This window comes from Blennius ocellaris (genome assembly GCF_963422515.1).
Source record: "Blennius ocellaris genome assembly, chromosome: 12".
Taxonomy (NCBI): domain Eukaryota; kingdom Metazoa; phylum Chordata; class Actinopteri; order Blenniiformes; family Blenniidae; genus Blennius; species Blennius ocellaris.
Genome location: NC_137661.1, coordinates 4,947,540 through 5,049,358, shown reverse-complemented (window position 1 = coordinate 5,049,358; position 101,819 = coordinate 4,947,540). Strand labels below are relative to the sequence as shown.

At 42.8% G+C, this 101,819-nt stretch overlaps 4 protein-coding genes across 4 annotated transcripts; 1 reads left to right on the top strand and 3 right to left on the bottom strand.

Moving 5' to 3' along the window:
* Positions 1-16,861: 16,861 nt before the first annotated feature.
* Positions 16,862-25,775, top strand: glmnb (glomulin, FKBP associated protein b; the record flags this gene model as incomplete). The annotated part of the gene is made up of 18 exons (XM_080505680.1): positions 16,862-16,900; positions 18,406-18,531; positions 19,550-19,660; positions 19,730-19,838; positions 21,119-21,368; positions 21,441-21,531; positions 21,636-21,802; positions 21,909-21,962; positions 22,523-22,553; positions 22,652-22,741; positions 22,956-22,997; positions 23,082-23,155; positions 23,374-23,458; positions 24,192-24,301; positions 25,155-25,218; positions 25,296-25,431; positions 25,510-25,604; positions 25,680-25,775. 18 exons carry the CDS (start codon positions 16,862-16,864, stop codon positions 25,773-25,775), a joined length of 1,770 nt encoding a protein of 589 aa, XP_080361806.1.
* A 152-nt stretch (positions 25,776-25,927) lies between these two features.
* cUnh1orf146 (chromosome Un C1orf146 homolog) lies at positions 25,928-27,449 on the bottom strand (the record flags this gene model as incomplete). Its single annotated transcript, XM_080505679.1, has 5 exons — positions 25,928-26,059; positions 26,161-26,239; positions 26,549-26,714; positions 27,151-27,244; positions 27,384-27,449. The coding sequence occupies 5 exons, from the start codon at positions 27,447-27,449 to the stop codon at positions 25,928-25,930; spliced, it is 537 nt and encodes a 178-aa protein (XP_080361805.1).
* A 3,992-nt stretch (positions 27,450-31,441) lies between these two features.
* Positions 31,442-69,990, bottom strand: btbd8 (BTB domain containing 8; the record flags this gene model as incomplete). Its single annotated transcript, XM_080505678.1, has 21 exons — positions 69,949-69,990; positions 69,721-69,850; positions 66,868-66,943; positions 66,662-66,780; positions 64,673-64,855; positions 60,971-61,074; positions 59,327-59,444; positions 57,943-58,032; positions 57,389-57,469; positions 57,208-57,304; positions 55,197-55,285; positions 51,575-51,677; positions 49,707-49,889; positions 48,756-48,926; positions 42,622-42,751; positions 41,658-41,719; positions 38,756-39,275; positions 37,582-37,666; positions 35,898-36,004; positions 33,926-35,809; positions 31,442-31,935 (listed from the first exon to the last, which is right to left on the bottom strand). Exons 4-21 carry the CDS (start codon positions 66,760-66,762, stop codon positions 31,442-31,444), a joined length of 4,602 nt encoding a protein of 1,533 aa, XP_080361804.1. The 5' UTR covers positions 66,763-66,780; positions 66,868-66,943; positions 69,721-69,850; positions 69,949-69,990.
* A 4,206-nt stretch (positions 69,991-74,196) lies between these two features.
* Positions 74,197-98,133, bottom strand: ephx4 (epoxide hydrolase 4; the record flags this gene model as incomplete). Its single annotated transcript, XM_080506015.1, has 7 exons — positions 74,197-74,437; positions 78,631-78,779; positions 79,834-79,937; positions 80,271-80,399; positions 84,945-85,102; positions 88,392-88,477; positions 97,891-98,133. The coding sequence occupies 7 exons, from the start codon at positions 98,131-98,133 to the stop codon at positions 74,197-74,199; spliced, it is 1,110 nt and encodes a 369-aa protein (XP_080362141.1).
* Between the last annotated feature and the right edge of the window lie 3,686 nt (positions 98,134-101,819).

The following is a 101,819-nucleotide window of genomic DNA, read 5'->3' as shown; positions in this document are numbered from 1 at the left end:
CAAATTAAATGTGGACTGATGCTTCTAAACAGCTGCTAAATCTGCTAATCCCAAAAGGAGCATCACCAATTATGGAACAACAACAACAACAACAACAACAACAACAACAACAACAACAACAACAACAACAACAACAACAAAAGCATGGAGGAAAAAAATGTATTCATGAAGCATCATGAAGTAGACACACACACACACACACACACACACACACACACACACACACACACACACACACACACACACACACACACACACACACACACACACACACACACACACACACACACACACACACACACACACACACACACACACACACACGATGAAGGTAGACTAGAGGGAGCACTGACGTCTCCTGAAAGGACAATGAAGGGTCACAGTAGCATGTTGAAGTTTATTCAGGTGCTCAAAGGTTCCCTCATACGTCGTTTGACCCTTATTAAGTGTTCCCATGTTGGACTTCAGTGTTCCCTTGTGATAAAATAGTATTTCTATGTGATACATTACCTCCTATCGTCTTTCCCGTTGGTATTTATGAGTTCCCTCGTGACACATCTGTGTCCCTTTGGTGGTCCAATGTTCCCTTATGTCTGATACTTAAGTGTTCTTCACAACACATTTGTGCTTCCCCTCTTGAGGGAACACTTACGTGTCGCAAGCTAAGGCCGGGATATTGCAAGGTAAAACCGAAGGATCCAGAGGGAACACTTAAGTATCAAAAAAGAAGTCAAATGAACTCTACGTATCTAAAGGGAACATTAAGGGATGTCAAAGTGAACACTTAAATATCACACTGTAAAACATTAAGCAACACAAGGGAACAGAGGAGTACCTCTATGAAGCCCAAAACCTAACAGGGTGACCTGGAAGTAGCACAGGTAGCAACAAAAACAACATTTCTCCATTAGAGGTTGTCTTCCTCCTCCTCATTCCAGACTTACTCGTCCACCATCTCGGTCATTGTCCTGGTTGATTAAAGGATGGAATCACTCCTGCTGAAGGAAGGAGGAAAGTTCCCTGTTAGGGAAGGATGAGGGTGACATCCAGACCCAAACGTACAGTGATGGTTTGTTGGGAAAGCTTCAGAGAGACGTCCACTCCCACCTTCATGAGAATGTCTCCCATGTGCCTGAGGAGGTGATGGGTCAGAGGTCGGCGTGCAACCTGTTGAAGGCGTCCATTGTGGTTCAGTGTGTCTGCAACCAATGACTTGTTTGCGCCACTTGGGGCAGCAACCAAAGACATCAAACTGAAGAAGGAGGCCATCGGGACCTGGCTGGCTCCGGGAACTACCGACCAATGAGAGGAGTTCAGTGGGACCATGGAGAGGGAAATTCTTGGATCCGGGGACAAATCCAGCGGTTTTGGAGGTATTGGAAGGGTCTTGATAAAGCTGAGTTCAGCGAAAGCAGACGTCTATTGACCTCAAACAACAGGAACTTTAACCAAAGTACCGATCCTCGCTTACGGGTGCAGAACTGGAGGGTTTCCCCCTCCAACCCATGTCTTTGGTCAATGTTGTCAGTTAGTCAAAAATCCTAAGATCCTGAAGGTCTTGTTCAAGTCTTCTCTGCAGCATTGTGTGGAGAACCATGGGTACACTACCCTGATGAACCTGGGTGGTACGGGCCTATCTGCAAAAAGGGGAACTGAAAAGTGTGTGCGCAGGTAAGATAACATTAAGTATCTTATGATGTTATTTTCTGATAAAGAGGATGATGGGGGACTTGACTGAAAATGTTCAAGAAAAAAAACTGACCGACACCAAAAGAAAAGAACATGAAAACCATCATAAGATATGGTGAGAATAACACACAGACATTGAAAAAAAAAAAAAAAGCAAGTCATTGTTAGGTAACATGACATCAACACCAAGAGGAGACGGAAGTATTCACTCAGAAATACTCCAACCTGTGACGCAAACAAGAAAAAAAAAGGAATTAAAACCCAAACTGCAAACCATATTTGACAAATGTTTCACTTCTGGAACCTTGTTCATTTTACAAATCAAAACATGCAGCAATGTCAGTGATCAGTAACTTCTCAAAACATCCTTTCTTTCTCCAGATCACCATGATATACTGATGTCCTTTTTCCCCCCCAAAAAATATATTTTCTTGTAAGCTTTTCAAAATGAATTAAGCTTTTGTTAAAGTACTACTACAAGATAATTTAGGGTCCAATGACTTCACGCTCGTTCATGAACGGCCTGTTGCAGGTGCACCTTCCTGCATCAGTGTGGAAGGTGTTGTTGTTTCCATGTTTCAGGCTGGTTTATGCCCAAACATTCTTGTGTGTTTGTGTGTGTGTTTTTTTTTTATTAGAGAGAGACAGAGGGAGAGAGAGAGAGAGAGAGAGAGAGAGAGAGAGAGAGAGAGAGAGAGAGACGCACACACACACACACACACACTGAAATCAGAAAATGAGGGATATCAAATAAGAGTTGACGTCTTTCTCAAGCTGCCTTGAAAGCTTTCCATTAGCTGGGCTCTGTTCTGAGGGTCTGGGGCCCTGAACAGCATGAGTCCATGGGGTGAGGGGTGGGGGGTCTGGTCAGAGAGCAGTGTGTGTGTGTGTGTGTGTGTGTGTGTGTGTAGGAGATGGGGGGGTATAGTGGGATGGGGACCCACAGGTCTGAAAGGGCAGGAGGACTGGGAGGGCTGTCGGCTCATTTAAAGACATGTTTATCTGGTTCATTTAGCATCACATATCAATAGACTATTTGGATGTGAGCTGTCAGTCAGAAACAAAGAGTGCTGCTGCTCTTCTTGCCGCTCACTCACAAACCCCCTCCTCCTCTCTGGACGGTTTTACATATCTGATTTTACATCCTTCACTTAAACAAAAGGAACCAGTGTTCAATCATTTTAGTGGTGTCTGCTGTTACTCCCTGTTTTCTTCTCAGTGCCCTGGTTTTGTCTTCGTCTAATAACGTATGAATCCTGAAGGTGACATTAAAAGGAACCCGCCGCGGTTACAAGGCTTGATAACATTAAACGGCTCCTCTCTTTGGGGAGGAAAACAACTCCTCCTGAACACAAGTGACAGGAGAGGGAGCTGCACCTGCCTTTTAGAGTGAAGACCATATTCCTGGTCTTTAGAAAAGGTTGTGGCTGGGACTTCCAGATGAGCTGCAGGGCCAAGTGTGAAGCAGAGAGACACATGTACAAATCATTGCATGCAACACAGCCGGTGCAAGAATATGTCCATGCTTTGAACACACTGCATTACATTTCAATGTGATTGGCTTCTACTTAGATTGGGTGTTCATACTAAACATCACAGTCACTGTAACCCCAACCCTCTTTCCTGCAGCTCCATTTCCAAAATCCCTTATACAATTGAATGTGTCCAAAGCAGCTCAGCCTGGTCTGTCTGGCTTTATCACTAAGCTGGTCAACTTCAGCTGGTCCTCCTGGATCCTCCCGAATAGAATATTAGCTTCTTCTGCCACCTTCAGCTCAGCGTTCTGTCAGAACATTTCTCTTAAATAAGAAATGTTTACCATTAGATTCAGATTTAACAAATGTTAATCACCATTTGCATGTCTAAATTTTAAAACCCAGAATTGTGCTGCACTGGTCTACAACGGTGACTATTTCTGTCTTGGTGAAGTGTGTCATAAGAGGGTTTCCCAACAGTTATTTAAGGCCCCGTTTACACGGCAGCATTTTACCTGACGGTACCTGGTCAGTTTTAAAAAAGGAGTGTGTTTAACTGCAGCAGCAGACACACTAACGACATAGTAATTAGTATGCCAGACCATGGGAGGGCGCTGTTTTTGTCATCAGTCTATACAAAAATGTATGGATGTATTTGTTGTCCTGTAAACAGGGCTAAAAAAGCAGGGGAGATGAGACGATACACGAATTAGGTCTCGTGTTTTTAGTGAAAACACAAAGTTTTTGCATTTTCTTTTCAGGAAAGTTTAGTGTTTTCATGGCAACGTATTGAAGATGGTGTCTCTTTTAACACCGTTTTAAATTTGTAGTGAGCATGTTGGGCCACTAGTGGGAGCTGTTGTTTGTTTTTGTAATGCACACAGAGAGCAATATGCCATAAATATCAACAATGGAATTACACGTATATTCGTATGGCCAAGTGCAGGACAGCCATAATAAACAGTTCTGCACATGTAAGTAGATGGACAATAACAACAATGTTTTCTCCAGAGTGTCATGACTCTCAGTCTTTTTTCTCCTGGGACTTGGTGGTTTAATAGTTGAGTCACCTGTGATAACAATCCAACGTGGTCGTCCGTCCATATGAATGTCCCTTTGCTCCCATTGCTCATGTATATAGTGTTTTATTCTCTGCACACAGGCATAGGGTTTCATTACAAAAAAAAGACAACCGCGCTAACTCATGTTGTATCTACATCGCTTTCAGCGTTTCTGATATCGCTATTGATATAGATGCATCATTTTCAAACATTGCCAAGTAAATGTGAAACTTTTCTGAAATGAAGACGCAAAAAACAATGCTTTTTCAATTGAAACATTGTGTAAACAGGGCTTGAGTTCACACTCTGGTCACAGCTGTGCTGCCGTGAAAAGTCCAGCAAAGTGTGTCTGACCCATGAGCATTTAGCTTTTGTAAATCATTTACCTCTTAGAAGAGATTTGTTCTCCGTTTTACATTCCCTGCTATTGACAAAAAATAAATAAATATAAAAATGTCCATGCTCGAGACGTTAGTTCAACACACCGTTGTGTTAATTAGTCAGCAAAGATGTGTTGTTATACAAGAGAGCTCAGCGGTTGTGTCAAAATGAGACACAATCGGCCTGTACAGTATTATCCATGCAAACAGGCCATGATTTATGAGTGAGCATGGCAGCACAAGATGTTACTTTGTGATACAGTCGTTCCCTTAACTGGGCCTGATTGTAGCTATGAATCTCTCTAAAAAATTCATAAGATCCATTTCACAAATGACCAAGCCAAGCATGTGCCTGTATCTAAATAGCAGAGACAGCGAGCGAGGCGAGGAGGATCTATAAGAGGAGCCCGCAGCCAGAGGAAGGAGTACAAAATGACAAAGATTTATTCTCAGCCATGATCAAATATTTATGCTGAGGCATTCAAGTAAAGTTACTTTTTGTGTTCTGATTTAATGAATGATTTGAGCAGTGGCAGTGCTGGGAGGCACAGATGTTAGAGTGTGCTGAAGCCTGTGCTAATGCCCATTCAGGGGTCTGTGTGGTCATGTGTCAGACTGCAGCAGGATCAAACCATGGTGGGGATCGCAGCATACAGGAGTAGGACGGTAAGTACTTCCCCAGCCCCAGAGGTCTGCGCTGCTGGAGGAAGACAAAAAAAGGTGTTTCAAACAGAACCACTTTTACCAATAAAAATGAATTAATTCGTCAAAATGGGAGGCGACTGAACAATTGGAACCATTTGTCTTTGAAGACGAACCTCCGTCTGATATCTGCCTCTCTTCTCCTTCATGTACCGACACCTCGCCAACGACTCCATTAAGGACTTGCTATGGTGGGATTGATCAGGACAAAGCCACAGTCAAAGGAAATGGATCCAGGCAGTGCAGTGACTCTCCCATTCTCCCTCTGGCATCCTCTGAAACATTAATGACCCCAAGCAGAATCTGATCTGGCCTTCTCCACTCTTTTACCTTTGTTCACAACTGTCTGCCCACCGAGATCATCGGCTTCAACCTCATTGGAGATTAAGCCAACGGATCGAAACAGCAGCTGAGGGAAGACATTTTCATTTTCACATTTATTTCTCATTGTTCCAGCTTGTCCAGCCACAAGTAGCCAGCCCTCCAAACGTGTTTTGTTTTGGGGGTTTTCTCCCGCAGGATGTAGCTGTTGTATCACACTCAGGTTGTCCAGCAGAAGAGCTCCAGAATATTGTCGGTACGTTACTGGAGCCCATCCAAGTTGTGGCGATTCCTTCAAGTTCAGTCAAACATGAAACAGTCTTCACTAAAAAGACTGAAAGATCCTGGATTAAACGCTTCACTTAGTGTAATGTTCACTGCCATGGTAGTAAATGTGAGTATTGGCATATATTCCTACAGTAACCTCAAAGGTTTTAATCTTACATTGTAATTTTTGAAAGTTGACAGAGACGGAGGCACATTGATGGAGAGTATCAGAGATTTGAAAGTTTCCACCTCTGAGTCTGGTTCTGCAGGTTTCTTTTCTTAAAAGTGAGTTTTGTTTTCCTTTCCACCGTCTCCTGTACCCGCTAATTGGTTTTTCTCTGCAAAAGTGTCTTGGAAGGACTACATTGTGTGTGGTTTGGCTGCAGATGAGAGATTGTTGCTGGAGCTTTTGGGTGATGGTGAATGAGTGGATATGTGTATGAGAAGAGGCAGCTGAGGTGTTTCAGCCTCCCAATAGAGATCCAGGAGACATATCCCACTGTGAACACCGTACAATCTCCACTGGAGAGTTGGAGGAAGGTTGACGATCCCCATCTGGGCTTCTTCGGCTTCTATCGGGAAGGTAGAAAGGTGGATGAACTGATAAGTCAGAATTTAATAATTATTGGTCAATACATGGTGTGTCTTCATTTCGATTGTCCAACTAAAAAGCAAAAGCACCAAACAACCCCGGTTCCACTTTGCCGCGTGGCACTGTGGGATCATCGCGTTGTTCTCGTAACGCCAAAGAAAAGAAAATGGCTTTAAAATAATGAAATGACCAATTAATACAGAAAACTATTTACTTCAGCTCTTCCTACAGTGTACGGTGCTTCATATAAAATTATAAAAAGAATAAGCAGAGACAGGAAAACAGAGGACTATGTGATCATTTTAAAATCTTAATTTAAAGGGTGACATTAAAACATGAGCAATGAAATCCAGATTAGAGCAAACAAAATAATTCAATATTTTTAAAGGCTTACGGTTTCCAGGATGTTGTTATCAAATGGCTGAGTGACTTCCTCTGAAATAGCAGTATGAATATTTAAATGGTTACAATTCTCACAGATCAAAGGTTAAATATGGCCATCTCTTCTGTTTATAATACTTTGCAATTATTTAGTTGTATTATCTGATTCATCGTTCCCTGTCATATTGGCTGACGACATCAATTTTGTCATTTCACACTGACTTTGCTTTTCTGATCAGAAATACCAATAATACACTAATACATGCAGCAAAACGGTTTCAGATGAACAGACTCATGTTAAGTTTGAGTAAATCCAAATTTATAATAATCAAAACTAAGAAGAAAGAATTTCCTCAAATTGAATTAGAATCAATGATAACGAAATTAAACTGGTTTCTTATACAAAACTTCTTAAATAATATTTAAAATATCCATACCTTACATATTGTAATAGTATCTGAGTTGCCTCACATCCTTCTTGACGTCATTACTTCATACAAAAATGATTAAGAATCATTTCATATTCCAGAAGTCAAGAGTCAACTGCACCTGTCTATCAATACAAACATGCTTCTTTATGGATACATTTATTAATAATAAAGCAGAGCTTCCAGACACGTCACAACGTCTTATCAGACGTTCACTCACACTCACAGCTGCCGCTCTCGTACCTCCAAACATCCACTTCATATCAAACTTCATGGACCCAAACATGGAACACTCTGGACAAATATTTTGAAATACTTCCCTCCTTCACCGTCTTCAAGTCTTCCTGTATTCTATTCTCATTTGTTCAAATAGATACATTTGAAAAAAAGCAACGGCACAAAAATGTCTTAATACTGTCTAGATGCTGCTCCTAAATGAGGTGGGGGGGCTGTCCTGTCCAAATGCTGCTTCGTCATTGTTTTTATATTTCATTGATGTATGAGGAGCCGGCCTGCCTCATAGTGCGATTTGGTTCATATTCAGAGGAGAAGCCAGACAGGTTTTATTCTTTAGAAATCAATAAAACAGTTTTACAATCCATCCTAAAAGCTAAAACTGAAGTAATGTGACTTCTCTTTCTGGAGGGATTTTGTCCTGGTCACAAACTGTGTCAAACATTCGAGTGATTTAAAGGATAAAGTAACTCAAAAGTCCATAATCAGAACTTTAATAAATAAGAAAGCTCAGGAAAGTATCAGACGAGAGAAATGTGAACTTTATAGCTTAGTCGTGACACAAAAAAAAAAAAAAAAAAAAAAAAAAAGAGGTGAGGATTACGCGACCTGAACGGAAGCTGTGAGCGAGCAGAGTGCCAGGAAACATGTGTGGCAGGTGAAACACAGAAAGAGAGAGAGAGAGAGAGAGAGAGAGAGGGAGAGAGAGAGGGAGCTTGAAAAAAAAAGAGAAAAAGGGCTAAAAGCCTCCATCACTTCCAACAAGACATTGGTACCAAAAACAAAGTGTGTCAGCATCTTTGAACACCGCAGAGAAGAGGAGATGACAAAATCATCCTGACAGCCAGTTCACATGTAACATCTCCGATTCGTCCACCTTGGGGAGTTGCCGGGCAGTTTTACCCCACTGGTGGGGGGTGGTGGGGGGGGGGGGGGGGGGGTGGGGGGGTGGACAAAGCCCGGTGCGTTGCCGCAGAGTGGGTAGGGCCAGGCGTGTGTGCCGCGCCACTTATTGATCAGTCAGACAGGGGTGTCAGTCTCCACAGCCCTGAGATACAGCCGGCAAGCAGCGGTTATCTGTGTCTATGAAGGCGTCCGCCTTGTGTGTATTGATTGGGAACAAGTCGACACCGGGAGTTGTCATCAAAAATGCCGATTTACCGAAGGTTGAGCAGGCCGTGAGGAAGCCGGCGCGGCCGGTCCAGGCGGGCTATGGATTTTTGTTGGACGCAGCTCCCCGGTGTCGCTCGATAGCAGACATATGCGGCAGCCCGGGAGAGGCCGAGGCGGCGTCCGGACCTGGGCCTTTGTCTCACCTCGGGGAGCTTTCAACTGGTAGTACACCGACGCACAGGGCCGCTCTGCGCCATGTTGAAAGACGTGGAAGGAAAAAAAAAAAAAAAGAGACGGGGCTTTACGCCACAGCAGCAGACAGATGTCAGCCCGACACACTCACCCGCAAAAGCTCTCCGTGCAATTGTTTGGTGCTTTTTACAAAGAGGGGCCAAGGTCAAGTTTCTCCCTGGTGGGAACGCCGTCTCCATTAGCTCCCTGTTCAGGGTCTGAAGATATTCCACTGCTATCCACCAACTCCACACCAGCACAAACAAAAAAAAAGCCAGTCAAAAAGCATCAAGGTTTTTTTCCCCTCACAAATCTGTTTGGAAAGGAAACATGAGAATATTTAGTGCTGCTTAGAAATAACAGGTACGACAACAAAAAGTAATGACAGGTTGCAGTCTGAGTCTCAGCTTTTTACTCCTGATATATATATTCTACATGATAATAAGATGAAATGAGATAAATCAATGTATTTGTGTGTTTGAGTGAAGATGTGATGAGATTTGACCAAAAGTCACTCTGCTCTTTAAAATTCACAGTTTAGATGATCTTCACAGGAAAACATGCAAAAAGCAAGACTGTTGACATGATCTGATCATAATAAATTGAAAACCTTGACGTTCTCAATATTCTCACTTAAAATTATAAAATGTTTCTTTTCATGGTGTTTTTCTGTTCAGTTTTCACAATATAGATTATTTTCCCAAACATTCTGACTTTATTACTTGTGTCTTTGTCATCAACAAAGTGAAACAATTTCTATCAAATGTTTGCTATTTGACTCATTTTCTTTCTTCTTCGCCTTTAACTTTATTTCTCAACAAACGTACCTTTATTTCCAGTATTCCATCCTTCATTGTTGCTGAAGAAACTCTGGAGAGATATTGACCTGGACTGGAGGACGATGCGGAGGGTTTATTACACATGAAGTTAAAATATATATCGTGGAGAATTCAGAGAGAGCAGCGCCGTACAGAGGACTTCTAACCAACGTATTCATGAAGAGACGAGTTAGACAGAACTTTGTGAAAGAGAAGGAAATGAAGATGACCAGTGTCTCTTCCACACAGATCCAATGTGACTTGGCCGACCACTCGTCTCCACTTTCACTCAGTTTATCACATGAAAGACATCATGTCCCAACTGAGACAAAGTACAGCCTCATCTACATTCTGTCTATTTTGTATTCTTCGGGTCTCTTCATGAAAACGTTTCCGCTACACAGTGCTGCTCTCTGAATTCTCTCTGAATTATATTTTAACTTCATCTGTAATAAACTCTCTGAATCGTCCTGGAATCCAGTCAGTTGCTTCCAGTTCTGATTTACATTTTTGAGATGTTCAACATTTCCCGCTCTATTTCAACATTCGAACTTATGTTACTTTATGTTTGAGAAGATTTTTTTTTTTAGTTTTGGTTTGACCACACCCTCAAAATTGAACGTGACTGAAGTTCGAGCATAAAACCAGATACATCGTCCTCTCCTGGATTTTATTCCATAAACATTTATACACAGACTGTGGAACAATATCTGGTTTTATACTCAGGAAATCAGTCACGGGGGGAGAAACAAAACTAATTATGGTCAGGTTTTTTTTTTTTTTTGGGGGGGGGGGGTATTGTTTATTTGTTTAAATAGCATGAACAAAATCCAAATCTCTTTTTAATAATAGAAAAAAAAATAAAGGATCTATACTTTGTGAGCAAATCAAAATAAACTACGGCATTGGATGTGTATATTGTATTGCATATTGCACATTTAAGGGTATATTGTATTATATATTGTACATTTAAGAGTATATTGTATCGTACATTGTACATTTCAGGGTATCAAGACAGTCGATAACACAATGATGATCTGGGTAAACAGATGATTCAGACTGTATTTGGTCAGATCTTCGTCAAAAGGAACGAATCCACACAAAACATTTTGGGATCTATATGTAGAAATCATAAATATTAACCAATCAGCCTGAACAATGTGCATTCATAGTACAGAACTTCAACTTCTGTATTTTGATGCATTTGTTAAAGATGCGTTGTTGTGGACTGGGTCATACCTTCTAATTAGTAAACACAAACAAATTCCCGTGAAGACGGCTTACGGATGTTCAACTCCAAAATTTTGTGTTTGTCAGTAAAATGTCAGTATTATATTATATTACACTCTATTTTTAAATGAAATGACTTTAAATCCTTTGAAGCAGCAATCACAAGTCCAAATCTGGCTTGTATATGTGAAAAGAAAAAAAAACCAAATAGCTGAAAATCAAATTCAACTTGGCTGCTCAGAAAGCAGCGGTGAGGCTGAGGCAGGACCCGGGGGGGAATGCCTCAAACATGGCAGCTTCTTTCTTGACAAGCACAGCAGGGCCTGGAGAGGTTCTGGGGGCAGACAGGAGAGCTGGCAGCAGTCTGCCGAGGCCCCCGGGGGAAGCAAACTGGATAAATAGTTCACTTAGAAAGCTCTTGCTCTCTAAGAGGTCACCAAGGAAATGTGGAATGGAAAGGAGAAAATAAAGAGGCTTCATCTCCCTCTCCGAGGATCGCTGCCTGTTTGTACACCAGACTGCTCCATAAATACTGCACGCACCTGCCGCACGGCTGAAATGATACAATCCCGCTTTTTCCTGCAGTTTGCGTACAAATTACTGACAAAAATGGACACTCCGCCTCCAGATTTCACCGTGGGAGAGTTTATTTTCAAGAACTAAATAGTGATTTCCCCCCCATAAGCTGCTGCACGTCTGTGTGGTCGTCGTCCAGCAAAATAAATATAAATAGACATGTGATACTAGTGACCTGACGGCCCTGAGCACAGCCCATTGCTCCACACACACACACACACACACACACACACACACACACACACACACACACACACACACACACACACACACACACACACACACACACACACACACACACACACACACACACACGCACACACACACACACACACACAAAGTATCTCCGTCTGATCAAATAAATCCACTTGTTACAGGAGAACTCGTGTAAAGATGGAAGAGGACGTGTCACATTTCATCAGTTTATCTCCCGACACAACGACACCAGGATGCATTCAGAGCCTATTAGTAATTGATGAGTACTGAGTACAGGTAATACTGTAAAAAAAAGTAACTGTTTGTCTTCCTGAGCTGTACGACTGTCGGATCGCTGCGACACATTGGCTGAACTGTCAATCATTTTAATGACTCATCTGTTCATTCAGATCAGCTGAAGATATATACACACACACACACACACACACACACACACACACACACACACACACACACACACACACACACACACACACACACACACACACACACACACTATATACTGTACATACTATCCTGGGTACACTACCGTTTAGCAACAATATGCCTTCCTTGGCTAAGACTCAAAAACGACTCACACTATGTGACTGTATTGAGCAGGTCAACCTTTAAAACTGCCTGGACCTTCTTCAGTTCAGCAAATATTTCAGATTAATAGAACTAACTGTCATCTCATTATCTGTGAGGTTAAAAAGCAAAGGCAAACCTGGAAGGTCCCCTCATGTAAAAGTAACTGGCCATATTAATGAAAAAATAAATGTAACCTTTTATCATCTCAAGAATATGGTGAGAATTATGGAGCCGAGTATTTTGAGGATTTCAATTTATGTATTTATTTTTTAATGGATTAGACTACTGCAATTTATAAATGAAATCTATAACATTCTAACAAAGATTAAAAAAATAAATGAATAAATAACCAGGTTGCTTTCAGAACAAAACATTAGTCAAACTGCTTTCAGTTTTCATTAAATAAATATCTGTAACAATCTCACAGAAAACTGGTGGAAACTCAGACTAATTACAAAATAAAAGAATGAAGACCATCCTGTTGGCGGTTGCCTTTTAGTGAAGGAATCATTTGTTCCACAGTGAATCATATGTTCAACTCTACTAATACTGTCCTCTAAACATTTAATGTGCTTCCAGTAATAATGAATATAGTGCAGTATGTTAGTATATTGTTTATTATTACTGAGAAGTAAAAAGCGTATACATAAACAAACAATGAACATTGGAGTCTGATGTTGAAAACTCCAGTGAAATCTGACAAAACCACACTGATTAATGTGCTGTTCATAAATACAGCGTTCTTTTTGAGCAGTTGTTTACTTAGCAATAAACACAATAAGGCAGGTTCTTGGGGATTTTGTTGATAATAACTGCAGTGATGTGAGTATTTATATCGTAAGATCAAATCTGAGCCCCTCCTGCTGAGTGAGGACTCCAATGCTCCAGATTCTTTCGTTCTCCAGTCAGGAGAAACAGCGCCCCCTCGAGCTGGAAACCAATAACTGCTGGTGGCAAACAAGCTTTTCTTTAAAAAACATAAAAATTCAATGTAATAAATTGAATAACGTATCAGCTTGCCAATAATATGATAAAACAGTTCAAACACAAATCAGAGAAATCTGCACATTATGTTTCCTCAATGAAACAATGTGATGACAATATTTGACATTTTAGATATCATTTTAATAATTAAACTGTAGAAACAGAAAAAGAGTTGAAAATGCTGTCCTGTTTATTTTGATATATCAAATTATTATATATTATTGGCTGCTGTTATTACATTTTCCAAAAAATGTATTTGGTGGTACTTCAACCAGCTAAGTATTGATAAATGTCTTTACAATCTTGGCTCCAACATTTTAATATTTGGACAACCGATCAGTAAGTTAGCAAAGGTTCAGTGCACAGTAGGAATATATGATAATATATGTGAAACCTGCAGGGGTGCAGTGAAAATGATTGACTTTATGGTCACGTGACTCCACTAAACACAACAAACTGACATGACTTTCCTTCAGAAGGCTTTTCACCTAAAACTACAAAGAGACGTCATCTCATCGAAGTCATCGTGGCCATCATCCAAACTGTTTAGTAGGGCTGTACCGATACTGATACCAGTATCTGGTATTGGGTCTGATACTGCACAGAGTACTTGTATGTATAAAACATCCCGTATAGTATTACTGTAACGCTGAAGCATTAAGTCACGTGTTGTTGTTGTTACATATCTGGCTCCAACAAGGCTTTCTGGCATTTAATGAGTATTGGTATCAGGACTTGGTATTAAGTACCTAAAGGTTAGTACTTGCCCTCGTCTGTTAAAAACACAGTATTGGTGTATCCCTCTCCAGTGCTCAGGAGTACTGTTGAAACCAAAACCTTGTCAGCCTCCAATTAAAATCAGGGACACACACGGACGGAGCCGCAGTGTGTGTGTGTGTGTGTGTGTGTGTGTGTGCTCTATTTACTTTGTGGCTTTTTGTCTGAGGCTTTTCATCACAAGGTAATGCAAAGAGAAAAACCTGAGCGGCAGATGTCTGTGAAATCCCACCGTTCAAATACGACTCTCCGCCCAATCACCCATTCATCTCAAATCAGGACTTGAGCTTCTCCTTCACCGAGAGCTGCCAGGCTGCAGCAGGAATCAGTGATTGACACACGCGCACACACAATAGGATGGGGAGAGGATTCAAGCCTTTGTGTTTACACAGTAGAGCAATATGTTGTCGGTAAGCAATTAGGGGAAGGCATTCCTAATCCCTGGACAACAGACTTCTTTTAATTACATAGTGAAGACGACATGTCATAAGGGGATTTATTGATGTATTATATGTCAAATCACAATGAGAGTCAACTGTCTTTCATTAAATCACACTCAACGTCATGTCGGAGTGGTTCTGCTTGTTTCAGTGCTTCAATATCACTGCTGCCTGTGTACTTCCCACTGAAGGAGTACTCTGGAATACACTGACGACCAAGCACAACAGTGCAGGTTCAGTGTGTAAATTAATTTCTTTTCGGCTGTATGAAATATCTATAGTTCAGCGCCCAGTGACCCTGCAATCGGTAAAAGACGAACCTAAAGCTTAAGTGTGAATAAAATGTGTGTGCTGGTATCTCACAGGATTTTTGTTCTTGGGATATTTCCTGATAGTCATGTAATACAAATCCAGGGCACAAGGTGGCGTATTGAGCCTCCTCTGTGTCCAGCATCATTATTTATCTTTGTGGTTTGTTATTAAATATCGAAAAACAATTCATGTTGTTTGTTATATACCTGTTGTTCTTGATGAGGTGTAGATTATGTCATATATTGAATGTCTGTATGTTCCCTTTGGTTTTCCGTGTACCACGAGTCATTGAGTAAATTAAAATGACAGCTTACTCAAATTACTGATCAGCTTAAATAACCACCAGTTCATCAAGAAGAAAAGAAAAAGAAAAACAGTCCCACTGAGGAGACAAATGGTGGTAAATGTAGGAATTAAAGTCTTAAAAAGTAGATTTTTCCCTAGAAATCTGTAATGTAGAGTTGCAAACCATGAAACAGATTATATTGTTACTCAGTGGTGTGCAGACAGGGGCAGCAGGGCTGGCACTGCTTGCCCTATCAAAAATAATTTTTCTTGTTTTTTTTTAATGATTAAAAAGTGATTCTGAAATCTGTGTCTGGAATCAATTAGTGACTTTAGCAACTTTATCCAGAAGACGACTGGTTATACTTTGTGGAGATCAAATCTCCTATGTCCTCTAAACACATCACCTCTGCTGGGGACCAGCAGTAACTTCATTGCTAACCTCTGATGGAAGCTGGATGCTACTATTGGGTTAAAATGTTGAGTGACAGTATCATCAGCCAATCACATTTTGATGTGTTATTGACGGACCGCCTTAGGACCAGCAGAGTTTCTGGCGCTGGCCTTGCTGTCGTCATTGAAATGAGCTTGACTGATTGGCCCATGGGCAGGTGGTGATGACGCAGTTCTTATCTGCTACTCTGGAGTGATGGCGGCTGATTTAACAGCAAGATCCATGATATGATAGTGGACCTGCTTTGTGAGTAGAGGAAGGCCGACACCAGAAATGGTTAAGCTAACTCAGACCTACAAAGGTTTTGTGCAGCATTTTACAGCAGGATAGATTTAATCTACAAGTGATGGTGATGCTAGTTTTTTTAATTGTTTAACTTTCTCTGGATTAGATTGGCACTGCTGTTTGCATTTGATGCAGTTTTTTGATTGTAATGTGGTGTTTCCCATACAATCGTGCACACTGACAGACAAGCATCATGCATGACAGTAGTCATGAAAAAAATGGAAAAAAACAAAAAACCCCTCCGTGCGAAACCTGTTAGAAACACTGGAAAATTGTGTGATGGTGAAGCTGCAGTGTCTTGATGTGTTGTGGTTGTTGATCAGGTGTCATGTTGGTGTGGATTAAGTACTGATGGATAGTAGTGGCCTTACATTGGATTCACATTGTGTATTTATTGTGGGACACACTGTGCTGCCGCAAGGCGGGAGGGGGGGCTGCTGGCTGCTGGCCCTGACTGAAACACCACCGCACGCTACTGTTGTTACACTTTATAAACAAACACTGATCTCTACAACTGAAGAGGAGATTAAACACACAAAACTAAACTGTCCTGGCAGTAAACATATGGCGATATGATGACATAGTGATAAAATCTCATTTAGGTACTGCTGAAAGATGAGAAGAGGCAAGTTAAAGTCTGTGTTCGTCACAGACTGTGTGGAAGTGACCAATCCTCGTCTCGACAACAGCAAACACAATCCTTCTGTGAATGATCAGTAATGACTTCATATTTATTGCCAAATATTAACACTTCCGGTGAAATTAACTTCTCTATTCATGTCAGAGGGGGCTAACTGAGATCCTTCCAGACACTTCCACACTTTCTGTGACCACATCTGAGCACTTTGGTTTAATCCTCTTACATGACAAGCACAAAGAGAGCTAAGAGGTTTACCTCACAGACTAAATCTCTCTGTATCCTGATAGTAAATATACTGTCGATGAGCGTATGTATAGCTGCAGCCACGACTATTGTAGTGATCTGAAGGGGAAACAAAACAACCACGTTGATAATAGGATTGCCTGTGTGGATCTCCAAGATGAATCAAAATCAGGTGAAAGACATAATCCAGAGATGGGTAAGTCCGTGAAGTTTTTTTTTTAATATTATTTATCACTGTACTTTAAATTAGGTGAAGCAATCAGACTCATGGCCGTATATAATATGTTGCTGTAGTTTGACTTTTAACAAGTCAACTTTAAAAACCCGTTGACTACAATTATCACCCTGGAAGCTCGGTTTGTATTCCATCTGATGCTCAGTCCAAAGATTTTTTGCATCAGACGCTCGTCTTGCCTCCTTTACAGAAATAACTTCTTGAAGACGTCCTGCATGAACGTCCACCAGTTTCTGATACAACCTTAAAAGTTGCTGGGTGATTCTATTCAAAACGTATTGAATTACATCAAGCTTCTCTAATTATTACGCCAATCTCTATGTAGGTTGGTTTCTCTACAATATCAATATATTTATTTATTCATTCATTCTATTCTTGATTGTTATTTCAAGACTTCTAAAAAGAAATGTTGAACAAAATTCCCCTTGGTCTGCATCAGCTTGTTCTTGCAATTTATATTTTGCAATTTATAATAAATTACATGAAAAACATCTGATCACTTTTGATCATTGTTTGACAAAATGTATGTGGACACTTTTTGTAAATGGGTTTATACTTCATCTTCCATGCAGGTAGAATTAGAACAATCTCTCTTTTTGATTGAGGATATATGCACATTGACTGTTATAGGAGCTATTATTATTATTATTATTATTATTATTATTATTATTATTATTATTATCATTATCATTATCATTATCATAATTTATATAGATATTTATTTGGCTATTTATTTCAGTATGGTGCAGTGGGGCCATGAATACCGGCTGAGCCTTCCTGTGTGGAGTTTGCATGTTTTCCTGTGTGTGTGTGTTGGTTTAATCCAGATGTTTCCTCTCACAACTAAAAAAAACATACATGTGAGGTTAACTGGTGACAGTCAATTGCCCCTCAGTGTGAATGTGTGTGTGTGTTTGTTTGTCCGGTGACGGACTGATGAGGGTCTATTGCTTTTACCTATCTACACTATGTGTATATCAATTCTGGCAATTTACTCTATTTTTAGAGGATTTCTTTCCTTTTTACTGGATTTTTTTTTAATTTTTTTTTTACTTATTCTATTTTTTGTGCTCTTTTTTTGCTCTTGTTAGATATCTACATATGTTTACATATTTTAATTCTTTAATTTTATACTTTCTGCACCTTTTTACCTTGAGCTGTTGTAAGTTTGTGTTTCCCCCTGGGTAGTAATAAAGCTCTCTACAACTCTACTACTATCCTGCCCCGGGCCCACAGGAAACTGGGATTGATGATGTAGACTTGCGTTCTTAATTACAGCTGTTGTAAATGTTGATTACAACGAAGATGTCACAATCCTTCGGATTCACTCGTTTCCGCTTTTATGTTTTCAAAGGCTTTAGGCTGAATTCTGGTGCTAACATACACCGTCCATGTCCTGCTTCAGAAACGTCCATTCCAAAGCCTTGATGGCGCCACGTGTTTTGATCCACTCTGTGTTTTTAAAGCGCCATACTCCAGAGGAAGATCTGACGTCCGAGGACTACCAGCAATTTAAAAACTTGGGCTCAGCCTGCCTGAGTGAAGGTGACAGTAAACACCTCCTGACTTTCATTCAGGATGAGGAGAACCAGGTAATTGTCCCGCCCACCTCACCACCTCCGGCCTCGGTGTTTCCTGTAGCAGATGTGAAGTGACAGCAGATTGAAAGTGTTTGTCTGTCAGTCCGGCTATGCTGCACATTTGAGATGCAGCCAGGACGAGAAGCCTGCTGGCCTCCTGACCCGAAGGTGTGGAGGGAGAACAAGCAGATATTAAGTCAGATTTCTCGCTCCACTGATAACCCTCTTTAATACCACACTCCTCTAAGTGCCCTTGGCTGTCCCACATCTCTGGGCTTCATGTGTTGCCCACTTTAAAAGCCTCGTGCCGTTTCTCCTTGTGGAATCTCAAGAGATCCAAATGATTGATCATGAATTGAGAAGCACCTGGTTTTTAAACGCAGGCTTCACAGAGAGCAGAGGCAGCATTATTCTGAAGTGCTACTGAGATACTGATCGGGTCCTCGTTCTTTGTCAAACGGTTCAGTTCTGCAAACAAAGCCACGCTCTTCTGACAGCCTCAGAAATTTTGGAACTGCATTTCATGACATTGCCCATTTTTGGTCACCATCAGTAAGATTTCTGTGATCTTGTTCTACCTCAGAGGCGTAAGCAAGGCGAATATAAACAACGTGATTTGAATTTCTAATTATTCAGGACGTTTGTAGTCAAGTAGACTTTCAAGCTCCACCAAGTATAAAAACGTTGGCAGTTGGCCTTTGGACACCTCTGATGAATTCATTGTATTTTATTCTCTGATAGACTAATGCTTCTACTGCATCAATGTGTTTTTCTTCGTTTTCGGATCTCGCAGAAAAATAAGTGCAGAAGTTTCTGATACTTCAGGGACCTGTTGCGCAAAATAATCTTAAAAGTGTAACTTCCAACAGTAGGTGTTTATGATCAAACTGAAGAGCCTCTCTTACGGTCAACATGTCTTTTGCTTAGTTGTACTGAGAGCGACGCCTCTGCAGTACGAGGTACTTGAACACGCCTCTGTGTCAGGCTGCACCTTCTCATTCAGTTGTTTGTGACTCTGTCGTTGCTTTAGGGGATCGTAAAGCTCATGGGCTGTCTTCTTCTGGAACCTCTGGTGAATGAAGCGGTTAAAAAAGAGAAGAGTCTTGATCACTGTGAGGCCGCCATGGTTCATCTGGCCAGGGTGGGTACTGACAGTGACGGCAGGATGTGTCTCTTGAGGGAAAACTGAAACATCCGTCATGGTGTCCAGACTTGCAGGCCTCGTCAACTGCTGCATGGATTTCTGGAGCTGATTGAAGGGATCCATGCGGCTGCCATTTCTGAGACCATCTTAGCCCTGATGCCTCACCTTCAAACAGGTAAAAGCACTCCTCTGTGTTGATGCTAACTTCACTTGAGTCCTTCATGAAGACCATCAAAGCTGAACCACTGCAAAGCTTGAAGAGTAAAATATCCCAAGTCTGAGGGAGGAGACGTAAAGGAATTCTTTGGTGTGAAATCAGCTAATTTTAGAATATTTAATGTTTGGCTTGGACCTGTTGTGTATTTTACATCAATTGTGTGACACAAAACAAAACTGGAGTCATCATTGGAGTGATGAAAGTCATCAATATGGACATTAGGGCTTTGTACATCCTCATAAAGTCGACAGAATTTGTCAAATATGTGACTTTGATGTTGCCTCAATTATCCAAGTATTTTTGGCTGAAAAAGGAGAAAAACACCCCTGACCTTTACCTGAGTGTTGGATGCCTTAATCTTTGGTTAGAAAAAAGTACTTAATTGTAATGGGGACAAAGAGACTTCTATTTTCAAGAACAGCAATGTGCATTGAAGTATATAATTATACTTTTACTTCCCACTTGAATAGATTACAAATCAGATTTAATCTTTCAGACATTAAAATATTAGTATTTCAAATTCATGAGTTTAACGACAACAGTATTTTCAACTTTCATAAATTTCACAGAAACAAATGCATTCAGCTTGTGGTTAATATATTTTTAAATTGGCTCAACTGCATAAAGATTTATGCTTAAGAGGTGTGTTTGCGCCGGCTGTGGCTCAGCTGGTTAGTGTGGCGGTCAAACTGGAAGCCTGTAGGTTAATTTCCCTATCTCCCTTGCGTACATGTCCTTGAGCAAGACACTCAACCCCAAACTGCTCCCATTGGACGGATAGTTCACCTTACAAGTGGCTGCCATTGGTCTGGGTCTGGAGATTAGAGGAGGTGGATTTAGGATAAGAATTGCACAGATTAGAGCCCAACAGCAAGCAGGTCACTTCTGAGGGTCCCTGAGCAAGACTCTTGACCCCATCAGCTCGCCAGAGCGCCGTAATATGGCGACTCACGGATGGGTGAATGTGGGAAAAAAAAGAAATCTCCCAAGGGGATAGTAAAAGTGTGACATGTGTCTATATTCAGTATAAAACATGCAGCTTAGAGGACGTGTGGAAGTCAAATAACTGTAAATTACAATAAACACAATAAAAGAGTATAATTCAAAGTCACAAGAGTACACACACAATGCTAACGAACCAACAGAATGCACTCTTGGCTCGATCACGCAGGTTGTTGTTTTGTTATTTGATAAAGCTGGTGTTTGGCTCCCCCTGCTGGCCTCTTTCATGTTCACAGTCCTGCTGCAGCTGGAGGAGGACAAGGCCGCCAGCTTGGGCTCGGCCCTCCAGGCTCTGCAGAAGCAGCTGTCCCGGCTGCCGGTGCCTTACAGCCAGCAGCAGGAGGAGGAAGACGACTACGGCCTGTGCCGCTGCTGCAATGCCTTGGCTGCTTTCATCAGGCCCTTTGTAGAGGAGATAAAGAGGAACGGCAGTACCGGTGGCCTCACAGCTGAAGAGGAGGAGCTGAGGGTGGAACTTGTGAAGTTGTAAGTTCCCAACTGTTGAGGTAGTTTTTCTTTTTATTTCAAACGTGATAAACCTCCTCTTCCTCCATTCAGCTGCATGCGGAGCTTGCGAGAGCCTTTGCTCGGGGCGACACTCCATCGAGACAGGAAATCTCCACTGTGGCTCTTTGCAGTAGAGATAATGGTTCAACTTTTTTTTTTTTAAATCACTTTTATACTACCTTCTGCAATAAGAAAACCCATCACAGACTGGAGGGGTTTTCATTGCCAGTTATGTGTGTCCTGCAGGTCACTCTAGCCGCCATCAGAGAGCCGTTTTCAGGGCTCCTCTTCTTCAGCTCTGCCAGGAAAAATGTGCTGCTGGACAACAGTCAGTCCAAGGAGGCCAGAGCTTGTCTGGCTTATCTGCTGTTCGTCCAGCTCATCACCATAGAAATCTTCCCCGCAGTGTTCAGGTCAGATGAGAATCCATTCATGCTCAGTCACTGGCAGTCACACAACTCGACACGACACAACGTTCCATGTGTCTAAACTGACCCTTAACTCTTCCTGCTCTTCTAGTCCTGTATTTGTTCTTCAGTGCAACATGGAGCACATCGATCAACTGATCACCAGGTATGACGTCCATTCAACTATTGCTTTACATATTGAGCAAAATTCACTTTCTGATGATTTTCTAAAAGTAATAATCGTTTCCATACCTGGAACGACGCCCCAGAAGTGAAGAAAGTGTGTCCTCTCTCTCCCTGGCTTGTTCCAGGTTTTAAAAAGTGTGTTGCTCCAAGCAGCCAATCAGAAATCAAACCCTCTATAGTGTCATCGGGGGGTTAGCCAATCACAATCAAGGTGGGCTCCTCCCCTTTGACTCCTCCCACAATGAGGCAGCTCTGCTCTGGCACATGGCACCACGAGAGGAAGTACTTCCTTCCTCTTCCCAAGATGGCCATGTGTGGGCGGAGCCAGTCCAGCTCACACAGACACAGCAGATTCTGAATGCAGCTCCTATGATCCAATATTCAAATGGAGGAAAATCAAGGAAAAGATGGATTTGTGGCAATAAACTTTGAATATAATGTTTTTGGACCAATGAGACCATGTGAAAGTGTTGAAAAGATGTATAAAAAAAAGCGATTGGTGACACTCACCATTTTTTGCTTCTTTTTTTTTTTTAACAGCAAAAATGAGTCACGCCTCCTCAAAGGATTGGTAAGAAAATCATGAACATGCAGAAATGTCACAAAACTATGAAAGCAGCAGACTTGACGTCATGTTTCTGAAGGGCTTAACACATAGTGTTTACTCAGGCACTGTTTGAGAAAAGTCTGGAAACCGTGGCGGATCACAGTCTCCCAGTGAGCCTGCTGGCCCTGAACAGCTTCTCCAGAGTCCCGCAGGTAACGACGCTCCGGATGGTACAGCCAAACTACATTTGGTGTGTGTGTGCTTGGTCTACAGGAATCAGTAGAAACAGTTGGGCTACCTTCTTAAAAGACAAACAAAAACTGTACTGTGACCAGGACATAAACAAAGTTGTGATGTGTTCACGATGCTAGATTACATTGACTGACCGATACGAGTCGTCAGTGAGTCATGTTGTAACATTCACAGAGCCTGCGGCTTGTTCTCATAGCCTGCCCGATGCAACACTTGGTGAGTCCACAGTAAAGCTTGACGAGAACATTACAATCTACGTGTTTCACAGCTTTATCTTCAGTGTGTCCGCTGCTTTTTCAGAGAACCTCGGGACTGCAGGTCTTCCAGCTGTTCATTGATAAATTAGACGGTGAAGCAAAGCACAAATTTTTCAGGTGAAAAATATATTTTTTTTTAGCTCTTCAGAAATATTTAACATTTCTGTAGTTTAGCTGAAGAATCTCTTGACAATTTTTGTATTTCAAGTATACTTGTATTCAGTATGAGTGGTTTATTACATTCATCTACTCTTGAACTAAATTTTTTAACTGTATTTCTGCACATTTTCTATGCAAATCAACTAAGTGAAACATTCCATGTGTGCATTTTGCAGGTGCATGTTAAAAACCAGCAAACACGCAGGAGTAGAAAGTGTCATAGTGAAGAACGTCAGAAATCAAGTAGAACTTTCCATGAAGGTGAGCTAAAGGCTCCGTTTTCACGACATTTTCGAGCAAAAACGCAAAACTCGTTGCGTTCTCACTTTCCATCTACACTCCAAGTGTTCAGAGTCACTGAAAACGGAACTTTTTGAAAGCAACTCCCACAGTGGAACTTTTTGACAACACTCTGACTCCGTTGTTGTGTAAATACAACTATTTGAAAACGTTTGGATTTGACTCCAGCCCTGTTTACATGTCAACAATTCAAGAGAAAAGGCTTCATTTTTGTTTTTTTCTTTTCAGAAAAATTTTGCATTAACACAGCAACATTTTAAAAACAATATCGGTTTCCATGTAGATGGTAGAAACTGTGAAAACGATGTATTTTTCATTTTGTGCCACTAGTGGGTGCTTTGGAGTGCCCGTGTCCTCCCGTTGTTACCGTTGGTAGCGTATTGTTGTCTGTGCACGTGTGTGTGGTTTCATTACAAAAACAAACAACACCCACAAGTGGCCCCAAGGAAAAACTACATTGTTTTCAATGCTTCTGCCATTGCTGTGTAAACGGACATCGTTTTTCAAAACGTTGTCCTCTAAATGTGAAACTTTTGTAGAAAACAAAACACAGAAATGATGTGTTTTCACTTGAAATCATCGTCATGTAAAGAATGGCTGATACTTTTTAGTTGTAAACATAAATCCCATTTATCCGGCAGGAATTCAGTGTGAACCATTTACATGTTTGTACTGTGTGTTGACTCTCTTCTAGCTGGAGAAGTGGAATGGTTGCTTCCTGGGAACAGACTTCCTCTCTTTGCTCAGAGAGGTGTTGAGTTTGCCACAAGGCCCGGACACAGATTTGCTCACCAACATGGACAAGTGAGTGACGTTCTGGCTCGATGAAGTGCTGTAATCCTGACTTAACATTTATTCTAGACACTGGAGTTGATGCAGTCTGAGGCCCCGTTTACACAACGAGTATGAGTGCAGCCGCAAAACTTTCTTCACTCTTGGGGCGTCTGTTTACGCGACACCGGTGTCCATCCACTGTATCTGCAAAGATTCTTTCACGGTCGTGATTGAAAATAATTCCTTCTGTTCATGTGCCTGTAAACTAACATGGTGGACCCGTACTGGTACCACTTGTATTCTAGTTCTATCGTCCATATCAGTAGTTTTATAGTTGAGACTCACCCCTGATAGCATCCGATTTGTCATCTGTCCATTTTCTTTTTAGTTTATAGAGTATTGTTCTTTGCACACGTCTATGTGGTTTCATTACAAAACCAGCAACAGCACCCTCCGACTGCAGCAGCGGACACACTGACAATGATGTAGTTAGTATGCAGGGCCACTGGAGGGTGCTGTGGCCCTGCATACTAACTACATCATTGTCAGTGTGTCTGTTGTTGCAGTGTAAACACATGCCTTTTTTTTTTTTTTTTTAAAGGATTAGGTTTTATCACGTGAAATGTCGTCACGTAAACGGGGCCTCAAGCTGGAAATCAATAGAATGAACTCTGGAGTGACTCAACGCAAGTCTGACTGTAAACCGATATCGGGGAAAGACCCTCTGTTTCACCGCAGGAGACATTTGTTGAGTGAGAACACACAGAAATGTGGTTTGAATATCAACATGAATGTCAAGAAAACTGGAGCAATGAAGGAGTTTGGACAGAAAACCTGACCCCCAAACAAAAACCTTTGACAAACGCCGTCTTTATTCTCCCAGGATCATGGAGAGTTTGAGTCTTCTACGCTTTCTGCTGATCAGAGACAAAGAACTGAGGCGAAACGTGAGTCCCAAATATTTTGTGCACGCCTCCTGTGGATCAATGCAACAAAACCTGTAAACTGCCCTGCCCACCACCAGATGGCTGTGTGGGAAGAGCTGATCAGGATCAAAGACCAATACCTACAAATGCTCCGTGTTTGCATCAGCATGTCGAGGTCCTACTACTCCGCTGAACTCAAAGAACTGAAGGAGGACCGCAAACAAAAATATAAAGGTGTGAATCAGTTTGAGAAATACCCAGATGTAGATTCGGTATGATTTAATGATGTAAACTGTCCTGTTCACCCCGTAGAAGCCAGAGACGCAGCGCGATCCTCCAGGGTAGCTAAAAGCATAACGGTGAAACATGAGAAAGTGTCCAACATGTCCCCAGAAGTCCAGCACCAGGTACGATCCCATTCAGACCACGTTGACTTTGTGGATGTGTCTTCGGAGCCAACTGACACTCCTCGTGCTCCTCAGGTGTTGCAATGTGCACTGGTGACCTTTGACCTGATGGAGAGCCTCATTGTGCGGATTGAGGAGATCACAGAAGAGAAGAAGACCAAACTCAACTGAGGCAGCGTGTTGTTCTACCATTGGGAACGTGTTGCGTAGTTATTGTCCATTGAATTAAAGGACGTGAACAAAATCAGAACAATATCTTTTGTTGGAACACATCAAACGTTGGTTCCTTCGTACTCCGAAAATAACGCTGACGCAACTTTCAGTCAGTGAGGAGAAGCCGGATCACCTGCCGCCGCTCCAGAGAGCGTCGCCCACACGGGACTGGTCTCGATCACGTGAGCCTTCGCCAACGACATGTGGTCCTGGAGAAGGTCCACATACGGTTTACTGGTGGCCTGCAGGCAAATCAGCATTTTGTTGGTCTCACAAGTCAATAAACTGCACAATGAACTGTGTCCAGAAATGTAAGTAATGTTTACACAGACACTAATTCTACCTTCGCAATTTTCAGCATTCCGTTGACAATTTCAGCGTTACTTAGAACAGGCATGACCTTCAGATTGCTGTCAAAGAATCTGAAAAGAAAGACACATTTTAAACTCAATTCAATCTTGGAACCGCAAACACACTCGTAACTTTACACCTGGGGATCTCTCATCATTTGTTTCTGATTGGTCTTGTTTGTGTGATGAAATAACTCCGTGATAATCAGTGCATGGTCTGAACAGAACTCAGTACAACTCTGCTTATTCAGAAAACGTTCTACATTTTCCAATCATATAGAACTAGTTTATTTGTATTTATCTGTAAAGTCAGTAGAGTCCGTGATTCCAGCTGTGATTCCAGCCAGTGCAGTAGGTCATGGGTTGTGATGCAGACGTTACCTGTTTTGAATCAGAGCCAGAACGTCCAGACCTTCGGTTCCATTCACAGGCGTGCAGAGGACAATGAAGCAGTTACGGTGAATCTGCACAAACTCCTGAATCCGCTCAATGAGGACCGATTCCATGTCTGGGAGGACTGGGAGTTCAACCAGCAGAAATGCTGTACCTACAAAATAAAAGCCGGAGGGAGCAAGTTTAGGAAATACAGTATTTGTGTGCAATATGCAACATATATGATAATATTAGCAAATGTGACCTATTAAGCAATAATTAGGAATTACAGGTCTGAGGTTTTTTTTGTTGCCATTTTATCATATCTACCTATCTATATACTTATATATATTCTTCACTATTTACACTTCAGATTCTCACTGAAGGCATCAGAACTATGAATGAACACATGGAATTATGTAGTAAACAAAAAGGTAAAGTTTTCCCTTAACTGCAAAACCGGAAGTTACATTCAGCTTTACATTATTACATCTTTATAACAGTATTTCATTATTAAAAATACACTATAAAATGTACATTATTGCATGTCATATTATATATTATAATGTGTATATTGGTGGTGATGTTGGTGTTTTATTACCGAGGCAGACCTGACAAAGGGAAGATGATGGCTCCAGGCTGGATGCTGTCTGATAGTCTGAGTCTGTGTTGCTGGGCTGTTAGCATCCCGCTAACTTCATGCTCCTGCAACAAAAACACTTAAAAGTCAGATCATGTTTGAAAAGGGATGACCATTAAGGCCACTTCTGAGATTTTGTCTCTCATTCTGTGGTGTTTCCAGGAGCTTAGCGAGCTAGTTGCTAATTGAAGGTGCTAATCCTACCCGCAGGGTGGCGCTGATGATAACGGTGGTTTTCCAGGGAGGAGGTTTGTCTGTGTATGTAGCCATCACCTGCTGGTTCAGACCAGGTCACCAGGCACAAACAAACAAACCACAACTCACAGGTGACCAACTACACAGCAGGGGTTTCAGATATAAGGACAGGAGGACAAAACCAGCGTGCCAGGGCGTCCTGCTTGGTGTTTCGGATTAAGTGGTTTCCATGTTAACTGGTGACCGACTTCCTGTAACGGCCCTTAACGTCAGATGTTAAACTAACACTCACAAAAGGTACAATACGTCGAGACAGGACTGTAAAGGCAGTTCAATGGTGTTTCGCCATTCCAGCTACGGAGCTCTGTCGGGTTTATAACATCTGCTGTTGTGTCAACAACCAGGTCGGCACTAGTTAACAGGGAAACCACTTAATCCGCAACACCGACTACAAGATGGATTTACAAAGTGTTAAAAAAAAAAAAACTTAGATTAAAAACAAATCATGTGACAAAATTTCAAGTGAGAACGTATTGATTTTGCATTCCCGTTCAGAAAAGTGTCAATGTCTTGAAAACGATGCTCTGTTACACAGAAACTGCAGAAATGCTGAATACAATGCAGGCCCGGCCACTATGGCGTGCTATTGTCTTTTTGGCTGTTTATAACGAACGTGCAAGGAAAACAATATGCTATAGTCATATGGCCGGACAGCCTCGTTAGATTGTTATCATGGTCAGTGTTGGGCAAATTACTTCCAAAGTTTTTATATATTATTATTAAACTATATTATTAGTTACTCTCATTTGGAAGTAACTAATGACAATACAATGTCACTGTCTCTGAACTGTAATGCATTTCATTACTTTCACATTACGTTTAAGTTACTTACACTAAAATAACTGCAGAAATATGACTAGGCATTGTAAATTGGTGAAATGTAGTTTATTGCAGCCAATTGTACATTCAGCAGAGGGTGATGGAGTATAATGGACATGTAGGCTCATAATGGTGTTGGATAGATAGATAATTACTTTATTCATCCCCCAAGGGAAATTGTTTTGTTGCAGCAATCTGGTACCTAGGAATATTATAAAATACAATAGAATAGAAATAAAAGTAAAAAAATAAAAAAATAAATATAAAAATATCTGGGTATAGGACATAAAGTAAAACACAGAACGGAAGATGGGCACTTAGAAATAAGCACGAGTAATTATATTGAGGCTCTGACAGAGGTAGAAGAGTTAAATAGTGTTATTGCCGTGGGTAGGAACGATTTCCTGTACTGTTCCTTAGAGCAGCGGGGTACAACAAATTAATATAATAGATCAGTTATCAGTAAAGACTCAAGTGCCTGTCAGAGTCTGGTAAGTTCTTATAGAGATGCGACAAAACTTGGAAATCCAGGCCAATTCATGTGAAACACAATAGAGCTTGAGCCACTATAATGTGATCTATAACCTGAAGACACAACAAGGCACACAATCTCACAATCTTTGTTTCTATTCTTTTATTCTCTATTCATTCAAATTCACAGCACAAAGATGCCATACACTGATTGGACATAACTCATGATTTAGCAACAATCAAAAGGTGCTTTTGGAAAACCAGACCAGGCCATTTTCACTGTGAATTATACACAGTACAACAATCACATACATTAATAGAAGTGCCATCAAAGCCAGGTTGAATCATGTAATCCTCACACACTAAATATTACGCTGCAAACAAACAACACAAATAAGTTAAGGTCCATATGTTCATGTTGCATAGTGCATTTCCACTGTCAGCTCTAGGAGCTAACCGCTGTCGTGTGAACGGACACCAAAAACAAAATGAAAGCGTTGCATTTTCAGTTGAAAACGTTGTCGTGTAAACAGGGTCTAAATTGTCCTTAGTCCTTTAAGAAAAATGTTGGGACCCACTGGTCCAGACCAGCAACAACAAGAGAAAAGTTAAAGTAATCAATGTATGTAATTCCACCTGTCACCATTTGACGAGACAGAGCCGGAGTAGCATTTGAAATGACAAAAGTTCAATTTGATGTCACATTTATTTCAAAAAATATGTTTTGAGTTTGGCAAAGAAAAGACTGAAGTTGTTGAAATGATGAGGTTTGGATTGATTATGAAAGAGGAACACATTCGTCTGGACACAGTTGTAGCTTTTTTGTCGATTTGGATTGAAGTTTGTCATTAAGAGAAACACCCACCCAGAGATTTTAAGAGTTGCAGGTTTGAATCCCGGGTCACCACTGTCACTATCAGCTTCTTCTAGGGTTGCGTTGTGGTCGACCACGGCTCCAGGCATGTGCAGTCCAGGTGAGCTATGATTGAGGTGGATTAAATGTATAGAAGTGGATGAATAAAATCATTTCCACCAGGAGTTCTCCAGCCCGACTGTTTCTCTGCCAACATCTTCAACTCTTTGGGTTTGGTCGACTGGTGCTTCATCTTTTTTTCACTGCAAAACATGCATTTGGCTGTAACTTTCTCCATTACTTCAGTGAAGCCATGTTCTATGTAACGCTCCTAAAAAGAAAATCTCAAGCTTTTCTCCTTGGATAAATTCACCTTTTTCTTTCGCCTGACACTCGACGGACACAGGAGGTTTACGTTCCATCCGGCCATATCCATGCTATACTTTAAAACTTTTAAATAGTAATTAAAAAAAAGAACTGGTAAATGAATGATTCACTTTGAATGTAACTGCTTCAACAGTATTTTTTGTGGCACAAAGGAATTCAATGCAGACTCACCTATTTTTAAGACTTCACCACCATGAATCTTTGGCGCCCCCTTGAGGTGGTGGTTCTGACTAAATAAAGACATTTCATAGTTAAAATTCTACTTGACCTATTAACATACACGAGGATTGCGTAACGTGAACTATAAAAATAAGAAATATTGATTGATGCCCTATTTTTACAAGGTACTTAATGATTGTCGGTAACCAGTCTGTCTTTGAAAAGTTGATTCCTTCAGCGCCTACGATCTTCAGGAGTGTCTGTACATCCAGCTGGGATCAGCGGTCGTCTCTCAGTTGGAAGGTTGAAGGTTTGATTCTCCATTTCCCCGTCTATGTGTCAAAGTGTCTTTGAGGAAGACACTGAACCCCAAACTGCTCCCAGTGGACTGAGCTGACAGCATGACAGCTGCCTCCATTAGTTTGTGAATGGGGGAATATGAATAACAGCATAACAAAGTGCTTTGGGATTGCTCATGCAGCAAATAAGCATTGTACAGTTGAAATCCATTTAAAGGATGGTTTCTAACAAATGGTACTAGTATATATGTACCTAAACACTAAACAATCTAAAAAGAAAAAAAAAATGAGAACAAATGAATGGACTTATAAAAGTAATATTCAACTTGACGAAAGCATTTGCACTTCAAATTTTGAAGGTTATGATATAGTATACAAGTTATTAAAAGTAGTCATGAATAATGAAAAGTTCCAATTAATCTCTTCCAATAATAGACAAAACTATTCTAATAATCAATAAGTGCAACTTGCCTGTACAATCCAACCTGTGGTGTCATAAACCGAGTTCCTCTATATATTGAAAAGACATGTCTTGCCTGTCCTTTGGTTGTCGGTTGTGCCTCAGGCAGCGGAAAGAACAGGCTCCTTTGTTTGGTTTCCTTTTTCCAGAAACACAGAATCTTTATTTTCAGTAGGACACAAAATTCAAGCCAGAAGGCCAATATTATCATTCTTTTAGAAACTTCAATCGTATTATCAGAGGACTGTCTCCCAAAAAAAAAAAAAAGATTCAGAGAAAGAGGTATCGTTTCCTCCCTGAAATTTTTTTTAACCGACAGCTTTTCTAGCAACACCAATTGAACCGGTAAACATACAAAAATATCATCATGCATAACAGCTCATGTGCGTCGACAAGCGACTCACAAGTGAGGAGGTGAGAAACGCAAACAAACTGCTGCAAAGTCCAGAGTTTGGTCAAGTCCTGAAAGAAGGTGGGGGGGGGGGGGGGGGGGGGGACATGGTGAGATTCTAAATAGTAAATGAAGGTGGAATGGACGCGATGCCGTTGGTTCCAGTGCTCAGTGGTGCGTCTCCAGCTCCACGATGGTCCACTCACCCTGCGGAGACGCAGCGTCTTCCGGGGAGAAACTGGTCACAGTGATGCTGGTGGACGAGTCGTCCATTGGCGAGATGAGCTCCGCCCAGCGCTTGAACGTCTCCTTCTCCGGGGACAGGAAGGCCTGCGAGTCCAGGCAGTCGCGCGACAGGGACAACGTCTGCTTGATGAGGTACTGGGCCAAGTTGAGCTCCTCCGGCACCGGGTTGATCACACCCAGGTTGGACTCGTGGTCCGAGAGCAGCTGCCTGAGCAGGCTCCAGTCCCGCTCGGCGAACTCGCCGCCCGTGTCCAAGTCGTCTCTCTGCTCTCCCTCCGGTCGCTGAACGTCCCCGTCCTTGTCTGGGCGGCGCTCAAAGGCTTCTCCCACCTCCAGCTCGTAAATGGGAGAAAGGGCTTTGGATGGTCGACGCTCATGTTTGCAGCTTTGATCCAATCTGTCACAACCATTGTCCCCTAAAAACAATTGACAATACTGCAAAATGACAATCTCAATCACTTCGCCAGGGTTTTTTTTTTTTTCTCTTTTCTTTTGGTAAAACCATTGCTGCTTACAAAAATAAATCAGAAATCCCTGAAAGTTAACCCTTAATGCAACCGTCCCCTCTATGAAGAACATCTTGCCGTGACGTCCGGAGAGGACAACAGCAACACTTTAGTCCGTTTTCAGTTTTACAATCAATTGTCCAAAATGCAGCCGTTCGCGTCGAATGTGTGCGTCAAAAGGGGAGGCAGTTGCTTTGAAGGAAACGTACAGACGAACCAAGTTTAGGAATGCATCTCTTTATCCACACGTTCAAAGAAAGCAGCCGTGCGTTGCCAGCACCAGTGAACTTCACACCGGGGGAGTCCTGCGGTAATGGAGCAGCAAGACTTCTTTTTCTGAATACGGCACACTGTAAATCTGAATATTCAAGGTAATTCAAGGAATTAACTAATGCAAACTTTGAACAAACAACAGACGTTGCATTGGGATAAATATTTCAACGCTACATAAACGCACCGCATGAAAGAAATGATTGCATTTTCAAAACTGATTTCCACACTAGTGAAGGTTGAGGTTGGTAAGTGTGGTGAGGTATGGTAGAGAACATGCAACGGTCAGGATGAAGGCTCGAAAACAGGCATCAAAAGCAAGTTAAAAAAACAAAATTCGTACAGGACAATATTTTTAAATCTTCATCTTGTCTGTGTAATTACATAGTCCTGATAATCCCCTCCCTGAATGCAGATGGAATTATTTAGTATTGTTGACTTAAATATGTTCATAAACTTCCTTTTTTTTTTTTTTTTTAAAGCTTTTAAGTCACAATAACTGAAATGTTTGAGTTGATGAGTTAATGAACTTATTTTACTTCAATCAAGAGGCAATATTTTTTTTGTAAATTCCATATTTTTTTTATTCATAGCATCTTGTTCAGGTTTACAGTGTTGTGGAAAAAAGAGAGACATGGCAAAACCATGACAGCAGCTCTGTACACATGACACTTCACAGAGGAGGCTACTGACGCTACACACAAGCTACTCAACGAAAGCTCGTCCACATAAAAACACTGCGTTTTGCTTGGATGGACACCTACGTATCGAGACACGAGCCTATTCTGCATGACAGGATGGTAATGAGGACAAATAATAAAAACAAACAAACACAAACATTTAAAAAAAAAAGATGGTATAAGGGAATGGCAAGGTATTTGATAACAGCATGCGTGCAATGCAAATTAAAAAGACAAAATAAACAAAAGTCAAGTACATTCTTAATTAAATACAAAAAAAAACAGAACAAAGGAGATGCAGAGGAAAAGAATAATCTTTTGTTCGAATCAGATTTTCTCAAATCTATCGCTTCCAACAGTCACAGACTCCTCCACTGCAGGAAAAAAAATAAAAATAAATGACAAATTATCAAAAAACCTGAATCTGTATGTACATAAAAGTGCATTGGAGTAGCTCAGCCACAGGCCTTGTGACCAGGAAGCTTCTTTTGGACAAATCCCACTTTATAAGTCAGTCTTGGTGACGTAAACTCTGCTTTCCCTGCGAGCTCAGGCTCAGACAGTGTTGTCTGAAACGCCTCTGGCTGGAAGGTAGTCTGGTTAGTTCAAATGTACACTTAAGATTCTTTTTAAAAAGAGACCAACTTCCATGTTCAAAAGGATATTGACGTTGCAAATTCAAATTTGTGTTGTGGTGACAGGGTGATTGGAATTCAAAGACCAATTTGAATTTGAACTGCTGCTCGTAACTAAACCAGTATGTTTAGTAATATCCTTTTTCTTTCTTTCTTTTTTACTGAAAGTGGAGTCAGGTATGTGTTGGAAACAGGTAAGATTGCGAATTAAGAGCAAAGGAACATGGATCTTGCAGGAATTAACCTTCACTGATGGATTGTGGGGAGGTAAGATGGGTTGGGGGATCTAGGACGACTCCGTAGATTATACGTTACCTGCAGGAGGCTGTGCGTCCTGTACAGGAGAGAGCCCTGCGAGCTCAGGCTCCTTTACGTCTAGGTGCAAAGCCGCCTTCTTGCCTTCTGGTTGGTTAGCGGGATTTTTGTTCATCCGTCCACTGTACTGCTCAATGTGCCGCAGGTCCAGGTGACACGGACGCTCGTGTGGAGGCGGGTCTCTGGGGTCGGGGTCCGGCAGAGTGCAGTCCCACTTCTCCTCCTCCACCTGGACCCGGGTGCTTTCCTCACCCACACCCTGCTGGACCTCCGTGAGGAAGACCGATTCCTGCTCCTCGTCCTCCTCCCCCTCCTCCTCCTCCTCGGCCTTGTGATTCTGGGAAGCGTCCTCGTGACGGTGCGGGACGTGGTTCGGTTGGTCACAGGAAGGAGCCGTAGAGTCGGACTCAAAAACGTCACAGGGCGTTGAAGCATCGTCCGGATGTTGGGGAGGAGTCTGTGCGCCGCCCTCTTCCGAGCCCAGCTCCTCGCACTCGTCCACAGAGAGCAAGACGGACCGCCGGAAGTTGGAGGTGGACTGGTAGTCGGGCTGGTCGTTGTCCTGGTCCGCGCCGTCGTCGTCGAACGCCAGGTTCACGATCCCCTGGAAATGCGGCGAGGGGTCAGTCGGCGGCGGTGGCGCTTGCCCTGGAATCACCTCCACTTCAGACCTCTCGTCTTCCGTCTCTTCTTCATCCTCGTCCTCGTCCTCCTCCTCCTGCGAGGAGAAGAGCTGCGGGTTGGGAACATTTTTTCCAGTCGCCTCAACCTCCGAGTGCACCTCCTCTAGGTGAACCTCGTCTCTCCGCAGCCAGGACCGGGGGCGCTGCCTCGCCGCCTCCTCCTCACTGGTGGTTTCTGCCTCTTTCCCACGGAGACGCACCTCCACCCTCAACCCGGCGCCGCCCTCGTACATCTTCAGCTCCTCCGGGGTGCTGGTGTCGCTGCTGCTGCGGCCCAGGAAGTCGGGGCAGCGCATGGTGCTGCACTTGGAGACGCCCCGGTCGTTGGAGCAGTCGTCGTCTTGTGAGCCTCCGGCGTCGTAGTCCTCCGAGCGGGGCTTGATGTCGTCGGAGGAGGTGGTGTGCGTGCTGCCGGTCTCCGACTCCGGGCTGACCTGCTGGTGCACGCTGCTCCACGAGTCCTCCAGAGGGGTGTCGGTGCTGCCCACGCTGCACGGGGTGTCGACGGGGCGCTCGGCATCTCTTGGCGAATTTGGCGAGGCGATTTTGTGGGCGTGTCCGGTGCCCACATGAGAATGAACGGCGGCACTTTGAGACGGCTTTGCTTTGCTTCCTTCCGTGTCACTGACCTGAGCAGGTGCAGCTTTGGGGTCGTTGTTGGCTGCTGGGTGACGAGTCGTCTCGTGTGCAGCATCGCCGCTACGTCCCTCCTGTGCTGTAGCAGCAGCAGCAGCAGCAGCAGTACTACTAGTAGTACTAGTAGTACTAGTAGCAGTAGCAGCAACCTCGGGGTTGGACTCCAGGTTGATCGGGTCCGTTGTAGTTTGGCTCCTCGGCTGTTTAACGTCCACTGCAGAGAGTTCACCGGGATCGTGCTCGGGAATACATTTGTCACCGGACTTACAATCAGAATCATTCTCCGAACCTTTGCTGCCCTCAGTGTTCTTGTTGGCAGTGGGGGTTTTAGTTTTTGACGAGGCTTTCTCTGTCGATAGTTCCGTGTTATTTTTCAGCTTTGGTCCAGACTTGCCGGCTGCTGCTGAGGCTTTCGCTGGTTTGAGGGTTGACTTGGCGGGGGCCCCGGGCACTGATTTGGTGATCTTCTTTTTAGGTGCTTCCCCGACTGTTTTATCTGCTGCATCTTTGTTGTCATCTTTCCTGGGGAAAGCTGGCTTTTTTATAGAAGACCCCTGTTTGGAGACTAATAAACCAAAATAGAAATAGAGCAGTGCATAAATACCGAGCAGAAAGTTACACGCAGATGATTGAGCAGACATTAATCAGCTCACCATTACTTTCCGGGGTGTTTCTTCCCTTGGTGTCGGCCCTCGCCGCCGCTCCAGCAGTGGCTGATGTGGACTTGCCACCTTCTTTCACACTTTCGTTACTGGTCACACTGTAAGTTGTAAAACAGACATAAACTGTAGAAGCACAAAAAGCTTTGGGCACAAAATCGAGGTGCTCCAGCTCACGTCATCACAAAATGCTTTTGTAAAAAGCGGCTGCAGAGAAGGAGAATCGTGAATTAATATTCATCACAAGTGGGGTGTTGCAGTTTGTCAAGGGCAAACTTCTGAAATGAGCTGATTAACAATGCAAAGAATTTCAAATTGTAACTGGTGTCCTTGGGGGGGGAAATATTCTCAGACAAAGTCTGATGTCAGGAACACATCTCTGCAGCTTGCGTCTCAAAGTCAGTGGAACTGGTACATCTTTTCATTATCTGGTATGTTGAGTGAGTTTATAGAAAGGAGCTTGAGGAAATCAACCATAGATATTCACGGCTGTTCAAAGTCACATTAGGTACGACTGAAGGAAGACTTTGACATGGCAGAGAAGATTTCCAAGGAGCAGTCGTCTAAATTTGGATCTGCAGTCGGTTTGATTTCAGGAGTTTGTGTTGTAGAAGTGACACGAGACAGAAACAACGTGAAAAGGAGCCAGGAGAGAATTCATATTAACATAGTCCAAAAACCTTGCTGTTATACTGCAAAGGGTGAACCAACGTCATATCAAATCCTACAGTTTAAGAATGGGATGTCAGCCAAGTATGTATATTTGTGTGAATGCAAGCGAGCGGATACTTTTGGCAATGCAGTGTATTCTTGCAGGCAGTCGCGTTTGGTTTTTTTCTTCTTTTTTCTTCCAAACTACCAGCCTGAAGACATATAAAATTTGTAAGCTATGTGGTAGAATCTCTGTTTTCACAAGGGAGGCCAATCTAGCAATGCAAAGAAGACATGTTTATTTAGGCTCCCAGCTATTTATTGGATAACGTACAATGCTTGCTTTCTGAAGAGGCAATTAAATATTCATGCAATCCCAAGACGGGCAGAGTTTGGATGATGCCGACTGCAAAACAGGTATTTTTAACACTTTGGAAGGACAGAGAAGCTTGTCATCGTGTCCTACGCCGCTGCTTTATCGCTCCGACAACCCAACATAACCTGAAACAATAAAGCGACACTGTTGCTACAACACTCAATTTATCTGCCCTGTACTTGGTACGTTACAGTAATCCATTACAACCTCTTCCACTGTCAATTAATATGCGGCTTTACCAATAGTTTGTTTGTGAAAGACAGGCGACATAGGCATTTTAAACAGTTTCACATATTGAAACATTAGCAAAGGTAAAGTAGGAACCGAGCCATAATTAGAGGCAGTGGCAGCTTTGAGGTTAAACAAGTAGACCTGGGATCTCAGGTTTGATTCACACACAACAGGTCACCACCGTGGGTCCCTGCGCATGACCCTTGACCCCCGTCAGCCCCCCGGTGCACTGTAATGTGGCTGCCCACTGAATCTTGTAAAAAAAAAAAAAAGAAGGAATTTCCCCAAGGAGATTATTAATTTATATTTTAATTTATTATTTCTTTCTCCAGTGGTCTTTACTCCCACCATATCCTCCACAGTCGTTCTTTCATGATGAGTCGCTTCAGTGTAATATAGTCCTGTGTGGAGTAAACGTACCTTCTGCTGGTTCTACCGTCTGACCTCGGGGGAGGTTTAGTCGTCGGTGATTTATTCATGGCCTTCGTTTGTTTGGGCTTTGCACCTGAAAAAGCAAATATCCACATGTCTAACTCCAGGAATGAAAAGCTTGTGACTGCAGATGGACGTGGATTTGCACTGGAGGTGGATGGAAAGCGTCCAGTCCCAGTAGCTTTTCAACTTGGGAGTCACGTGTGTACCTGTGCACGTGTGTGTGGTTTGATATAGAAACAACCAAAGCTGCCAACCAACTAGTGGCCCGACATGAAAACTATACTGTTTTCTGTGCAAATGCAAAACTTTTCTGAAAGGAAAACTTGAAAAGATGTGGTGTAAACGAAGCCTGAGTCAGACTTCAATCGCCAGAAGCCACAGCTGTCCCTGTTGCAACCTTTGAACTTTTTTCATTCACAGTTTGCATCTACATGTCGATTTGTAAGATTTCCTATGTAACACTACTGTGGTGACAATGACAAATGTGCACCTCACAGGTGATGTGAGCCAATCAAGGGGAATGGCATCTGTTATACCACACCCATTAAATAAATGGGTCTGATCTGTCTGAATCAAATAATGTTCGGGGCTGTGGGGATGGCCAGCAGGAGAGGGGCGAGGAGCAGTGTGCTCTCATACGTGTGTGAGCTCACATTACAGACATGAAGTCACTTTCAGGGTGGAGTACAGGGACTCGTGCTGCTCCGAACAGCAGGACAGACAGCTGAGGCCCACATGAGTGTGAGCCAACCCTGGCTGGGATTACCGCACCTCCCTGAAGCTGAAGTCACCACAAAGGCTTCAAGTGATCGGCCAGCGCCACCCTGTGTGACAGCTGCACGGCTCCAACCTCTGCTACACTGCTGCTAAGTTGGACACCAACAGGCTGTCATGGCCACGGCCCATGTGTGCATGCTTTCCTTGATAAGATTCACACAAGAAGCTGCCTCTGTGTGTGTGTGTGTGTGTGTGTGTCCCTCCTGGCTCTAGCACAGCATTCATCACACTAATTAGACTGGAGGATCTTTTCATATTCCAGCTCCAGTGTCACTGCCGGAGTGGACTTGCTGACACTACAACCCGGCTGCAGTGATGTACAACACGTTAATTGGTGTCAGTCACGGTGATGAACAGTAAATTCATTGATAAAAGACCGAACCTGAAATGGAGTGGGCGTCGCTGGCACCGTTCTCTGGCGAGGGGCTGCCTGACTTGGACGAAGCGCTGGGCTGGGTGGTGCCAGCGCCGTTCTGAGCCTTTTTGACGGAACTCCTCGGAGCCTTTGCTCCCGCCGTCTGGCTTGAGGACGTACCGCTGGGGGGACACGCCTTGGGCCTCGCACCCGGGTTGGGCTTCTTGTCTTGCTCTTTTGCCCCATGAGAGCTTCTGGGGCCGTTGGTGCTCGCTACGTCGCGTCTGGCCCTGGCGGCTCCAGTGCCGTTCACAAATGGCACGTTCGCCGAGGCCGTTTTTGCCGCCGCCGCCTTTTCTCCTGGTTTCTTAGTGGCTTTGGCCTTTGAGGCGGGACTATCACCCGCTTTGCTCGCCATCCCCAGTCCATCAGACTTCATGGCTGACGCTGCACCACTGGGGGAAGAGGTGCTCCTTTCAGCCAGGCCCAGACTCCTGTGCAGAGGAAGACTCTCAGGCGCAGGTAATGGGCATGTTGCAGGCCTCGGCTGTGGGGAAGAAAATGCAAATGGAATCGTCAGAAATGAAGTGAATTGTCGAGAAAACTCTACGCATAGCGGTAAGAAAGTACAAGATTAAGACAAGTCGCAGCTGCAGATAACCAAACTCATGCCGCCTGTCCCCTCTAACTTTTCGTGTGCGAACTATCTTTAATACAAATTATATTTGAAAATGATCACATTTTGCAATCATGATCACATCATTACAATTAAACATACATACTACAGAAGACTTTAGTCCAATAAATGAAGCCTCCAGGCACGGTGAAGTCAAGCTCAGTATTTTAACACATTTGGCCAATCAACTGGAGCCCCACTGCACTACATTTTTTGAAAAATAGATCGCATGTCACTTCTTTAACATTACATAAACCCTGGTGGAAAAAGAAGCACAAAAATGAGGAAAAATAAAAACTAAGTCAACAAACTGGTCGGCTTCTGAAATGAAGCTGTTAGCAAGAAATTCTGAAGCATGTGATTAATAAACAATACGGAAAAAAGCAAGAAAAACTAAAACCAAATACGACGTAGTCATATCTGGTTCAAATTCAACCCAGTGAGACATAACGCAAGTCATATTGTGATCGTCAGATATTGGGACTGCACAATATTAAACATGTGATTCACAATAATGTTGAGTGAAGACTTAAAAACTGATATTAGTCACACTTCATTTATCAAATTATTCATTGAAAATTGACACATCTTTGAAGGGGGGGAAAATAAACGTCATCCATCTTGGATGGACTGTAGCCAACATTTATTTACAGTAAGTGGTTTTGCTTTGAAATGGAAAAATGTATCTTTTCAGTTGTAGTTTTGCATTTCATTTGTCCCCAAACCACAACTAGCCGAGTCCCGACAAGACTGTCGCCTCTCAGGAGCAGCGGGTCGATGAGCCTAAAAATATGTTTTTGTTTGATGACGTAGTGCCAGGGAGCCGCATGGCGGTGCAGTGCTTCGCGCTCTCGCCTCACAGCCGGGGAGCTTGTCTGGAGTTTGCATGTTCCCCTCACGTGAGCTCAGGTTTCCTCCAGGCACTGCGGCGTCCACCCAACCCAAAAGCATACATGTGAGGCTAACTGGTGACACTAAAGTGCCTCCAGGTGAGTGTGTGTGTTTGTCCTGTGACAGGCTGGTGACGTGTCCAGCTGGATCCTGACCTGGCCTGTAGTGTAGGTCAGGATCCAGCTGGATGGAGGACAGACCGATGGACGGACAGACTGACTGACAATCTCTCAGGCTCGGAAAACGGAAAACTTTTGTCGCGTATGAGGATTTGTTCACACAACAACGGCAGTTGGAGGCACTGAAAACACAACTTTTTGAAAAGGGATTCCAAGGAGGAACTTTTCAAAAACCGAGGAAAAATGCATCTTTCTGAAAACACTTGGGCTAAATACTAGAATAGATTGCCTTTGTTCGAGGCGCTTCAGTATGTCTTCATTATTAAACCTGCTGAAACGGTACGATACAGTCAAGACCACAGAAATCTCCGGAAAAACAACGATCCTCAACAAAATATTTTCACATGTAAACTAAACCCACAGCGCCAACTTGTGCCACGGCATGCTAAGATTCTGCCAATGCAGTGTAAACTGACATCATTTTGAAAATGTTGCCTTGTAGACACAAAGCTTTTCTGAAACGAAAACACAAAAACTATGCGTTTTCATTTGAAACGGTCTAAATTCAGATTTGAGCATCACCAATGGCATGTGAATGCATCTACCAACATCAAAAGCTTTTGGACTGCTAAAATAAGCTAAACAATTAAAAAACAAAGCTATATTAGTGGAATCGATCTAGGAGAAGAGGTGGACAACCTCTTGCATACCTGTAATTTGGCCAAACAAAACACTTTCCCAAACACTGGTGGAAACAATAAGCAAAGGAACATTAATCTGATTTTATTTGACATCCGGAAAAAAATATCCTAATTTTGACAACCTCAGACCAGACAAGTCTTGTGGCCTCCATTCAAACAAGGGTGCAAGCCCAGTGGGGGGGGTCCACGACCTCGAGGTGGGAACTACTGACCTAGAACAGCTGAAGACAGTTAAGAGTCACATCCTGAGAGATCTGAGTGGCCGCTACTGCTCGAAACCACGAACACCTAATATTTCGACAACCCCGATCTGGATCAGCTCGGCAAAGCTCATCTCAGCAATGCATCAGTTCTGCTCATTCATTCTTTCTGCCCCTCTTTGCTGTGCGGGTGGAGCATTTATACCATATGGCTGTGTGGACGTCTCCTCGCGTATATGTTTACATCATCAGGCCAAGTGAAAGATTTGGGTCCAGCTCGAGGGATCAAACAGTTTAAAATAGAGCAACGCTTGAAAGCGTCACCAAAATGGTGAACAATACCTTGGAGCTCGTCAGTACAGGTTTTTTGCGAAGTCTTCGATTGTCACCTTCATCAAGAGCATCTGTTGAAAGAAGACAAAAAAAAAAAGGGTGGCAGGGAATGTAAATGAATAATCAAAATCTGGCTTCATTGATTTCCTCCACAACATTACGTCTGTTTCTCTGTTATCTGAGCCAGAGCAGCCATTGTTTTCATTCATAAATCCACGTTTCCCACACCCTTTGTTTACTCCTTGCCCTTTCCTGTGAGCAAACAAGCATTAGATGAGTGGATTGACCAGTCGGACGTGTCCGGAGAACAATCTTGGAAAAAAAAAAAAAAAAACTGTGGCCATTTCTTCACTTCTTCAATAAACAAGTCAAAAGCTGCACCTATTTTTCCAAAGCATCCCTAAAAAAATGTTTTAATAAAAAATGTCTAAATCATTTGTCATCTAAGAGCTGGAGTCTTGTTACACTGGCAAAAAAATGTAGCAGGAATAGGCACGCACCGGTACCAGCTGCATGAATTATTCATGTGGTGCATTTCACCACATTACTGAGGCAGGAGGCAGCACATGAATCGTACTTTGCAGATACTCTTTAAGACCAAAGAGGACTGCCAGCCTTTCACTACCGCCTATTAAAAACAAGCACGGCGCATCTGGTGCATTTGACCATGTTGGCGTGCGCTCAGCTGCCACGGACGGGTCAAACGTAAAGATTTAGCACTCCGAAAGAGACAATAAATGGGTTAAGTGTTGACCGGGCTGCTGCTCATAAAAGGAGTCAGGAAGCGTTAAATCAGCCAACGGCGTAGTCACCGAGGGCTTGGTTCATTGCTAATTATGCAGGACCACTGTTTTCAAGACCAGGCTGGGTCAAATAGTAAAAAAAAAAAACAACAAAAAAAACATGCACTCACACTGCAGTATTATTATTTTTTCAGCTCACACACACAGATTTTCGTTTTTTGCATTATTACCTGCCAAGACTTTCTCCTGGTGTCTGGACGACAGAACCTCCCATCCCGTCGTGTGGCGAATGGCGTAAAAGGACTGAGCCAGGAAGGTCCAGAGGCGCCCACGCACTGTGCAAAGCTCCTGCCTGAATGGCTGGCGGTAACAGAGAGCGAGAGGCAGAGAGGGGAGGAGAAGAATGGATGAGGGGTGCGCTAAAGCACGGGCGAATCAGCAGCTGCTTGAAGAACCGTTTCACCATGGCAACAAATATCCCTCCCTCCCTCCCCTCCTCTTCCTCCTCCCTTACTCTGTCTTCTTTGCAGAATCCACTCTGGCTCCTTCATGGAGGAGGAGGGGGGGGGGGGTATGTCTGTGATGTCACTGGCTGATGCCCATACTGTGGTTTACATGGCTGGATATAAAAATGGGGGCTGGAAGGATAGGGAGGAGCCATCGCTTCCCCCTTACACACACACACACACACACACACACACACACACACACACACACACACACACACACACACACACACACACACACACACACACACACACACACACACACACACACACACACACACACACACACACACACACACACACACACACACACACACACACACACACACACACACACACACACACACACACACACACACACGCGCCAGATTAGCAAAGGCTGCTGGCACACGTCACAGTCTCCCTGCTCCTAATCCATTCTGCCATACTGTACAGTATTTACAAGGGTTATGGGCTTTAACTTGTGCAGCGAGGTCACTTTCTCCTGGAAGTCATCCCCCGAGCTCATCTGGCCAGTCTTTATTTGATTTGTGTTTTTTTTTTACAACAACCATTTCACAAAATAAGTTGAGATTGATTTCCACTGGACCTGATCGTGATCCGGGTTCACAGAGGTTATTAGTCTAACTCAACTTCATGTCAATCTTTGTTGATGGAGGTAACAGGTAACAATAAGAATTGTAATCGTGTGTGAGGAAGTGGAAGTTTGGCAGACAACTTCTTTGTTGCAACAACTGAAAATACTTCTTATTTCTTTGAACTTTCTTATAAATGATACTGCAGCTTTTGGAATTATTTAAAGTCACCTCCTCAGTTCTGCTCATTCCACAAACATGTCCAAGGGAGCACAAACAGGACATACATATATGTTTACTTAGATTTAGGTAATGTATGTCATCATCAGAAAGAGATCAGAAAAATGCTGCATTATTTTTAGCTCCAGCTTAATGAACATTTAATGTTAATTAATCCGCATGTATGCTGCATGGATTCAGAGGCTTAGACTCATCTTATCGTGCTCAATGTGCACATGCAGGCGATGTACATGCTGTATATGCTGCCTTACCATGACTTACAGGTTAGAGCCAACATACCAAATACACAGAATAGTTTCACGTTTACATGGCTACATTTTGAACATGGTGTCCAGTTACAATGGCAGAAATGCTGAAAACAATGTAGTTAGCATGTTGGGACAATAGTAGGTGCTGTTGATAATACAAACTGAGAATCGCACATAAAACACATTCAAAACAAAATATCAAGAAACAATTCAGTACTCAATAAAGTAAAACACACTCTGGACCACAAATCACTCTACATTTTATAGTGTTCACTGGTATTACCATATCTCCATTACAGTGCAGCGGTTTAGGGAAAAACATATAAATGTTCAATAGAGCCACCATCAATTCTACAAAAGAGCGCAATAAGGACAATTCAGAAAACTGCGTATAGACATCATACAAATTCACTCTTCTTGAAATCAAAATTATTCAAATTCACTGACCTGGAATATTTTCAAATGACACAAATGATGTATAAAGCAATAAAACAACCAACTCCCTACAAATATTCCAAACCTTTTAACAGACATGGATGTTACATCTAGAGTTAAAAGCTAAAACACACAACTTTAAAGTAATTTTGTTTGTCAGTATGTGGAGTGACAGTGTGGAACAGATTGGAGGCGAAGCTCAGAAAGCGTCAGATCATCAGTAGGGGAAACCTAACCTCACTCCGGTCTAATCCCAGCTCACATTCCCCATTTGTGGGTGAACAATCCAACGCTTGGTGGAATCAGCTTCACTATAATAGGAAGAGTCGACATTGAGGGATCAAAAAGCAACATTGTTATGAACGCTCTGCCGCCACAAGCCAGTTCTCTGTGGTAACTTTTCTGACGCCTCCTGCTTAAAACCCAAAAAGTCAGAAGGATCGTGAGGCCTGGTTTCACAGTCTGTATTCAGCACAACCCAGTTCAAAGCCCAAAACAATAGTACAGGGAGGTACTATTGTTGACACTGCTATAAGAATGGTTTATTATTTATGTATATCATTTATTTACTATTTTTCTTGTGCAAACACCGTTCTGCGGTCCAGTTGAGCTTTCTATTTCTTTTTTGATATCCATTCCATTTGTTGTTTTCATCATTCTGCCAAATCAAATCTCTTTTTATAAAAGCTCTATCAATCACAGGACTTAGTGACAGCTGTGTCTGCGTCCACCATTATATATCAAACACATTAAGTGGCAAAAATAACCAGCATGGACAGAAAAGACAATAATCAAATCAATATAATAATCGGCGTGTGAACGAAGCAAGTTCAATCATTTTTAAGGTGCGTACAAACTAATAAAATTTTTCTGAGTTTCATCATCATGATAGAAAATTAATTTCATGATTACACATTTTTAATACAGCCCAAGATATTTGATGGTTAATTTGACTCTCCATTCATTACACACAGAGGCTTTTTTCATTCTTCCCTTCTCTAACAACCAATCACAGTGTTCAGCAGACTGCATCATACATAGCAACGGGGTCGACCACACCTCCTCCTACAATAAAGGTTTCTGTTGACTCCTTGCTCAGAGTTGCTCTTGGAAACTTCCTGAATCACTTTGAAAGAGTCCTTGGAATTTGTAGGCTCAGTTAGGAGCTCTGAGAGACTGAATACCTGGTTCAGAGCTCCTATGAGCAGCCAAACCTGTAGGGGGCAGTATGACGATAAGCATTAAGCCATGATAGCCAATCAGAGTCCAGGAAAAAACCACAATGTCACGAACTGTGGCGTAAATCTGATGTAAAAGTTTACCCAGATCTCCACTTTGGCCTGAGTTTTCAAGAATCATCGTTTGTGGTGAGTCGTAGCTGTGCTTGTGTAAATGAGCAGCCCAAACGCACAGGAATATGACCGTTTTTCCAAATACCCGGGTATGAAAAAACATGGCCTGAGACAGCGTGGAGGATGCCTGCAGTGATAGCAGAGCATAGTCTCTCTTGCTCTGCCACCGCGTGGTGGCGTTATTCTCTTCAAGGGTTGGAGGGCAGGTTTCTGTACACCCGGATCCATTTCCTCCTCCCTTTGATGAAATGGGCGCTTTGCAAGTTGCTCTGTTGTCATCCTTTCTCATGAAATGTAACAAAGTGTGTGAGTGTGTGTGCTACTTGACCACCATGTTTCCTGCTGGCTGCACTGGTCAATGACGCCTTGTTGACGTTGCGTAGGTCGTAGGCATGTGAATCTCCATCTCTGACAACGATTCAATAGAGATCTCGATACACTACCAGTGATACGATACATGAGCGATTCATTGAATCCCCCGGTGATACGATTCAATTCCACACAATTCTACACAATGCAATTTAGTGCAACATGATACGATTCAACATGATGTAAAGCAATTATACCAAAAATGGAAATAGAAAATAAGAACCTGCAATTCTATATGGTACTAGAGGCAGATGATTTATTCTTTATTCCAATCCTGATAAGCAGCACACTTAACAAAAAGTGCACATTTTGCTTATAATCTACGAGAACTCTGCATCACTTTATGAATCTTCTTGTTGTCCTCATAAAAAGCACAACACAAACAAACAGGCCTTTTCACAGCGTTGGGATTTGGAACCAGATTCAACAAAAGGTGTGGCTCCACAGCATTTTCTGTCACGGGGCGGGACGGGTTTTCTGGATTGTTGTTGGAGATGGTACGGAAAGAACCCGCGACCACCGGGTACAATTTTCCACGACCCCTCCGCTGAGGTACCTAGCATCCAGGAACGGATCTGTGACTCTGTTATTGTTTACATGCGCCACTTTGTGCTCACTGATTGATTTCTTAACTGGTTTACTGAAACGTCGGCGTGTGACATAACACCGTGGTCTTTTAACAAGGTCGTTAAAAGACCGCGGCGTTGTGTCACTCCTCTCAGGAACACATCCGTGTTCTTCACTGGAGCATCTCCTAGTCGTTCACAACACCACCTACATTTTTACTGTACTTTCTGTTGTGGGACCAGAGACAGAGCAGTAGCGGCACCAGGATTTTGATTGTGGGTGAACCCCAAGAAAACTGGATGGTCCAGTTAAAATAAGACCCTAAAATAAACTACGGGTTCCCTTTCATCTCCGTTTCAGCGCTTTTCTGCAGCACTGAGGACAGCGACTCAGTGGAGTTGTCACTACAGCGTACCTGAGTGGCTTCACATGCTCTCCTCAAGGCTCGCCTCATCGCGGTGGCACATTCATGCTCCACTCTGGACTCACTTCCGTGGGCGCTCTGTAATGTAATGTAATGATCCCGAAAATATCTCAATTCCTGCTGCCTGGCGTTCTCCACCTTTCCTAAAATATTCTAGGTTTTATTTCAGAAGTTCTGAGTTGTACGTCCATCTTTATTTGCTTCTAATTTGTGGTTGTTCAGACGGGAGGCGGAGGATCTGGAGCGCTGGAACGCCGCAGAGCCGACCCTGTGTAAAGGGGCGGATGACGATGTTGACGTCACTGCGCGTGGGGATCCACATGTGGGGTAGAAGCTGCTGATTGGCCGAGAAGCTTTCACTCAAAGCTTTCCTCAGGTTACTTATTGGATGAACTGCTAGAATGAAAACCACTCACTACTCACTATAGGCCCTGGTCAAAGCATGGTCAAAACAGGTGGGCCCGGGACCACCCAGGCCCAATATTAGGGCCACGGGTGGTCCTGGGTGTGCTTTGCCCCACCATAACCTCCGGCTCTGCCCTGTACTGTGTGGTGGAACAGCAGCTATAAGGAATCGGTTCCTCAAATTTGGAACTAGTTTTATCACAATGTCACAACTTTAACAGTAAGACAACAACAACAATCACTATCAATGAGTAACTTAAAGTGACACTTTCAATAATGTAACTAAACTCAGATTGCAAAGCTAGATAATACAAATAATAATAACCTTTCACAACTATGGTAGGTCTTTCACAACTGTTTCTGCAAAAACCAAAAGCAAACTATTATTTGGCAGAAGCAGCTGCTGTAAACGGTCACTCAGTGAGAGACTGAGTGTCACTGAGTCCTATTCAATGTAAATAACAAAAAAAAAAAAAAAAATATATATATATATATAAAATACACTGAAAACAGACCTGTCTGTAAATGCCACTCACTGTGAGGTGTAAGTGTTTCGGTCCGTCAAAGATCTCATCAACCTGCTTTATGCTGCTCTGGCGAACCTCCATGTTGTGGGACTAACTTGCAGGAGAAATGTGCGTTCTGGCTGATGGTGGATTCAATGCGATATAATTAAACGTGCAAAACACATTTTTCACAATGTATTTTTTGAAAAAGTACAATGTGAAAAAAATTGATGCAACTGTGGATTTTACCGCTGCAGGCAGGCAGGGACCGATGTGTCTGGATTTCACCTGTAGATTGCACCGATGCACAGTGAAGGGATCGATACACGCATATCGCGCACGTTTGTATCTAGATGCCGATTCATATTGATAATCTCCACATGCTTCCTAGCTAGCACAAGTTGAACGGCATATGTGTTGACGTCACAGATGCCCACTGGAATCAAAACAGGAATTGATCGCAAAATTAGCAAACGCTTCAATGGGATTGACAAAGTAGAATTTTCTGCAATTTCCACGTAGAGAGAGTTGACGCTTTTTAAAATAGTTCCACCTTCGAAGCTGCAACAAAAGTTTTGCGATTTCACTTCACAGTCACACACACTCACAGTCACACACACGATGTTTTGGGCCAGACGAGGAAGCCGGAGCATCCCTCTCTGCCCAGATTCCAACCCAAGTTGTTGGTCAACCGGTGCACCGCAGATGAAAGGTGAATTTAAAATCCCTCATCTTACTTCCACTTTGTTCTGCTCCTGCTGCTCGGAGACGATCACGTCCTCAGACTCGTCTCCACACAGACAGTCGACAGCAGCGAAGAGCTCACAGCAGTTATCGACAGTCACTCCATCGGCAATGGCTGAACACAGCTTTCTCAGCAACATCGGCTCTCTGGTGAACTCTTCTCTCTGTGAAGCACACCGAGAGAGAGAAAACTAAATCAAGACAAGCACTAAGTGTGTCTGCAGATATTCACAGTAAACAAGTGGTATGCTTCAACAAGCAGGTTGTGCGACAAAAGATAAAGGAACTATGAAATAAAAGAAGCTTGAGGATGACACTCGGCACCAAGGCGAGCCAGCTCTTCACCTGGCACAGGATGTACCTCTGTGTGTTTACGTGTTCTTATCTTCAGGTGCTATGGCTTCCCTCTACAATCCAGAAACATGTTTGATGGGTTGACTGCTGGTTAGAAAGCAACCACAGGTACCTGTATGCGATTCTATTCCTCTCCGTTTGCCCAGTGATTGGCTGGATGGATAGATGGACATTAGACAGTTGGATGGAAGACACATTGATTCTGAGAACATTTGTCATGTCATAAATGTTCATGTCACTCAGGCAGAAATGTCTTTTTCCTTCAGAAAATGTGCTCACTGTAAATAACGTTAAGAAGACCATGCTTTTCTTTTCTGAAGGGGGGGTAGCGTATAGCTCCATTAACGATGGTTCCTTTCATATTTGCAATGTTTGCTGAACTCAGGCCTTGTTTACACGACGTTTTAAGTGAAAACCCTTTTCATGTAAACGGACACCCAAAATGCAATAATAGTTTTACATTTTCACTGGTTTTCTCAGCTAATCCGAGTCGTTTTAATCCACCTCAGTGTCTGCTCCCTCAGAGTTTAGCATTTCTTAAAACAGAACCAGCGTTCACTGGCTTGAAGGTCCTCGTGAGCTGCACTTACGATGCGAAGGTCTCGGAAGGGTTGTGTGTGGATGACTGTGGAGAAGTCCCGGACGATGACCCGCAGACTCTCCTCCTGCAGCTCTTCGGCCAGCTCCTTCACCTTCTGGGCCCACTTGACCTCGGGGAGGCTGCAAATCAAGTGCTCGGTGTGGCACAGTACGGTCACTACGTTCTGCACAGTCTGAGGGAAAACATCTGTCAGCTTGAGGAACTCGCTCTACTGGAGAACAAGGTAAGAGCTGAAGAGCACATCGCTTATATTCAAACCAAACACTCGGTGCCACGAGAGCGCGTTGGTTTATTCACAGAACCACATTACCCTTCTAGAAGGCCACAATTAATAAATAATCTCAATTAATTAAATAATTTTGATTGTGAAAAATGATTTGGCTTTCAAGAAGGAATTCTTCAAGAATGACCAACTGAGATTACATTTTCTATTGTGGGCATAGCTGTGTAGGATATCAACCAGTTGTCTAATGTACAACAGGCAGGGATGGAGTCTGCAGTGGTCTGAGACGGACTGACCGGACAGAGCAACACAGTTGATGACGAATCACTCGCACAGCAGGAGGCAATGACGGAGATCCATTTGGAGACGAAGAGCAGACAAACAATCTGCAGAGAGCGTCACGGAGCTGTTTTTGCCGCATGACTAGACAATTAACCGGCTTAACTTCACCGCACACCCTGATGAATTAGTACAACTGGAACCATTTGGGAACACCGAAGGCATTAAGTTGATTATGTTTATTCACTCAAACTACTCATTAATGATCATTTGATTTGACTACAGATAACTTGATTGTTTATTAGTACCATTTGCAGGAATAACAAAAACAGACAGGGGTTATAATAATTTATGAACTCAATGATAATGGAAAATATTAAGGGATTAAGTCAAACTGAAGAAAACGAGTGGATGAAACTCAGAATCACAACACTGATGCTCAAATTGATCAACAAATTGACACTCAAGTCAGCTGAGTTACAGTGTTGTGTTAAATTACATCATTGTGACCTCAAATTTGTCTGCATGAAGTAAACAAGCAATAATGTATTGTGATAATGTGAATGGCATGAAATAGAAAGTCATTGTTAGATACTGTTAGTATCTTTATTCTTTTAAATAACAGTGCTCTTTCTCGGCCCCTTCATTTTTTTTATCAGCTGTGATGTGGCTCCCTTTTCTTCACCTTTAATGTGGTAGTTTTAGTAGTTTTCATTGATTTCTTTGCTTTTGACATCTGCCCTGCATAATTCTGTCAATTGAATAATGTTTTTATTGAGAATTTTTAATTCTGCCATTTTGACTATGCAGAACATGAATACATAGATTGAAAAATAATTCAATAATTCAAATACAGTTTAATTGGTCTTGAGCAACACAAAGAGTTGAAGCTGCTAGTGTTTGTTCAGTTGCCTGTGAGGGTTTATACATAAGAAATAACGCCATACTTACGATCTCATTTTGTGCGGACTTATTCATTTCAAGTGCAATAAAATGTCTTTACTAAAATAGAATTATTGTAATTCAAAATCATCATATCAACATTGACCAAAATAATTCTAGTTATTTTTGCCATAATATTACAGACCTCCCATTTCTCTTTGGAGAGATAAGAGGCAGGCCCATGACTCAATTATCAATTACCAGCTTGGATCACTCCCCATCTGTTTGCATTCACATCATCATCCTAAATGGCCCCATCTTTAATAACTGAGAATTTAATAAAGGCCCTCTTTGATTAGATCATGTTTGAATTTCCGCCCTGTGGAAAAACACTGTTGAACAGGTTGATGATACTGGTGACGTCACACAAGTCCAGCCAAGCTGCAGACAGTGTTTAGAAGAGAGGGACTCACTATGGTTTCAGCCACAGCGCTGAGGCAGGCTCGCTGAAGCTCCACCGGCAAGAAGGAGAAGTGTCTCTCACTCCAAACTTGGACAAAATGTTCAGCGATCCAGCTGAAAACAAAGATTTCACTTCATCAGTTTGGTCAATTTGGAATGAAAATCAGGAGAATTCAAACACAACCAAGGGCCTGTTTGCAAAAGCCAATGTTCTAGCTGCTTAGCCGTACGACTGTGGATCATAGATTTGGGCTCCATTTAAATAACGTTTACTCTTTCGAATGCTTGGAGCTATTGGAAATGCATCCATCCATTCATCCGTCTCTTTTCCCACTCTTCCGTTTGGGTTTGCGGTGGCAGTATGGTGAGCAGAGAAGTCCAGGCATCCCTGTCCCCTGCAACACTCCAGCTCTTCTGAGACGCTCTCAGGGCAATGTAGAGACACAATCTCTTCAGTGAGTCCAGGGCCGACCTCGGGGCCTGCTCCCAGTTGGACGGGCCTGGTAGACCTCTAAAGGGAAAGCCACCTCAACTGGCTCGTCTCAATGTGGACAAGCAGCGGCTGGACTTTGAGTCTCTCCCGAATGTCTGAGCTCCCCACCCTAACATGAAGAGTGACGCCCGCCACCCTGCGGAGAAAACTCATTTCAGCCACTGGTATCACAAGCTCATTCTTTCAGTCATGACCCAAAGCATCCGACCGTAGGTGAGGGTGGGGATGTAGACCGAGTGGTAAACAGAGAGCTTTGCTTTATAGCTCAGCTCCACCTTCACCCCTTCCCGCTCAATGGGAAGCAGTTGGTAGCGATTCCATCGAACGCTGGAGGCCCTCATGGGACGCCGCCGGAAGGACAAAGAGCAGAGACGTCACTAGTATATAAAATAGTCCTTCTGCACATGCGTGAGTAGAAGGACAATAACTACAACGGCAGCCTCCAGCGTGTCATGACTCTCAGCTCATATTCTCCTGGGACTTGATAGTGACTGGAATAACCAGCCAACTTGATCGTCTGTCCACACAAATGTGTGACACCTTGCCACTGTTAATGTGGACAGTGTGTGGGTGGTCTTATTACAAAAATAACCAACAGCGCCAACTTGTGGCCTGGCATGCACATAGGTGGCTTCTGCTGCGCGCATGTGTGTGTGTTTTAACAGATATTTTCAAAATGTTGTGTAAACACGAAAAACATTCTGCAATGAAAATGTAAAAACAATATTTTCACTTGAAACACTGTTGCGTAAACTGGGTTTACATACACCTGCAGCTGAAGTGAGGATGTACCATGAATGGTAAATGGGTTTCACTTGTATAGCCCGAGAGAGAGAGAGAGACAGAGACAGAGAGAGAGAGAGCACATGAAGGTATCTCACTGAAAGCTCTGCTGCTCGTCCCTTTGGGAGACGCAGGATTACTGAGAAACAAATTGCTCATTTGGAAAGCAGATGAACAAGCTGCATGTGTATTTTTGGGCTCTGCACTGTGACAGTGTCTACCAGAGGACGCTTTGTTGTTTGCTGTTATTTGTGGTTTGCAGTTTATTTTTAGATTTATTTTTAATGTCCATTTTTTTTTTTACCATAAGAGTGCCTTGTTCTCTGATTGAATGCTCACTTGTGCAGAATGATATTTCTCTCCTGCGACCACCGATTCGAGAATGAGAGTAAATGAGTTCATATCTCCGCAGTGGAGCCCCGAGGCTGTCGACCAGCAGGAGCCAGAGCTTTGCTTGAGGGAGCAGCGATGTGACGGAGCAAGACCCTGCTGCATGGGCCGGCGCTGCTGCCTGGCTCCTCGCTACCATCGCGTGACTCATCAAACTCAGCAGAGACAACACGGCAACGGGACGAAGTCCCTGACCTACATTCACACTTCTTTGCTGGCTCACTTCAGTGTTTAACGTCACACTTTAGTTTCTAGTAAGAACAGCGATATGAGGATTCTTTTTCTCCCCCAGAGAAGATAATGTGAGAATACATGCACGCAAAATAAATACAAAAATGGATGAATCTTTCCAGCACAATGTCACAAAAGAAAACTAGCAAGGATTAAATGGTGATGAAATGGCCATATGATAAAAAAAAAAATGCACTGTGAATTAGTGTATAGAAAGCAGATCAGTTCAATAGAAAAGCAAAGACCAGGAGTGATGAACAGCAGAAGATCAACACACTGTTTTTTTTTTTTTTTTAAATGAAGCTGCATCTCCACTTTTAAAAATGTGCTAAATAAAGAACACAAGACTCCGGTCTGCAGAATGTCCTGTCAAAATTATCTCCGAACCATTTCTAATGAGGGAAAACGAGGACAGGAACTTGGAGCAGGATCAGACACTTTCATAGTGATTCAGATCAGATCAGCAGTGAATGTGAGTAAAGGTACTGCTGCTGAGGTTGCTGCAAGTAAACATGGTGGAACGTTAATGTGTAAGTGGATGACTGAGGGATATGAGAGGAAACACTGCAGAGAAAGACTCAGACTTTCCCCCACAATCCTCGGACCTCGACGCCATTGTACCTTTATTATTTATCATATTGCCACATCATGTTGAATAAGATGGGGCAGCGAGTTTTAGATTTAGACTCCATTTACACAACGTTTTCAAGGGAAAACGCAAAACTTTCGTTGTGTTTCGAGGCTCCATTTACAGCGCAACTTTTAAAAAACAGCTCTCAAGGGGGAATTTTTGACCACAATCCAAATCCAGATGGAGGAACATGCAACTTTCTGGAAAGGCTCGTGCTCCGCCTCCATGTTGGCGGTGGAAACGCTGCGACTGTGCATGCGCACTACGGCCGTAGTAAATAGTTCTTGTGCACATGCACAGGTAGATGGACAATAACAATAATGGCAGAGTGGGATAGAGTCGTTTTATAGTTGAGCTTCTCCCACAATAGCAATCACACTTCCATGTCTGTCTATATACATCTGTGTATTCGCCATCTGCATGCATGAGTGTGTGGTTTCATTATAAACAAACAGTGGCCCAACCTGAAAACTGTTTTTGACGTTTCCATGTAAAAAGACATTCTTTTCAAAACTTTCTGAAACAAAACTTCAAAAATTACGCATTTTCTCTTGAAATGTCGTGTAAATGAAGCCTACATAATTTCCACTGAAATTATTCACGACAGTCATTTGCATTTACTTGTTGTTAAACCCCCCCCAAAATAAACAAAAAACATTGTTACCAGTGGTCTCAAACATTCCAGTTAACCTTTGTGTGAAAAACAATTCTTTTTCTTAAAGGCGGTCTTCAGAAGCGCCTTCACCTTGAGCATGAAACTTTACAAGCAGCTTTTTTTCCCAAGTTGAAGAACATATTGATCACGAGCCATTCAGTCTGCAGAGAAGTGTTTCTCATTAAAATACATCTGCATCATAACCCTGATCTGAGAGTGCTTATTAACACAGAAGTATGAACCCGCATAGCTGGTTACCTAGCAACAAATATGCTGAGGTGCAGAGTGCAAAAAGTGAAGGTTTTACTTTCTGAATCGACAGCAGCTCGCTGAAGGGAGAGCGGCTATTCAAACAGCCGCTGTGTGGAACGCGGAGAATCTTCCAACACTCAACGAGTACAATGACAATTTGTCCGCTGAAGCGGGAGAGGTTGCTGTTACCCAACTTACCTCCTGCAGAGCGTGTGGAGATTTTGGAGGCCTAAGGCATGTGTGAGGGAGAGGCACTCGGGTATTGTTTTCTTAACTCCGCCAATGGGCTGCAATCACAGGAGAGACGAGCCAAAGATTCAGACGTTTATATAAACAAGCGCAAGACACAGTCTCCAGTAGGGCTGCACAAGAACTTGCAAATCTATCATTGAGATACGTACATGCACAACATACATACTGCAAAAGACAAAGGTGTGTACGTGCACTCATTCATGCTCCGCATGCAGCCATGACTGAACAAGGTATACCGGTAATAACACACTGTTACTTTCTATTTCCATCAACTTGTAAAGTATCTCCGATATTTGACTGAAATAACCACAATGCATAATCAATGTTTTTTCGTGATTTTCATAACACCGCATGTGTGTGTGTATAGATAGACGATATATAAACACGTCACAGATCATGAAGGAGAAAAAAAAAAGAGCCGTTTGGAGACCTAAAGCGGGATTTGTTCTACTCATCTGCAAATGTGTGACTTTTCTTCCTCGACAATGACAAAATTACTACTAATTTTGATTTGGCGCCACAAATTGTGCGAGCAACGTGTTGTTTTTCACAGCAGATCGAGGCCTGGGACATACAAAGAAGTTTCAAGTGCTTTTTGCATTTTTGTTTCAGAAAGATTTTGCATCTAGAGAGCAAAGTTTTGAAAACAACGTCCGTTTGCACAAAAACAGCAAAAACACTGAAAACAATGTAGTTTTCATGTTGGGCCACGAGTCGGTTCTGTTGGTTGTATTTGTTCTGAAAACACTCAAACATGTGGGCAGTAACATTAGCAATGGCGAGAACTTGGACATTTGTACGGACAAGTTGGATTGTTATTACAGCAACTCTCAACTATAAAACTACCAAGTCCCAGGACAATATGGACTGAGAGTCATGACACTCTGGAGGAAACATTGTTGTTATTGTTACCACCCAATTTCTTCCATCAGATCAGTGTGGTGCGAAATTGAAACTGTCAGGCTCTTTATGTTTCACTCACAGAGCAACAAAGCCCATCTTTTAAGCAAAATGTTCATCTTTTACAGTTTTACCATTTGATTATACCATAATAAAAATAATTTAATCATCATTATACCAAATATTATTTTTGTCACATAATATATATTTGTCCTTCAAGGATTCAACTGTAGAATTCAGACACCTTCAGCCTGATCGGATATCTGCTTATTATAGACTTGATCATCTGCTACCAACATGAACACGAGATCAGAACAGCATTTATTGTCATTGGTGAAGAAACGAGTAAAAGTTTAGCAGCTCAAGAGTAAAAACAAACAAAAAATAGTGTAAAACAAGGTGATATTGAGGTTATTATACTCCAAGCATATTGTGTGTGTGTGTGTGTGTGTGTGTGTGTGTGTGTGTGTGTGTGTGTGTGTGTGTGTGTGTGTGTGTGTGTGTGTGTGTGTGTGTGTGGGTGTGTGTGGGTGTGTGTGTGTGTGTGTGTGGCTTGGCAAGAGGCTGAGCAGTTAGCAGAAGTACTGGCATCCAGACAGTCTGAAGAAAAACATTTGTGTGCAGCAGGATCGACAACAAAACAGGAGTTTTGTACGTAAAAGGCTTAGAAAATAGTCATTCAATTAAAAAAATAAATAATTCATGAACATTTTTACAGTTTGCTTTTTTAATAATATAAAAAAATCTAATAGAGATTTTCTTGTCTTCTCATAAGTTTAATCATTCATTAGTTGAAATTAGTATCAATACATTTGTTTCTATAAATCCTTTTTTTTTTTTAAATCATGACCATTAAAAACGGCTTCTTTTTCATTCTCATCTGTGTCCGTGTCTCTTCTGGTGTTTGTACTAATCACTGTCAGTCGTCCATTGGACACTTGGTAAAGCACAACCAGCAGGTTTGTACAAATGAATTAAGGTTCTATTGATTGAAAACACCTACTTTCAGACACAGACCCTGAAAAGGAGGGAGACTGGTTTCCTTTTAGAGGCTGACCTTGGGGAAGAAGCGGCAGTAGTCTCGGGTGAGAACCATCTCCACCACTTCCTTCAGCCCCTCCAGCCTCAGCATGTCTGCGGCAAACGCCACCTGACTGTGGGCCAAGAGAGGACATGCTCAGGTCACCTTTGTCTGGTCTTCCTGCGTCATAACCGTCTCTTGAGTTTCCACGCTGTACCTGGCACTGGCTCCACTGGGCAGGTCCACGATGGCGCCGTACATGAACTGGAGTAAGATCTCCATTTCATCAGGGCCCAAACTGAAACGTTGAATACGACAACAAGCTGTGCATAAGCACTGTGTCAAGGTGAATACATCAGCCACATGCTCTCCATTGGTTCAGCATGCAGGGTATTGTGCTTGAAGCAGAAGAAGTGGGAATAGATCATTCATAGATCCTGCATTTCAGCACTTCCTCTCTTTGCTCTGACAGCTCTGTCTTCACCCATTACCCTCACATCAGCGAAGCTGAACTGGGTGACACTTCTCTGCCCGGAGGATACCACGGAGGAGACCGAGGGTGAGGAGGGTGGGAATCTGAGCATGGTCTTCCCAGCCTGGCGGAGGGCGGCTGTGTCGGTATGTGTGCGTGTTGAAAACCCCCGTGCTGTATGAATAATGAATGCAGTGTATATGGAGCCATGTAAATGTGGAGTTGTTGTTGTTGTTGAAGCGGGAGTGTGGAGGTGTATTATTGATCCGTGGCTCTTGCCGCCGCCGTGCCAGTCTCACCCTTGCAGAGTAATGGAGCGTCTGGAGCTCTCCTTCCAGTTGCCGCTGAGCATGGCTCTGAAGTAGTGGGACCGGGCGCACAGGATCGCCCTGGAGAACATCATACAAACAGCCCGTTGTGCATCAGGTCCACCCGGCATTTTCCTTTGTCATTCAGATTTTTATTCAAATAAGACCAAACAAAATGTTACCTCCCATTCAGCAGCAACAAACTGAAAGCTCACACTGATATTTCAGCCATTCCCTGAGTGTCCCATCAGCATAAGAAATAAACTGATGCATGTCTGTTCCATAATGTGACAACAGTTTTCACGGTAAAATCACTGATATTTAAGGCAGACGTGTTTGGTCCACTAATACACCCCCCTGACAAATTGACCCGGCATGGTTCATATTTCATAGTTCACATGCTCAGGCAAGTGTCTCTGAAGTGACGATCAGTGTGTGTGTGCCTTCACGTGTGAAGGTACCTTAACTTACTAAAACAAACATTTATAAAGTGCTTAAACACACTGACATCCATGCATAACAACACGCGCACGCACGCACGCACGCACGCACGCACGCACGCACGCACGCACACACACACACACACACACACACACACACACACACACACACACACACACACACACACACACACACACACACACACACACACACACACACACACACACACACACACACACACACACACTAAAATGATCAATTAATACAAATTTCCAATAAGTTTAGATTGGGAAACAATGTAGGACATAAAAGGAGCAAACGTCAGTCGAGTAGGATTTCACTCAGGAAGATAATAAAAACCATACATGCTTCATTTCTTCAGGTTGACCATTCCAAGGTTGAGTTAATGCACTTTGGAAATGGGTGAAAATGACAAACACAATGACTCAATTAGCATCTAAGATATTTTGAGTCACACTCTCGTACACCTTTTGTGAGCAACTTGAGGTTCCACCACTTGCCCAAGGACACTTTGACAGACCGAGCAGGGACTGAAGGACGACCCCCTCCACCGTCTCAGCTGCTCTCAGGTATAACGGAGAGAGGAGGAGACAGTGAGCGTTGGTTCAGTTTCTTTTTCTCTCTCTCTGTGGTCAAACAGATAACAGCTTCTTTTTTTCCCAGAGCTGCAGCAGTGTTGGAGGAACCCCGTCTCCATGGTTATCTGCTGCTACTACGACTACTACTACTGACTATCCACTGCTACTCCACTCTTGTGTGAGTCAACAACGTATGTGCGCCCTCTCTGGTGTTCTACATCTGCTGTGTGAGACTGTGATGTCCCGGTGCCGCTACAGGACACATCCTGCTACGGGTCCAGGTGTCTGGATAACGAGTGTCGTAAAATACTGATCGCCGTTGTGATCAGTCGTACCTGTGGCAGGAGAACAGCTGCTCGTCCACCTGGATGGTGATGTCACAGTGTTCTCCCCGTTGGTAGAGAGCCAGCAGGTCAGCTCCGAGTCCAGAGGCCGTCTCCACAACAACAGCGTCTGCATGGCGGGGGACGGCAGTGGCTGAGCACACAAGGTACAGCGGGCCTCGCCGCACAAACTATGTATTTGAAGGACGTCAACATCTATCACGACTTGTAATACTTTGCTGAGGCAATCGGTTTGAAGACCACCCTGATGACCTTTGATTTCTGTTTCCTTTAAAATCGACAAACATTGAAAACACCACACCAACTTACAAAATTATTATTGAAAGGAATTAAAGTGGACAAATCCTAATTATTAGAGAATAGATCTATATATATATATATATATATGCTTTCATTTGAAAGGGCACCATTTTAGTTCCAGACCATAAGATGACTTGGTTGTAAAAACACCAGCTGATTTTTGTTCATTTTGCCTTTTGAGAATATTTTTACAGGACAAATTATATTGGTTATTAGCACTAAATAAATAAATAAATAAAACAATAAACAGAATAGGGGAGCACAAATCCTCAGATCCCCCTGGATAAGGTAGGCTTACACAGAGCCAAAGCGCTGTCAAATGAAGTCAATCTATTTTTAAAAAGTCCATCTATTGCTCCAGGTCCTGCAAATGTGTTATTTCTCTACCTTGAAGGAAAAGGTTACATTTTCCATAATATATATGGTGATGGCATCCATCGATGGTATACGTTTCTATTTCTAACCGATTCCTTGTAATTGGGACTTCTTCCAGTGATACAGCTGCATATTCAAATGGTATATTCACACCCAATACATTCTTTCAGTGTTTGTGCATCTTTCCCCAGGAAGGCCTAATGAGCTGGCAGTCCCAGAAATCAGTAAAAGCGGTTGGCTTCATTTGACCCACAACTTCTCCAACAGGCATCTCAGTTTCCTTGATGCAGTTTCTGGATCAGTGTGATGAAAAAAATCTGGAAATGTTTTTTGGAGCACAAATCCCATTGTGCATTTGACCTGGTGGTGTGATCAGTACCCTTCTTTTCCCCAAATCCTGCTTTACATACTCTGTATTGTTCCAGCCCAGGCCTGTTACCACCAGTGATACAACCAATGTGGGGAACATGGTGGGATGATGTATAATTTGGCCTTCACGTCCGTCTCCTGTCAATCTCTTCTGGAGAGACGCTTACAGGTTGTTTTTTTGCCCATCAGAAATCAACCTCAATTCTACCACAATCAGAAGTGTTTTATTGGCCCGTCCAGGAGGGACATGGGTGAAGAGGAGAAATGCTTGTTAATCTGCTGGGACAACACATTTCAGCATGTGGAGCTGTGGCCAGACCATTTCACCAAAATAATTCCCCCCCCAAGAATAAATAAAGTACTTCTGATTCTAAGAATACAGTAAAACAGAAAGAAAAGTCTCGCTGAATCATGAATTCTCTGCAGCCCGGCCGTCCTTTAATTAGCACCAACCACAACAGGGACTCCAATGCGATTAGCTCTTAAGTGGATAACGGGCGAGATAATGTGATGTGAGGAAAGTGGAAGGAGGAGGGCAGCGGAGCGGTGACCTGGAATAAACTCTTCACGGGAGGAACAGGATGTGTTTACCTGAGTCACTGGAGCCGGGGGGGTCTTCACTTTGGGGAAACGTGCCGCCATCTTGTGGAAGGAACTGATTGGAGTACATGCTCTGGTCTGCTGTGTACACCTGCCTGTGAGAGGAAGGCTGCAAGTTAATTAAATGTCAAGTCTTTCATTGACAGAGAGTCTCACCGTGACTCCGGTTGCACGGTCTGAACGGTTCAAGCTTCCTGGACTGTTTTTGTAAAGTCAGGTAACCTTAAGGCGTTACACTGCATTCAGGCTGTATGAAAACTGTTTCTACTTGAAGATTACCAGAGTTCTGACGACAGTCACACATTCATGCTCTGCAGGTTCAATCAAATACAAGTCCAATGCCCCAGATGAACACCCACTCTGTACATGTATGTTTCAGGTTGTAAAGAGCAAAGAATAACTAAAGTAGAAGCAAGAGAAAGAGCACTGTTATTTGGACAGATTTTAAACATCACATGGTGACTGCCAAATAACACGACAATCTCAATATTATCTGATAGTGCAGCACTTGTAGTCAATTCCTAATATACAAAATGAAATGATTGGATTTGACTGAGGTACCGTTTACATGTCAACATTTTCAACTGAAACGTTTGTTGTGTTTAGGGTGTCTGTTTACGCGACAGTGGTGGAGCCCTTTGAAAGTGCCCTGAATCCTGTCGGGTCCATTGGAAACGCTGCTCTCTCACATGCACATTCTGCACATGCTCAGTAGGTCAACAATAACTGGCGTCGTAAATGGATACCGCTTTCAAAAGGCAAAACTTCGGAAAGGAAAACGCAAAAATGACTTGTTCTCACTTAAAACGTCACGTAAACAGGGCCTCAAATATACAAGGTAAACATGACAGAAAGCTTTTTCTATTCCCAAGAGGATTTCAAAAGTTACTAAAAGATATTTACCAGATAGAGAGAGAATCAAACTTTTGTCATTAACACGTGCTCATTGCTTCACAGAACCAGATCAAAACAATACTGCGGTATTAAAAACACCGCCACGGGAAATCAAAACTGTCAAAGAACTATCAGAGACGTTAAAAAGGCAAGAAAAAGTGCTTTATGCCAAAGTGCATGAGCGTCCAGTCGTACTCTGGTGTTTTTATTAGCGCTGCTGATTCAAAGAATTGATCACCTCTCAAACTTCTCTGAGCTTTGTCATCTTTAAAATTCTGACCAAGCCACTAATAAAATACAACAATTATCAGACAACATAATAACTACGTTATATCCTGAAGCCATTAAGGTAAAAACCCTGAATCTTCTGATGTTTGGGCTTCGTTGGTCAACTGTGGCTTTAAATTCTCACCCACATATTATGTGACCCCGCAGTTAAATCCAGAGGAATATTTGACATACTAGCCAAACGTTAAAATACAGCTTAACTAATGTTACTGTTAATCCTTGCCATAGGCCCTCCTGCAAAATTAAAGAACATATCAATTTTTGTTTTTACCAAGTATAAACAAAAATGTGTCCAAAAACTGTGGCTTGTTGATGGCACATTAAAAGGTTAAAGAATAAAACAATTGTTGAATATTCATTATTTTGTGTTTTTGGCTTTTTGGCTCACCTGGATGGAATACACACAAAAAAATGAAATCTTAAATTGAAAAGTATATGAAAACATGTTTTGTAATGCGGTGGTTAGGAATAACCTCTCTAGACTGAACAGAGTCAAATAAAGTAAGAACTTAACACTGAAATAACACACTGTTGCAAAAGTAGAAGAATTGTATAGTTAATAATATTGCACTATTATATTAAAAATAACTGCTTATGCTACAGTATATATATTGTAGATTGATGAATTGGCAAATGCTATAATTGTCCTTGAAAGAAATTAAATAGAAACCCAAGTTTTAAACGAAGTGGGGAAAACTACTATACTGCCCCCTGGTGGCCACACAGGAATATTGACTTTCTTCAATGACAGCAGACTGATATTGGGCATTTCAATGGTAAATTTAAAACTCAGGATGAACGTATGAATGTATAATGTTTGGAAACGTTTAGTGTTTGTGTTAAAAGTTGGATTACTTCTGTCAATCTAGAAAGGACGTCTGTTTAATATGAACTGACCTGCTCTCTCTAACAAAGGGAACAACTTGAAGGAGCAGTGAGTTCCAGAGTAAAAGACTGCAGGATGGACTTTTCTATCTTAATAAACACTGAACATAGAAACTCCAAAAACGTCTCCAGGTGCGGGTGTGTCAGTGTAAAGCCACCGTCACAACCCGCCGTACTTGCAAGTGCGCCATGTCTCCCTGCAAAAAATGTGGCCAAAAGTGGGGAATCCGTACGGATTTGGAGCACGAAAATTGCTGCGTATGAGAAACTTTCACTGCCTTCAGGCTACCATTCTCCTGTACGGGTGACGCACTGCCTTCTACAGCCAATGAGCACACAACGCACTGACTCCGTGAGTCTTATACATTTTAAATGTAGATTAAAATCGCAGCAGGGAAGTAAAAAAAAAAAAAAAAGCATGTTGTTAATTATATGCTACATTCCACTGGCCCCAGGTGAATGGTAAACATCAACAGCTGTATTTCTGAAAGCAAATAAGCAGAAATGACAGGTTGGAGTGATGCGTTCAGGTGCTCAGAAACTGTCAGACACCAGACATCCCGGGTTTGTAGGGCTCAGAGCAATGTTACATGCTTTTTCACAATTATTGATTTGAAGGATTGGATATCAAAGTGTCTTTGTAAAGGAGTAAAGACATGATTTAAATATGACTGATAGTGGAGCCAGGTGGAACGTGTTTGACCAGAGACGACCATTCTTCATGAGAAACTATACTGAATATATATGGGCATATATTAGATATATGAAACAATTATAAAATATCAATTAGATATAATATGTAAAACTACATTGTACAGGATTTATTCTCATCCGAGGAGGAGTTGTCTGTTCACCCTTACGTTAGTTGACTTGTATAGTCGTTATCAACGTATTATTTCCCCATATTTCTACACCATAACTCAGATATGGAAGAATGAGGGAGCTACTCAATAAGTTGAGTTTATTTTGAAATTATTTTTGAATCAGATTTTACACATTATACCAACGTGTTATATGCAGCTTCATCAAAAGCCATTCCTACAAATTTATTTATTGCATTGGTCAAAAAATGCTTCAAAAAAATGCATCATGAAGATGAAATCAACACAAGTTGCATTGATTTGAAAATGTAATGACCGATTTATTTATTTTTTCACTTCCTCCTCTGTGATGTGTCTGTGTGTGTAATAAATACATCACTATTCATCCTCGCTCAGCCAGGCGTGGCGTGTGGCCACGTACTTACGCCTTGCATTGACCTACTCCCTCCCTACTCTTGCCACTCCCTCCCCAATTTTTCAGAAAAAACATGGTGGCCGTGGCCTTCCACAAGAAACGTACGGGCTAAAACCTCGCAGGGTGGGTTGTGACCGGGGCTTAAGTGACACTAAGACCTAATTGCTTGACAATTTCGAGTGAAAACACAAAACATTGGTTATGTTTTGAGTGTCTGTTTCATTACAAAAACAACCAACAGGAACCATCAGTGGCCCAACAAAACAAAAACAGCTTTTCCTACGTGAAAACTATGTGTTTTTTCTTGAAACGTCGTGGTGCAAACGGGGCCAAAGACTGGCAGGGATCTAAAGTTTTCATCAGAGCGAGACTGTAGGGAGGAAAACCAACCGGAGGTAATCTTTGAGTCCCGGCAGCTTGTAGTGTGGCAGGTGGACGGCGGTGAGGTCGTCATCCTGCGCCGGCCTGTGAAGGACGTGAGGCGCTCTGGCCAGCAGCACGGCTCTGTGCGCTCGCAGCGAGCCCGGGGGCGCCAACAGAGACACGTCCGCCTCCAGCTCCTCCTGCAGCAGCCTGCCGAGACACAGCCACGACTCCTCAATGACAAACAAGTAAACAAACAAACGCTAACAATCAATTAGGGGACGTTTGCACGATGTTCCCGGCCACCGTGGACAAAACGTGATGCACGTTAGACGACGTAGGTGGGGGGGGGGGGGGGGGGATGGGCAAACGTGACTGGTCGGGATTGCCGTGGCGCCGTGCGCGTTGTGTTCTCCTCCGGTCTGCCGCGGCGCCACCGTCTGGGAGGAGCCAGGCCGGCAAGGGAGCGTCAAACAGAACCTTCTGCAAGCTATGCCACCGATAAAGAAATCAAGCCAGGATACAATGATTGCCTTCACTTTTTGTGGCCCTTTGGGGCAGAAACGTGCTTCAAAAATGGCCCAGCGTCCACATTTCATCTGTACAGAGGCTTGACAGAACATGAAAAATGTGCCAGACCTTCCTCAGCATTCCCCAAAATCCCACAGCGCACTATGTTTTGGGCCAACGGGCCAGGAAGTGACCTCTGAGATGCTGTTTTCTCATCACCATCATCACTCAATGTGGGTCACCTAGAAACTGGCCTGCAAATGTCAGAGTGGACACTCAAACGCTGACATTGCATCCATTTCCCTCAGTGGCTGATGGGAGATTCACTCATCAGCCACTCATTGGGGACTCGGTGATGATACACACCCAAATACCAGAATCAGCTTCCAACACTTGGCTGTCAAAACCTGATTTCTATTAGAAAGAGGCAGTTATATTTTAATCAACTTTAGATCAAGAATACAGCACATCACTTCTTACTTGACAAACTCAAAAAGCAACTTTGGCTCTGTTACCTTGGCTTTTAAGTGGAATATTGTATATTGAAATAATCTCATTTTCTGGGCTTCTAAAGAGGTCAATTAATGCGCCTTCTAAATACTCAAATGATACTCTGAATATTAAAGGTATGTCTCCTCCAGGTGAAGAGAAAATTCAGACAAAGTGGACAAATAATTGAATATAAAATATAGAAAACATTACTTTGAATGCGAGTGAACCAGTTAAATCTTCTGCTGGTACCATTTCTTTATTTACTGCTGCAACATTTTGTGCAAAATCAGACTTTTTTTTTTTTTTTAATCCAATGAAGAATTGGGTTTGTATCTTTTATACAAGAAACTATGTGACATCCAGCAGTTTGAGTCCAGTGCTCTGAGTTAAGGTCTCTGCGCGCTCTCATAACAAGTCAGGTTCGGCTGCTGACGTCAGCCAGCTGCCGAAAACAAAACTTTGTTCGGCAGGAGAGCTCATACTGTGAAGCTGTCAAACTCACAGGCCACGCCCCTCACAGCAGGCCACGCCCCCTCATAGCAGACACATCTGTGAAGCTGCGTTTTAACTTTTCAACGGCTTATTTCTCGCATCAAATGTTTTTAGAAATACATTTTGGTTATATTAAAAAAAAAAAAAAACATTTCTCTGAACTGTTTCAGTAATAAAAGTGAAAAGTTTGTGTCCGAACCGCCATGTTAGTCTGGTTTTAACTGCAGGAGCTGCCGGCTTTGAGTGATGCGTTCAGGGGAATGGCGTAATGTTAATGAGCTGCGGGGCTCATACAGTAGCGAGGGTACACGCTGAATACGATTAAAATATGACTGGTGGAAAGTGCATGCGCAGCACAGACAGACTTGGGCCGGGGCGAGGTGGCACAAGCGAACCAAATTTCTTTTTGTTCAGCAGGACATGTTCTCACGGAGTACGAATCGGCCGTCAGCAATAAATAAAAGATGGCCAGCAGGCTTGGCCTCACATGCTTCCCACGTACATGTGCAGGTTCCATCTCACCTGTAAAGATCTGCAGCCAAAGCACATGACAGGCTTTTCTTGAGCTGCTCTTTGTGTTTGCGCTCTTTGATATCAAACTGTCTGGAGGCCTCGAAGGACATCGTCGATCGCTGCCGTCTCTGAAAAACACATGCGCACACTCATCATCATCATCATCATCACACACACCTTCATCACTGGCCTCCACCCCCAGAACGAGTTCCTACCAGGTGTACTACTCAGAGCTCAAGGTGCAAACTTCTTCATTCGACACGGAGACCGCTTCTGTCCCATTTGACGTCACTGTGGAAGAAAGAAGTCTCTCTTTAAAGAATGTCCATCTCTCCTTGTAAAAGACACCGTCCAGTTAACTGGAAGTTGTGGTTTGATCGGGGTATTAAGGTACCGGCAGATTTGCAGTATATGATGCAGGCATCACTAGATCTTCCTATAGCTTAAAAGGAATCTTCACAATCCTGCAAACGAGCCTCCGCTTACATGGCAAAGTTTCCAGACACAAACTGGATCCAAACCACTCAGCAGACATTCAGGCTGAGAGATAAAGGAGAACTTCAGACTTTGAAATGGAATAGTTAGGCCATAGAGTGAAATACACTTCATGGATAACTGATAATGTTCCATTATACACCTGTGTCCCTGCTTCAATTTTTTTATTTTAATCATTTTTGATTTGTTCGATTTTAGATCATTGCTTGCAAAAGTTTTAAACATTAAATAAAGGAGTTCCTCTTTATGAATGGATGTTGACATAATCACAAGGTTCCTATTTGAAATGAATGATGGTTTTATCTTTAATTATCAAAAAGTTACTTTATCAAGGATTTTGTAGGCCGGACAATCAAATTTAAAGATTTTGTTGAAATAAGCAGGTGGAAAACGTATTACTACTCAACTGCGGGTGTCCCTGCGGGTGTATATTACATCGATAAACATGAATTATATTGTGACATAACTTTTGATAATACACTGAATTATAAATTGTACAGCTTTTGAATAACTAACTGGATTTACCTCCATCGTTAAATGTTTATTTCCCACCCAGCCATCCTGTTTGTTAGTCAGATTAAAGTAAGAGCCATTCCTCAGTACCAAGCATGCTGGTGTCCTTGGGAGTACACACTTGAAATGTTTCATCAGGCTTGGTTTTTTTCACTCGAGCAGTGTTTCCTCGTCCTGCTCCTCAAGGTCCACCACTGTCCTGTATGAGGTAAGACATCTCTAAATAAAATAAATCCAGAATTAAAAAGGTCCCAGCATGTTTTGATGGAAATGCATCTTGATTACATTTATTTACCAAAGCTTGTACTACTGATTCTGAAGATCATCGTGTTTGAGCTCTCCCTCTTCAATAAGATAATTTGATCTCAATGAGTTGTTATTTTTACTTGGTTGAATATATATATCCAACAACACAAAATTAATACGTTTGTTTTAGAGTAATTGAGTAAAATATATGATAAAGTGGATCACCGACTTCCTGACGGACCGGAGACAGCACGTGCGGCTGGGGAAGATCGTCTCGGACACTCGGACTACATACACTGGGACTCCTCAGGGCTGTGTACTTTCCCCCTGGCTCTTCTCCCTGTATACAAACTGCTGCACCTCCAGTCACCAGTCCGTTAAACTGATCAAGTTTGCGGACGACACCACCCTCATCGGGCTCATCTCTGACGGTGATGAGTCCACCTACAGGAGAGAGGTGGACCGGCTGGCGTCCTGGTGCAGCCACAACAACCTGGAGCTGAACGCCCAGAAGACAGTGGAGATGATCGTGGACTTCAGGAAAGACACAGCCCCTCCGTCCCCCCTCACCCTGACAGACTCCCCCACCCCCATCTCCATTGTGGACTCCTTCCGTTTCCTGGGTACCACCATCACCCAGGACCTCAAATGGGAGCCAACCATCAGCTCCCTCATCAAGAAGGCCCAGCAGAGGATGTTCTTCCTGCGGCAGCTGAGGAAACTTAAGCTGCCGACCAAGATGCTGGTGCAGTTCTACACGGCCATCATCGAGTCCATCCTCACCTCCTCCATCACAGGGTGGTACCCCGGAGCCACAGACCGGGACAAGTACCGACTGCAGCGCATTGTGCGTGCTGCTGAGAAGGTGATTGGCTGTCAGCTCCCATCTCTCCAAGTCCTGTTCATCTCCAGGACCCGGAGGCGTGTGGGTCGGATCACTGCTGACCCTTCTCACCCTGGACACAGACTATTCACCCCTCTCCCCTCAGGCAGGAGGCTGCGGTCTATCAAGACCCAGAGATCCCGCCACTTGAACAGTTTTTTCCCCACCGCCGTCAGACTCATGAACAATACAAAGACTTAATGACTCAGCACAGACTGTAACCTGCTCTATTGCACTAAGATCCACTGCACCACTTATCACTGTATCACTTTTTATCACTCCATCACCTTATGCACCGTAAGTAAATCCATCCTGTTGTTCCTGTTGTTCTATGTCCATTGTTGCCGTGTACCATATTTTACCTCTTATTTTTAGCTTATTTATTTTTATATTCCTTTTTATATTCCTAAAGCCTTATAGCTTAAAGTTTTTAGTTTTTTTTTATCTAAACCAAGTGTATATGTTTTTATGTTTAATGTTGCACATCTCACCAAGAAAAATTCCTAGTTTGTGAACCTGTTTACAAGCAATGGCAATAAAAACTGATTCTGATTCTGATTCTGAAGACTTTCAGCCAAGGGCAGCAACCCCAATGCCATTTATTTGAGTTTGTTGTTTGGGGGGAATAAATCATCCTTTACTGCAGAAGTGATTGTTTTTGGTTCCATTCCAGGGGATTTTTGTTGGATTTCAGGTGTGAAAAGAACCTTCCCTCTCTGCAGTACCACCTTTCACCACAGTCATTGACTTGCACTATTACCTCGTTAGGATGCAAAGGGGCGCTGTTTCACAGGCGTTAAGTAAATTCAATGAAAATTCGGAAAGGTGACACCAAATAAGGACCAAACGACAAAACTTAAGCTTTAAAATATGAAACCGATGATAACCGGAAGGGTGGCAGAATGGCGTATGCCCCCGTGTTGTTACTCACCGTGTGTGTGTACTCAATAAGATAAGAAGCTAACGCTCCCGTCTCCCACTGGCTTCTCGCCTGCTCCCTCTACCTCTACCGTTCCCAAATAAGTTATCTTCCTGCGCCTCCAAACGTCCAGCAGACGTCCCTGCGCGAGACAAAAGCAACAAACCGCACTCTCTTAGCGTGTGGGTGAATAACTTGGCCCTGTAGAGGGAAAACACGTTAAGGAGCTGACCCACTAACCGTGGATGTTGACAGCGCCGCTACACGCCGCGGTTCACCTGCCAGGACTCGGTGAGGTAGGCTTTGGAGAGGAGGCGCGCGGACAATAAGGAAGAAGCTGCGCGTGCGCAGTACGGGGAGAGCAGCGTGGACGCCGCCCTGTGATGAGTTCAGGGGCCTGACCCTGCGGTCGGAATTTAGATCACCGTCCCTTTTGTGTTTGTTGCTGCTTCCTTCAGCAGTGGCCAGGGATGGTGGCTATTTGAAGAAGCGACTCTTCCGGTTCCAAAGTGGAGGTGCAAAGCGACCCACTGGGTAAAAAAAACATTGTTGTGGTCGTGGATCGTTTGATTTTGTTTTGTTAGTAAGTAGAATGTTTGTTTTCTTTTTTCCATATTTTATGTATTTTATTCATTTATTTGTGTCTGTCTGTCTGTCTGTCTGTGTGTTTGTTTGTTTGTTTGTTTGTTTGTTTGTTTGTTTGAGAAGTGTAGTGTGTGTGATCTGCTGCCACAGTAATGTGGTTCCAATATGTCTAAGAAAACCCTCAACAAGTTGCAGTGATCATAATCGACAGACGTCTACCTCCAGTGACATGTTTCAATGATACACCATGACAATACTATACTTAGTGGATTTTGCATGTTTTCCCAGTGCACATGTAAAGTAGGTGACCTGATTTAAAACATGCAGGACATAGGCCCTTGAGGAGCAGGATTGTGAAGTATTTTTTTATATTTTGGAGGTGTACCATCTGAATTAATGTGTATGTATGTATGTATGTATGTATGTATGTATGTATGTATGTATGTATGTATGTATGTATGTACAGTACAGACCAAAAGTTTGGACACACCTTCTCATTCAAAGAGTTTTCTTTATTTTCATGACTATGAAAATTGTAGATTCACACTGAAGGCAGCAAAACTATGAATTAACACATGTGGAATGATATACTTAACAAAAAAGTGTAAAACAACTGAAAATACGCCTTATATTCTAGGTTCTGCGGTCCAGCTCAGCCCAAACCATCTCATTGGGTTCAGGTCTGGTGACTGTGGAGGCCAGGTCATCTGGCGCAGCACCCCATCACTCTCCTTCTTGGTCAAATAGCCCTGACACAGCCTGGAGGTGTTTGAGGTCATTGTCCTGTTGAAAAATAAATGATGGTCCAACTAAACGCAAACCGGATGGAATAGCATGCCGCTGCAAGATGCTGTGGCGCCATGCTGGTTCAGTAGGCCTTCCATTTTGAATAAATCCCCAACAGTGTCATCAGCAAAGCCCCCCCACACCATCACACCTCCTCCTCCATGCGTCACGGTGGGAACCAGGCATGTAGACTCCATCCGTTCACCTTTTCCGCGTCACACAAAGACACGATGGTTGGAACCAAAGAGCTCAAATCTGGACTCATCAGACCAAAGCACAGACTTCCACTGCTCTAATGTCCATTCCTTGTGTTCTTTAGCCCAAACAAGTCTCTTCTGCTTGTTGCCTGTCCTTAGCAGTGGTTTCCCAGCAGCTATTCTTCCATGAAGGCCTGATTCACACAGCAACTTTCTGAAAATGTCCTGAAGATGGCAGAAACACTGCTGTCAGAGCTGTATTTCACCATGTTTTACAAGATGCTTTGAGCCAATTAATTCTGATTAATCTACCTGTCTCTGTATTTTTTCTGTTATGTACTGATTATGTCCATGTAACTTGTTTTCACAATGAAGACCATAAATGTAACAGTTGAAGGCTATATTTTGAGATTTATCATTGCTTTCGTTTTCAATGTAGATGGTTCGATCTAACTTTATTTTCTGTGGGTTCAAGCACATTGCTCTACTTGAGGAAAACAAAGGCGTGCTGCACGGGTAAGAGTTTAGAGTTCTAGAATCTTGAGAGCGTTGCTGAGACGGCAGGGCCTCGGCTGTGGAAAGCAGGGGGCTGCAGCGCCCCCTGTTGGACATCAGGGGACCTGCAGATCATCGCTCCAAATCAAAAGGAAGGAGGAAACGTGGGGAGAATATACAAACTCCACATCGAAGGACCCGGCTAGTATTAGAACCCAGACCACTGCATTACTGCGCAGCCCCCAAGACACAATAATAAAACCTTTTTTCCTCTCAACACTAACTGTGTACGTCTGGCTTTCAGGTACAGAAGAAGAAAAAATCTGGAATATTTTTGATTTCTCAGATGTTTTCATGGCTATCCTCTTCTGTGTTAAAGTGCACAGCCACTGTTGTGTATTTGGGAATACTGTATGGTTACAGGCCACAGTTTGTGCATGCCATTCTGTGTGGGTTTTCTCCAGTTACTCCTGTTTTGTACCACGGTACAAAAACCTACACGTGAGGTAAATTGCTGACCAGAAATTGCCTGTGGCATGGATGTGAGTTTGAGTGGTTGTGTGACTCTCTGACCAGGATGTCCACGTTGGTTTCAGACCACCAGTAATTATTGAGTGAATACTGGCACATATTGTATGATTAGACTTAATTCAAATTAATGGGTTGATTACAAAGGTTACTCTGTAAAGACATTAAGACAACATACATTCCAGATGATACAACAAATCGCATATGAAAAGAACTCACAGCTCCACCCAGCTGAATGTATTTTTGTGACAGCTATGGACAACAATACATTTTGTTTTAACGAGGCCATGATTACACAACAACGTTTTGAAGTTGCGTTTTGGGTGTCCGTCTACACGACAATGTTGCCCGGAGCCACTGAGAATGAAACTTTTGGAGAACCGCTCCAGAGGTGGAACTTTGTGAAAACGCTCCGACTCGGTTATTATGTAAAAGGGGTAAAATGTAAATATTTGAAAATGCTTGGGCTTGAGCTTCAACTCCATGTATACAGCAGAGATGCTGCTGCTTATGTGGCCTACAGTGAACATTTCTTCTGCACGTGCGCAAGTAGATGTACAATCACAACAATGACGGCCTCCAGTGTCCTGACTTCTATACTGTAATTGACAAGTTACTCGGAAGTCGGAATAGCAGTCCAACTTTGCCGTCTGTCTACATGAATGTCCATGTACACGCCATTGTTATTGTTTGTAGCATATTGCTCTCTGCGCACGTATGTGCAGTATATTTTCATCACAAATACAAACAAAAGCACCCATCATGGCCTGGCATGAAAACTACCCTACATTATTTTCACTGTTTCTGCCATTTCCGTGTAAACGGGCATCGTTTCCAAAACGTTGTCATGTAAATGTGAAACTTGAAAATGCTAAAACAATGCATTTTCAAGTGAAACGTCAGGTAAAAAAAGGTCTCGGTGGAAAAAAAAAATGTAAACACCACCCCCTCCCGACAATTCACATCTTCGTCTAAAAGAAGCGTGGAGGTGTTTGTTCAGCAGTCATTTCAGAAATTAAGACAAAACGCTGTGTCACGCAGCTGGGAGATAAATTTAACAGAGCATCCGTTGCTATTTCTGCTGCCTTTCCTCTCCTCAGTGGACAGGCTGTCCCGAGACAGCACCAAACACACAAACACTCCACTTATAATATCAAACACACCATCGGTATTAATAGCTTCAAAAAGCCTCACAGTCCAACACATTGACACTCAGTTTATTTATAAAATCGAACGGTGTAGACTTGGCTCAGTGAATCTCTCAAAATGCAGTGCGTAGGAAGAGATACAAAATAGTACAATAGTCAACCATCACCAACAGTTCTATACAGGAAGATCCAGATAACAACATTCTCTAATTATGAGCATCTCTGAAGAAGAAGAAGAAGAAGAAGAAGAAGAGAAAAAAAAAAAGCAGAATACAAAAGAAAAGCTCCTGTTGACAACACTACCTGATATAGGGAGTTGGAGGGTTGCAGCTCCTGAAGGACTGTGCCCAAAGTGAAACACACATAGTACAGCGGAGGAGGACGCCGTGTCCCGGCTCTCTCTGGACGACTTCTACACCGCAACGACTCGAAAAGTTAAAAAGGCACCACACAATACAAAGTCACGGGGAGCTTCTGCCACACATTTGTAATGCTGTAACCGGACAAACTTTTAAGGCGGATGTCATGTGCAAAAAAGGTCTTGAGCCAAGTGTGCTTTGATTCTCTCCTTTCCCGCTGTAAAAAAATATCGGAAACGTGACAGGTTTTCAGAGAATGATTGCATCATCACTATGTCGCTTGGTTATCACAGGCATATTCCAGGCTTTCGGGGGGCGGAGGGAGGAAAGTGGCGGGTGAGAAGGAGGGCGAGGCCAGGGGAAGGGGTGCTGGAGCAGTGAAGGGGAGGTTTAGTTCCTGTAGCTTTTCCGTCCCTCCCCCTCCTTGAGGAAGGTCCACATGAGGGTGTTGACGATGTCGGGCTGGTCCTGCTGCAGCCAGTGGCTGGCCCCGGAGATGATGTTGAGTCGGAAGTGGTTCCTGATGTAGAGGCGGCACGTCTCGGCCATCTCCTGCTCCAGGAAGGCATCCCGCTCGCCCCACAGCAGCAGGACCGGAGACCTGACGTGGTTCTGGCTCAGTGGCAGGGAGCTGAGGGAAGGAGATCGTACTTCAAATGATAGGAGGAACAGCAAAAACAATAACACAACCCAAAAGTGAACAAGTTCTTTGCTCCCAAGGCGGAATTTTTTGAAAACACTCTTGACGAAGTTGTTGTGTAAACGGGGGGAAAATGCAAATATTTGGAAACAGTGTCTCTGTGTGGACGGCGGAGAAACTGTTACTGCGCATGTGCAACACAGCCGTAGAAAACCGTTTGTTTGCACACGCGCAAGCTGATGGACAATAACAAACACGGCGGCCTTCAGACTGTCATGACTCCCAGTCCATATTCTTCTGGGACTTGGTAGTTTAATACTTGAGAGTCTCCTGGAAAAGCAATCCGACATGGTGGTCCGTCTATACCAGGGGTGTCAAACATGCGGCCCGGGGGCCAGAAGCGGCCCGCCAGAGGATCTAATCCGGCCCGCCATGTGATTTTTTTTTTTTTTTTTTTTTAAGTATAAATATGAAAATTGACAGAGGCTGATCTAAAAACACGAGATTGGAAAAAATTACATTCAAAACCGTCCTTGGTCAGAATTAATTAATGCATCTGTGGAAGTCACATGACGCAACACCTTTCACAATAAAGGTGTCCAATTTATGTGAAATGATACTTTAGACACGTAAACTCCCAAAAAATTCCAGATGATGATAAATTGTTTTAATCCTGAATAAAAATACGATATCCAGACACAGGTGACTGAGGTTTTTTTTTTTGCAAAAATAATAATATCTGATTAACTTTAATATGTATATTTCAGAATAGACTGGCAAATTCTTGCAGTTACAAAAGGATCAAAAGAAGGAAAGACTTTGACATTTGTCCATATCTACAGTTTAATATGCTACGTTTGACTTGTTCGGCCCTCCAGAGGTCAGATTAGGGTGGATGTGGCCCCTCAGCTAAAATGAGTTTGACGCCCCTGGTCTATACCAATGCTTGTGCACTCACCATTTTTAATGTTTACACCGTATTGTTTTCTCCATGCATGTTTTGCGTCCTTTCATTACAAAAGCCAAACAACAGCACCCGCTAGTGGCCCAAAAATGAAAAGCATTTCAGCATTTCTACCATTTCTCTGTAAACAGAAATCGTTTTCAAAACGTTGCGTTGCAATCGTGAAACTTTTCACAAACATGACGCATTTTCACTTGAAACGTAGAAATGGAGCCTTAACTTAACTCTCGATCACTGAGCAGCGACCGCTGACTCGTCTCTGTGTTCGCTGGTGTTGTGAGTTGTGTGTTTTCCCAGAGCTGCTCCTCTACAGCCAGCTCTCGCTGCTCCAACACAGCTCAACCAGCCTCACGTCAACAAACCCAGGCTGACTTTATGAGTACTGTGGTTTATTTGACTGTTCTTCGCTGTGGCACTTGTTATGTGAGCTGTACCTTGTCTCTTAATGCTCAATGTGTCCTGCCTTTTACGTGGCCGGGTCACAATGCCAGTTCTTGTTTCATGCTGAGACTATGTCCGGCCACCTTGTGTCTATGTTGAAGATGAGTATACATTCATAGTATAAAAAAAAAAGAAAAGGGATGGATATATCGGTAGATGTTGACTGTGTTTATCTATTTTTGCCGTGTGCGTTTGTGGAGAGACTCTAATTGGTCATGGGTCAGTGAGATTTCTTTTACATAAGCATATAAAAGCTATTCTGAGAGAGCCCATTGCTTGAGAAGGGAGCAGATGGCATCTGCTCAGCCATGCGTGGACGGTTCACATGTCAAAAAAAAAAAAAAAACACTTTTGAGATATTCTTTTATCTGGTGAGCGGCGATGCACTGCAAGTCCCAATAATGAAGGTTATTATGATTTTATTTTGCTTTTTTGGGGGGGGGATGTACCGGCAGAGCGCTTTGACAAATTTTCATTGAATCACAATCATATGTACACAAAAACAAGCGTGCAAAATATAATATACATATTATATTGTGTATTGGGCCACGGCTAAAGTACTAAAGGTGCATTAGGAGATGAATTAAAAAAAATGTTTGGAATTATTAAAATTCATGTACACATTTCAATTAAATTAGTTATAAAACATGATAATACAGAGTTTCATGTCTGTTCAGTTTTGATTATTTCTATGAAGCTGGTTTCCTATTGGAAGTTGTGCCGTGAATGACCTTAAACCTTGTGTGAGTGGGAAACAGACTTCAAGAAAACACTGGACTGTCAATCTGATGTCTTTTATGATTCTTATGAATCTTTAAATACTCACACCAACATCTCAACTCTGATCAAATGTAGTAACACCATAAGGATTTTGTTAAAAGGTATGCAAGTACATTTTTCTGCATCTCTTAATATTACTGCTATTGAGCCCATGTGCCAATTGAATCATTCTGCTTCTGGAACAGATGTTTCAGTTTGACATCAGTTGGATGTTAATATCAGGGTGGTTCAAATGGCATCGTGGAATTTGTGAATAGCTGGTCTAAACTGAAGCTCGAAAAAAATAAACTAAACAAATAAATGAATACATTTGAAATGTTCAGAGGTAAAACAAAAGACAGGAGTGACGAATCGCCACTTAAACCTGTTTTAAGAAACCATGGAGGTCGTGTTCTCGCACTCAAGATGTGAGGGACCTCCAGCTGGGACTATGAAAAGCCTGAATTCCTGATTGCATGTGTTTGTATTGGAGCCTGTGGTAGGGCAGCTTCGACGTCTGTAAAAGGCCCCATTAATGCTTTCATTTTCAAGTGTTAAAGCAACATCTGCAACCATGCAGACATCAGCAGGACAAAGCTAAACCTCAGCAAAGAAGGCCCAGCGCTGCTGCAGACGGCTGGTTAAAGAGGAGAGGATGCTAAAATGTCGACGCTCTTGAATCATGTCTCAGGCTCTGTTTACATGACGTTTTCAGTGAAAATGCCTCATTTTTTGTATTTTGGTGTCAGGAAAGGTTTCAAGAAAGTTAATACAGTAATGTTTTAAAAACAATGTTTGTTTACATGGAAAGGACAGAAATGCTGAAAACTATGCAGTCAACATGTCAGGCCACGAGTTACCACTGTTGTTTGTCTTTGGAATTAAACCACAACGAAAACTTGTGAGCAGAAAACAATACATTATAAACGTTATCGACGACGAGTACAAAGAAGTTCATATGGACAGACGATGAAGTTGGATTGTTTTTACAGTGACATTGGAAATGGAAAACATTGTTGTTTTTGTCCATCTACTCGCGTATGAACAGAACTATTTAATAAACCCTGGTGCGCATGCAAAGTAGCAGTGTTTCAAAAAAAGATGGATTTCCCCTGTTAACAGGGAGCTGGTGTTGGAGCGTATTAAAAAAGTATCACATTTTGAGCTGTTCTCAAAAAAAAAAAAAAAAGCAATTAGTTGCCTTTTGATAGCCGCATGGTGCTTTGGTAAATTGAAATAATTTACAGGAATGTAGCACTTTTCCTCCACCTGAACCCTCACAGCTATAGACTGTTCATCACATTCACCCATTCAAACACACAGTCACTCATCAATGGAGGTGGCCGCCATGCAAGGTGCTACAATCCATCCATTGGGAGCAATTTGGGATTCAGTGTTTTGCTCAAGGACACTCCAATATGTGGAGATGGACAGTCAAACTTGCAACCTTCCAATTGAAAGACATACCAATCTGAGCCAACTACCGCCTGTGTTGACCAATCAGAAGGAGAGCGTATTAACGGACAAAAGAAATTACATCCGAGAGGAAAAATCTGACTAGTTTAAGTATCCAACAGTTAAAAAGCAATGCCACAATGGATCTGATTAATTTTTGAGCAATACTCATCAATTTGTAAATATTGACTCAAAAGTCAAAGAATTAAAGGTGAATATCTCAAATTCAACTCATTGCAATTCCCTCCCAAAACCTATAGCAACGTGGCTCATTGTTCAAATCAAATCAATCAAATTGTATTTGTATAGCCCTTTACAATAACCCAGTGGTACCCAAAGCTATAAAAACAATACATTAAGAAAAAAATACAAGAATAATACATACAAACAATACATAAAACACAGGCGCTGACTGTGGGAGGTGAGACGGTTCTGCAGGCTGGTGAAGCCTTCCAGAGATTCATTAAAACAGAGCATACAGAATAAAAACACCGCCCTAGACAGAGTTAAAAGCCAACCTAAAAAAAATGGGTTTTCAGCTTTGATTGTTGAGTGGGTTCCCTACCTGAAAACATTTCTGTAATAGTTGAGGGCTCCTGTGAGGGCTCCCGGCTGTGAGAGTGCGTACAGGTAGGCCTCCAGGTCCTCGGTGGTGAGCCAGCGGCCCTTCCTCCCGATGCCTGTGCTGCGGCTGGTAAACAAAGCCTTCAGCGCCTGCAGCACAGACAGAAGAGACACGGCGGGTCAGTCGGATCTCCAAAGCATCACGAGAAGGTCATCCGTGGCGCTGTAACGCGAGCCGTGTGACGTCCAGATCGACTGTGACGACCTTGAGCGGCAGCTCGGACGCCGTGACTCTACCGCCACACGCTGAGCTGCGCCACAGACCTACGCTGTCGTGTGGCCGCAGTCTTACAGTTCATTAACCACAGTCTGATGTATTGGGCAAACACTCTCCAGATTAGATGAAAACTATTGCACGGCGTAAATCAGTCAAGAAGAAGCAATTTCAATTAAAAAAACATGATAAGGAGAAATACAGTCAGTCATAATTTTACACAGTGCCACTTTCAGAAAGGTTGGGGGAGTGTGGCGATTGTAAATAAAAAAACAACATTTCACCATTGAAAATTATGTGAACAGAGTCCCCGAATCCCTTGAAAACTATGTCTTAATAATTATATCAATGTAAAATAGTGAACACATTGGATATCCCTTCATTTTCAGCGACATATTATTGTCCAACAGGAGAAATGTTTGCTTAAAGGACAAAGTGGAAGGTCATGACTGGGTGTTAACGGCGGTATGAGGTGACTTTAGTGCCTCTGGTCAAACACTGGAAAGCAAAGGCAAGACAAGTTAATGTGCTGTTGCAGCATTCATTCACTAATGCTGAACATTATTTTATAGCATGTTGTTGTTAATGATGGCTTCTCCACGGTTATGCACGGCAGTGATTCCCAACCATGAAGATTGGATTTCCTTGTTTTATTATTATTATTTCTTCTTTTCTTTCTACAGCAGGTTATATTTAGACTGATCACTAAAAATAGACTGACATTGTAGGAAATGTGCAACACAGATCAGCGTGTGTGCAGGCACACACACACACACACACACATGAATGCACGACCTTGACCTTGAAATGGCTAAAGCCGGTGCGCACGTACACACACACACACACACACACACACACACACACACACACACACACACACACACACACACACACACACACACACACACACACACACACACAGCAGAGCACCTTGAAGTCGTTGATGGAGAGCATGAGCTCGGGGAAGCGGGGAAGCTGGAAGAAGAAGTAGTGACTGGATTTCAGCAGCTGGCTCGGGTGGCGCAGGGCGTAATCTGGAGGAGAGAAGAGGACAGATAAATTTTTTTTCGAGGGCAAAAATGAAGCCGACTCTTTGCATTGTTCCCGTTTCCCCGTGTCCACCAATGAAGCCAGCTGGTCCTGCCCCCCCATTACCTTCATGTAATTAGCCTCTCCTCATATCCCCCTTAAGGCAGAAGGAGATTTACCAGATGGACGAAAACTTGCAATTGCAGTAGTAATAACACTTGCTAATTAATGGTGATGAGTATGCTCATAATCCGCGAGCAAAACCAGAGCCAGTCTGATTCGGAAGGAGACAGTTGGTTTGCTTTGCCCAGCACCAGTAGGAAGAGTGGAGGCGTCACCTGTGAACACGGAGGGATGTGGACAGTTCAGGACGATGAGTTTCGTCACCATCTCTGGGTAGTGGATCGCGAACAGCCAGGCGATGGTCCCGCCCCAGTCGTGACCAACCAGGCAACATCTGTTGTACCCTTGAAAGGACAACAGGCAGCCATTGTCACAGAAAGCGGTGTGTTAAAGCATCATTGTCATGGCCTGAAAATCAATACTGGTGTCGTTTCCTGATCGCCGCCTCGGCCTTTCACACTTATCGGATTTATTGTGAGGTCATTTGGCCAAACGCAGAGCGAGGTCAAGTGAGATCACATTACAGCTCAACTCTTAGCAAACTGATCCACTTACCTGACGCTGGCACCATTCATAGCTCCACATCTACAGAACTCACATTTTGTACATGTCGATAAAAATGAAAGGTGCTCCCTTTGGGCTGGTGTGTCTTAAAGGGACGGCAACTCAGGGCCCATTTACTCGTTTACCAGTGAAAGCGAAACACTTTTTCTTGTATTTTTGGACCGCTGAAAATGCAACTTTTTGAAAACGGCTCCCAAGGTGGAACTTTTCGAAAATGCTCCGACTCCACCATCGTATAATTGGGAGGAAACGTAAACATTTGAAAACACTTAAATTTCCTTCATGGGGGGGAAAAAGCTGCTTCTGTGCATGTGCACCGTGGTCATAGTAAATAGTTCTTGTGTACGTGAGGAGTCAGCGGTAGAAGCAATCCAACTGACAGCTGTCTGTCCACGCGGATGTCTGCGTACTCGCCACAGTTAATGTTTATACTTCATTGTTCTCTGTGCACGTGTGTGTGTGTGTGTGTGTGTGTGTGTGTGTGTGTGTGTGTGTGTGTGTGTGTGTGTGTGTGTGTGTGTGTGTGTGTGTGTGTGTGTGTGTGTGTGTGTGTGTGTGTGTGTGTGTGTGTGTGTGTGTGGATTCATTACATTAAATAACCAACGGCGCCAACTAGTAGCGCAACAGGAAAACTACTTGTTCCGAGTAAGCGAAGCAGCTGAAACATTGTCGTGTAAACGGCACAAACAACAGCTTGATTGAGACAGCGAGTAAACAACAGCAAGCAAGGTTTAAAAAGACATTGATTCATTTGTTTACTGAGGGCGTTCATATCTGTTGCTCGTCGACTGGAGTCAATATTCACCGCAGTATGAACTGTGAGGGATTGAAGAGTCGACATAAAGAAGCCTTTGCAGACCAATCAAAGATCACAGTAGTTATCACACAATCACTGCCAGTTCCTTTCCACAGAAATGACCATTAAGTGAATCAGCGTCATGTATTATTGAGTGTCCAGCCTTTGAAAGGCTGTTTAGTAATTGACAGTGACGGTTGGAACAATGCGAGGAGCGACTGTACATCAACAACAGGCCTTCGGAAAAAGCCTTTCCAAAGACAATGTAAATGTTTAATGAAGGACGTCCTCAAAAACCTCTTAAGTCATTATGATGCCTCTGGCTTGACTCTCAGCGAGTTAACAGTGTTCAAAGTTGCCCTACTCAACATATCGTGTACATCATTGATCCAATAATGTTTTATTTCCTCCTGACACGGCGGAGACTTCCAGTGCATTGTTTTGGTTTGATGCTGCAGTTCTAATATCAAAAACAGTCAAATCTGATTGGATTCAACATGTTTACTTGTCCATCAAACAGGCCATCCTCACTGCAAAACAGACAAAAAGTGTGGCTGAATGTGGTGTATCTGAAATGCTCCCAGCACAGCCCAAAGTGCAGAGCTCGCCAGGCCTTGAGAGCCGTTGGTTCCAGGCCTGTGGGGTACGTGAGGCAGTTGGTGGTGATCCTGCTGTGGTTGTCTTCACACCACACAGGCACAGCACCAGAGACCAGCGTCACGACCACACACACTCCACCACTCTGTCACAAAGGTCGAACACATCGACCTTGAAAGGATGCATCATTTTCAAATATTCACATAGTATCTTTGCCTGAATCAAAGCAGTATTTTTGATTTCTGAACTTAAACACTCCTTTTCCCCCCACTAAACCCATTAATAACATTTTGTGATATTTTGCTTTGACAGTGTTTGATGCTGCAGATGTTAAACGATGTTGTATTGAGAGGAACAGAAATCCAAGCTTGTTGTTTCAGTATGTGACTGTCAATCATGGTTCTAGACTACATTTACATAAATATTTATAGCTGGTCGTTGTGCGGTTGAATGAGAATTGGCATTTGGATGACATAAACATAATGTTGCAAGGATCTGGAAATTCTTACAGCAGTGGGACGCTCACACAAACTGACAATGGAGGTAATTGTTGCGTCAGATTGGCCGAAGCAATTTGTTTAATAGAGCGTAAAACATGTTTGCTCTTTTTATCTCTTTGTGATACAAACAGCAGGAGCAAACTATTGTTATATTACTTAGATCAGAAGCTATTTGCCCTGTGGAGGGTAGTTCTGAAGTCGATTTTCATCCAAGAACATCACAAAGCAAAATTAAAAAGCACATATTTGATGATTTTAACTTGTGTCAATGGGGTATAAACAATTTGCCAATGAATGTCTATAAGAGGCTATGTAACCTTGTGGACACGTCCCATTGAGTACATTGCAACACAAAGTAATGTGATGTTTGCAACGGAGGTTTGTAAACATAAATCTGACTCATTTCATGGGCGTCATAATTAAAAATGTTACATTTTGTTTGTTTTTCAGGTTTTTTCACCATCATCAATCGTCATTGATTATTTTGTCAGTTTGGAAGAAATGAAGAAATGGAAACATGACTGAGAACTGGATTGTACCATTTTCTTGCGTACTGAGGCATCGTTTACACATTTAAAGTGAAATGCCATTTTTTGTGTTTTCATTTTAGAGCAGTTTAAATGTTTACGCAGCAAACATTTAAAAAGGATGATCATTTTCACGACAAAAGCAGAAACACTGAAAACAAGTTGGACAACGAATGGGTACTGTTATTTGTTTTTGTAATGAAACCACACACACACACACACACACACACACACACACACACACACACACACACACACACACACACACACACAGTCAGAGAACAATATGTCATAAACATTAACAACGGCAAGTAACAGTGTTGCCACAGTTACTTTATAAAACTAATCCGATTACTGATTACTAGTTAGTCCTTTAAAAAGTAACTTAGTTACTTCACCAATTATTTGTTTTTAAAAGTAACAAAGTTAGATTACAAGTTACTTTTTAGTTACTTTCAGCAGCTGCAGACACCTTCCATCATCTGAACATAAAAATTACAACTGGTTTTACCAAAGACTCTGCTAACCCCTGCCTCCTGCACCATGTTTATACATATTTGACCTTTGACTTTCATTCTTTGTTGTATTTATATCTGCCTCACACTTTTGTTGTCACATTTTTACTATTACTGGTATTTAATTACCCAGAGATGTAGCTGTAGTCTGTTGTCGCAGTTATTTGCACTGCCTGCACTATGTGACTTCCTTTCCCCCCTCCTGGACAAATAAAGTCTTTGATTGATTGATTGATTGATTGATTGATTGATTGATAATAAAGTGGCTTTCAGACAAGAAACTTGTCCTGCTGGACTCTACAATAGTAACACACAGTGACTAGGACAAGTAACTTTAATCAGATTACTGGTTTGGAAGTAGTAACGCATTATTAATTAAGATGTTACCGACATCACTGGCGGTTACACAGACATTTGTATGGACAGACGAAGTTGGATTACTATTACAGTGATGGTCGACTATAAAACTATCAAGTCGCAGGAGAATATGGACTGAGAGTTCTGACACTCTGGAGACAAACCTTGTTGTTATTGTCCTTCTACTCTGACCCTCCATATTACACTGAACCCCAAAACTGCTTCCATTGGACGGAATGAGTGCCTCGCATGACAGGCGCCTACACTGGAGTGTGAATGTGTGTGTGAATAGGTATAAAGCGCTTTGGGGACCGCTCAAACGGTGGAGACGCGTTTTACAAGTTATAACTATTCATCATTTAGTTGTGCAGAAGAAGTATTTCCTATAGCTGTGGTGTGCATGCACAGTAGCAGCATTTCCACTGTCTCAAGGACGATGGAGCCCAAGTGTTTTTCAAAAAGTTCCACCTTGGGACCCATTTTCAAATAATAGCATTTTCAGTAGCTCCAAACCTCCTCGTCATGTAAACAAAACCCCCAAAATGCAAGCAAAGTTTTGCCATTTCCCTTGAAAACGCTGTCACACAAACGGGGCCTGAATGAGACTATGTAGAGAAATCTGGACGTGACCATGAGAAGGAGTTCAGCCTCGGTGGAGGAGCAGCTTTAACTCTCCCTGATAGAAGAAAGAGCTCCCAGACATTGCTCACAATTACTCAGATTCATTGACAAAACGTCGCTGACATTTAAATGCTAAGACAATTTACCACGTGGAGCATGTAAGTGGTTCTAAAATGATCAGAGGAGCCTGCGACATGTCAGCCAGCACAAGAGTATAGATTTCGCTGTGAGCAGATAGCATGCGTGTATTCGCAGCCTCTGGGTCTGCAGTGTTCCATGTTCTCAGAGGATGAGTCAGGACGAGGGGTTTGTCACGTCGCGCTGCCGGCCTGAGCGCTCGTCCTCAATTCAACACTTAGAAAAGGGTTTATTCTGGACTCGGGACACCGCCGGTCGTCCAGACTTCTCTCACCTAGGTACTCAACAATGTCCTTGATGTCGGTGACCAGGTAGTCGAAGCGGTAGCTTTCAGCGGAGAGCGGCAAGTCGGACTCCCCGTAGCCCCGCATGTCGATGGCCACCACACGGAACTCGCTCTTGAACTCACGCAGCTGGTAGCGCCAGGAGAACCTGAAACACACACACACACACACACACACACACACACACACACACACACACACACACACACACACACACACACACACACACACACACACACACACACACACACACACACACACACACACACACACACACACACACACACACACACACACACACACACACACACACACACACGCAGAGCATGACATTTACTTCACGTCACTTTAATGTAACACCTCATAATGCAGCCCAACGGAATTTAACACATGATTTCTATCCTATTTCGGTTCACACATTACAGCTGTAAGTCACAATACTTCATTGTTACCCAGTGGCTTACATACCATGCTGAGAAACTGAAATCAAAAAACATTATTTGGAGACATCAGTTTTTAATTAACTCGACCTTCACAGAAATAAAACAAAGAAGTGCCATCCTGCTTCTAAAACAAGGTAAAGAATCTCTAACAGGTCATAACTATAAAGACACGTGTCTACAGCAAAACAAAAAAGAAAAGAAACAATCAAGGTGTTTGTGAAGAATACCAGGTTTTGTTTGGGTGTGTGCCAGTGTAACTGTTGTGGGTCAACTTTAAGTTTGAGTCACGATTCGATTCACCACTTGTCCACATGCCAAAGTGTCCTTGAGAAAGACACAGGACCTTGAACTACTGCCATGGCAGGGATAGAGCTCATTGGTTTGGGGGCAGTTGTGGCCTGGTGGTTAGAGAAGTGGGGTTGCAGGTTCAATCCCCACTGGGGACAGACCAATGGGACAACATAGAAAAAAAGGAATTTCCTCAAGGAGTTTAGCTTTTGACTAAGCTGAGCGGATGAGAGTACATTGCATTGGAGTGTTCTTAAAAAACTGTAAACAGTTTGCCTAAGTCCACCCTGAAATAAGATCAAGATGTAGATCAACAGTAATCTGCCTTTCATCCGGTCAGATGAGATCTGACCCAAGCCCCCCCGTGACCCCTGCTGGACCCAAACATGACCCCTCACTCAAGTGTGTATGACAGATGGATGGAAATAAGTGAATAGTAACGAACCATTCCTGACATCATTTCTTTTTTTTTTCAAGCATTTGGTTGTGTTATTCCAACATTGAGAGGATGTGTCCCGGAAGCAAACCAAAGATTAATAATAAATTAGAAATATAATTCAAAATGATAACTGTGTGCATTGATACATTAATTCTAGATGTACGTCCTTTCCAAAGTCTTTTAAACTTTTAATAACAACTTAATTTGATCATAGACTTTCAAGCCACTGGAAGACCTGCAGATACACTGTTATACAGACATACCTGAAGATAAAACCTTCTTATTCTTTTCGAGATTGAATTTCATCATTCTTAATTGGATTTTACTGTTTATACAAGCTTGACCACTGCCATAGAAAAACTAATGGTTGAAAACCCTCCTTTACACATCTTAGGAACATCTTAAGACATTTCTTTTTTTTTACAATATAGCTTTTTCTTGATAACAACTCTTTATTAGAATATATTTATTCGCTTTAAATACACAGCTTGCTATATTGGTTCATTAAACAGGGTCCAACCTTGTTTACATGGCAACGTTTTGAAAACGGCCTTTGTTTACACAGAAGAGGCAGAAATGCTGAAGATGATGCAGTTAGCTTGAAAGGCTACTAGTGGGTGCTGTTGGCTGTTTTTGTAATGAAACCTCACATGCATGCGGTGCAGAGAACAATACACTATCAACACTGACAATGGCGATTCATGGACTGGGAGTCATGGTACTCTGGAGGCAACCCTTGTGTTTATTGTCAATCTGCAGCAGAACTATTTACTACGGCCGTAGCAGTATTTCCACCGTCCACATGGTCACTGACCATTTTCAAATGATTGTGTTTTTATCTCTTTACACAGACATGGAGTCGGATCGTTGTCAAAAAGTTGCACTTGTTGGCCGCTGTTCTCAAAGACACCCAGAGTGCAACAAACGTTTTGCATTTTTAACTTAAAAATGTTGGCGTGTGACAGGGCTCTTAAAGTGACCGGCCACAAGTGTCACTTTTTTCATGATGGAAAACTTACAACAGAAAGACTGAGCCCACTGGATTCCAATGAATGAATTCAAAAAGTAATCGTCAAGGCGCCTGACGCCTTTGTCTGTGGACTGGAGAGCTCTAAGAAAAATCACCTCTACTATATTATACTAAATGCTATAATGGAAAACCACACACACATAGAGCTCTATATTATGGATGCTGCATTTATAGCCAGTATGCAGCGGGTGGTTTTTAATTCAGCCAATCTCTTTCCTGCTCTAAGTTCTTCCTCCACTTTGTGAGACACACTGTCTGTTAAACATTTGGAGCCAAACAACACATTATGCAACTGTTTTCACGGGTTGAATAATCCTCTTCACGATGACAAGTCGTGACGCGTACAACCGCCGGTGCACCCCTTTAAAAATGGGTCCCATGGATTCCTCTTTAAAGTCTTTGAAGTGCGTTTGGGGCAATTACACACTGAGGTCAGCTTTCTTTCCAGCTGAGTGGAGGTCACCTCTGGATAACAGAAGCTGTTTTACATTCTAATCCGCCCACCGATCATGTGGACTGGGATGACTTGCTAATTGAAGATTTTGTCTGCGGTACTGTGGCTGCTCCTCATCAAGCCTGAAACAAACCCACCCTCCTCCTCCTCCTCCTCCTCCTGATGGTGTATGCAGGAGCAAGAGAGCAGAGTGTGTGATTGTGATGAGTCAGGATAAGAACCCTTGCATCTTGGAATATAGATGAGGCTCAGAGCAACAAAAATTAAAGTAAGTCCTTCTCCCTCATTTGCGCACATTCATTCACCGCGCTCATTTCTAAGAGGGAATTGGCACATCTTTGAGATAGTGTTAAGAGTTCCGTCCTGCCACTTCGCTCTCGGCACGGCTCATCATTCCGAGGAAGAATAGGACAAGTGAAGCAGAACGAGTTCCCGTTCCCCCTGTTAATTAATCCCTGTTCTGTCCACAGCCGAGACAGTGCGTTAGAGATATGGACAGGCTTACAGCTCTTGACAACCTCTTTGGCCTCAATCCAGACACATCGCTCAACATCATTTTTCATTTCAGATCAGGAGGACGAGCCTTTTGAATGCTTTGGGCCTCTTTCCCTCCCGTACCAGCAAATCACTGCTGTCAGGGAGGACTCCTCGGGTTTTTATAGCTGCTAAGATTTAACAAGTGCTGCTAAAACATGACAAAGGAGGGACTCTCGGGGAGGTAAACACTGGACAATCCAATGAAACTTAATCTTAAGGAGGTGACGTGTAGTGAAATTCACTTACCAGAACTCGGGGAAGCCATGCAAGAAAAGCATGAGGGGCTTTCCTCGCTCCCCCGCCGCCACGTAATGAAACCGAAGTCCAGACTCCTGCATGAAGAGGAAAAAGTATAAATTAAGATGTTTTCATACCAACACTGAGCTGCAGGTCTTATCTCAAAAACTCTCTCACTGGACAGAGGAGAGCAAATGAGAACTCCTCGCAGACGGTCGCTGACCAGAGCTGAGTGGGAAATAAATAGTCAGGTAGTCATCAGGAGCCACAAACATCAGCTTGTTTATCTTATTTGTGGACAAACACATCAGAATATGGATGTCACAAGCTTGTGATATTCTGCATATTGGTCAGAATGGTACATGATCTCATGCCATCTCAACACATCACAGAGTGTTGTTACCACCTGGGTCTGTGACTGCCATGTTCTGATGATGACACCATCCTATTCAGACTGACACCAAACAGTGAAACAGCCTGCATATAAAAAAAAAAAAAATGAAAATCTGCATTTTACCAGATTGTGTCCTCAGGTTAATCTGGACATGGACGCAGAGAGATTCCTTAGCCGACGCATGCCAGCTGATCTCACCTGGACTACAAACATTTCCTAGCAGGTGAAGAAGATCATGAAGGGAAGAGATGGTCTTCCTCAGGAGGGAGAAACAACTTTTCCTCCCTCGTCTTGATACTCTTTCATTTCTATGGATCTGCTGCACTGGAGGTGTAATAACTACATGTCTCGTAGGATTTTTTTTTTTGTTTGTTTTTTGTACTGCTATTAGTCTTAATGTGACTCATAAATTGAGCTTCTGAATACTTTTTTTCTGTAAACAGGCCCTCATTGTCCTTAAACAACAGCAATTTATTCCGTGATTGTGTTGTGTTGTCCACTGTAAGAAATGTTTTTTATGTTTTTACACTGAGATTAAACGTAGCATAGCTTTTAGTTGGAAAGGATAATAAATAATGAAGAAAAATCCTCATTGGTTTTATAGTTTAATGCAAAGTTAGCAAATACATCAACAAGCAGCAATTCATCCAGTCTTGTAATTCCACCTTTCACCTCAAGATTTCTGCAAGGGGTTATTTAGTGTCTAGTCTGTTGAAATATAAATGCAGAAATACATGTATAAATATGACAATGGACATAACTCTTAGTAGCTCCTAACAAAACACAGACTGACGACAGACTGGACAATACATTAGCTATTCTTCACCCTCCATCATGCAAACTATTATGGAAATCGTATATATATATTAGATTAACTAGAGATATACAATGTCATGGAATTAAAGGGCATTTAACTACTTAAATTCCCACACAAACATTTTTCATGGAAACTTTTTGACCAATGTTTGTTAATTATGATCATATTTGAGCAAAGAGTTAAAAAATAGGGATTTTTTTAAAATAGCAAATCAACTAATTGCCCTAAACCATCATAGAAACATAGGAAGGCTTCTGAAAGTGTCTTCAAGTGTTTGTGGACTGAGTTTCACTCAATAAAGCCAATATATATGCAACGATTGTACAGGCAGCTCTTTAAGCATCGTGCAACTGTGGACCAAAAACCTCCAGGCATAAATTTTACATTCACAAGTATGAAGTATTTTTTAAAGTACTTGATTAAATGACTGACAAAAAGTGTCAAGCATTGCGCAATGCTTTTTGATATTGTGAGCACAATGGGATCTCTGATTGTGAACATGAACATTTGATCAAGCAATGATTTGACGAGGACACATTCAATATCTGCTACTCCTTATCAAAGGGGAGGAACACATTGACACTAATGCACTTTTTGGTGATTTTTTTTTAAGGGTTAGGGTTCAGGTTGTGTATTTTCACCAATGCATCAGGGCTTTTTACTTGCACACTGAGGCTTCTCTGTTACACAAACCACTGCATCGGTCTAATATTTCATGAAGTGTTGCACTTTTTGGATTCAAAGCATGAATATTTAAAATGTTTATCATTATCATGGGGTTCAATATAAGTATTTTATGATGCTTTTTGGTTTCATTTGGTCAAAGGGTTTGTCTCCTGGGGGCACTAGTATTTCAGCAATTTCTTCTTCTTTTGTTTAGCTTTGTTTATATCCTCCTCCTCTGTATTATTATTATTATTATTATTATTATTATTAATAATAATAAGATAATATTTAAGCAAAGACAGTTAAAAATAGGGATTAATAATAACAATAATAATAATAATAATAATAATAATAATAATAATAATAATAATAATAATAATAATTAGTATTATTGATGACAATAATAATAATAATAATAATAATAATAATAATAATAATAATAATAATAATAATAACAATAATAATAATAATAATAATATATTTAGAGTTTTTTGGGGGGGATTATTGTCAGAAAAGAAACTTCTTGAGTCATCACTGATAGGAGGGTCACTTTGATCATGCTTGTTCTGGCTGGTTTAGCAGCTCTGCAGCTAAATTTAGGCTCAGATTGAGTTGGTGCAAAACAATAACATCAGACAACATGAGAACTCTCAGAAGTGGAGGGCAGCTACTTTTACAGCTCAGGGTAAAACACTTGAAAATAGATCAGATAAATCAAGGCCTGCATTCTAAAAAAAAACCTTGTTGAATGCACGTTGCCTTTTTAGGACATTATTGATGATTTGAACTCCCTCACTTTCACAGGCACCCCTGATTCACAATCCTTTCTTTCCCTGAATCTCCCCTGACGAAGTGCCGCGTAGTTTCTTAACTCTGCTCTATGTTCTTTAAAGTATCTCTGCATGGTTCTATGTCACAGAGAGCTGTTAAAGACCCACTATTCCTCTCCAAATGCTTCCTCGACCACAGGTTGCGTTACCAGCGTCACTTAATATTTTAACTCACTGCAGTTGTGTTTGCGTTATATGTAAAAACATGAGTTCTCTGCATGAGTAAAGTTGAAGTTGGAGTCACCTCATACCGATAACAGTGTTTTCTCTTAAGTAATTGTACTGTGACGGCGTCTCATAGTCTGACATGAGACACATGAGAGCCGCCCAGACGCCAGAGCCGCCCAGACGCCAGAGCCGCCCAGACGCCAGAGCCGCCCAGACGCCAGAGCCGCCCAGACGCCAGAGCCGCCCAGACGCCAGAGCCGCCCAGACGCCAGAGCCGCCCAGACGCCAGAGCCGCCCAGACGCCAGAGCCGCCCAGACGCCAGAGCCGCCCAGACGCCAGAGCCGCCCAGACGCCAGAGCCGCCCAGACGCCAGAGCCGCCCTGCCATAATGGACGGCAGTGGTCAACGCTCACGAGAGGCCGATACAATCGCCAACCTCAAGGAGGACATTCACCGGCTCTCAAACGAACTTAAAGCGAAGTCCGAGCTCCTGAATACGTGTCTGGAAGTGGCCCATAACCAGTCACTCAAGATCATTTCGCTGCAATCGGCTTTGCAGGACACAATAAAATGGGACCCAACATCTCCCCTGCGGCCGGGCAGCAATTCCACACCTGGCTGCGAGTCCACCTGGTCGGAGGTTGTGATCCGGGGTAAACGAAAACCTCCTGGTGATGGTGTCCATCCACCTCTGCTCGACCTCTCCAACCGGTACGAGGCCCTCTCCCAGGAGAAACTCACCAACTCTGGCCCCGGATTCACTGAACCAGCGCCTAGCTCCACCTCGGCTCCGAACTCCTCCACCGCGAGACGGAGACTGCTGCGGGACGCTGTGCGGAGACACTCCGGGAGGCTTCGCCGGTCCGACCATGACAGCCGGTTAGCGGCGGCTGATCCGCCCGCTCTCTCGGCTGTCCGCCCGGGGCTGCAGACGGACCGCTCACCATCTCTGATCCCCACCACGGCTAGCCCGCCTCACCGCTCCCCAGCTCCGGTTCAAACCACGGCTAGCCCGCCTCACCGCTCCCCAGCTACGGTCGCCAATACCACTAGACGCCCTCATCCCCTGTTTAACCCTACAACACTCATAATCGGTGACAGCATCACAAGAAACATCCGTTTCTATAACACCACCACCCGATGCTTTCCTGGAGCCACCGTTAACATCATTCATGGGAAACTGCCTGAGCTGCTCCGTACCGCACCAGCAACCATTCACCGGGTGATCGTCCACGTCGGCACCAATGACACCAGTCGGCCCCAGTCGGAGCAGCTCAAAGCAGATTTTAAAAAACTTTTTTCTTACCTGGATGGCTGTGGTAAGTCAGTTTTTATCAGCGGGCCCATCCCCACTTACTTCCACAGTGACGAACGCTATTCCAGAATTTTTGCGTTGAACTCTTGGCTCCGGGACTCCTGCTCAGCGCTCAAGATTAATTTTATAGACAATTTTAACCTGTTCTGGAACCGCTCTGTGTTTTATCGGGATGATGGACTCCATCCGAATGAGGTGGGCAACTCCGTTTTAACAGGTAACATCCACAACGCCGTCCAATCAACCCCAGGTGATTGACTCCCTGCAGGCCACGCCCACTCCCTCCACTCCCCGCCCTTCCTCACAGAAACTCAGGACACTGTCCAGCCCATTCCCACAGTCACCACCAGGAGACCCTTCAAATCCAGGACTTTTAGCAGACCACAAACTCTCATTCCTTTAAATCGTCACACTGAACACACACCCAGCACCAACATTAAAATGGCTGTTTTAAATATCCGCTCTCTTTTAAACAAAACTTTTATCATTAATGACTTGATTTTAGATAATAACTTAGACTGCCTCCTACTCACTGAGACATGGCTTGACACTGATGCACCAGTTGTTCTTACCGAGGCCTCCCCACCTAATTTTAACTTTTTATTCTCTATCAGGGATGGAAAGAGAGGAGGAGGAACTGCGTCCATCACTAAAGAGAAACTTTGCACATCCAAAGTGACTTTTAACAGCTTCACGTCCTTTGAATATCACGCTTTTATTTTTTGCAGTCCCCCCATCCTCTCTTTAATTATATACAGGCCTCCCCATCATTCAAGCAGTTTTATCGCTGAATTTTCTGAATTTTTAACTATTATCCACACTAAATTTGAACGAATTTTAATCACTGGTGATTTTAACATACACATGGATAGCCACTCGGACTCATTGTCCAGAGAATTTTTAACTCTCCTCCAATGTCTGGATTTTAAACAACACGTCACACAGCCGACTCACAACAGAGGCCACACCCTGGACCTGGTCATTTCTTATGGCCTGGCCATTGGTGTGACCTCTGTTGTTGACCTGGCTGTGTCCGACCACTTTTGTGTGTTTTTTAATGTCACCAGTTTTAAGCAGCAGGAGGCCCCGGTCAGAACGGTGAGGAAACGCTACATAACTTCTGAGGTGGCTGATAATTTTATAAAGATTTTAGAGAATATCCCAGCTGAGGTTTTACCCGCTCCATGTGATTTTATTGTTGACGATTTTAACAGTAAATTAAAGTCAACTCTAGACCTGGTGGCTCCAATTACTACAAGAATCCTTAATAAATCCAAACCACCAGCACCATGGAAAAACAGGGAAACTCACCAATACAAAATAAACTGCAGGATTGCCGAACGGAGGTGGAGAAAATCAAAACTTATGGTTCATTATCACATTTTCCGGGCCCACCTCAAAGCCTACAATAGAATAGTCAGACACTCAAGATTTTCATATTTCTCAAAACTCATCAGTGACAACAAAAATAACCCCAAACTCCTCTTCTCCACCTTCGACTTTTTAACAAACACCAATTTTAATAAAAACTCGCTCCCCTTTCCCTCCTTTTGCGAGGATTATGCCCACCACCTCAGAAGCAAAATAAATGACATCAGATCCAGTCTTTTACCTTTACAAACTGTACCTTTTAACTCACCTGGACTGGTGTCTTCACCAGAGGAATCACTGGACTGTTTTGCTCTGGTTGATGCAGGAACACTTGGTCGAGTTTTCTCCCAAGTGAAACCAACAACCTGTCTTTTAGATCCGATTCCTACCTCACTTTTTAAGTCATTTTATGGGTTCTTTGAGGAACAGCTTTTATACATGGTCAACTGCTCTCTTCAGACGGGTGTTTTCCCCGCCGCCTTTAAAACGGCGGTGGTGAGGCCCCTTCTGAAGAAGAGCAGTCTAGACCCCAAGGTTCTTAATAACTATCGCCCTGTATCCAACTTACCATTTTTTAGCAAAATTTTAGAAAAAATAGCTTTTAATCAATTAAATACATTTTTACTTACAAATAACATTTTAGAGAAGCATCAATCTGGTTTTAGGAAGAACCACAGCACAGAGACGGCCCTTTTAAAGATTTTAAATGACATCAGGCACAATCAAGACTCCCAACAACTCACAGTCTTGATTTTATTGGATCTTAGCGCTGCTTTCGACACTATTGATCATTGTATTTTACTTGACAGACTTAGAAATCTGGTCGGCATCTCTGGTAATGTTTTTAATTGGTTCAGTTCTTATCTCACAGATCGACGCTTCTTTGTAAGTTTGGATACACGTTCCTCAGGTACCCATGAAATCCACTATGGGGTTCCCCAGGGGTCGATCTTAGGCCCAATCCTTTTTAATTTATACATGCTGCCACTAGGGGATGTCATCAGGAGACACGGTGTCAGCTTCCACAGCTATGCTGACGACACACAGCTGTATGTGGCCGTGTCTCCTGATGACACAAGGCCGATTGATGCCCTTTTTAACTGTATTTTAGATATCAAGTCATGGATGGCAGCAAATTTCCTCCAGCTCAACCAGGACAAAACAGAGATTTTAGTTGTAGGTCCTGAACACCAGAGAGAGAAACTTTTACCAAAACTGCTAGATTTTAACTCATCTTCATTTATAAAGAACCTGGGCGTAACTTTTGACTCTGAGCTTAATTTTATCTCACACATCAAAAATGTCACAAAGACTGGTTTTTATCATCTGAAGAATATAGCCAGAGTCCGCCCATTTCTCTCTCAGGCAAACGCGGAGGTGCTAATGCATGCTTTTATCTCTTGTCGAATTGACTATTGTAACGCCCTGCTCTCTGGTCTCCCCAAGAAAACTTTAGCACCACTACAACTCCTACAAAACTCTGCCGCACGAGTGCTGACGAGGACCAGAGGGCGGGCCCACATCACGCCTATTTTAAAATTGCTGCATTGGCTCCCCGTTCGCTTCAGGATCGATTTTAAGGTTCTTTTACTAGTTTTTAAGTGTCTTAATGGTTTTGCACCCTCTTATTTATCCGAACTACTTTTATCATATCAACCCTCGCGGGCCCTGAGGTCCTCCGGCACCGGCCTTTTAATTGTCCCTCAAACAAGGACCAAGACTCACGGGGAGGCTGCGTTCAGCTCCTATGGCCCCCGTTTGTGGAACAGCCTGCCGGGGAACCTCAGGGCTGCAGAGTCCATTGAGGTTTTTAAAAAAGGGTTAAAAACTCACCTTTTTAATCAGGCTTTTAACTGATTTTATACATGTATGTGTGTATATAGTTATGTATTTGATCAATGTATTTATCTACTTCTATTTATTTATTTCAGATAATTATCTAATTTTCTTTTTTATCTCCAGTGGTTCCTCTAGGGGGCGCTACACTGGTGGTGGCCGGTTTTTGCCACTGGTGGAGCCGTCCCATGGGTTTCCCTGCCCGGGCACCTGGCAGGTCCCCCGCGTATGCGGTGGGATTGGCTTGTCTGCCCGGTTGGGGGGGGATCTGTGGGGCGGCGCCCCCTGTGGTCGGAAGTTGTGCCGCCCCCAGTGTGGACGGCCCAAATATGTCCCTTTCCTCACCTTAGTCCTCAGTGTCCTGCCATGTCTCCATATCACTCGGCATGTCTTCACCTATGATGTGTGTCTGCATGTGTGCGTGTGTGTTCACCTGCTTTTTATTCATCTATTTTATCTTTGCACTGTTTTTAATTTTTGTGGAAGCACTTTGTGTTGCTTAATGTATAAAAAGTGCTATAGAAATAAAGATTATTATTATTATTATATTATTATGTGTCACCACTGAAACTCCAGCAGATTTAATCTTCTCCTTTAACTCAGTCAAGCTGCTCTCAGTGCACCAAAGATCCAGATCAGCTCGTTTAACTTAAGCCCTCACATTGTCTTCAGTGTAATATTCACCAAACTGACATTCAAATGAAAGAAGATGGTGAAATTCAGAATTATTTTACTACAATTAGAATTAAAGGCACACAGGCCTGGTGGACTATCACAAAGTAGAGTTTATTTGAGTTTAATTAGGCAGAAACTACTTCCAAAAAAATGTCATGGCAACAGATAAAACAACCAAAATGTAACTTAATTTGAATTACATGAAGCCATCTGTGATATTTTCAGGCGATTACATTAAAGAAAACTAAAGTTAGAACATGTTAAATTTTGAAAGCATTTCAAATTTCCCTGAAAACAACAACAAGGTTATAAAAAAACTCATTTTGTCCCTTTTTGGTGACCGTTGGTTAGAGAAAGGCTCACTCAGCATCCTGCAGTAAACCCTGCAACACTGCACTGTCTGAAGACGTAGTGCTTGTTACTTTGTGGAGGTATGGGTTTATTCAGGATACATTTTTCACCCACAGAATATGAGACTGACTGGTGACCATACATTTCTGACAGATCTGAATGTGTGTGCTTGTCTGTCTTTCTGTGTTTGCCCTGTGATGGACGTCTAACCTGCCGGGGCGTCACCTGCCTTCACCCACTGGATAAAACGCTATAACAGATGGATGCATTTCCAATTTTTCTCCCACTTGCTACATCTACGAGACATTTTATTCTGGAACTCGTCGTTACTTTTGGAGTATTTGCAGATGAAAAACACAGAACTTAAACTGAGAGGCAGGTTTACTGGTCCGGCTGGTCCATTGACAATTAATGCTTCAGCAGTGCAACAATATTTAAGCTCCTGGGAATTGGTGTCTATGTATGTGGACAATATTTTTTATTACAACATTAAAGAGCAATCTTCACTGAAGACCTGGATTTTTAAGCCATTTCCACTCATTTTAACCTTCAGGGACCTGATGTCCATATACGTGGACACTATATTTGGCTTGTCTCGACCACAATACAGGGAGGTAATGAAAACACATAGCAATGGGGGGGGAGAAAGCGTCTTTACACCTGCTCTAGTCTTCTCCGTGCGGTACTTGGGGGGCTTATTTTGCTGTAGAATTAGATGCATTTGCTGGGAGGTGTCATAATGATGTCAGTGAATTATTCATTGTGAAGTGCAATGTTAATGTGGAAGCAGGTTATTTTTGTGAGTGTGTGACAGAAAATGCACTGGTATAAAATTACATAATCTTGCCCAGGGAAGCTCGGGCTGCGCGCAGGAGACGTGAGGCGGAGGAGCTGTTCTTTCAGCACCACCTGAGCTCCGCGCCAGCAAACCGGGGGAAAGAGAAGCAGAAAACAAGCGCACACCCCGTTTGGCCAGGCCCGGGTTTGGAAAAAAAAAAAAAAAAAAAAGGTGTGAGGTCCCTTTGTGTATGAGAGCGCGCACACACACGCATATGCACGCAGAGCTGCGCTCGCGCGTCCTTACCTTGATCCGGACATAACAGTGGGTTCCCAAGGACGTGTCATTCAGACAAGCCGGGGGAGTTTCACGCACCACCCACTGGAAGGTGGCCGTCGGCCGCAAGACGATGTTCCACCAAAGTTTCAGCAGAGCCACGACGGTGCTCAGCGCGCAGTAGCCGTAAATCAGCGACCAGTAGCCCAAAACTCTGATTTTCAGCGCAAGCCTGATCAGGAATATGATCAAGTTGTGGAGCACTCTCGCCATCTTCACATTGCCGCATGAATTAAAGAAGAAGAAGAAAAAACCAATAAATAAATAAATAACAAGTAGAATCTCTCTCCAGATGAGGTTTATCCTATAGACGTGCCGTGGTTGAAGTGGCCGTGCAGACTGCGCTCTGACGACGCCGCGGTGCGGGTGGCGGCGTTCACGCACGACTGTCTGCAGGGAGGATCCCGGCGAGCGTCTGAATGGGACGGCGGCGCGGGCATCACGTCAGATTTCACGCGTGCGTGTGACAGCGGTGCCCGTCCGAGCGGGAGACGCTGTTTGCGAGGCGAGTCGGAGCGCAAGCAGTCCTCCTCCTCCTCCTCCTCCTCCTACGGGCAGCGCGCGGCTCTCCGCGCTCCTCTCAAGAGGCGCCACCCCACTCGGTAATCTCCGTAAACCTGGCTCGCGAAAATCTCCGCGTCGTTGTTATGGCAACGACGCAGACTGAAGGAGCGCGTGGTCCGAGTCATCCCGGAAGACGCGCGCGCCCCCTTTAAATTTACTCCTTCACGAGCCAGTGCGCGTTGACGCGGTGCGTCAGAAGCAGGTGGGAACGTGCGCCCGCAGAAAGATATGTGAAACACAAGAAATGCATTCATGTAAAGTAACTAATGATCTTAATCTGAAGCCATAAAACAGCTTTTAAGAAAGGCTTTGAAATTACAATAAAGTGTAAATTTAAGACTAAAGAATTAAAAAAATTAAAAAAATTAAATCTATTGTTTTAAGGAAAGCCTGAGCAAATAATGTTTAAGGCCTGATTTTAAAGAAGTGAGTGTGTCAGCTGCTGGCACGTTAAAAAAAAATGGGTTCCACAGGTGAGGAGCACAGCACCTAAAAAATGATTCTCATTGTTTCTTCTGAACACCCTGAGTCAGAAGTGGGAACATCTAATCAACTTCTTCCTAAAGACCTCAGGGGTCGAGTTCTTTCGTATTCTGCAAGTAAATCTTAAGTGTACTCAGCTTTCTAGAGCAGAAGTCAGATGTTGACAGTGCCGGCCCTATATGTGGCGCCCCAGGCCAGATTTTATACATCATGATTTACAGACTTTTCCAAAAGAAATTGAATATTATAATTTGTATTGCTGTCTTTAATTTATAAGATAACGTGCAACAATATAGGAAATATAAAAACTATATTTGGTTTATTAGAACCAGGATCAACATCCCTGCCAATCATTCTGGGTAAAAAACTCTCCTCTTTACTGCTCTCAGCCAATCACAGGTGAGCTCACCTCTGCTTCTAACTGTTGCCATGACAACAATGGGACTGACAGGTTTCTATGCACTAATATTAATTGTTGTATCTGATGCCTTCACTGAATCTTGGGTAACTTTAATGACCAAATGTACATTAGCGGCATAAGAATCGGCATCTCAGCGTCTTACAACACATTCACTTTCTGCTCAAGTGGAATCTTTGATACTACAGAAGCCTTTTGGCTCCAACTTGTGGTGAGGTACTTGGTTTCTGTTCTGCTCCACCAGGTGTGAATCCACCCTAATACTGGAAGTCGACTTCCTGTTCCACATCCCGAGCCTCACCTGCCTTTACATTGCAGTGGATTCATGTGTTTTTGCTGTCTGATCTTTCCTGTCCTTCTATCCTCTAACTGGGACAGAAGAACATCTTCACCTCTGAGTCTGTTTCTGCAGGTTTATTCCTGTCATAAGGAAATTTTTTTTCCTGTTCCACCGTCACCCGAGAAGGAAGATCAGGAAACTGATTAATCACATTCAATATCAACCAAATGAAAGGCAACTGAAAATGATATAACCCTAACCCTATATCCTGGTGTTTTGTCAGACTGATGAGTGACAGCAGCACAAATAACATTGCTTTTAAAAAAATCGAGGTCTGAAGCTTTTAGTCCGAGCTACAATTGAGAGTGTGAGAGTGAGAGTGTCACTCATGAAAGAAGAAAAAAAGAAGAAATTACAGATTTGCTCGGTAATTGGCGTGTAAATGAAGAATCAGATGCAGTTTCTGGTCTTTTTTGTTGCTTTCACATTATTTTTTAAAATATGGTTAACACTTTTTCCCACCTTCAGTTGATTTGGTTTGAATTCACACTGCAGTCTTGAGAGCAGACCAACTACCTGGACAATGTCACGCAATTACACAAGCTGCTCGTTTGAAGGCGTTATTGTCCGAAAACAAACACTGACCAGAGAGGAAGAAAAGCATGACAAAGATGAATGAATGAATGAATGTTTATTTCGAACATACAAACACAAAGAAAGAAACATTTCGATGAATGAAAACAACAAAAAAAACACTGAATCTACATTTGCATGAACGAAAAGAAATAAGAAGAAGTGAAAACGTATTTATTCCTTCCCCTCAAACATGTTGTACATTCTGATAACTTTAGCCAATGCCAGAACATTTTCAGCAACCAGTTGAACAATCCAACCTCAGTGTTGCCAACTGAACGTCCAACCTTCAGAGATGTGGCAGCAATTATTTATGTTCAGTACAGTTCCTGAAAATAAGCAGTTTTCTACTTGGCTGAGGGCCTCCTCCACACAGGAAGCGTAATGTACAGTATGTGACCGCTGCATGAATAAATTAACCTCAATTTCCTATTTTGATTTAAAACGTCACTTTAAGTTGACTCTGTGGATGAGTGGAGAAACAACTCTGAATGTTCACTGCCTCCACTAGTCAACAGAAACAGTGACGTGCAGTCAGGAGAGGCCGGAGAGGCAGTGCCTCACCTGCCATCATGAAAAAAGAAAAAAAAAGGAAAAACGTACATCCAATAAATATGAATATTTCCCACTGATTTGTGCAAAAGATGCCTTTTCAGTATGCCTCCACAAAATTTTGAGAAAAGTCAAGCCAGTGAGGCAGGCAGTACCCAGCCTCACCTCAAGGGGGGCGTACCTGAACTGAAGTTTGGTCATAATCTACATTGAGACTGAGATTTTTGTTTAAAAAAGAAAAAGAAAAAGATAGGAGTAAGTAGAAAACAATTCAAATATATGATAACTAAACCATTGGTCTAACATAAGCCTCAATCAAAGGAAAGATCACCTTTTAAAAGAATCAAGTCAAAGCTGTCGTTAAAATAAGCTAAACTCTACATTAACCTCTTGACAGAAAATCTGCAAAACACTGAAGAGAAAAAAAACTAGGGGAGAAGGAACAAACCTGAACCAGGGTCTGTATCTCAACCCTGATCTGTCTGTCCTTCCTTTCCTCTCCTTGATCCCGTCACTCCAAGCCAAGCTCATCTGGGACCCACAATATCAGCCAAGAGGTCTACTTGGTGGACATTTAAATATTAGAAGTATTATGCCCAAGAGTGACCAAGTTCATCATCTATGAAGCAACTTGAACCTGGACTTTTTATGTTTGTCTGAGACCTGGCAAAATATCAATTCACTGATGGCTGGACTGCATGAACCAGGCTACACTATGTTTAGGAAAGACTGGGTGGGAAATCCAGGGCGGAGGGGTGATATTTTACATAAAGGAACACTTAAAGTGCAAACAGATGGAATGGGTCTGTGTACACAACTCTGAATATATTGGTCTTAAAATAGCTCTCTCTCCACAAATGTCAATAACACTGATTGGGATGTAGCGTCTAATGTTTTTTATGCGGAGCTTCAGGCTCTACTTAAGGAATGTGATACGAAAAATGAAGTTATCTTGTTTGGAGATTTCAA